Below are 144,179 nucleotides of genomic sequence, written 5' to 3'. Positions count from 1 at the left end.
TGTGAAGAAACGCCTTTGAAGCATAGGAGTCTCTCAAAATGACTTAAAGAGGTGGCTATGTCAGTTGGTTCAAGGAAAAAAAACAAATTCAACTTTGCAAAGATGCTTGCAGGGCACTAGCATAGTAAACAGGACAAGGGAAGGAATGATGCAAGCGGAGGGGCAGTATTGTCGTGGAATGTGAGGGGTTGCTGTGATCGAGTGAAACAGATTAGTTGTCTGAAGGTGATAAAAAAATTAAGGTCGGGATTAGTTCTTTTGCAAGAGGTCAAGTGTGGTATTCATGATGGCTCCTGGTACTCATGCACGCAAGCTAGTTTGAAGTTTTCATGAACTCCCCATGTAGAGGGTCAGGAGGCACCGCCATGCTGGTTTCGCAATAGTATGGTCCCAAGTTGATTCACTAGAAGGAAGATGGAAGTCTTATTGCGGTTTCGGTATCGGTGCATGGGGTGTCGTTTGGGGTGGTTAATGTGTATGCCCTGAATGACACCAAGAGCGGGGCAGAGCTCTCAGAGAGATTGCTAGCAGCAGCTGATGACAACTGCGAAAGAAGAAGAGGTGTGGGAGGACGTCTACCTCTCTATAGGTTTGATCGATTGTCGGGATCTTAGTGTAGGTGATCTAGAGATGACGATACATGACAGAGAGATGGAAGAGGCTCAAAGAGCCAGGGTAAGGAGCAGGTAGCTGTGGCTGGAGGTAGGTGACTGTCCCTCCAAACTCTTCTTTCAGTCATGTAAAAGAAAGCATGTCAGGAAGATGGTGCACAGGGTGGAGGACTCCTAGGGCAATCTAGTGATTGAGTACTGGCACATCGCCGAAGTCTTCTGCCAAAAATTAGCTGCCATAGTTGGTGAAGAATCCATGCAAACTGAGGCATGGCATTCTTAACTCCAGGCGGACTCTAGGCGGAGCTCCACAGTCTTGACACCAGACTGTTAGACTCCCAAAGGGAGTCCTTGGCTAAGCCCTTCTCGATCAAAGAATTAAAACAGGCCTTGGATTTAATGCAAAAGGACCATGCTCTTGGCCTTGATGGGTTGATGGTGGAGTTCTATCAGACCTTCTGGAACTTACTAGAGGATGACCTCACACAGATGGCGAATGAAGCTACCAACGGAGGTTACTTGTTTGAAGACATGAACGTAGGATTAGTCAAGCTTTTCCCTAAAAAGGAGAGCATAATCACCATGCTCAACGTTTCGTACAAAATCATCGCAAAAGCCCTAGCACTAAGGATCAGGGACATGTGCTCAAAGGTGGTCGACTGCAAGCAGAATGGGTTCGTGAAGGGCCGCAATATCTTCGAGAACATCCTTAATGTATCTCTTGCTTTGGATTATGCAAGAAGCTCCGATCAACAAGCCCAAAGTTTTTTTGGGATCGATCTTGATAAGGCCTATGACAGAGTCCAGTGGGATTAACTTTCAGTAGATCTTGAGCACCTTGGCTTTGGGTAAGGATTTATCAACCAAGTTAGGCCTCTCTTTGGTAACATGTGGCAGCAGTTTCGTGTCTCAATGGAGGAGCTATATGTAGATACACTCTCAAAATATCTATTAGGTAGGGGTGCCCCTAGCCCCATTGTTGTTCACAGTCAGAACTATCCCTCTGATTCATATGTTGAAAGGGAAGGTGGATGCGGGTATGATCAATGGCCTAAGACTTCCCTCAGGTAACCATCTGGCTGTGCAACTCTTTGCCAACAACACGATGTCTATTATGCTAGAGGACCAAGACAACATCTCCCACTTGCTTGACACCATTAATTGGGAGGGTCCCCCCCCTAATTGGTTAAGTGCTCTCTAGGTTGAGATCATCCCAAAAGGTGAAGTAGTTCGTAATCTGGGTGCCCCGCTGGGTTTTGGAGCTTACCTCAAGCAAAGATTCTTGTGGTTCAAGGATAGGCTGAAAACTAAGTTGAGAGCTTGGCATGGTCTCATGCTAGGATGGAACGCTAGGGTCCTCATCATCCAACATGTTCTCATGGCCACCACAAGTTATGTTTCGTCAATTTGGTATTTTAAGAAATCTCATTGGTTAGAAATCGAAAGGTTGCTGAGAGCTTTCATTTAAGGGCAGAGGAGAATAATCAAAAATGCATGCATATCTCTTGGAAGCTGATGAAACTCCCTAAACAGTTAGGGGGCTTGGGGCTTCCAGATGTTAGCAACAAGAGCATCTCTCTAGTGTGCAAGTGGTTGCCCAAGCTTTTTTTGAGCTGTATCCCCTGGGTGGAGCTGAAGAGGTTTGTTTAAGGGTGGACACCTGGGCAGGCCTCGGTTGGTACCACCGATTGCTCTCAGACTTTCCTCTGCAAATTTCTCAACCTATGTCAAATTTCTCAAATGTTCCCCGTTGCCTGGGTTGAGGGGAGATGCCAACTTATGTGAGTCTATCTAGTGGAATTGGGCTTTTAGGAAAGAGGGGGAGGCTGCATTCGATTGGCATGATCTTCCCCATGCAAGGAACCTTTTTAAGGGAATCAAAACTTGGATGGATATCTAGAATCCTCGGACAGCAGATTGGATACGTCTAGAGGAGCTGAAGGCTAAATTCGCTCTCACATCGAAGCAGATTTGATGGCTGCTGTTCTTGAAAGGATCCCTAAGGATTGGCCCTCCAATTATGTAGTGGCCTCGGATTACAAGAAAGGTCAATGGTGGGTCGGGAAAACTCGACTACAAAAACTTATAGCTAAAGCGACTTACAAGATTTTGGCACAGGGCATTGCGTGGATGGCGAACCTTAACTCCAAGTGGACCCCTAAAGTAAAAAAATTCGAATTCATGATTCGAAAAAATTGGAAAAATTGCTCGAATGATTCGAATGGAATAAAAAATCGGTTTAAAAAGCGATGACATGTCACGTTTTTTAGATAAATCGCCACATCATCCCCACATATTTGTGCAAATAAATTTGTATTAGGATGAATATGTTACTATGTCTCTACATATAAGCTCACTATTTGCCAATGTCTCTTATCTCACACTTGCTTCCCCAACCAAGAGCATAAGAGATCAAACAAGGAAAAGAAGAAAGGTCCTCTAGGTTATGAAAGCAATCTAGAAGGCCCGAAATAAGATGGATTTTTTGTTAGGGAGCTTTAGGATCTCATTTTGAGTTCCTGAGCTCTCTTGTGAGGTTTTTGGTTTCGATCTTTGTTCTTTTGTTTGTGGGAGTTCTAGATTCTCTTTATTGAGTTCCTTTGATCTCTTGTGATAAAACTATTTTAGATATTTATGTGTCTGAAATTTGTTTGTACGAGTTCTAGGATCTCCTTATTGAGTTCCTTAGATCTCTTGTGAGATAAATTTATTTGTGGGAGTTTGAGGATCTCCTTATTGAGTTCCTTAGATCTCTTGTGAGAAATGTGCTTGTTTTTGTGTCTATGAAATTTATTTGTGGGAGTTCTAGGATCTCCTTGTTGAGTTTCTTAGATCTTATGTGGATAGATTTTTGTCCGTGGGAGTTCTAGGATCTCCTTGGTGAGTTCCTTAGATCTCTTGTGAGAAATGGGCTTGTTTTTGTGTATATGAAATTATGAAATTGGTTTGTGGGAGTTCTAGGATCTCCTTGTTGAGTTCCTTAGATCTCTTGTGAGAAATGGGCTTGTTTTTGTGTCCATGAAACTATGAAATTTGTTTGTGGGAGTTCTAGGATCTCCTTGTTGAGTTCCTTAGATCTCTTGTGAGGATTTTTGTACACGGGAGTTCTAGGATCTCCTTGTTGAGTTCCTTAGATCTCTTGTGAGAAATGGGATTGTTTTCGTGTCTATGAAACTATGAAATTTGTTTGTGGGAGTTCTAGGATCTCCTTGTTGAGTTCCTTAGATCTCTTGTGAGAAATGGGCTTGTTTTTGTGTCTATGAAATTATGAAATTTGTTTGTGGGAGTTCTAGGATCTCCTTGTTGAGTTCCTTAGATCTCTAGTGAGAATTTTTGTATGTGGAAGTTCTAGGATCTCCTCATTGAGTTCCCTAGATCTCTTGTGAGAAATATGATTTTATTTTGTGTTTGTATTCTCACACTTTCTTTGAATGAATATTTAATATTCTTTCAATAGAATGTGAAAGAATACAAAAAACTTTCAATTCATACATTTTAAAACTCTTTCTATTCTTAGACTTTCTTTTGAATGAATATTTAATATTCTTTCAATAAAATGTGAATGAATGATTTTCAATTTGAGTGTATTCTTAAAAAGAAATTGAATCCATATCTCTTTTTATTACTCAATTCTTTTACTTTCTTTTAAATGAATATGTAATATTCTTTCAATATAATGTGAATGAATAATTTTCAATTTGAGTATATTCTTTAAATAGAAATGAATCAATGTCTTAATTTTTATTACTTATTCTAACAAGTTCTTTTAAATGAATATTTTATATTCTTTTAATAGAGTGTGATTGAATTTGACAATGAATATATTGCATGCTTGAACGTGTTTTTTAAAGGATATGTGTTGTTTTTTATAAAATGTGTATTGCAATATGTTTCTATTGTATACTCAAATTAGTTTTTTTGCATTTTATTTTTGGCAACCTCAAAAGCATGGTGATACATGACGGAGATACAAAAAGTGCATGCCTTGGTTTCTTTCTTGCAGTGTAAATATTGTGGACACAAGTTCACACGCCGTTCTACTCGCATCAAACAACATTTTCTCGGAATAGGCAGTGATGTTGGAGCTTGCACATGCACTTCGCTTGATATTCTTCTATTATGCAAGTCGTATTTAGAGAAAGTGAAGAAAGTGGTTAATCCGACCTTAATGAGAAATTGTTCAAATCAACAAGATGTGAGTGCTGAGGTTGATGAGATGGTTGAAGGAGAAGCACCAATAAATGTGAGGAGTGTATCCATACATGAAGGTGATGTAGATATGCTAGCAAGCGAGTTGCAGGTGAGTTTTGATGCGACTAATGCCTGTCAGGTAAAGAAGAGAAAAAAGGGAGAACAATCTTCTATGGAGGATGGATTTCTTCGACAACAAGTGCATGAAGAGCACTCAAGATGGGCAAAAGCATTTGTTAAAAATAGTATACCATTCAATGTCATGAGAGATGACACATTTCGTAATGCCTTGAAATCATGTGCTAGACCAGGATTTATTTTGCCAGATTATAATAAAATGTGTAGGATCATCTTGATAGAGTCAAACAAACTATGGTGCATTGCTTGAGAAAAGAGATATTGGATTTTATTCCTATATATGGGTGCACTCTTGCTTTTGATGGATGGACTAGCAAGCAGGCCAGACCCTTGATAAATGTAATGTGCATTACTCCCAAGGGAACTATGTTTTTGGATAGTATTGATACATCTCTAAAAGAAAAAACTTCAGCATATATTATAAAAATATACGAAAGAGCAATTCGTAAAGTTGGTGGCAGTGAGAATGTTACTGCATTAGTAACAGATAATGCATCGAATTACAAGACCGTGGGTGAGATGGTCATGGCAAAGTATCCCACTCTGACATGGGTGCCATGTGGCGCTCATACTCTCAACTTATTGTTGAAGGATATTGGACAAGTGACATTTGTGCAACCAGTACTACAAGATGCTAACGTCGTAGTGCGTTTTATAAAGAGTCGTCAATACTTGCATGCAGTATTCAGAGAGCACTCTGTGAAGCAACTCAAGCAATTTTGTCAAACTAGATTTGCCACTTCTTTTCTAGTTCTTGCTAGATTGTTGCAAGTGCATCAAGCTTTAGTCGAGACTGTTGCTGATAGATGATGGGCGAATTGGCTTGAGAAAAAGACGTAGTATGCAATGCCAGGCTCTAAATGTGTGCATCTTGTACAATTATCTCTATTCTAAAAAAATGTCGAAAGACTAAAAGAAGGTGTAGAACCATTTGTAACGTTATTGAGGATGGTCGACGCTGATGCCTTTATTATGGCAGAAGCAATATGACAAGTTAAAGAATTTGTGCGCTTTGCACTAGGGAGAAGAAACAAGTGGTATATTTGGCCGATAAGAGATGGAAGCAATTGGACACCCCTTTGCATGGAGCTGCATTTGCAGTACATCCACAATATCAAATGCATGCTCAATCACAGAATCCTGAAGTCATAAGTAACTTTTGAGAGGTTTCTAAAAACTTACTTCTTGGAGATCAAGGAAAACTAGCTTACCAGCAACGAGTTAGGTATACGAATTGCGAAGGCTCTTTTGGAGATCCTTGGAATCTTGATGCTATTAAGACAACTATTGCACCTACTTGGTGGAAGGAATATGGAGGAGAGACATTCGAGTTGCAACATGCTGCAACTCGTGTGCTCTCTATTGCTGCATCATCAGGTGCATGTGAGGAGCGAAATTGGAGTGCATATGATTTTATTCATTCTAAGAGACGCAATCACTTAAAGCCATCAAGAGCTACAGATTTGGTATTTTGCTTTGGAAATCTACGATTGTTGAAAGGATTCAATGTTGCGGCTAGGGCAGCAAGCAAAGCTGCTGTAATGAGAAGTGTTGGACAACGATTGACTACTAATTTGTTGCTAAGGGTGCATTCAGCAGCAAAGAGGAAGACGAGCTTGAGCTACTTAGTGACAATAAGTCAAAGAGATAGATGATATTGTACCTATGTTGAATGCAATATAGAGTGATAGAAGAATATGATAGGTGATTGAAGCGATGGATGAAGCTCGAATTATATCGGATATAATGTTGTATGTGAGGGGATGGATGGGAGAATATGTCAAGCGATGGAAGAGTGCATATGCTCGTATCCATCTCGTCTCCTTTTGTACTTGAAAGCTAGAACCTTGTGGGCTAAAAGTGATGTGTTGTAATTATTGAGATTGTGGATGATTTTGGTATACATAATAGTTAGAGACAACCTTGGGACTTGTAAATACTTTCAAGGCAACATCGAAGGAAACATCGAAAAGTGGGAATGAATAATGGAATATGCGCAATCGAAGTTTATATTTTCAAGTCTCAAGGGTTGATCTAGCTATTATGTGCACTAATTCACATCGATATATTTCAATATTTTCTGCATTAACTTTACAAGTCTAGCTAATCCACTGAAACCACTTAAATCACTTGTACATCGCTTAGTCCACATAGATCCTTAAGTCACTTAAATCACTTAAATCACTTAGCCCACTTAAATCACTTAGTCCACTTAAATCACTTAAGTCACTTATATCACTTAGTCCACTTGAATCACTTAACTCATATCACTTGAACCATCATTGCATAAGAAGTTGGAGAATGATAAAAATTGTACAATGAAACAAATGCACTTAACCCAGATCATTATATTCGAAGAAGAGTATTATAAAGTTATATATGAAGTTTACAATATACATAATTATGCAGTAGGATCCACATCTGCCGTTCCTTGAGTGCTTGGTCCTGCACCCTGCGAATCTATATTAGTGAGGTCCTCAAAATAAAAAATGTCAGTATCCTCAGTTGCATCCAAATCTCCAAAGGTATGTCTGTAGTGTGCAAGCTCAGACTATAGCATTTGTACATGTGCTTGCAGGTCCTCGATCTCATTGGCTTGTGATGCAATATGATCTTGTAACTCCTCAGCAGTAACACCTTGTTGATGGAGAGGTATGGTAGATGTGGCCAAGTCATTGGAGAAGGATGTGGGCTAGGGTTTTGTGCCACAAGTCTGATAACTTGGGCTATGCATATTTATTCCTATCATTTCTTGGATGAAGAAACAAGGTGTTTCATATGAACTCTGATGGACATAGTCTCTGTACTTGTGTAGTCACCTTGCATGGTATCGTCATCCATTGGACTAGTAGTGAAAATACCTAGCCCCTCTCTACCCAACATCTCTCTTTGCACTTGTAAGATAGCCTGAGCCTTGGCGTGATTTAGTTGGTTTGCTAAATCAGCCTCTTGAGGCACAAAAGCACCTTGTGGGCCCTCTTAGATTGGAGGTTGCTCTAGTTGGGGATGATCCTGTGGGAGAATGTTCTCTAAGTTCTCTCCCTCCATGCTCATACTTAGCCTCAAAAATGACAGCAAGATAAAATTAATTTGTAACAACAAATAAAATTAAACAATTAAACAATATTAAACCTATACAAACAATATTGTAATGAATAGTGCGAACTAGTGCACTTAAAATATCAAATACATGTTGACGGACTCGTGGAGCTCTAGTAGGAATTTCTGCATCATCTCTGTGAAACACCAGAATTGGTTGCTTTCCATCGTGTCCGAGGTAGGTTAGCCATCTTTCCAAATGATTTCCATTCCAGAATGGAAATAGTATCATTGGGTTATCGTCATGGACTAGACCTACTACTCGGATGATGCGCGAATGTACGACATCACCCAAGCACGTGGCTTCTTCCAATGCTCTAGCCTTCAATGCATTAGTTGGCACAAAAACCCCTCGGGGGGGTCACTATGTATAAACCCTCTATATCACGTGCGTTCAAGACCTATATTTAAAATCCCTTATCTGTAAATTTTTTCATTAATAAAATGTACCCCTTTTCTATACAAATCTGTAAATTTTTTCCAAAACTATTTTAAATAGTTCCTTATGTATATTTATTTCTGTAAATTTTAGGAATAAAAAATATCCTTTTGTTGAACTCACGTGATAGGGTTACATATGATTAGTGACCCCCCCGAGAAAAACCTCAGCACCTTACATGCATAAATCTTGTGCCAAAGGGACCGACAAGAATATTGCACATGTTGACTATTCCTTTCATGCCTGTGCCCACAGCTACACTAGGCATGAATCAAATGTCTTGTCGCTGAAGCAATATGGGCCGTATGGGTCTTGGCATTGCTACATGATCATGCAAGCCATGTGATGTGCATGGTGCTTGTGCAGGAGAGAATGAAGGAGATGGAAATGTATCTGCTTGTGCAGATAGATTGTGCATTTGTGGTGCAGGCGAGTGTGCGAGGGATGGAAACTGGTCTGTGCATGTGGTAGGAGGCACAAATGGAGGCACAAATGGAGAAGCAAAATATGTGGCTAAATGTGATCATGCATGTGGTGGGAGATGTGGACCAGAAGGAGGAACTTCTTCTAGGTATGGAAGATCTTGGAAAAAAGGGATATGGGGAAAGACATGTTGTGGTCGATGCACTGGTGCATATGCATGGCATGGCTACAGTGGTGCTTGCGACGACTGTGTTGGGTGGAATGCAACATGTGACTGGGGATATGTGTGCATTGGTGCTTGTGATTGTGGTGGATGCAATGCGGCATCTAACGGGGGGCACGGGTGCATTGGTGCTTGTGGTTGCGATTGTGCTGGGGGGCATGGGTGCATTGATGGAAGGGAGGTCGAGGAAGCTCCTTTGCCTTTGTAACCTCGCCATGCATTCTTGATGTGCGTTACCTTAGCATCTATAGCAGGACCCTCTCACTTTGTGTCATTGCTAAGTGGTACAAATACTAGTCTATGAACTCTACTGTGAAAACATCTAGAAATTGGTCATGCAAGGTCCTCCCTCCATGCTCTACTATTATCCTCACCAAATTCTGTACACCGCTTTCACAATTTTGGAAAGTTGTCTCAATGATGTCCTGATCAACATTCATTATGAAGTGTACAATCTCATTTTTGAGCACCTTTCTTTGAAACTTAGTGAGATCAGGTTGTTGATACTTCATCTTCTCACCTGCATGAGCCATCTCATATGCAGTAAGCTACAACACAAAATTCAAAAAAGAATTCAGTGCCAAGTGTAATAAGAAACTCATTAAGCCATAACAATTAACAATGCAAGCAATCTAAGAAATTACCTTAATATAACCTCTCAACTCAAGCTCACATCATGTAACAAACTACAGAAAATAAAAACACAAAAAATAAGCATGTAACTTGCACAAAAAATGACCTAGGTTAACCTAATCATGGACTTCACCATCTAACACTAGGCTTCAACTACAACACACAACTATCAAGGGATAGTTCAGTGCCAGACTAAGTGTCTAAGAGCACATCGCATGATATCTAACTTAGACTACAACACACAACTATCAAGGGATAGTTGAGTGCTAGACTAAGTGTCTAAGAGCATGTCGCATGATCTCTAACTTAGAGTACAACACACAACTATCAAGGGACAGTTGAATGCTAGACTAAGTGTCTAAGAGCACGTCGCATGATATCTAACTTAGACTGCAACACACAACTATCAGGGGATAGTTGAGTTCCAGACTAAGTGCTTGAAAACATCTCTAAACTTAGACTCACACAACTCTCAAGGGAGAGATGAGTGCCAGAATAAGCATCTATGAAAACATCACTAAGCTTGGAATGCAACACACAACTCTCTTAAGAGAGATGAGTGCTAGCCCAAGAGTTCCTACAAACAAACATTTTTATACAAACTTAGACTGCAACACACAACTCTCTTAAGAGAGATGAGTGCTAGCCTCAGGTAAAAAATAATTATTTATATTATAATTAAAATTGCAACACACAACAAAAACAGACTGCAACACACAACTCTTGCAAGAGAGATGAGTGCCAGCCTGTCTACACTTAAATACAATACAAAATAAATATTAAACAATTTACAAAGAGTGCAACACACAACTCTCCTAAGAGAGATGAGTGCCAGTACTAAACAAAACAAAACAAAAGAAACATTAATTACTAACGAAAGACTGCAACACAAGCAAGGGTGCAGTAAGGTACCTATGACGAGAGCTGGTAGGTATGGAAGCAAGCAGGTAGGCAAGTAGGGTTGGCAAGCAAGTGGCTGAGGTGGCAAGGAAGACAGGTGGATGTATTCGTACGAATACCAAAATGGTAGTGGCTGCAAGTTTTTACTATGTATATTCGTACGGATAAACTGAGCTCTTCATAGAATAACTTTATTCGTACAAATAGGTTATTCGTACGAATAGGTTATTCATACAATTAACCTACTCGTACGAATAAAATATCAAAAAACATTTGAAACGTTTTAAATTGCAAAAAACCAGTATTTGGGCGTTTTTTTTTAATTTAAAAAAAACCCGAATTAATACAACTAAGGTGGACCCTGAGGAGAGGGCCGAAATGGTGGAGGGGTAGATTCCAAAAAATTTGGAGGCAGTCCCGCCATCCCAGGAATGAAATCTTTTGCCATCTTCCTATGGACCAATTATAGAAAATATTAGTCTCTTTTGAATATTTTTCCTACTAGTTGTAACTTTTTATTAAATTAATCTCTTTTTTTTTAGTTTTACTTTATTTTATTAAATTTTGATGGTGATACAAGGATACAAGCATTTAGCTAATAGAATCTCTAATTTAAATTTGTGCTTTTATGGTTTAGAATTATAAAAGATAGTATAAATAATTTAGTATTGAGTTGCATGCAATGTGGTGTGCCCATCCGATAAGTACTTCTTCGGATAACACACCTAGGAGCACTTTTTTAACGGATGTGCATCACACTGAGGCAAAAATGATGTTTAATGCGAGAATTGACCATGCAAAGCATATCAAATGGGCACAATACTCTGCACGCACCTCAACCTAGGTGGTATATACTCGCATGCAAAGTGGTGATCCATCCCATAAGTACATGTTCAGATAACACACCTAGGAGCGCGTTTTTTGACGGTTGTGCATAACACTAAGGGAAAAACAATGTATAATGCATGATCAACCATGCATAGCATATTTGATGGCCACTCAACCTAGGTGGTATTGAGTTTCATGCAATGTGTTGCACCCATTCGATAAGTACTTGTGGGAATAACATGCTTAAGAGCGTGTTTTTTAATGGATGTGAATCATACTGGGCCAAAAACGGTGTTTAATGCTTAATCGACAATGCAAAGCCTATCCGATGAGCACAATAAATTGCATGCATCTCAACCTAGGTGGTATTGAGTTGCATGCAATATGTTGCACCCATCCGATAAGTACTTGTTGGAATAACAAACTTAGGAGCATGCTCTTATATGGATGTGAATCCCACTGAGTCAAAACGGTGCTTAATGCTTAATCGACAATGCAAAGCCTATCCGATGGGCACAATACTTTGCACATGCCTTAACCTAGGTGGTGTTTACTTGCATGCAAAGTGACACACCAATCCCATAAGTCCTTGTTCGCATAACACACCTGGGAGCAAGTTTTTTTACAGTTGTGCATAACACTACGGGGAAAATGGAGCATAATGCATGATCGATCATGCAAAGCATATCTGATGGGCACAATACTTTTCATGCACCTCAACCTAGGTGATATTGAGTTACATGCAATGTGGCACAGCAATCCGATAAGTACTTGGAATAACACACCTACGATAGTCTTTTTTTATGCTTGTGCGTGACAGTAAGGCAAAAACGGAGTTTAATGCTTGGTCGACCATGAAAATCATATCTGATAGACATAATACTTTGCACATGCATCTATTCAAGTGGTATTGAACTGCATGCAAAGTGGCACACCCGTCCCATAAGTACTTGTTTAGATAACACACATGGGAGTGCATTTTTTGATAGTGGTGCATAACACTAAGAGGAAAATGATGTATAATGCATGATAAACCATGCAAATCATATCATATGGACAAAATACGTTGTATGAATCTAAACCTAGATGGTATTGACTTGGTTGCAAAGTGATGTATCCATCCGATAGAACTTGTAAGGATAACACGCCTAGGAGCATGTTTTTGATGGATGTGCATCACAGTGAGGCAAAAATGGTGTTTAATACGAGAATCGACCATGCAAAGCATATCAAATGGGCACAATACTTTTCACATGCCTCAACCTAGGTGGTATTTACTTGTATGCAAAGTGGCACACCCATCCCATAAGTACTTGTTCAAATAACACACCTGGGAGCATGTTTTTAACGGTTGTGCATAACACTAGGGAAAAAATAGTATATAATGCATAATCAAGCATGCAAAGCATATCTGATGAGCACAATAATTTGCATGCACTCTAACCTAGGTGGTATTGAGTTGTTTGCAATGTGGCACACCAATCCAATAAGTACTTGGTGGAATAATACACCTAGGATAATGTCTTTTGATGCTTGTGCATGACACTAAGGCAAAAGCGGAGTTTAATGCTTGGTCGACCATGCATATCATATCCGATGGCCTCAATACTTTGTACACATCTCTATTCAAGCGATGTTGACATTCAAGCAAAGTGGCATGCCCATCCCATAAGTACTTGTTCAGATAACACACCTCAGAGCGCTTTTACTAACGGCTGTGAATAACACTATGAGGAAAATGTTGTATAATGCGTGATTGAGCATGCAAATCATATCCGATGGAACACACCTAGGAGCATGTTTTTGATGGATGTGCATCATCGTGAGACAAAAATGCTGTTTAATGCGAGAATCGACCATGAAAAGCATATCAAATGGGCACAATACTTTCCACATGCCTCAACCTAGGTGCTATTTACTTGCATGAAAAGTGGTGCACCCATCCCATAATGACTTGATCAGATAACACACCTGGGAACAGTATTTGATGGTTGTGCATAACACTAGGGAAAAAACAGTATATAATGCGTGATCGAGCATACAAAGCATATATTATGGGAACAATTCTTTGCACGTACCTCAACCTAGGTGGTATTGAGTTGCATGCAAGGTGGTGCACCAATCCGATAAGTACTTGTTGAAATAACACACCTAGGACAGTGTTTTTTGACGCTTGTCATGACACTAAGCAAATGGGCACAATAATTTGCATGCACCTCAAAATAGGTAGTATTTACTTGCATGCAAAGTGGCACAGCCATCCCATAAGTACTTGTTTAGATAACATACCTGGGAGCACATTTTTTGATAGTTGTGTATAACACTAGGGGAAAAACAGTATATAATGCATGATCGAACATGGAAAGCATGTCTGATGGGCACAATACTATGCACACACCTCAACCTAGGTGTTATTGAGTTGTATGCAATGTGGCGCACCAATCCAATAAGTACTTGTTGAAATAACACACCTAGGACAATGTTTTTTAATGCTTGTGCATGACATTAAGGCAAAAGCAGAGTTTAATGCTTGGTTGACCATGCATATCATATCTGATGGCCTCAATACTTTGCACAGGTATCTATTCAGGTGATATTGACATGCAAGCAAAGTGGCATGCCCATCCCATAAGTACTTGTTCAGATAACACACTTCGGAGCGCTTTAATTGACAGTTGTGAATAACACTAGGAGGAAAACGTTGTATAATGTGTGATTAAGCATGCAAATAATATCCGATAGACACAGTAATTTGCACATGTTTCAACCTAAATGGTATTGACTTACATGCAAAGAGGTGTACCCATCCGATAAGTACTTTTTTGGATAACACACTTAGGAGCGTGTTTTTTACGGATGTGCATCACATTGAGGCAAAAACGGTGTTTAATGCTTGATTAACAATGCAAAGCCTATATGATGGGCACAATACTTTGCACGTTCCTCAACCTAGGTGGTATTTACATGGTTGCAATGTTGAGTGCCCATCCGATAAGTACATGTTGGAATAACACACATAGGACCATGTTTTAATATGGTTGCATGACACCAAGGCAAAAATGATGTTTAATTCTTGATCGACCATTCAAACATATACGATGCACACAATATTTGCATGTACCTCAAGCTAGATGGTATGGACTTGGGTTCAAAGTTTTGCTCCCATATGATAAGTTCTTGTTCAAATAACACACCTAGGACTATGTTTTTTATGGTAGTGCATAACAGGGGGAAAACGGTGTATAATGCATGATCAACCATGCAAATCATTTCCGATGGACACAATACTTTGCAAGTATCTCAACCTAGGTCATATTTACATGCTTACAAAGTGGTACGCCCATCAGATAAGTACTTGTTGGAATAACACACCTAGGACTATGGTAGTGCATAACAGTAGGGGGAAAACCGTGTATAATGCATGATCAACCATGCAAATCATTTCCGATGGACACAATAATTTGCAAGTATCTCAAACTATGTGGCATTTACATGATTACAAAGTGGTGCACCCATCTGATAAGTACTTATTGGAATAACACACCTAGGACCATGTTTTTATATGGTTGTCCATGACATTGAGGCAAAAACAGTATTTAATGTTTGATCGACACTACAAATCCTATCTGATGGGCACAATACTTGGCACATGCCTTAACCTAGGTTTTATTTATATGCATGCAAATTGGAGCTCCCATCCGATAAGTACATGTTCGAATAACACACCTAGGACCATGTTTTTATGTGGTTGTGCATGACACTAAGGCAAAAACGATGTTTAATTCTTGATCAACCATTCAAAGCATATGTGATGGGCACAATACTTTGCACACACCTCAACCTAGATAATATGGACTTGAGTGCAAAGTTGGGTATCCATATGATAAGTTCTTGCTCGAATAACACAACTAGGACTATGTTTTTCTATGATGGTGCAAAGGCATGTTTATTATGAAAACAATTGAGTATAATTAATCAAGAACAATAATTGTACTTACTATGAAAGAGAGAGAAGGGTGAAAGGAAAGGAAAAGGAAAAAGGCTACTTAAAGGAAAGGAAAGAAAAAGAAAAAAGGCTAGTGAAAGGAAAGAAAAGGGAAAAGAAAAGAGAGGGGTAGAAAAGGAAAGTCTTAATTGGCCCTAAGAAGTATAAAAAGGTCTTCTTCTCTTGATTTATTCTTATCTCAATCAATTGGAGCAAGAAGGAGCAAGAGAAAGAATCAAGGAGCCTATCTACAAAACTGAGTCTACATCCTATCTACAAAACCTTCAGCTAGCTTAGCCATGTATGGAGAATTTATATTCATGTTTTCTTTTCTTAAATATTTAAGAAACTGAAATTGAGAGAAAGGAGAAAGAAACGAATCTTTTCATCGATGGAAAAAGGAAGAGAAGAGAGAGAAAGAATGAATAGAAGGGAGGGAATGGGAAAGGGATGGGACAAGAACGAAAACGGACGTGTGAAGAAGTAGGAAAGATCACGACAGAAGGATTAGACATGGGGGAATAAGAATGGAAGTAAAGATCACGATGGAAAGATCGAGCGAGAAAGATTGTGATGGAAGTAAAGATTGTGACAAAAAGATGCAGCAAGAAAGATCGCGATGACAGAAGGGTATAGATCACGGACGGAAGGGTATAGATCGTGATGGAAGGGTATAGATCACAATGGAAGGGTATGAGGATCCCTTCCCTTATTCCTTGGTAGCCACGACCACCAGGGAATAAGGGAACGGGTAGGGAAGGGGGTTTTGTAAGCCCTCTCCCCTTATTTCCTAGCGGCCTTGATTCCCTGGTGGCCGTGGCTACTAGGAAATAAGGGGAGAGGGTTTACAAACCCCCTTCTAAACCCCTTCCCTTTACAAAGGGAGTTGTGTGTGGCCGGTGTTGACATATCGAGCTCCACTCGTGATATGCTAGGGTGACTGTTGTGAATTTATGTCACTGACTTGTTAGCTGCACATGCAGTTGGTAGACCACCCACGAATAATAGCTGGATGACAGCTATCCTTATCTACTCTAGTTCGTGGCTTAGTTAGTATGCCACCTTAGTTAGTTGATTTTGGTTTGAGACCCACATATAGGGTTCTTCTATTTCTTTGTACTAGAGTTCTTTTGGCTTTCACAACTAAGAAGAGAAAAACTGTTTTCAGCCTCCACCTGTGTGTATTCCCCCATTGTGTATGTGAGAAAGCCGCAAGTGAGACTCCTTCCCTCTCTCCCACTATCTTCACATGGTATCAGAGCCTTGTTTGTGGTAAGGAGCTCAAGAAAGCAAACCAAGTTCGTGGTGTCTTGGTAAGAGGACCAGTGTTGCTTTCCTCGAGCAAATCTCTGCAGGTAGCACAGCCAGAAGTGCAAGAGTGCATTGTCTCAGATTGAGACGCCCTTTGCGGTGTGGCGAGAGGGCAGTATATGCTGCTTCCAAGGGCTTTGCCCTTTTGGTGACTTTATTTTTTTGATTTGAGGCCATTTCGAGGCCTGTTTTCAAGGCAGAAGTTCTTCGCAGGCACTTAGAAAAAGGCCCTGTTTTTGCTGTGCGACCACTGCTCGGCTTGTCACTGAAAAGCTTGACAAGAACAACTTCCAGGCATGGAAGTTTAGAATGACGAATTTCCTTATGGGAAAAGGCTATTGGGAGTTCATTACAGGAAATGAAGAAGAACCAGTTCTTCCTAATGTTCCCAATCAATAGGAAATGCAAGCATTTAAAGGATGGCATGAGAGAGCCAGAAAAGTTATGTACTGGCTGTCTATCAGTATTTCAGATTCTATGATTGTGCATATTCAGGATGCAAGTACGCCAAAGGAGGCATGGGATACTTTGGCAAAAATGTACAGCACAAATACGCAAGCTAGGAAAATGCAGCTCAAACAGGAGTTGCACAATGTGCAGAGAGAAAATTTGAGCATCAATGACTACCACATGAAGGTGAAGAAAATTGCAGATGCACTTGCTTCCATTGGGTCGCCAGTGGAAGATGATGATCTAGTTTCTGTGACCTTGAATGGTCCAGGAAAGGATTATGCACAGTTCTAGACATCCATTGCCGTCCGTGAAAAATTTCCTGATTTTGAAGAGTTGTTTGCTCTTCTAATTTCTGAAGAGCAGAGAAATGGGGGTGCATCTTCTTCAGGAGGAACTTCAAAAGAAACTGTCTTCTACTCAAATGCTGGAAGAGGTAGAGGCAGAGGTAGAGGAGGCCGATCTGCAGGCCATGGTAGAAATTAGAATATGCAGAAAACTCAAGAAAACCAGTCCTATGGAGGAGGACGTGGCAACTCTAGAGGCAGGGGGAGCCAAAGAGGCCGTGGTGGATGGCAGAGAGGCCAAAATGCAAACAACAATGTTGAATGCTACTACTATGGTAAAATGGGTCATATGGCTAAGGACTGCTACAAAAAGCAGAATGACATTATGAATGGAAAATTGCAACAAGGCAATTATGCATCTTCTAGTAGATAGGGTGATGACAGAAATGAGCATCTATTTATGGTGCAGCATATGACAAATTCTGTGACAAGTGGAGAAGAACGAAATGATGTGTGGTATGTTGACTCAGGTGCATCAAACCACATGACAAGTCATGCAGAATGGATGCAGGATGCAAGGAAAATGGAAAAACCAGGATTTGTGGAGACTGGTGATGATACTGCACATCCTATTGTGCAGATTGGTAAAATTCCTTTGTCTATGCAGGATGGGAAAAAGAAATACCTATCTGATGTATTTCATGTCTCGAACATCACCAAGAACCTGGTTTCTGTTAGTCAAATGGTTGAGTAGGGCTTGCAGGTCAGATTTAATCCTCATGGATGCTTTGTTGAGGATATGAAAAATAACAGTCGCTTGATAGCAAAAGGAAAGAAGAAGGGCAGGATGTTTACATTGGATGCGGACATGCCTGAATTGAGTGCAGCAATGTTTGCACATGGGACTGATGTAGTTGTAAATATTGATATCTGGCATAAACGCATTGGTCATGTTAATATACAGTGACTTAAATCAATGCAAGCCCAAAATATTGTTGCAGGATTGCCTAAATTCAAGGTTGCAGAAATGCATAAGGTTTGTGAAGCCTGTCAATTTGGAAAACAGGCAAGGAAACCATTTCCTAGACATGTTCAAGAGAGTAAAAAGCCATTGGAATTAATCCACTCTAATGTGTGGACTACTAAAGCTGCATCTATTGGAGGCTATCACTATTTTGTCACTTTTATTGATGACTTCAGCAGAAAAGTTTGGGTGTATTTTATGAAAAAGAAAAGTGAAGTGTTTGGGCACTTCAAAGCTTTTAAAGCTATGGTTGAAAAAGAAACAGGCCTGCAAATAAAATGCCTAAGGTCAGATGGAGGGGGAGAGTACCTCTCAAATGAGTTTGCAAGGTTCCTGCAGGAGCATGGCATAAAGCAGCAATATTCATGTAGTCATACCCCACAGCAAAATGGACTTGCAGAAAGGAAAAACAGGCATATTGGAGAGGTATCTCGGGCCATGCTAAATGAGAAAGATCTACCAGATTATTATTGGGCTGAAGTAGTTGCTACAGCAGTTTACATAATGAACAGGACTCCCACTATAGCAATACATGGCATGACGCCAGAGGAGATGTATACTAGTAGGAAACCAGACATTTCTCATTTGAAAATTTTTTGTTGCATTGCCTATGTTCATGTGCCAGATGAGTTGAGGTCCAAGTTGGATCCAAGAGCTGAGAAGTGCATCTTTATTGGTTATTCTCTGCAGCAGAAAGGGTATAGATTCTATAACCCTTCTACTCATAAGTTTACAGTGAGCAGAGATGTTGTTTTTGATGAGATGAGCAGCTGGTATAAACCAGTAAATGTGATGATTGATGTAGATGCACAAAATGATAATGTTGCACAGAATTCAATGCCGCAGTCACAAAATATCAGTGGACCTGCACTGTCCTCTAATAGTGGTTCACATACTTCGCCATGGACAAGCAGATTGAGATCAGGAGAATCTCCTCAAAGCAATGTAGATAGTGGTACGCAGGTATCACGAAAAGGAAAAGAGAAGTAGATCAGCCCATGTTTGATGTGAATGCAGATCACTCTTATGTGGATGGTGAATCCAGTGGCTCAGAACAGAGCATTGATGATGAGTTGGGTATTCCTTCTGTTGTTACACCTGGAGTAAGGAAGACCAGGGATGTTTTGAGAGCACCTAGAAGTGAGGCTATTTTGCGTAGGTCTACCAGAGCTAGGTATCCTGTGGATAGGCTGAAATATGATGGATTTATAGCCATTCACTATGCCTATATGGTCAACGTGATACAGGAACTAGAACCCACTTCTTTTGAACAAGCCATGGGAAATGAAAAATGGGAGAAAGCCACGGATGAAGAAATGGATGCCTTGGAAGCAAATGCTACATGGGAATTGGTGCCTTTGCCTAAAGACAAGAATGCAATTGGCTGTAAGTGGGTTTATAAGATCAAGCACAATGGAGATGGTTCTGTGAATAGATACAAGGCAAGATTAGTTGTCAAGGGGTATGCACAGACATATGGCATTGATTATGAAGAAACATTCAGTCCGGTTGCAAGGATGGCAACTGTAAGAGCAATCATTGCTATGGCTACATCAAAGGGATGGTCTTTACATCAGATGGATGTAAAGAATGCCTTCTTGCATGGTGATTTGCAAGAAGAGGTCTTTATGGAGTAGCCAGCAGGTTATGTTCATGCTATTCATCTTGAGTTTGTTTGCAGGCTGAAGAAAGCCTTGTATGGCTTGAAGCAAGCACCTAGAGCATGGTTTGACAAGATAGGACAATATCTTGTCACTATTGGCTTTCAAATTTCCAAGGCAGATTTCTCACTCTATGTGAGAAAAACAAAGAAAGGGATTATGCTGCTTGTCATTTATGTTGATGATTTGATCATCACAGGTGATAGTGATGAAGATATCCTTCATGTGAAAATGCTATTGAAGCAGAAGTTTGAGATGAAGGATTCGGGAGAGCTGCATTATTTCTTGGGCATTGAGGTGATTAGATCACCAAGTGGGATACAACTCTTGTAGAGGCAGTATGGATTGGACATGCTGTCCAAATATGGGATGACAGGCTGTAAGCCTATTTCAGTTCCTTTGGAGCAGAATGTGAAGCTGAGCACAGATGCAGGTGAGCTTCTAGAAGACCCTACTATGTACAGACGCATAGTAGGAAGTTTGATTTATATGACTATTACCAGGCCAGATTTAAGCTATGCTGTTGGATTGGTAAGTCAGTTTATACAGGCTCCAAGGAAACTGCATTTGGATGCGGCTAGACGCATACTCAGGTATGTGAAGTCCACGTTGCAGTATGGACTATTTTATGAGGCTGGGGTTCAGATACAGTTGCATGGATACACTGATGCTGATTGGGCTAGTAGTATTTCTAATAGACAATCTACCAGTGGATATGTGTTCTCTTTTGGGAGTGCTGCAGTCACCTGGAGTAGCAAGAAACAGCCTGCAGTTGCCTTGTTGAGCATTGAGGCTGAGTACAGGGGTGCAGCAATGGCTGCATGTGAGGTAGCTTGGTTGCATAAGCTACTTTATGATATGCATCAGTCTACAGATGGGCCAATTGTCATTTATTGTGACAACATGAGCAGTATAAATAACCTAGTCTATCATGCTAGAACAAAGCACATTGAGGTGCATTATCACTATGTGTGGGAGAAGGTTTTACTGGGTCTTATTGATCTAGTTTATGTTAGCACAGAAGATCAGGTAGCTGACATATTCATGAAGGCATTGGGCGCAGAGAAGCTACGCAAGTTCAGAGACCTGCTTGGTGTGCAAGAATTGGGATTGAGCTCGAGGGGGAGTGTTGAGATATCGAGCTCCACTCATGATATGCCAGGGTGACTATTGTGAATTTATGTCATCGACTTGTTAGCTGCAGATGCAGTTGGTACACCGCCCACGAATAATAGCTAGATGATAGCTATCCTTATCTACTCTAGTTCGTGGCTCAGTTAGTATGCCACCTTAGTTAGTTGAGTTTGGTTTGAGACCCACATATAGGGTTCTTCTATTTCTTTGTACTAGAGTTCTTTTGGCTTTCACAACTAAGAAGAGGAAAACTATTTTCAACCTCCACGTGTGTGTATTCCCCCATTGTGTATGTGAGAAAGCCACAAGTGAGACTCCTTCCCTCTCTCCCACTATCTTCATAGCCAGGGCGTGGGGCAGGTAGGCGGTGCGCCGCACTGTGTGTAGGGTGACAGTGGTCCACGGGTTGGTATTGCATCGACGGGCGGGGCATGGGCAGGTGGTGATTGCATCTACAAGGGGCAAGCACTGGCGACAGAATTTTTTGCGATGTGGAGCGATAGTGATGGTGGGCTGGTGAGGGGAACGATGGAATGTTTGAACATAATCGATGCAGTAATGGGGATTACGACAAATCGATGTTGTGGCGATTGATGGATATTAACATTGATGGAAATTTCGATTGATAGACATTCTAGAGCGGGATGGAGGGGAGAGAGAGGTTGGAAGAAATTAGAATGGAAAACCAAGTAGAAGTAGTGGAGAAGGGAGTGAGAAAAAATTAGGAGGAGCCAACTAAAAGTGTTGTACTCTTAAAAAATACAACAAAGAAAAAGTGTCGGAAAGATATCTTAGTCCTATATTATTGTCGGTAAGAGATCTTCAGAAAGAGAATGTCGTGTGTTTTCGGTGAGGAAAGGATGAAAGATTGTTTAGGAGAATGTCGGGTTTTTTTGTTTAGGAGAATGTCATCTCTTTTGTTTGTATTTTAAATTCAAATCCTCCCGCACTTTTAGTTTATATTTCAAATTTGAATCTCCCAGGAAAATTTTCTCCTTAACTCTCTCGAAATTTGAATCTCCTCATTTCTATTATCACTTTCCTCACCTCTTCTTTTCCTAATCTCCTCCTCCCCTAATTCATCGTCATCGACACCGATGATCCTAACAGGTTGAGATTTTACTCTCTCCTCCTCTTTCTTCCCATCCCTTAATCTCCACCACTGTCGCCTTAATCCCTTTCTTCCCACCCCTTAATCTCTCCAAACTTTCATCTTCTTCCCACCCTTTAATTCCCACCCCTTATTCTCTCTCCAAACTTCCGTCGCTCTGTCTGAATCTTCGTCGCAATGCATTGCGATGAAAGAGAAGGTATGGGATGACAAAAAAAGGAGAGGGGATGGGCGTGGGAAGAGAGATGATGGGATGGGGAAGGGTCACTACCCCTCTCTTATTACCCCCTCCCCCTTATTCCTTGGTAGTCACGAAGGGGGAGGGGTAGTGAACCCCCCCTTCCCCCCTTATTCCCTGGCAGCTGCAGCCACCAGGGAATAACGGGGAGGGGGTAGTGAAACCCCCCCATTTATTCCCTGGCGCCCGCCAGGGAATAAAGGGGAGGGGGTTATAAGGGAGGGGTAGGGGATTATAAATCATAGGGGATTATAACCCCCCCCCTTATTCCCTAGCGGCACGGCCACCAGGGAATAAGGGGGAGCATTAGGGGAATTTTGGACTCAAAAAGGGCCTCATAAGGAGTGGATTAGCAAAATGGATTAAGAAGTCCCATTAGCCCATATGGGGACAAAAAAGTACATCTCCCTAAGTCCTTGGTGGTCCCCAAAAGTGCACCTCCCTCTCTGACTTGGAGGGCCTTGCCACCCTCAAAAATTTAACTCTCTTAACAACCTTTAGGTGGTCCACATTCTCAAAAAGTATCTCACGGGTACACCCTAGCCCAAAAATTGAAAATTTTTCAAAAGTGCCCAAAATGGCCCAAAACTCTTCAAAACTTTCCGCCAAACCATGCCTATGCACCCAAATCACTTTTCAACATCTAAATCCTACTCTTTCTCACCGTATTCATCTTCCAATCCCACATTCATACTCTTTTTATCGTAAGCACTTTGCAACACCCAAATCCAATTTCTTCTCATCATTTTGTCCCAAACTTGCTTCCACTGATCCTATTATTTCTTTCCATTCTCCCAAACTTGTTTCCATTGATGCTATTCTATTCTTTGAACTGATCCAAGGCCTTATTTCTAAATCCCTCTCCCATGGCTCCATTGGAAGATCGCACCAACAAGCCACGAAAAAGCACCTTGCACATTGAAGTTGCACCAGAGTATGCCACAACTCTCATCAATGTTATGGCCACAAGGTTGCCAGCAAAGATACACTAGATCAATTACGACAACAAGGAACAAAGCATGTCAACTTATGGAGTGTTGGTGGACTCTATCCAATGGATCCTTTGACAGGTGCTCCACCTTTGTTTGAAAATGTGACGAGTTTGATTCAATATGTAGGCGATGGTCTTCAAGGCTTACTAGGATATTGTAAATGCATCAACCATTCCAATGCTGAAGCACACTTTGCGAAGGTTCACTTATTGAGAATGGAAGGAGAGACAAAGATACTTAGAGATACCGTGGATAACCTCCAAGAACAACTAACCCAAGAACAAAAAAAACTTGCTGACTCAAAAATTGCAAAAGAGAGGTCACAAGAGACAATCACAAGATTAATAGATGAGAAGAACAAACTATTGAAAAAGGCTTGGTGTATCCAACAAGAGCTTGCAGCTTTGACTAGGAGATTAGAAAAGATAAAAAGAATCCCTCTAGGTTAGAAGCATAGGATCAAGCCCATGCAACCAATATGGAGCTTGGCATATGGTGGAGGAGCAAGGAAACACAGGGTGAAAGCTACAAGGTATATACATATATTTGGACTATTTTGTAATTATGAAGCATTACTTACAAATGAGTCATTTATTTTTCTAATGTTATCATGATTTCTGCAGAAATTTTATGGAGGAGGTTATTGGAAGAAATTCCTCTGAGAAACTTTGTGGTGTAAAGAGAGTAATTAAGAAGAAAGAATTCATTTCTATTCTTAGGGACCCTCGTCGGCATGCATTGTGACATGCAATATTACAGGAGGTTGCAATTGATTTAGAGAATGTTGTAGATCCATCGGAAGTTGTCCATGCATGTGATGCTGCTGGCATTAGTCACAAGGGTACTTAGCTATGTATAATGTCTTTGTAAATGCACTTCGAGGTCAAGGCATTAAGAACCCTCTATTGCCGAGACCAGTATATGTTAGAAATGCAAGGAAAGAAACAAATTCTGATGTTTAAGATTTGTTGGGTGGATTTATACACATCTCAAAAAGCATGAAGTTGGAAGGCACAAACAAGACAAATGTCCAACATAGCAAAAAGAAAGGAGGACCAACTACCAAGCTGCAATGGTGGAGTTTTACAACATGAAAGCATGGGGTATGTTAAAATTATATTGTTTAAACAGCTCGAATTTTTAATGAAATCTTTTCTAATCATGTAAATCTTTAATCTTTTAGATTGTGAAGGAAATTTAGTATTTGTTATCAAATTGGATGATGTGAGGTTGTAAAAGGCCACAAGTTGGAGAGGGTTAGTCTTACTTTGATGAATAAAGCCCTCGGACATGCCAAAGATAAGGAAATTAGGGAAGATTTTAGTGTGCAATCGAAGAAACACATTTGGTGGCTTGCCGCATTTGAACTTCCTAAAGAGACACACTCATTCTTGAAATGGATATTTGATAGATCTCCAATTCCAAGTGTCATAGATGTGCAAATGAAAGGAGAGTTGCTTCAAGTTGAAGTGTTCGGATCATTTAAAGTTGAATGGCACATGGCAGGAGATCTCAAGACATTGAAGTGTATGTTTGGAATAGAATTGAGTGCAAATGTGACATATCCATGTCTTTATTGTATGCACTCACACCAAACTCGAGGTAATAACATAGGAATACATAAAGGGAAAGAGCAAGTAAAAAGAGGAAAAGACTACACCAAGTAAAAAGGAAAAGTTTGGCCTCACTTATAGAGTTGACTTCCTTTCACCTAACCTAAGAGGTTAGTGATATCGATGAAACATCAAAAGAAAAAGCTCCAAGTTTAAACTGACATGTTGCACCTTAGCAAGAGCCTCTTAGCGAAAGAATGTAAAAAGCTTGGATGGATCTTTTCACAAGGCAGGTACTATCTCTAGAAGAGCTGGAACAGTTTATTAGCCTACAAGTGTGAGCTCCCAGTCGATGGATATGTGGCAAAATTCCAAGGCATAGGCTTCTTTTTGCTTCATTGTGTTTTGGAGGTGCTGCGAAATGATATCCTCGATAGGTCCCTTGTGTTTTCGACGACTTCTGTACTAGTTATTCCGTAGAGCGCTAACTTCAGTATCGAATGGTTCCTATTCAAGGAGTGCCCTACATGGGTTGATTTCCCAAATCTACCTCCATGGGGCTGGGCAACAATGTGGGGAAGTTGGCCATGGCCTTGGGAAGGGTCCCACTAGTTCCCCAGTCGCAAGCGAGCTTGGATGTTGTGGGACAAGTCGCAACTCAGGGGGTGCACTCCTAAGAAACCCTATGTATCACGTGCGTTGAAGGGGTATTTAAAAAACCCCTCGACTAAAATTTTTTCCCTAATAAAAACACCCCTCTTTATTTATGAACTAAGTGATTTTTTTCTAAAGTTGAATTAAAAAACCCCTCCCAATAATTTTTTCAAAAAGTTTAATTAAAATAACCCTCCTTTTGAATGCACTTGGTACACTAAATTTTTTTGAGGTGAACCCCCGAGGGTCGCAAGATCTCCTGGATTTCAGTGACATCCATCTCCTGGATGGACTCTCCATGGCTCAGCAGATTAGGTTTGGACCTTTCCCCAATGCTTGTTTCATCTGTAAGAAGCTAGGTCACTTCGCAAGGTCATGTGTCGAGCGAGCAGCAAATGTAGCCTAGGCATGAGGGGAGAGAACCCAGGAGTAGGATAGGGTGGCATAATCAGAGGTTTAGTTGGCTAAAGCACCAACGATGGAAGAATCAGATCAACAAGCTATCAAGAAAGACAGGCTTGAGTCTATGGGTGTTGATAAGATTGATGCGCTGGAGCACAGTGAAGGTTGGCACATGGCGGGCAAGAAGGGAAGGATGGAATCTGACTCAAAGCTAGGAGTTTCTAGTGAAGAATCCAGCATGGGCCTGCATGGTGAGCATATCAAAAAGATGGTGATGTTGGAAGAGCCTCAGAAAGATACCGAACTCTTGCATGTTGATGGGTCCGAGGATGAGCTACTAGAGGCATACGACAAGAAGCACTTGTTGGAGGAAAGGGTAGTTGAAGGCCAAAAAAGTTGTGAAGAAGCACCTTTGAAGTAGAGGAGTCTCTCAAAATGACTTAAAGAGGTGGCTATGTCAGTTGGTTCGAGGAAAAAAAACAAATTCAACTTTTTCAAAAATGCTTGTAGGGCACTGGCATAGTAAACTGGACAAGGGAAGGAATGATGCAAGTAGAGGGGCAGTATTGTCATCGAATGTGAGGGGTTGCTGTGACTAAGTGAAACAAATTAGTTGTCTGAAGGTGATAAAAAAATTAAGTTCGGGATTAGTTCTTTTGCAAGAGATCAAGTGTGGTGTTCATGATGGCTTCTGGTACTCATGCACACAAGCTAGTTTGAAGTTTTCATGAACTCCCCATGTAGAGGGTCAGGAGGCACCATCATGCTGGTTTTGCAATAGTATGGTCCCAAGTTGATTCACTAGAAGGAAGATGGAAGTCTTATTGCAATCTCGGTATCGGTGCATGGGGTGTCGTTTGGGGTGGTTAATGTGTATGCCCCCAATGACACCAAGAGCAGTGCAGAGTTTTGGAGAGATTGCTAGCAGCAGCTGATGACAACTGCAAAATAAGAAGAGGTGTGGGAGGACGTCTACCTCTTTGTAGGTTTGATCGATTGTCGAGATCTTAGCGTAGGTGATCTAGAGATGACGATACATGACAGAGAGATGGAAGAGGCTCAAAGAGCCAGGGTAAGGAGCAGGTAGCTGTGGCTGGAGGTAGGCGACTGTCCCTCCAAACTCTTCTTTTAGTCACGTAAAAGAAAGCATGTCAGGAAGATGGTGCACAGGGTGGAGGACTCCTAGGACAATCTAGTGATTGAGTACTCGCACATCACCGAAGTCTTCTACCAGAAATTAACTGCCATAGTTGGTGAAGAAGCCATGCAAACTGTGGCATGGCATTCTTAACTCCAGGCAGAGCTTCACGGTCTTGACACCATACTGTTAGACTCCCAAAGAGAGTCCTTGGCTAAGTCCTTCTCGATCAAAGAATTAAAAGAGGCCCTGGATTTAATGCAAAAGGACCGTGCTCTTGGCCTTGATGGGTTGATGGTGGAGTTCTATCAGACCTTCTGGAACTTACTAGAGGATGACCTCACACAGATGGCGAATGAAGCTACCAATCAAGGTTACTTGTTCGAAGACATGAACGTAGGATTAGTCAAGCTTTTCCCTAAAAAGGAGAGCATAATCACCATGCTCAACATTTCGTACAAAATCATTGCAAAACCCTAGCACTAAGGATCAGGGACATGTGCTCAAAGGTGGTCGACCGCAAGCAGAATGGGTTCGTGAAGGGCCGCAATATCTTCGAGAACATCCTTAATGTATCTCTTGCTTTGGATTATGCAAGAAGCTCCGATCAACAAGCCCAAAGTTTTTTTGGGATCGACCTTGATAAGGCCTATGACAGAGTCCAATGGGACTAACTTTTAGCAGTTCTTGAGCACCTTGGCTTTGGGCAAGGATTTATCAACCGGAGTCAGGCCTCTCTTTGGTAACATGTGGTGGCAGTTTCGTGTCTCAATGGAGGAGCTATTGTAGATACGCTCTCAAAATATCTATTAGGTAGGGGTGCCCCTAGCCCCGTTGTTGTTCACAGTCAGAACTATCCCTCTGATTCATATGTTGAAAGGGAAGGTGGATGCAGGTATGATCAAAGGTCTAAGACTCTTCTCAAGTAACCATCTGGCTATGCAACTCTTTGCCAACAACACGATGTCTATTATGCTAGAGGACCAAGACAACATCTCCCACTTGCTTGACAACATTAGTTGGGAGGGTCCCCCCCCCTAATTGGTTAAGTGCTCTCCAGGTTCAGATCATCCCAAAAGGTGAAGTAATTCGTTATCTAGGCGCCCCGCTGGGTTTTGGATCTTACCTCAAGCAAAGATTCTTGTGGTTCAAGGATAGGCTGAAAACTAAGTTGAGAGCCTAGCATGGTCTCATGCTAGGCTGGAATGCTAGGGTCCTCATCATCCAACATGTTCTCACGGCCACCACAAGTTATGTTTCATCAATTTGGTATTTTAAGAAATCTCATTGGTTAGAAATCAAAAGGTTGCTGAGAGCTTTCGTTTAAGGGCAGAGGAGAATAATCAGAAATGCATGCATTATATCTCCTGGGAGCTGATGAAGCTCCCTAAAAAGTTAGGGGGCTTGGGGCTTCTAGATGTTAGCAACAAGAGCATCTCTCTAGTGTGCAAGTGGTCGCCCAAGCTTTTTTCGAGCTGTATCCCCTAGGTGGAGCTGAAGAGGTTTGTCCAAGGGTGGACACCTGGGCAAGCCTCGGTTGGTACCACCGGTTGCTCTCGGACTTTCCTCTGCAAATTTCTCAACTATGTCAAATTTCTCAACTTCTCCCCGTTGCCTGGGTTGAGGGGAGATGCCAACTTATATGAGTCTATCTAGTGGAATTGGGCTTTTAGGAAAGAGGGGGAGGCCGCATTCGGCTGGCATGATCTTCCCTGTGCAAGGAACATTTTTAAGTGAATCAAAACTTGGATGGATATCTAGAATCCTCGGACAGCGGATTGGATACCTCTAGAGGAGCTGAAGGCTAAATTCGCTCTCACGTCGAAGCAGATTTGATGGCTGCTGTTCTTGAAAGGTTCCCTAAGGATTGGCCCTCCAATTATGTAGTGGCCTCGTATTACAAGAAAGGTCAATGGTGGGTCGGGAAAACTTGCCTACAAAAACTTACAGCTAAAGCGACTTACAAGATTTTGGCACAAGGCATTGCATGGATGGCGAACCTTAACTCCAAGTGGACCCCTAAGTAAAAAATTTCGAATTCATGATTCGAAAAAATTGGAAAAATCGCTCGAATGATTCGAATGGAATAAAAAATCGGTTTAAAAAGCGATGACACGTCACGTTTTTAAGATAAATCGCCACATCATCCCCACATATTTGTGCGAATAAATTTGTATTAGGATGAATATGTTATTGTGTTTCTGCAAATAAGCTCACTATTTGCCAATGTCTCTTATCTCACACTTGCTTCCCTAACCGAGAGCATAAGAGATCAAACAAGGAAAAGAAGAAAGGTCCTCCAGGTTGTAAAAGCAATCTGAGGCTTTTGGTTTCGGTCTTTGTTCTTTTGTTTGTGGGAGTTCTAGATTCTCTTTATTGAGTTCCTTCGATCTCTTGTGACAAAACTATTTTAGATATTTATGTGTTTGAAATTTGTTTGTGCGAGTTCTAGGATCTCCTTATTGAGTTCCTTAGATCTCTTGTGAGAAATGTGCTTGTTTTTGTGTCTATGAAATTTATTTGTGGGAGTTCTAGGATCTTTTTGTTGAGTTTCTTAGATCTCATGTGGATAGATTTTTGTCCGTGGGAGTTCTAGGCATCAAGTGTAGGGAAAGGTGAGTCTGTATGGTAGGCATATCACCACCATGCACCAGCAGCTCACAAGTCCTTGGTATACCAATGCACTCACTCACATTCACGGTCAGCAATAGGTGATTATGGCCAGGACATCTTTTGTGCATTATCTTCACAATTTGTATTCTCACATGCTGACCTCACAAGTCCACACGTTCACCTCACGTTTCCCTTCGCACGACCTCCTTGACAACCACAACCACCTCCTTTGCTTTTTCCTTTTTTCTTCTTTACTATTTTCCACTTTTCCTTGTGTATCTTTTCCCCCTCCCTCCTCCTATTGTTCTCTTCCCACACCCCCTTTCCTTTTCCTTTTACTTATTTCTTTTCTTTTCTTTTCTCCTGTCTCAAATTTTGATCATTGTTATGTCCACGTCCATTGCCTTTCTACTATTTGTTGGCCGTTGCCTTTCTTCTATCCCACCAGTCGTTGCCTTAGGAAAATTATTGTGCCCATCAGATATGCTTCTCAATCAAGCATTAAATACCATTTTTGCCTTTGTGTCATGCACATCCATAAAAAAACACACTGCTAGGTGTGTTATCTGATCAAGTACTGATGCGATGGGAATGCCACTTTGCATGTAAGTCAATTCCACCTAGTTGAAGGTGTGCACAAAGTATTGTGCCCATCGGATATGCTTTACATTGTCGATCAAGCATAAAACAATGTTTTTGCCTTAGTATCATGCACAACCATAAAGAAACACGGTCCTAGGTGTGTTATTCAAACAAGTACTTATCGGATGGGGGATCCACTTTGTACGCAAGTCTGTTTCAAATAGGTTGAGGTGCGTGCAAAGTATTGTCACCATCGGATATGCTTTGCATGGTCAATCACGCATTATACAATGTTTTTTTGTTAGTGATATGCACATCCGTAAAAAAACACGCCCTTAGGTATGTTATCTGACCAAGTACTTATCGGATGGGTATGCCTCTTTGAGAACATTTCAATACCACCTAGGTTAAGGTGTAGGAAAATTATTGTGCCCATAGGATATGCTTTGCATGGTCGATCGAGCATTAAATACCATTTTTGCCTTAGTGTCATGCACATTCGTAAAAAAACATGATGCTAGGTGTGTTATCCGATCAAGTACTTATGCGATTAGAATGCCACTTTGCATGTAAGTCAATTCCACCTAGTTGAAGGTGTGTGCAAAGTGCATTGTCGATCAAGCATAAAACACCGTTTTTGCCTTAATGTCATGCACAACCATAAAAAAACACAGTCCTAGGTGTGTTATTGAAACAAGTACTTATCGGATGGGGGCTCCACTTTGGACGCAAGTCCATTTCAACTAGGTTGAGGTGCGTGCAAAGTATTATCACCATTGGATATGCTTTGCATGGTCGATCATGCATTATCCAGCATTTTTCTGGTAGTGATATGCACATCTACAAAAAAACACGCCCTTAGGTATGTTATCTGACCAAGTACTTATCGGATGGGTGTGCCTCTTTGAGAACATTTCAATACCAACTAGGTTAAGGCATAGGAAAAGTATTGTGCCCATGAGATATGCTTTGCATGGTCAATCGAGCATTAAGTACCATTTTTGCCTTAGTGTCATGCACATCCGTAAAAAAACACAGTGCTAGGTGTGTTATCCGATCATGTACTTATGCGATGGGAATGCCATTTTGCATGTAAGTCAATTCCACCTATTTGAATGTGTGTGCAAAGTATTGTGCCCATCGAATATGCTTGAACAGTGTTTTTGCATTGTTGATCAAGCAAAAAACAGCGTTTTTGCCTTAGTGTCATGGACAACCAATAAAAAACATGGTCCTAGGTGTGATATTCTAAAAACTACTTGTCAGATGGGGAGCCACTTTGCAAGAAATTCAATTTCAACTAGGTTGATGTGCATGCATAGTATTGTGTCTATCGATTATGCTTTGCATGGGGGATGACACATTATACATTGTTTTCCCCCTAGTGTTATGCACATCTGTCAAAGAACATGCTCTTAGGTGTATTATCATACCAAGTACTTATTGAATGGGTGTTCCACTTTGCATGAAATACCATACCACCGCTTTTGAGGCACGTGCAAAGTATTGTGCCCATCGGATATGCTTTGCACGGTAGATTGAGTATTAAATACCGTTTTTTTATTATATAAATATTATATAAATAAATATATAAATACATTAATTTAAAAAATATAACTTGAAAGGGAGGTCTTCTAGCATATGTGCTTTATATAATACTTATTCTTAAAACAATGAAGAATTAGTGAATATATTGCTATTCTGTACATTATTAACTTAAAAACTAATATAAATATAAATTAATTATTATATAAATTTAAATAAATATATAAATTATTAATATTATACATTAATAACATTTAAAATTATGTAGATTATATACTAATAACATTTCAATTTTAAAAAGTAGTCAATCAAAGAATTGAATTAATTTAAAAAATAAGAAAATATTAAATTTTACACACTTACTTTTAGCATGTATGCTTTTCTTCCATGTGTATAATACTTGTTAGTTGGTCGAAGAATGAAAAATTAGATAACGTATTTGTAAGGTAGGTATTTAAACCATAGAATCTAGAAGAGGTTTAGCATACTTACTTATCTTTGTTACTATGTATAATACTTTGCAAAAGCCTTAAACTTTGTTTAAGGCTTTGCACAAAACTACAGTATCATTGCATCCATGTCATTTTTTTACTTTAGCAACCACTAGATATCCATGGTATCCATGATATGGAATACATATTTCTTCTGAATATTTTTTATCACATACTTTTTCATTTCTTCTGATACACCATGTAGCATGAATGTAAGAAAATATGAATCGGTGTGCTTTTAGCCTATGTACTTGTCCCTAATCCGTAGGATACTTTGACTAGGTAGACTTATAATTAGTTAAAGTAAAGCCTTTACAAAGGATCATACCTTCTGATACACCATGCAGCATGAATGTAAGAAAATATGAATCGGTGTGCTTTTAGCCTATGTGCTTGTCCCTAATCAATAGGATACTTTGACTAGGTAGACTTATACTTACTTAAAGTAAAGCCTTTGCAAAGGATCGTACCTATAAACAAAACACTTTGGAAAGCATATAATATATAGTCTATATATATCTAAACTAAATACTTTGGAATGCATATTTTATATAGTCTATATACCTTACATCTTACACCCTAAATCTTAAATCCTAAAGTTCCCTAAATCTTAGGTTATACAATCTAAGCTCTTAAACTTATATAACAGTTATAATCCCTAAACCCTAAACCTTAAACACTAACCCCTATAACTTAAATTCTAAAACCTAATTGTCAATTCTAAACCCTAGATTCTAGACTCTAAGCTCATGATCTTATATACTAAACCCTAAACCCTAAAACCTAAAACCTAAATCCTAAGCCCCAAAACAATAATCATAAACCCTAAATGCTAAATCCTAGATTCTAAACCCTAAACCCTAAACTCTAAATCCTAAACCCTAAACCCTAAAAACATAATCATAAACTCGAAACCCTAAACACTAAATCTTAAATCCTAAGCCCTAAATCCTTAACCCTAAATACTAAACCCTAACCCTAAAATACAATCAAAATTTAATGATTTTTTTGAATTTGTGCAATAGGTTTGATATATCCCCCAAACTGTTACAAGTGGAATAGGTTAATGGTGAACTCAACCTATTGCAAAAGTCAAGGAATTTTCTTGATTTGTGCAACAGGTTGGATATACCCCCCCAACCTATTGCTCAAGCAACATGTTGGGGGGTATATCTAACCTATTGCACAAATAGAGAATTTTCTTGATTTGTGCAACAGATTGGATATACCCCCCGACCTGTTGCTCAAGCAATAGGTTGGGGGATATATCCAACAATAGGCCTCAGTTGGGAGGTATATCCAACCTGTTGCACAAGTTAAGAATTTTCTTGACTTGTGCAACAGGTTGGATATACCCCCAACCTATTGCTCGAGCAACAGGTTGGGGTTATATTCAACCTTGCACAAATCAAGAAAATTCTTGAGTTGTGCAACAGGTTGGATATATTCCCCAACTGTATATCAAATTGTTGCACAAATTTGAGCAACAGGTTGGGGGATATATCCAACCTGTTGCACAAATTAAAAAAATTCATTAAATTTTGGTTGTATTTTAGGGTTCGAGCAACAGGTTGGGGGTATATTCAACCTTGCACAAATCAAGAAAATTCTTGAGTTGTGCAGCAGGTTGGATATATTCCCCAACTGTATATCAAATTGTTGCACAAATTTGAGCAACAGGTTGGGGGATATATCCAACCTGTTGCACAAATTAAAAAAATTCATTAAATTTTGGTTGTATTTTAGGGTTAGGGTTTAGGGTTTAGGGTTTAGGATTTAAGATTTAGGGTTTAGGATTTAGAGTTTAGGGTTTAAGGTTTAGGATTTATTGTTTAGGAGTTTAGGATTTAGGGTTTAGGGTTTAGGAATTAAATGTTTAAAGTTTAGGATTTACGATGGTTAAGATGTTTTGGTATTAATTATTTAATTTTAGGATGTAGGGTTTAGGTTTAATGCCTTCTCTGCTAGTTTTGATATAGAAGTTATTAAGTTATAATAAGTTATAACAAATTTTATTTATTATGTTCATTTTGAGTTGCTAATCTATTTTTGTATATAAAATAGGTATTCACCCTAACAGAGGGAATGGATGTGGTGTTATATAAGAAGAATGAAGTGGTGGCTTTTGGACAAATTCATAGTCTTGATCCTATGAATGTGTGTCATTTCCAACGTTGTGGTGAGAGAAGATGTGTAGTGATAATCACCAACGTTGTAAATCCTGAAGTAAATTTAAAATATCCACATGGAGACTTTGAAACATTGGGAGATATCTTACAATGTGACATATTTGATATGCAAGCACACAGAACACTCTGGAACCAAGACGAAATTGTTCCAAAGACATACTTTCAAGATATCAAGAAAATATATTTTGAGGGGGAAATTTAGTAGAGATGTTATCTTGCTCCGAAGAAGTTTTAGCAATTGGCAACTTTAAGGGCTATGCTCAAAGTTTTCTCTATATAGTGGAGATTATTAAGTTGAATAGTGCAGCTGTCATTCAAAATGCAATGGATAGTACTTCACATTTAGACATCCATAATACTACGTCTCAACTACAAGTTCATAGTACTTGTAAATGGGGGTTAGCTTTCTTGAAATCAAGTTTGCCCAAGAAAGTTTCCTTCAATGTCATGGAAGACACAAAAGAATATTATCAGAAGAAAAAGACTATAACACAAATGGGATCCAAATTAATAAGAAGCTATAGTAGTAATCAAGAGTATCATAGTGGCATGCTCAGAGGTATTGAGGACATTATAGTAACAGATGTTGATGTAGAAAAGGTTTCTTGTGTTGCAAGTGACTCAAATATACTCACTGGTATAGAAGACTTGTCTTGTGTTGCAAGTGACTCGAATAGGCTCACTAGTATAGAAGACTTGTCATGTGTTGCAAGTGACTCGAACAGGCTCACTGGTATAGAAGACTTGTCCTGTGTTGCGAGTGACTCGAATAGGCTCACTGGTATAGAAGACTTGTCTTGTGTTGCAAGTGACTCAAACATGCTTACTGATATAGAAGACTTGTCTTATGTTGAGAATAATAAGATGGGACCACAAAGAAAAATACATGCAAAGATCGATGGGATAAGTGATGCAATAATAGGAATTAATGATATTAGTGACAATGATCATGATGTTACCACTCGAACACAAGGCAAAAGGGGCAGAGAATCTGAGACTTGTCATGTTGTTCATAATATTTTTGCTAGCATGCCAGAGAATATAGATGGGAGAATCTTGAGTTACGAAGGAGAAACAGTTCAATTACAAAATTCAAGAGGCATTGGCTACAAATTGACATCAATGAACATGTCTACCAAATTGCCATTTCCAAGATATTATAAGGTATCAAATAATTCTCAAGCCCACACAGCATTTGATTATAAAGATAAAGATTCAAGGGAAATGGATTCGAGGATTGATGGTCTTACAACTAGAAAATGCAAGACACTATTTACAAAAAGAAAGTATGTAAGTGTGAAGAGGCGAAGAATCATGGCATCAATTCTAAAACCAAAGAGACATGTAATGCTATCCGAGGAGAATATGGAAAGGATGCTTATGCGAGTTTGTTGCAAGAGACTTTGCATTAGAAAAGTTGGGAAAGATGATTGTGTAGCCATACACCTTGGTATTTGGAGTAAGATAGTGCCTAATAGACATAACTATCTTCTTCAAGAGTTTTCATGCTTTCTTCATCAAGGCACTAATCAAGTTTTGAGCACAAGACACTGTAAACCTAGATTGAAATCCATGGTTAATGGGAGACCCATTTGCAATCGAGGATATCAATGGTTAACTGGACTATCACATGGCACATACTGGACCATCTGGGCAGAGGTGAAAGAAAAAGTGGTTTATACAATTCATGGAAATACCTACAAGCTTAAATGCCATGGAAGCACTATAATTGCAATCGTAACATTAAAGCAAGTTCTCGAAGACCATGCATTACCGCAGCCTCATCTTCAACAAACAATGCTAGATGGACTGTCGAATGCCAACAACATCTTCCTTTGGGAATGACAAAGAAGGTCGTCCTAGAAACTGTCAATAAAACTTTACAAGACAGAGACGAGAGCATGATTTCACGATCAACCTTGTACAAAATTTGGTGTAGATATTTTTGTCATGTCAAGACACCATCAAAGCAAAGGATGTCAAAATGTAAGACATGTGATGAATTAAAAAATGCCATTGAACATAGTAAATGTGAGCAACAGCGAGAAGATATATTAAATGGCGATCGATCCATTTACGTCATGTGCAGGATGCTCAAAAGTTGTATGCTTCTTAGAGAGAGGAAGCTATTTCACATGTCGATAAGTCCATGTGCATCACCATTGATAGTATGGACCAGAATACAACCACTTTGCCATGATATAGATGTATCCCACTGGCATTGGAGGCCAAACATGGACTAAAAACACACTTGTGTGGAGTATTAGTACATGGATACTGAATCTTTTGTGATGTATGGATTGATAGTTTGCATGACCATGATAGTAACCAGGTTGTTACATTAATCATGAAAGCAATAAGAAAGGTCAGAGATGCTCACAGATGTTTACCTAACACATTGCGAATACAAGCTGATAATTGTTGGAGAGAGAATAAGAATAAATATATATTTGCTTTATGCTCTATGCTAGTTGGTTTGAAAATATTTGAAGAAGTGAAAGTTGGCTTTCTTCTTGTCAGCCATACACATGAAGACATAGATCAAATCTTCAGTGTTATCTCTGGTGAGTTGAAGGCAATGGATGTTTTGACAATGGATCAAAGAATGGCATGTAATGGTTGAGAAAGAATCGGGGAGGAAGGTGAAGAGGTTGAGATCAGACAGAGGTGGAGAGTTCACATCAAGTGAATTTGAAAGTTACTACAAAAGTCATAGGATCAAGAGGCAGAAACCCCCGCCACATACATCACAGCAAAATGGAGTAGCAGAATGCAAGATGTGAATCATTTGTGAAATGGGCCAGAGTATGATGAAAGGGAAAGATTTGCCAAAGACTTTTTGGGCTGAAGCATGTAACACGGTAGTTTACATTTTGAATCGTTGCTACACGAAGGCTGTGAACGGGATGACTGCACTGCAGGCCTTTTCTGGTAAGAAACCTTCAGCTATACATTTTAGAGTTTTTGGATGTGACTGTTTTGTGCATGTCCCTGATGCTAACATGACCAAATGGGAACTGAAAGCCGGAAGTGTATTTTCTTGGGCTACAGTGAAGAGGCGAAGGGTTACCGTCTCTATAACCCTGTTACCAAGAAGGTAGTAGTAAGTCACGATGTGGTCTTCTTAGAACAACCACATTAATTGGAGGAGGATGCTTCCTTCCCAGACAACCAAGACCAAGATATCCATCCAATACAACAACCAACAGCAGACCGAACTCCCCCAATGGTGCTTGGGAGGATTCAAGATAAAGAAGAGGAAGAGGAGCCTGCAGAACCACAATGGCAATAGCCATTCCTGAAGTGGGTAAAGTAGCTTTTGGACGGCAAAGAACCTCCAGCCATTGAGGAGGAACCATCTGAACACCACCGGTCCAAGAGATTAGAGGAGCAAAGAAGGGCGAAGGAACACTTGGTCAACTATGCTTTGATGATAGAGGTGATCCATGCTAATGAACCCAAGTGTCTTGAAGAGGCACATGGTGATGATAGGTGGATGGAGGCTATGCAGTTGGAGTATGGCCCCATAATGAACAACAACACTTCGGACCTTATGGATCGACCACCAAAATGCAAGGTAATCAGCACCAAGTAGGCGTACAAGACCAAGTACAAGTCCGACGGCACATTGGGTAAGTATAAGTCTCAGCTCGTGGCAAAAGGATTCATATAGGTACATGGTTTTGATTTTTAGGATACTTTTGCTCCCACAGCTCGAGTAACCACAATTTGCAGTGTTTTGGCTTTAGCTACCACGGAAGTTGGCCCGTGTTTCAGATGGATGTAAAATTCGCCTTTCTGAATGGAGATCTCAAGGAGGAGGTATACGTGGAACAACCACCAGGTTTTGGGATCCCCAGTTCAGAATGTAAAGTCTGTAAACTGAAGAAGGCACTTTATGGGATGAAACACACCCCACGAGCATGGTACTAGCAGATTGATGCCTACTTTCTACAAAATGGGTTCAGGAGGAGCCCATCTGATGCAAATTTATATATCTACAGAGAAGGAGGTAGGTGTATGATCATGGTCCTTTATGTGGACGATCTTATCATAATAGGAAAAAATTAAGAGAAGATCTTGTAGACAAAGAAGTTGCTAGGAAGAGAGTTTGAAATGACAGACCTCAGATTGATGCATTTCTGTTTGGGGATTGAAGTTTGGCAAGAGCCAAAATAGATCTTCATTTCACAGCTGAAGTATGCTGGAGAGATACTGAAGGCATTTGGCATGGCTGAGTGCAAGACAGTTGGCACTCCTATGGAGGTTGATGTGAAACGAGGATTCATCACCACTGGTGGACGAAGCAAAGTATAGAAGGCTTGTGGGTAGCTTGGTTTACTTGTGCAACACACGACCGGACATTAGCTTTGCGACTAGTGTACTAAGCAGGTTTTCCAATAAGCCCCGGGAGAACCATTGGAGGGCCGGGATGCGGGTGCTAAAATACATCAAAGGCACACTTGATTATGGCATCACCTATACCAAGGGTAACATCTTCGGCAAGAGACGTGGATAGCTGGAGATCAGTGACAGGTTACTGTTTCTCACTTGGATCTGTTGCTATGTCATGGGTTAGCAAGAAGCAACCCACAGTTGCTTTGTCTTCTATCAAGGATGAGTACAAATCAACATGCTTTGCTTCTTGTGAGGCAATATGGTTGAGGAGGATTTTAGGGGACATGGGTGCAGTGCAAAACAAGCCAACACAGTTATCATGTGACAATCAGAGTTGCATGGTGATCGCAAAGAACCCTGTGTTCCATGCTCACACAAAAAACATTGAGATTCAATATCACTTTGTATGTGAGCTCATCATGGATGGAGAGGTCGACTTGGTGTACTGTCTGACTACAGAGAATGCTACGGACATCTTCACGAAGGCTCTTGGAAGAGACTTTCTGGAGAGGCATCTTCATCGACTTGGCATTGGGCTGAAAAAGTAAGTTCACTTGCGTGTGGACATTGAGGGGAGGTGTTAGATATCAATGCTCCACTCTCATGTAACTACATGGGAACCAACTAACTCTACTTCTAAGCCCCCCATACGAGGAGAAGGCATTTGAGTAGCTCAATTATCCAGTAGGTCCTGGTTTGGACACCAGATGGGGGCCATGTGTGGCCTGATGGCTGGTCGACTTCAGATAGAGTTGGCACACTACCAACTAGGCTACATGCAAGTGCAGGAAGGCATCCCATAACTGACCGCACTGAGGGTAGATGGAGCATTTCCCCAGGCAGCCCACTCTCGAGTTTCGGAGCCCAGATGATCCCGGATTGGCCGAACGGGAAACTGTAGGTCAGTTGCTCTATTTTGTGCCACGATTCTATCGTGTGGTCGGTGTGTGAAGATAGTGGGAGAGAAGAAAGGAGTCTCGCTTGCGACTTTCTCACATACACAATGGGGGCATACACACAAAGGTGGAGGCTGAAAACAATTTTCCTCTTCTTAGTTGTGAAAGCCAAAAGAACTCTAGTACAAAGAAATAGAAGAACCCTATATGTGGATCTCAAACCAAACTCAGCTAACTAAGGTGGCATACTAACTGAGCCACGAACTAGAGTACATAAGGATAGCTGTCATCTAGCTATTATTCATGGGTGGCGTACCAACCGCATCTGCAACTCACAAGTCGGTAACATAAATGCACAATGGTCACCCTGGCATATCACGAATGGAGCTCGATATCTCAACACTCCCCCTTGAGCTCAATCCCAATTCCTGCACACCAAGTAGGTCTCTGAACTTGCACAGCTTCTCTGTGCCCAATGCCTTCGTGAATATGTCAGCTACTTGATCCTCTGTGCTAACATAAAGTAGATCAATAAGACCTAGTAAAACCTTCTCCCACACATAGAAATAATGCACCTCAATGTGCTTTGTTCTAGCATGATAGACTGGGTTATTTGCCAAGTTTATACTGCTCATGTTTTCACAATAAATGACAACTGGCCCATCTGTATTTTTGCCAAAGTATCCCATGCCTCCTTTGACATACTTGCATCTTGAATATGCACAATCATAGAATCTGAAATATTGATAGATAGCCACTACATAACTTTTCTGGCTCTCTCATGCCATCCTTTAAATGCTTGCATTTCTTGTTGATTGGGAACATTAGGAAGAACTGGTTCTTCTTCATTTCCTGTAATGAACTCCCAATAGCCTTTTCCCATAAGGAAATTCGTCATTCTAAACTTCCATGCTTGAAAGTTGTTCTTGTCAAGCTTTTCAGTGACAATCTGTGAAAGAGAATCAGATGCCATTACAGAACACTGCAAAATATTCTGTTACTGCAAAAAACACAGCTTCTGCCTCACAAGGGCAGAATGCACTCTTGTACTTTCCGACTGTGCTACCTGCTGAGATTTGCTCCCAAACTCGAAAAAGGAAAGCAACACTAGTCCTCTTACCAGGACACCGTGAACTTGGTTTGCTTTCTTGAGCTCCTCCACGAACCAGGCTCTAATACCATGTGAAGATAGTGGGAGAGAAGGAAGGAGTCTCACTTGCAGCTTTCTCACATACACAATGGGGGAATACACACAAAGGTGGAGGCTGAAATATAGTCCAAGCCCTACTCCGGTTTTATAGCTGAACCATTTCAAATGTAGATTATGAGCTACTACATGTATTAATGCTAGCTTACACAGGTAAAGTAACAACATAAATGGACTCACTATACACTACGCATTGCATTTATCATTACAAAGAAAAAACTTAACCTCCCTCTCAAGGGAAAAGCTTAACATATTGATCCATCTTTATGAACAATTACAACTTATTGTCTTTGATGAAATCTCATTTAGTAAGAAGACGTACTTTGGATTTTGCATACCTCCGTATGAGAACATTCAAAAGAAACCATTCATAATACTTTGGAGATGTCGATGTCATCTATTCTAGAGATTTATATCAAGCCAAACCAGTAAGAGACAGCTAGGTATTCAAACTAGAGGCAGACTCATTACAAACAATGGCAAACACGTACTACCTCACAAAGCCATGATGTTATGAACTCAAAAAACAATGCGATAAAATGATATTGAATTCATACACACATTGAACTCTTTTAGAAACTACACGCATACACCTGAGCAAGTACAATACATAAACCAATGTTGTCTTTGCAAGCCACCCAAAGACCATAATTTCCCCCACCTTTACTATACCAACCTTGAAACAAACAAACATAATGACATAATGCCAAAGTGTTTCATCAAGAATACAATATCAGAGCAATCAATATATTTAATCAGTAAAGAATACAATATCAAAGCAATCAATATATTTAATAATGATAGTCGTATCTCATTTAAAATTTTAGAAAATCCTAAAGCAATAGATGGACTACGAACAACTATACAAATCAAAAAAGGAATGCTAGTTGAATTATGTGCAAGGAATACTTACCAACAAGATGGATTAGTTAACGGCGTAGATGGAGTTTTTATGACCATGTCCACCTACACCAATAATGACATTGTGTGGATTCAATTTCAATTGGAAGTGAAACCCGAAATAACAACTCTCAGGCATCTCTCAGGCATACACTACAAACATTAGTCATCAATGGATACCCATATTCTAAATTACAAGGGAAATACAAATTGGCATTTCCAAAGCAAATATCCTAACTCGATAGCAATTCCAGATCCAAGCAGTTGCTGCTAGAACAATACACAAAGCACAAGGTCTACCGATGGATAAACTAGCTTTCTCATCAGTAGGAATACGCACGCACGGCCTTGCATACACAGCACTTTCATGTGTAAAAAACATAGAAAATCTTAACTTACTTCAACCACTCCAACAACATCTCCTTGTAGACAAAGATGTTCATGAAGAAATGGAAAGACTAATGACTCAATCAAAATGAGAAATATTAAATAACAAAATCCATCAACACACATACACAACTACACTGATACAATCTTTAAACACACGGTCATTGCATAAATACAAAGATGACATATAAGCCACAGAGTCATTTATGAACTCCGATATTATATGTTTACAAGAAACAAGAACCAATTGATTTATAAAAAATGCCTTCTCCAAAAAAAGGTGTATTATCAGGAGAATGGTCCCTGTAATGACATGAAAAACAATCGAGAAACAAAATACATAACTGCTGAATCCACCTCAAGAAATACGTATAGGCACTAGGAGCTCCTGGCCGCTTCCCTAAATCGCATGGGGGACGAGCATCTCTTGGTTGTTGGAGTTCAACACGCCTGTTTTCTCCCACTTGTGAGGAAAAACAAGCATGCCAATGAGCCAGGGAATCTGTGCGAGTCCCCCTGGCCTTACACTTTGGTAAACATTTATGGACCACCATCCAAAACAAAAGCAAAAAAAAAAATTTCAATTACCATGCAAAAAATTATCATCAACTGCTAACACACAAAAAAAAAACATAGGCAACTTCGATAGTGATATGCTTTTAAAAACCAAAAAGCCACAACCGCTATAATAAATTATAAACAACTCCCTAAAACAACCTCTACAAAAAGAAAAAAAAACCATGTTAATAATTAACTCCCTTAAACAACCTTTTGGAAAAAAAAAAAGGGCAAATCCAACTATTAATTCGAGACAAAAGCCAAAAAAAAACTTTCACTATCTACTCAACCTTGAACCTTAATCCATACATCTTCCACAAACCTTGTACCACCTCCACCCTTCTCAAAGCAAGGCCTCAATAGATCCTCCACCTTTTTTTAAAGTTGGCCTCACTATGGTGGTGACTGTTTCATTCTTTTAAATAAGCAGTACCCATGATGTTCCTTTTTTGAAGTCACGTCATCGTTTGAGAGGAGAAGCCTTGTGACTCTACACTGCAACAGTTGGGCAACAGTTGGCTGTAAATCTGCTTGATTCTCTCAACTCCAGACAATGGCAGAGCAAAGAGTTCCATTAAGATGAGATGAGACACCCACTTGGTTGTACAACATCCACAAACTTATTTGAAGACCATGTCCCATGTGAACCTTTCCATGAAACCCATGTGTCCATTTGTCTCATAATGTGAGAACCATGTGATGTCCATTGAATATTACAAAGCATTCTCAAGAGTCATAGATGGTGTGAACACCCATGGGGCATGCATAGATGGACTTATACATTGTAATGTGATGCTTGTGGGAATCTATGATAAAATTGTCTTGCAATGCATGCATCATACTCCTATTAGGATCAGGGTGGCCGACGAAAGATTCTACCATTGGGGATCATGCAAGGTGTAATAATGATGGTGTGTGTGAGAAGGGCATTGTACATTTTGGACAGGACTGCTCCTGTGAGCCCTCCCCCCCCTCGCCGTAGCCTCTACCTCCCTACCTTCCTTCTGCCTCACCTTACGCCCTCGCCTTGTGCCCTCGCCCCTCGCCCTCGCCCCTCGCCCTCGCCTTGCACCCCTCGCCCTCGCCTCATGCCCCTTGCCCCTTGCCTTGTGCCCCTCGCCTTGCGCCCCTCGTCCCTCGCCACCACGCCCTCGCCTCCGCCCTTCGCCCTTGCCTCCGGCCGCCGCCCTTCGCCCTCACCTTCGCCTCGCCATTTCCTCTGCCTTCGCCCTCGTCTTTGCCCTCGCCTTGCCCCTGCCTTCGCCCTCGCCTCACCCCCTCGCCCTATACCCGCCGCCTTGCTTCACCTCGCCATCGCCTCCTCTTCTTCCGCCCCGCCTCGCCTCGCCTCGCGCCTTATCCTCCTCCGTCACACCCAGGCTCCATTCCTCATCTAACTCCCCCCCTTATTGGTGGCAGCCTCTTCCTCATCGGAGTTCTCGCAGTTTGTCTTGGCGGTATGGCGGCTTCCTGCCCGAAATCGAAGGCCCAACTGGACCCTCCCTCTCCAGAAGCCTACAGCGTGATCTTGACAAAGCAATAGTCGTCTCGGGTACAACAGGTTGCCAATGACTTTGCCCACACTTCAGTCTATGGTAGAGTCATTGGACACTCTCCCTCCAGACCAGCCATCAGGGATTGGCTTCAATCCACTCTTATGCTAGAGGACAACCACATCAAGGAGGTGGCCCTTATGGGAAGGGGCATCTTCTGGCTTAAACTCTCCACTGTGAAAGCTGCGAGCAACTTGATTACTGGTTCCCCCACATCTGTGGACGGAAAGATTATCATGATAGTCCCTTGGTACTGAGGATTCAGTGCAGCGGACTTTGATGCTTGTTTTCGCATACCTCGCCACCCAGTGACGCTAGTTTTTCTAGGCCTTGCTGCTGAGTTGCGGCCGATAGTCAGGGACCTGGGTTCCCACTTTGGCTGGGTGATGCATGACACTTTCGTCGACGCGGTTGCTGCGGCAGGAGCTCCCAGAGTCCGTGTGGCTCTGGCAGATCCTACATCCCTCCCTGCAGTGATTGAGATCGTGACAGATGTTGGCAGCATTACTCAGAGCATGGTAGTCACAGGACAGCTAGGCCAGTGCCTGAGGTGTCATGGCTTTGGGCACCTGGCTGCTGCTTGTCCACGCTTCTCCAGCTCCTCTCGGCCCCCCCCACCCCCCCGGCAGCCCCCTCCCCCTCCCTCCAGGCAGCCACGTTAGGAAGAGCAGAGGCAGCCGGAGTCCGGTCCAGAGGTGGCTGGCGGCTGGACCGAGGTCAGAAGAAAAAGAGGAAAGAATAAGAAGACTTCTGACAAAGGCAAGGAGGCAGAGGTTACCCATCTTTTGCAGCAGCGCCTCAAAGACCTGACAGACAGCCGCCCCAGGGTCCTGGGAGAGCTTCTTCTTCGTCTGTAGCAGCCCGCCCTCCGCAACCTCAAGTCCCCCTCTCTTCCGATCCCCAGCTCCCTTCCACCCAGCCCTAGCCCCTACCCTAGCTGTAGTCCCCTTCTTCCGACCCGCAGCATCAACCCCCGCCTCTTCCTCTTCAGCCCCCGCCTCTTCCTCTTCAGCCCCAGTCCCAGTCCCAGCCCCAGCCCCATCTCTCCTCCCCCGCCCCTCTCAACTCTTCCGCAGTGTCAGCTTCACCGGTGGTTTCTCAGTCGCGTGCAGCCCCCACCTCCGCCCCCCCTGCTAGTCGCTTCCGTGGAGTCTGTGTCGCCTACCCCTCAGCCTCCTTCCCCTTCCTCACCCCAAGCATGGCACTCGAGACTGCACCACCCCTGGAGCAGTCTTCCTTGTCTGCTAGCCTGGCCCCCACAGTTGCAGATTCTGGTGGGCCTCAGCTCCAGGAGAGAGAGCTTCCTTGCAACTTCTACAGGTCCGGTCCCTGGGATTATTTGGATGTGGCCGACCTCGGGACCTTCCCAGCTTGCCTCGACATCAGTATCTTCTTGCTCCGTAAAGGGGCGGATGGGAAGATCGCAACCTTGGCCCCGAGGGATGGCCCCAGCTTTGCTTTCACTTTTCTCAGCGACGGCACCGAGATTTGGACAGATGACTCAGTCTGGGAGGCTTTCAGAGAGCAGACGCAAGCTCAGATTTGCTCCTGGATAGGCCCGTCGGGTGGACAACTTCTCGAGACTCAGTGGTCCGAGGGTGACGTGCGCCTGCAGTGGCGATGCGCCGCCAAGCGTTTCAGATTGATTGTGATCCTCAGGCCCCCTCTGTCATGGCCCCTCCCCCAGGATGTCAGAGCCTGGACTCCTCAGAAACTTCACGCCTTCTACGGGATGACTACCTCAGAGATCTCGAGTTGGCTTGAGAAAGCGTTTGTCCATGGCACCAAAGGCCTCACGCCTTTGCTAAAAGTTTTGAAGAACGGGCAGGATGACCCTGCCTCCCCCTCCAAACCCTCACAGAAGTGTCAGCGCCTTCACTCTGAATTACCAGCCTCTTCATCGACCTCAGCCGTGGGCAGATAGTTGTTCGCAGCCTACCAATCCTCATCATGAGCTTACACCTTGTCTCTTGGAATGTGAACAGGTTTCATTCTTCTGGCACCCGTGGTCCTAGGAAGCTCATCTTGAGACAGGAACTTCAACCAGCAGTGATTGGTCGCTTGGATATACTCCTGCTCCAGGAGCATAAGCTTTCAGTGGCTCATATCCGTAGCTGCGGGAAGATCCTCCCTGGACGCTCTCACACTTATTGGGAGCCCTCGATCGATGCATAGGGGAGGAGTGGCGGTGTTTGCACTTCCGTTTGTGAGTCATTTGCCTAGGGAGTTTTTGGCCATGGTACGTTGATCCCAGGCCGTGCACTTTGGGTTGGCCTAGAGTTGGAGGGCTCAAAAATAGGAATCCTCAACATCTATGCACCCACAGACCTCCGACGCAGAGCCACCTTCTGGAGGACTCTCATAGAAATTCTCCTAGACATGGATTCGTGGATTGTTGGAGGTGACTTCAACAATCTGGAGACTTTGGAGGACCAGCAGGGTAGAGGACCAGAGTTTACAGGTATAGGTCAAGCAGAGCAGTCCGCTTGGGACTCCTTTCTTTTGCGACAGGAGGTAGGGACAGCTGGAGAGACTCGTCCTTCTGCCGATGGCACGGGAGCTTGGACTTCTCATGGGGCTTCCGCAGGGAAGGGGGCAGACTCCTGGAGAGACTGGACAGATTTTATGTCAGTGATTGGGCCATCAACAGAGGTGGTCAGGTGGGTGTAGTGCCAAGGATGATGCTCTCCGACCACGCGCCAGTGCTCTTATCACTAGACTCAGTAGCTCAGTCCCTTCCTCCCCGTTCGTGCAGGATTCCTGATTCCATCTTCTCTAGGGAGGAGGTGCGCAGTAGTATCGGTAGCCTTTGGGACAGAGATTGGGGCGAGTGCGTGGATCTGGTAGAGTCAGTGGCGCAGGCTCTGCAGGAGTCCAGCCAGATTTGCCAGCTTGCAGCCCTTCAGGTTCACCAGGAGTGGTGGGGTAGAGAGAGAGCTCTTCGTAGGGGCCTCGCCTCCATTCGACGACTCCAGCAGGCACTCCAGCAGGCAACTCCGAGTTCAGCTCCGAGTTCAGAGGAGCTTCAGATCTAGGCCCTTCGAGCCAGAGCCCTTCTTGAGGAGACTCTCCAGCGTCGCTCAGAGTTTTCTTATCACGCCTCCCTCTCCTACTGGGCTCGGAAGGGCGACCGGATGAGCAAAGAGTTCATCAGGACGCATGGCCAGAGGGCAGTAGGTGACCAGCTCCGGAGTCTTAGGACAGCGGAGGGGCACATCATTACCGACCAGGAAGAGGTCTTGGGGTTGGCTACCGACTTCTACAGGACTCTTTTCCAGCAGGAGCAGCTTGCCCCCCGTTCCAGACGTTCCCGCGAGGAGGTGTGGAGGCACATTCCGGCCCTTATTCAGCCCAGCATGCAGACGACGCTGATGGCACCGTTCACCACTATTGAGATGCAGGAGGCCTTGATGGCCATCGATGGGCAGAAATGCCCTGGCAAGGATGGGCTTTCTCGCGCTTTCTTCACCTCTTTCTGGGATCAGATCCACTAGCCCCTCCTAGCAGCCCTCCAGAGGATTTTTAGCAGCAGACATATGCCAGAGAGCCTCTCTTCGGGATTGATTTGCCTCATCCCGAAGGGAAGAGATTGACAGGAGATCCGTCAGTGGCGCCCGATCACTCTCCTCACCACTGCCTATAAAATCCTTGCCAAGATGATCAGTGCCAGAGTTCGGCCACTACTTCCTGACCTCATTCATGACACTCAGACAGGCTTTGTCTAGGATTGCAGTATCCTAGATAATGTCTTCACCTTCTCAGAGGCGACGGAGTGGGCTCAGCACAGCGGGTTGCACTTAGCCATCCTACTTCTCGACTTTGAGAAGGCCTACGATCGAGTGGACTGGTCCTTCCTGGAGGGTACTTTGGAGAGACTTGGATTCCCAGTAGGATGGATTCAGGGTATCTCAGCGTTATACAGGACAACTTCCAGCAGGGTCATCATCGGCGGCAGGATGGGAGAGCGATTTTAATTGGAGAGATTAGTGCGTCAGGGTTGCCCCCTCGCTCCTTACCTGTTTCTCTTCTTCGTCGAGGCGATGACATACTATCTTCGAGCGAGGTCGACAGGGATCCGAGGTGTTCGCCTTCCCATCAGGAAGGACACGGAGCTCTTGGACTTGGAGTATGTAGATGACACAGCGCTGTATGTTCAGGATGATGAGATGATGCTGGAGAGGGTGAGGCTGGCCTTAGAGGTCTTTTGCTCGGCAGCTGGTGCGAAAATCAACTGGAACAAATCAGTTGGTTTTCTCACAAACCCTGGGGCATGCTCACAGTGGGGGAGGTTTTTGGGTTTCACATGGATCCCGCGGGGGCAGACTACTAGATATCTCGGCTTTCAGGTCGGCCTGGACATCACGCCAGCTCAGCAATTTCTCCCGGTGCTAGATTCCATACGATGGAAGCTGGCTTTCTGGAGCACTGCTAAGCTCTCTCTTGCAAGTCGTGCTCTTGTAGTCAACCAGGTTCTCCTGGCCACGGCCTAGTATGTGGCCTCTTGTTAGTGCTTCTCGATATCCTGCGTGGCACAGCTCAGGAGGATGGTCCGGAATTTCCTGTGGTCTGGGGGGGATGGTCTCAGAGATACCAGAGCCAGGGTAGCCTGGCAGACAGTCATTCTTCCGCAGGCTGAGGGTGGCTTGGGGGTCATAGATCCTGAGCTTCAGAGTCAGGCCCTACTGGGCAAGTTAGTTATCCGCGGTTTGACCCTAGGGGGGCAAACGTGGAAGATGTTACTTCAGCAGGGGATCAGTTCTTGCGTCCCGCGTCGAGGTGGAGAGTGGCTATCGTCCCTCCGGCGGATCTTCACCTCTGCATCGCTTACTCACCCCCGCTCCCCGCTCATTCGTAGCCTTCTCACGGTTTGGAGGCGACTCCGTCTCAGTCTCCTCCAGTCCCCTCCTACCAGTCAGGAGGAGATCGACCGCCAACCGCTCATCTGGAACGATCAAGTCAGAGATACCTTGGGCCTTCAGCTGGGGGAGAGGTCACATATCTCGTGGGACGACTGGATGCGGGGGCCAGCCCGGTCCCTTCGAGTTTGGAGGGACACTTACAGACACTTGGAGACCGTTCTCTAGCAGCCGCAGCCGGAGGTGTCCGTGGAGCTCAGGCGAGACACACAGAGATAGATGGAGCAATTCCTGTCAGTTGGTTGGTTCCAGCCGAGATTCAGATCCTCATGCCTGGTGATGCCCGTTGGCTTGGACAGTTCACCCCCCGTGGCATCCCACTGGTGGTTGCAAGCCGACTGGACGACACCTCTGTATCCTTCTTCGCAGTTTTGGGGGACGGCCGACTCAGGAGAGAGGGTGTGCTCATCGACCCCCTTCTCTCGTGGCAGAGGGTTCGTGTCATAGGCCTCGTGGGGAAGGTTTGGCAGATTGATCCTAGTATAGAGCAGGATCAACTGTAGTTATGGCGCCTCTGGCTTTGGGAGGGGCGGGCCCTGTCAGAGCTTGATTGGGACCCAGGTGAGTGGAGATGGCCAGAGGCTGTGGCAGGCCAGGGGCCGACCCCTTTCTTTGCTTACAGCACAAAATTGGGCAGGAGAGTTCTCGGGAGGATGTAGAGCCGACCGCCCACCCAGTGGCCCAGTTGGTTTGCTCAAGGTATCTCCAGGCTATTTTTGCAGGCCTTCTAGAAGGCCTTGTGGGAGAGCTGGCAGCCGCGGAAGATTTCCTACTTCCTTTGGCTACTCGCCCACAAGGGTCTTCCAGTGGGGAGCTGGTTGAGGCAGATTGGTCAGGATTGACTTTGTCAGATTTGTCATGAGGACGAGGAGACACCAAAGCACTGCCTGTGGAGCTGCACTCGTGCCCAAGACGTGCGGAGGTGGGCCTTCGAGATCCTTACTTGCGCAGCACCGGAGTTAGGTTTGATCACCTGGGGCACGTTTTGCTGGTGCAGAACCACACTTGGCTACCATCAGTTGTTCGAGGCAGGCCCGCAGGACCCCATGTTCCTTATCACACAGGGGACTTGGGGGCCGCTTGAGGGCATCCCGCAGCACTTGGCAGAGGTGGACACAGGATCTCAGGAGAGGCAGCCAGTCTGGGAGATTATTAGCAACATCGTCGGATGGCACATCTGGACCTCGCGCTACGTGCAGATCCTCGATGGTACCTCTCTTTCGACTGCCCAGGTCATGGCCGACATCTGGAGCGAGATGATCCACACACTCAAAGGCCAATGGGACCAGATCTAGGGGGATTCTCGGGCTGGCCGGGAGAAGCGGAGACGTTTCCTCTGAGATTGGGATACGCAGGGCCTCTTCTTCGAGCATACTTCTCAGGGCCTTCAGTGGCGCTATTCACCACCTCTCTGGCTGTTTATTCACACCCACCTGATCCCTCCGTGAGAGAGAGGTTTTTTGTTTCCACTTAGGGCTGCGTCCGATTTGTGAACGCAGCCCCGTCAGCTGCAAAACTGACCCCATGTATCTTGTTTTTTCGAAGTAATATAATCAGCACTGTTTTTTCGGCAAAAAAAAATAATGATGGTGTGTGGAGTGACCACACTACTAGACTTCCATGTGATGTAGATCTACAAGATTGTCAAAGACTATCTGGAAATCGACCACATGTCAATATAAGATTCACCAAAAAGTAAAAACTAGAAGCACAAACAATAGGAGATTCACAAAAAAGGATCCCAATCCAACTAGAAGCACAAACAATTGAGAGAAATAGCTTTGACTTCCACATCTGAGATAGAAGATGAATATAGCATTCTATCTATGAGACTGAAGTGGGAGAGCATAATATGAATTGGAGCTGTAGACTATACTTTTGTAAGAGTCAACCAATCCAAAAGAAAAGAAACCTCCACATAAGAAATTAAAGGAAATGCTAGATCCATAGCTGATAAATATAGAGTAGAATATCATCTAGAGATGCTAGCAGGGTCCCCCTAACATTTGCCAACTGTTAGAAGGAGGTAACACATGTAAAGGGAGCCGAACATAAGATTAAATTGGTTACAAGTAGCAAGCTAGTTGAATAAAACCTAAGAAGTTTGGGATCGATTCAATGAGAAGACTTAGAGTTCCATGTTTTTAAGTTGTTGAACGATGGACTTATAGTGCCTATTGACAATTCCAAATGGGTCCTTACAATTTATCATGTTTCTAGTCTCATTTTTCAGTCAATCTTTACCTTGTAGATTGAATCGAATTCCCTATCATTCCACCCAGCAGTTCGTTCTTGCTTCATTGTACCTAGCTACTCTAAGTTACTAATTGCTCCTAACTTCCCTCAGGTACTCTAGGGATTGTTGCAGCTAAGAAGAAAGATAGCAAGGCAACGAACTAAAGCCATTGCCTTAGTAGCAATCGTAGAAGCGTTGCACCAAAAGATTAGCAGCAACCTGTTCAAAGCAAGCAAAGCAACTACAATACACTCAAAGAAACGAAGCTTTCATTAAGAATGGATCATTAATGAAGTGAAAGGATTGTTTATTCATGAGTAGAGAAGCCCTTATAAGGGCAACTGATACAATGCATGTGCCCAAGGGAGAGCACCTCCAGATCCACAAATTACTCCACTGACCTCTCAATCAAGCCCATGAATCTCTCAATCACACCTAATAGAACTTTATACCACCTAACCTAGTCACACTAATAAACACATAACCTCACACAAACCCTGTACCCCTTGGTACACCCCATTACATCAATTTGTCCATCAATTTCATGCTCAATGAATTTCAATATAGGCTAAACCCATCTGATCAACTTCAGGTTCACCTGAAATGAAGGGAAAGTGTGAGACTCTATCTCACCACACTCTATTATTTTTGCTTTCACGTTTTATGTTCACAATTTTGGACACTGATAGTGACAATTTCTAAAAGAGCAATATGTATGGGAAGATGATGTATTATGGGAAAGGATTGTATGAGAGACTTGTAAATCTCTCAACTAGCTATAGGTTTGATACTTTGCAAATTTTTGATTTCGCCATCTGGTTGAAGAAATAACAGCTAGAAGATCAAGAAAAAGCACTTTGGACTTCTTTTTTTGCGTGGATTTATGTGTAGGATTTTCAAGTGTAACTTTTGAGGCCCAAGATTGGTAGATTTTGACAAAGATTGATGAAGACCAAAGTCGTAGGGAATTAAGAGATGATTCAAAGTCGTATTAATGATCGTTTCCATGTTGATATGTAATGTCCATGTTGTGGATTTGACCAATTGTGAGTGAAAATCTAAAGCTTTTACAAGGTTAGCGTTCTATATCTTCTAGAAGTGTGCTGAGGTATCCAAATCTATAGTCAAATGATACTGGTAGCTAGTGAATTGTGCAACGAAAACACAAAAAACTGAGGATACACTTGAATCCTTGACTATAGGAATAACAAGTCTCTTCCAATGCACCGTATAAGATTACCTTCAAAGCAATGCACATCCCCACCATTTGATTGCTGCCCTCTTGGATATATCTATCGACATGTAACTAAACCCTATCTCACTAGTGCCAACACAACATCATAAATTATCCTTAAAAACCACTATCTTTATCTATGCAATCATCCTCCTAGCATTAGAGTCTCCCATCATCAAAATATTTCCCTGCTTGGATAGGGGCTATATATATGTATTCTCACAAATGAGACAACTGCACTAAGAAAGGGAACTTTTGTACATTTTATTTGGTGGGCATTACCAAAGCGTGCTTTGAGCTAGAGATATTGCACTGGCCTTTTAACCATATCTCATATAATGAGCCTGATGTTCTATATACACCATTATTGGTACCCTTGCCTTTGTCTTTTTGCCATGCACCACTATTCTCGTGACGACAAAGTGACTCAATACATTGGAGGTTTGCTTATGTGATTGATAACTTGGAGCTTACTCTCCTCTCATTCGAGATAATACTGCCTAGCATAGCCATTCTTGTACTTTTATAAGGATATACATTCCAATTTCTAACCACGTAGTAAACAATCATGTATGCCTAATGTAACCTTGTCATGTTAGCATCTATCTACTAAAACCTCCAAGAGTCGTTAAGCTCGCTCACTGCCAGCTGGCCAAATCGCGTTTTAGTGCAAATCCCCCCCCACACTAGACAAAATTTTCATATGCAAAACAATTGCAGACAATCCATAATTGTCTACTTAAGAATATAATTCAACTCCGATGCATTTGATATTTCTAAGCTTTCCAGATCTTCTGTCAATAAATGCCTGATTTGGAAGATATATGCAAAGGATCAACATGATGGATGGCCATCTAGGACGAACCTGGTTTGTTACAGGAAAATGCAAATTAACCGGTGTAGCAAAAAAACCCCTTAGCGCTCGTGACACTCAAAAAAGAACAGTTGAGAAGTAGGGACACTGATTAAGAAGCAAGGAATTCAAGGAGTATGATTACGTGAGGCTTCATAAATTGTGCAACATTACAATTCTAAAGGTGTCAGTGTGGTGGAAGAAAGACCAGGATTGGGCTAGTGGACGTCAGGACTCGAAAACACTACCAATAAAATGGAAAGAAACAGCTAGACAGAATACAATACTGAAGCTCAGAAACCAGAATTTTTAGAGAAAATTTGGATAAACCCTCTGTGTTGTGATCAAACTGATGTCGCAGTTCCCTACGGTCTTCGCATGTTCAATCCTGGTTCATGTAACAGACTGACTCTTACCACAGCAAGTCCAACATGTTACTCTAATCTATAATGGTCAAAAGCAATGTATGTGCAATAATAAATTTAAAATCCATGTAGGACATTTGCATTCAAAGTCCAGAACGGTATACTAATTTAATGAACAATCTTTGCTGTATGACATACTATATTACATACAGTAGACATAGCATCCACTGTAGCTTTACAAGGTAACACTTCTCAGCATTTTCCAATTTATATACAATGGTGAAACAGCTTACAAGAGCAAGGCATCTCCTTTTAAGACTATATGCTCAATTTTGCTCTGAAGTCTGGTCTGGCAAAGGGTTGAGTAAATTCATCAGTGCAAGCCATTCTAATCCTTTCTGGTGTTGCAGGGCTGTCAAGCACAAAGAAATCATCATGTCCGTGCTCCCTTCTGGCAGCCAAAACTGCATCTTTAATGGCAAAAAAAGCTGCAGATGCAAGAAATAGAGGTGGCTCTCCCACTGCTTTGGATGAATGAATGGTCTTAACATTTGGTGCATCCTTCAAACAAAAGAAATGACAGATTAGAAAGTCAACTTGAGGCAAAAAGAAAACATACATGATAACTACTTAGTATGACATATTTTCATAACAAATGAAATCCGAACAGTTTGAAAAACGTCCATGCACAAATCCTCTTTGACCTGCACATCATCCTGAAATTTTAGTGTGATATACAAAATATTTCTATGTGATATTGAACAAAAATAGAACTACCAACCTTCAAAAGTAAAACCCGAAAATCTAATGGTATATCATTTGCCGTAGGTAGCTTGTACGTTCCTGGACCCTGTGTAAAGAGATGGCCAGGCTTTACCCACATGTGACTTCCATCACCCCATTTGACCTCTTCAAGGGCCACCCATCCAAGTCCTTGCACAAATGCCCCTTCAATCTGCAAGAAAATTCAAGGTCCCAATAAAGGTAGATTTACATAATCAGACTGGCATAGATGAAAGCAGAAGAGTTCAAGGACACAAACAAAAGGTAAGACCATATGAAATTTGTCGAATTTGCATATTAATCACTGGTAAGATATTATTTTAAAGTACTAACCTGGCCAATATCAATAGCCGGATTCACTGGTGTTCCAAGGTCCATGACAATGTCTACTCTTTGTAACTGAAAATCTCCTGTGAGGGTGTCAACCTCCACCTCAGCAAAAGCAGCTCCAAAAGTAAAATAATTGAAAGGTCTTCCCTTGCCGATTTTCCAATCAAAGCCAATATCCGGAGTGATGTAGAAACCATGAGCTGACAAGTCAATTCGCTCAAGATGACAAGCATTAACGAGCTGCACACCAACAGGCACAAATTTAAGGGTCCAAGTAAAAGAGGGAAAAAACTGAGAATAAGTATTTTTTAAGAAGAAGACACTCCACACATTTTCCAAGACCAGAAAGGAGTATGAAGGCAATCTAGGAACATATCACCAAGGGAAAATATTAAGTCTACCAGTAGACCAGACTATATTAAGCAAACCTATTCAAATAAATCCTTAAGTCATCAGTGCTATGGTTGTAAATGATGATAACTCTTTTCGGTCAAGTTTTTATTCCTGCCTAGAGGACGTCAGTATGTTTTGAATGGACCTTGGAAAATGTTGGATAAGAGTTCCTCTCAGCAATTGGTTTCATGCGAGCTTTTATTTGTTCACATGCATCTAGGACTGCTGCACCATACATATCAGAGCTTGCTGAAGCTGCTGTTGGAGAAGCATTAGGAACCTGCAAAAGAAACATCAACAAGATCACAACATCAGATCAGTCAAGAGAGCTGATGTGAAAGCAATGAATTACATTGATGGATGGATGATTCTCACACAATCAACCCAAAATGCTATATACTACACATGATTTGTGGACTTTGATACCTTATCAGTACTTGTTTCAGAGATAAACACTGCATTTGCAGAGATGCCAAAGGATGACGCAGCAATTTGGGCGATTTTGGTGTGCAAGCCCTGCCCCATTTCTACTCCCCCATGAGTGACTAGTACTGTCCCATCTGTATATACTTGCACCAAAGCCCCTGCCTGGAAATTCAATATACAAGTCACATTTTTAGCACATTCAAAGACCCCACCAAAGTTGAGTCGTTTCACAACAAACACCAATTCCTTTATGCAAAGGCTCATGTTAAATCTTCCTTTTGCATAAAAATAATGGCATGATTTGTTTAACAAGCGCTCATTACAATGAGTAAGCATAATAAGCACTCATCAACGTGTGCAGTGCACATTTCCTCAAGCAGACAAAGTTTGATGAGATTAAAGTGACAAACATCAAAGTGAGCTGCATATAAATATGCGATGAGGCTTGATTCAAACCAGTTAGCCTATAAATATGACCACAACACACTATATAATCTCAGCATTACTACATAATCACAGTTATTGGACCATTGTATCGATCAGGGAAATGCTATCCCAGATGATATGTGGCTGGATGTGCAGGGTCTGAATTCCCATGCACCAATGCACTCATACTCAATTTTTTTGGAAAAAGAACAAACAAGCATGGAGCTGTCCGTTTCATTTCCATCTGCAGTACTGAGTCAGCTAGCCAAGGTAACAGTAAATACTGCCTAGCTAGATTGGTTAGGCTTCTCATGCAATCCTGTCTCACATCTCAAAGCTGCATTTTCCATTTGGAACCTGCCAAATATTGACGAGAATTTTATGCTGCACTGATTGACCTAGTACCTTTTCCCCCTCCATTAAAGGAGTCTTATCTATCCAAAAATCCCACAAGAGTCGAAACATCTGAATTTCTCTTTGTATCACCCCTTATAAGCTGTTTCTGTCATTACTCTGTCAGAGATTCTAACAGCATCAAGCTTCTTGATCTTACTGAAATATGAATGGTTCAACACATAGATTCTCCTTCTAATGGTATAAGACTTCTTTCCATCAGATTGGTGATGCAGAGAGAGAGAGAGAGAGAGAGAGAGAGAGTATGCTAAATGGCAGCACATTAGACTTGCTTACAACATCACATCAAACAGGCCTCTATAAACAAAAACCTATAATATCTTCATACTATAAACAGCATAAGTTGTTTTTTATTTTTTGGGGGGGGGCATAGAAAGGAACCTTCTATTAATGCTTGAAAGACCATACAAAACAGCAGCCCCAAAGGTGCTGAGTAGGAAAAGCTGGAAAAAGGCTGGAAGAAGAAAAAACCGGCCTATTCCAGAGAAACCAGCTCACTACCTAGGGGATCTCTGGTACAAGGTCTAACAGCCAGGTGGGGGGACTATACAACCAGCGAATCCCTCGTGGAATGAATATGTGAAAAAGTCTTACACGCCAAGCCTTGCAGAAACAAGCGCGCCTCGCGATAGTCACCCTAGAGCCTGGGGTCCCACGCTCCCAGGTGGCGGAGGGTGTAGATGATATCCTGCCAGATGGCGACCAAGGTAGCCAAGGGTGGAACTGAATGCTCACCCATCACCAGACTGCAGCAAGCAACCCCAATGTTCCACGCTGTGATACTGGCTATTACCTCCCAAACGCTATCCTCCCGAGGAGAATGAGGATCAAGGCTATCACGATGGACCGCCTCATGGAGCTCTATCATCTGAATGCTCTGACCCTGTTTCCGGTAAGCTGGGGAAACCTCATCAATCTGGAACGTGTGTCCTTCCTCAATCAACCAGGCCACCATCCCCCAAGTGTAGTCCCTTTGAAGGCTCCGCATACGGATCATAATCCTGAGGGCTCCCATCCGAATCCTTGCTGCGCTACAACATCTCCAGATGCACTGAGGGTCGTCTCCAGAAATCCAACAGAGCAAACTGAACCATAATCGCGTCCAAAACCTGGAACGGACCTCCTGGGGCACTCTCTGGGCCACCCAATGCCTCTCCCTCGAAAGGGTCCAAATCGAAGAGTCCATCTTAAGCCTCCTACCAATCCGTGTGGTGTAGGAGAAGAAGGGCACCTCATCCACCTGCTCGGCAAGGCCGATCCTGGAGGGCCAAAACCTGAAGTAGGCCTCCAGGTCCTACATGGAAAAAACCAAGCTGAGTGCTGCCTCGCTGCATCATCATCCTCAAGGGGACCCCAGTCCAAGAAAATTAACCCAACCATATGCTGTCCGTCCACACGAAGTCCCTCCCACCATGACTCAGGGATGGCTAGGTCAATCTCCCTCATCTGCTGCCCTGCCCCTCGCAAATGCGCTAAGGCGCCGAGCCTTGCTGGGTAGTCTACTCCATTTGCCAAAGGAGCCGGCCAGTCCACTGTTCCACTGTGCCCAACCAATGTGAGTCCGCTGCCCGAGCATACGCCCATCCTGATCCCTGATCCCCGGGTGCCAAACAAGGGGCTGACGCTCGAACACCTCTTTACAGTGGGGCTGAGCAAGTGGGGCTGAGCACGAATGAGCCCCCCTACTAATCTCTGCCAGACCCTATGGAGGCTCCTCATCAAGGGGGAACCCTTGCCCATAAGGGGGGCCTCTGAGAAGATCCAGCTGTGTGAATGCTGCCACCGCCCCCCAGTGCGTGGGGTGTTCAAGAGAATCCCTCACTATAAGAGGAGCTTCCAAGGCTCTGCATCTGGGGTAAGGCGGCGCACAACCAACTTGCCCAAGAGGGCTCTGCTCTGCATCTCCGGATCAATGATACCCAAGCCTCCCAATGCCTGTGGCATGACCACCGTTTGCCAAGCGACCCGGGCTCTAGTATTCCTCATGTCGTCCGATACTGCCCAAAGGAAGTTCCAAACCAACCATCGGAGCTGCCCAATGCACCCTCTGTCAAAACACCAGCAGGAGGCAATTTACCAGGACGTGACAAGAAGGACCTGGTTTTCCACTAAGGCACGGCCTGCTAAGGAGAGTTTGGCCGACCACTAGAGAAGCTTGCGCCGAATACGCTCGAGAACCGGGGCGATCTGCTGCTCTGTTGTGATATCAATACCCACCTCGCATTCGAGGAATTTCGTTGTCTGGCCACGCAGTATCCAGCGGAAGCCAAGGCCACTCCCCCACGCTCGAATCTCCCATGTCTCCTCAGAGCCTGTAAAAAAACCTATGGCTTTTGTCCAGTTGATCCGCGCACCTGAGGCCTTAAAGTAGATAGCCAGGGCTCCCCTGACTCTCTCCAAGCTCACTATGGTGCCCTCTACGTACAAGGCCATGTCATCTGCAAGCTCAAATTCTAGCAGCTCCTCCTGTCTGATTGGGAACCTCAACCCTGTGAGGCCTGCCACCTGTGATCTCAAGTAGTATCCCAAAGACTCCGCCACAAACAAGAAGAGAAAGGGAGCGAGGGGACAGCCCTGGCGGACCGAGCGAGAGCGAGGAAAGGCCTCGCCCGTGTGTCGACCGACAAGCATCTGATTAGAGCTCCCCGCATGAAGCGCATAAACTCCTCTGATCCATCTGTATGGGAAACCCTTCGAGACTACCGTCGGAATGTGATCCCAAACTAACTCACGGGCCACAAGACAAGCTCGAGTCATCCTCTCCGCCTGAGAGAGCTGACTGTAAAAACCCGTGGTAAAAACCCGTGCTTCTTCATCCAGTCCCCCTGCTGTACCCGTTGGGTCCGAGAGGAGTGATAGGAGAACTCAGCCTGTCGAATCTCCATGTCCTAAAGCTCAAGGTGACGTGCTCTCAAATCTGCCACTGGGATCCCGGGTCCTGCTCCCTGAGCCTCTCGATGGAGGCGAGGTCTCTCCTCCGTAGTGCCCGCTCGCACTCCTGAAGAGCCCTCCTCCGTCTAAGGGCATGAGCCCTCCTCCTGAAGAACCCTCCTCCGTCTAAGGGCATGAGCCTACGACTCCTGGTGCTGCCTCTAACTGCTGCCAAATCTCTACCATAACCTGCTGAATCTCCCCATCCTACAAGAGGTCCTTTGGAATGCAAACACCGTTTTGGGAAGACCTCGGCCGGGCTGCTCTAGATGTAGTACTATTGAAGAGTAGTCTAACATCGTGGTGGCTGCCGTCCCTGCTCCTGTCTCAGGGGGTGCTAGCCCCTGGCCTGCTGACTCTGCTTGCTTTGCGGGGGTAGGGGGGAGGAGCCCGGCCTTGGCCACGAGGACAATCTCTAGCTAGGTGACCCATCTGTCTGCAATGAAGACACTGGCATGGTAATCTAGAAATCTTCACTCGCTAGCGAGGTGTACCCCCCTCAAGGGTCTCAGGAGGATCAACTTTGGGAGGGACCCTGGGCTCTCAACCACCAGTCTGATCCTAGAGACTCTGTCGCCTGCTACCACTGATGCGGCCGAATCTAGCAGAGACTCCAACACAGTGCCACATGCTTGACCAATGGAGGGGAGGATGGCTTTGGGAAGCGGAGTGTAACCGAAAAACGAGGAACATGGTGTGTCGTGTCTATGTCCTCCACTGTAAATCGTACCAAGGGAAGAGGTACACCAAATGCGGGCCGAGGATGGGGCTCTACTCCACAAGTGTCGGGGGAGCTCGGTTGGCTGAGGAAGACGCCTCTTCCGTAGATGGTGACCTCCTGAATGTGGTCGCCCTCTAGTGCCAAGCTTGCTTGGATCCACTCTCGCACATCTCCTTGTGGGCGTGAGGCCCACAATTCTGTCCATGAACGCTTTGTCCTGGAGGGATTGAACTGCTTGCTGTACTTGTTGCTTGTCGTATGAGAAAGAAGTACCTTAATGGCTGTGGGATTTAAGGGTGCTGCCATAGAGCCCCTCTAGCCAAACCAAGGGTCACCACCAAGATTTTCTTTCTCCTGAACAAGCACAAAAGCTCCCGCTGCTGCAGGGAGAGAAAAGATAAAACCCAGGTAGGGAAGCGAAGAGAAGGGGCGGGATGAGGCGGAGAGATGTCGATGGAGGAGGTGGAAAAGAGGCCAAGAGGAGAGAGGAAGAAGACATGTTGAGGGAAGGAGGGAGAAGGCGGGGAAGGAAGTGGAAAACGGGCGGCGGGGGGCAACGGGGACGAGCAGGGAAGAGGGGGCGAAGAGGCAAGGGGAAGGAGACAGAGAAGGCGGGGAGGAGGAGGAGTGGAAGGCGAAGGGGGAGGCGGGGGGCAGCGGAAGGATGCAGAGGGGCAACAGAAGAAGGGGCGGCGGGAGGCGGAGGAGATGGCGGGGAGGGGAGGCCGAGGAGAAGGTGGGGGGGCAGAAGAGATGGCGGTGGGGGTGGAAGAGATGGCGGCCGGGGGGGGGGGAGGAGAGATGGTGGCAGGAGGCGGAGGAGAAGGCAGGGGGAAGGTCGAGGAGAAGGCGGGGGGGCGGAAGAGAAGGCAGGGGGGGTGGAAGAGATGGCAGGCGAGGAGATGGCGGGGGGAAAGGAAATGATGGAGGGGAGGTAGAGAAGGAGAGCCGGGGGGAGGTAGATGAGGTTGAGGGAAGGAAGAGATGGCAGGGGGGCAGCGGGATCAGCCAGGCAGGCAGCGGGGGCAGCAGCTCATGCGGGAGCTCGGGAGCTCATTCTCCTTATATAAACAGCGTAAGTTAACACATACACACACACATAGAGAGAGAGAGAGAGAGAGAGAGAGAGAGAGAGAGAGAGAGAGAGAGAGAGACCTGGTTCATGAATTTTGTGGTGAAAGATATACCAAACTTTGTTGGGACCATCGCCACACCTCGCTTTTTCCATCGGTTTTCCTTATTGAAATGTTCAGCATTGTCTCTTTTCTTTTCAAAATCACAAGACTCTTTCAATTCATCCCAAATGCGTTGAAGTGTGCTATGTTCAAGAATCTGGCCGTAATGTAATTCATACCCTTCTTTTTGGAGGTTCAGCTCCTGCAACCATAAAAGAAACAGGGAGATACACACTATCAAGAAACATATTTCTAATCTTCCAGTTAATTAAAATATAAAACATGAGAAATGTGTGCATATTTTTTAGGGTCATTGGAGGAATAAATGCAAAAGCGCGAGTAGTTCAAAGGTAACTATAGCTGAAATGCAATTAATCATTCAAACAAGTCTGGACGTGTTAATCGAATCCAACACAAACATTGTTTGAACAACTTATCACATCATTTGCCCCAAGATGGAAATATGCCATGCAAAGCAAGGTCAGCATGCATCGATAAGTTGTGCCTTTTCTCTAAGCTGTTTGTTTGGAGTTTCATATCATGGGATACAGCCTTGGAAACAACTCGTGTGACTAACCTTCGCAGTCAATGGAGCCTTTTTTTAGGATGCAATTTTGCAAATAATTTCCCTTTGCCTTCTCTATGGCCACGAGCTGCAAAGGCCTAGCCACAGCCATTAATATCCTCCATGTTCTACATCATCTATTCTTAATCAATGAGGTCATGCAGACCTACGAGGCCTCTCCCCTATCCCTCAAGTAGTCTCTACAGGCAAGGATATTGTTCACACAGAAATGCAAACAATCAAGAAGGAAATGAAGGTGGATACCAAAGCAAGTAAAACTACATAGGCAATACCTAGGGCAATAGAGAGAAATCCAAACCACAAGGACGTGGCTTGAGAAATAATCGGGAGCATGAAGCCAAACGCAGAAATGCACTAAAAATCAGGACATGAGGCCTTCTTGAAGGCTGGTTCAAGACGAGGATACATACAAGGAGACTCTAGCACACATCAAAGCAGCCCCCCTAGCATTGAATGGCTGGAAAAAGACAAAGACGGGACAGATTCCACAACCTATATTGGTGACTCGGTGCACACTTGTGATTTCAGCACAAACCAAGCATACTCAGGGCTCAAGTATCTTATGGGCCACACATGCCTTACACGATAGAGTCGCACAGAAGCAATGACTCAGAGCTCTAGGTTAATCGCGACCAGCTAGTTGACAAGCAAGCAGTCTCAAAGGTTGGTGAGTGCTCAAAGATAGGGGTAGAGAAGAACGATAGTCAAGAGTGTTTGTTGACGAAGTGTGTTTGAAGAATTGAACGATCTCTTCCAAAGGCCCTCATCTGCTACACTGTGTCAACTTGCAAGGTCATTGCTGCCACTATCTTGAGAAGGGAAAAATAAAAAAACCCTTCCTTGCATTACTCATATGTCGACATGTGCCATCGTTTTGCCCTATCTCTATAGAAGGACCATTCAACTGTCACCATGTTGTCCACGGATTCATGTAGTTCATATTAGATTCATAGAATGGCTCCCAATAATGCCCAAAGGCAAGTACCTCAAGACAATGCACAATCCAATCAACTCCTTTTAGTAACCATCCACAATTTACTACAGCCATTTTACGACCAATGTGCTACATCAAGTGTTTTGGGGCTATGGGAAGATTGCCATGCATCAAATTTCAGGCGGTCTCCAAGCCTTGATACACTTTGCTTCACAGCGTTGTGCATGGCAAGCAAGAAATAGTTTGCAAGGTCAGATATGTTCCTAGGACAACAGTTGTACTTTTTAAATGTACTGGAGATGCATTGAATGAGACGTCACAAAGGGGAAATAATTATAGGAAGGACTATGAAAATAGACATCTAACATCTAAAGAGAACGCATTTATGCCAATGCTTGTGTGGTTTTAGCTTAAGAGACTTCAACCAATAGATGTGTACATTAGAGCACACTACTTTGCCTCACAGACATCTAACTATGCCAGGCTGCTTCAGGGAGAGGGTAGCCAACACCAGGGACATACATAGCACTGTCAAATCTCCAGCTTTGGGAGTTCAGATGCAAGTCAAAGGACAAACACATTGGGTGCACAGTCACCCAATATGGAGATATTTTTCTGGACATGTATGGCGAAAGTGTAGTGGACTATGTCATGGGATCTCCTACCTTCACATCACTGATTTCTGACCTCATAGTATACCCATCATGCAAGGAGTAGAACATTCCCACCTATCCTTTGATATGACATTCCCTCAACCCATACAAGCCCACCCCTTTTGAACATATCCCCTATGATTTCGATCACTACCTAGACCACATCCATGGCAATTATCTTTCCACTCTCCTAGGGCACACAGATGACAAGCTAGAAGATATTGATGCCAAAGCCCTCCTCCTTACTAATCTCTTCATATAGCAGCCCAACTGTAGTTCCCTTACGTAGTCAGGCAAGCCAATTGAAGGGTCTATAACCTAGAACGGTTGGTATGATGATGAGTGCTAAGGCAATGCTAGCACTCTTAGAGCAAACAAGGACATATGGACAAGGATCATACCGAAAAAGATTACCAGCATTTAGTACACCATAAGAACAACAATTTCCATCACGAATAAGAACTCTTGTGTATACTGTATAGTAGTAACTCCAAAGAATTTTAGGTGAAGGTTTTGGAAAGAAGCTCAACTTGTCTCCTTCAGGCTTCTAGTTTTTCGAGCTTATGCACATACGCTTTACAACATTTCTAACCAATCCATGCCCGACCTGGAAGACATACCTCATCCTACTACTTCTATACTCTTTACCACATCCCACCTGAAAGAGGCCATCAAGAAGCTACAAACATGAAGGCGAAGGATAAGGAGGTCCTGCAAGTAAAACTCCTAACCCATGGTTAGGAGGCGATTGTCCAATTAAGAGGCATTTCAATAAAACCTTCTCCGCTTCCTCAAACATGAACACCATCATACCCATTCACAAAGCAGGAGATCCCATGGATACAAGAAACTACCAAACTGACTATGACAATGGGCCTCTTGATGGCCCCAAGAGGCACAGGTGTATGGATTTGCTCTTGAGATACACATCAATAAGTCCCTAAGATAGCAGACACGTGAACAACTAGGTAGGAAAGCTTCAGACAAGACACATCCACATTAGACCATTCACTTTCAAAGCCATCATAGAGGAGGAAAGACACCGAAACAGAGACTATATTGTTGTCACTCAATGGATTTTTATAAGGCCTTCGATTTAGTACCACAGGTCCATCTCATGGACTGCGAATACATTCGAAAGCTCTATGGGATTTTTACGAGAGCCCGAACACACCAACGAGATTCAGTTTCAGCGTCATCCATTCACTCTTGCAAGAGAGACAATTGACATAGTCCAGGCCCACATTCAGCATGTTAATACAAAGTCCCTAGCATAACAGCTTTAGATGCAAGAGGCTTTTGGGAGTCACGATGCTCTCCCATATGATTCGAAGGAAGATGTACACTCTGCATCATATTATACTTGCAGTGTTTGCAATGAGACCTCTACATACAAATGCCTCGATTCACATCAACGCATACCTTGACCAAGCTAGATACTATGCCACATTTACAAGGGCAGACAGACGTTGTCATGGAGGGATCTCTCATCCTTCCATTTATGAAGGCTATCTCAAGACTGAGGTCGACAGCATTGTAATTATAACTGTGGACATATCATCATCCTCTTCTGCCAGTTGCTTGAAGAAGGGCTTCTCATGCACCATATTGCCTGTATTAGGCCCATTGGTCTTCCCTTTTGCATCATAACCATGCTGTCCAAAATTAGCTTCTGTGTGTCTTCTTGCAATCTTTCTCCCAATAAGGGATCCTGCTATGCTGGCCTGAAGTGCCTCTTTATCCAGATGCATATTTTATACCAATGATGAACAAAATTAATTAACTGAAACAGTTTGTGTCGTACTCCTTTACCATCTTTGATGAACTTGGCTGCCACCTTAGACTTGCTACCTTTTTCTCCACTTGTTTTTAAGACAAATGTAAACTCTTCTACATTGCTTCTAAGACAAATGTCTTACCATTTCATAGTCCCCAATTCTGCTCTCCCTGTTATACCTAAAAAGTATATTAAGATTTTCCCTTTTAACAAAATCAAAATAACTCTCAAAATTCAACACAATCTCCTCCAACAATTGATACAAATTCTGAAATCTGACAACAGATGGATATTTCTTTGAAATCCATAGAAATTGCAGCAACAAATGGCTGACATCAGACAAACAACAGCAACACATACATCAACTCACATGCCAGCTCAAATGTATTTGCTGCTATTGCCTCGGGATGTGAGCCATGTGCGAATAACCTGTTTTCATTGTTGCACCCCACACTGTGCGCTGCTTTGATTGGAATAGTTTTTCGCAACAAATCTCTCATTTTAAAGGTTTTCATTTTTGAATGGGCTATAAATGCAAGCAACAGCACGTGTCTAGAGGTTCTAGTAATTAAGAATGCCCAAAGTGTCTCCCTTCACAAGACTGCCATGGGATTCACCCTTCTTGCCCTAACAGCCCACAAGGGTTTCACAGTTGTGAGAAGGGCGGCTTTGGTACCAATGTTACAATCTCATAACCATGAAACCTAAACTTTGAGACATAAGTTGAGTAAAAATGCTCAAGATTGAATTCCCCAAAGTTGCAAATGCTAGGACATTTAAATTGGGTCACATTCAATTTTTTGTAATAAATTGAACTGAACCTGAACCCAAAATGACTCACATGCCGACAGGTAGCATGTGGGCCCCCCAAATCCCTGAAAACAAAAAATACAACAAGAAGACTGTAGGAAAACTTTTCCAAATGCACTCTGAATGCAGTGCTATCGGTATGCATCACATGCAATCGTTACGTTGTAAAACATGCGTCTTTAAATAAGTCAAAATGCATCATATGGACATGAACATCCCTCATTGCACAGAAATGATTCCACAACTATGAGAGTTCTATAGATGAAAACAGGGTGAAGGATACCAACCCTGATTTCCTCAGGACGTTTCTTGAGGGAGAGAGCAATCTGTTCAATCCAATTCTCTGTAATAAGCATGCCTTGTGGCCCACCAAACCCCCGGAAAGCCGTATTGCTAGCCAAATTGGTAAAGCATACCCTCCCAGAAATGCGCACGTTTGGAATTTCGTACACATTGTCTGAGTGAAACATGGCTCGATCTAATACTGAGTGAGACAGATCAAGCGAGTTACCACCATTGTTATAGATCTCCAAGTCTAATCCTAATATCTTTCCCTCCTTTGTGAAGCCCACCTATCAGGAAAATCAATCAACTAAGGTTAAGAGCCTTCTAAATTAATCCACAATAAAGCACCTGAATTTATCAAAGGATTATCCTGAATTGGCAAAGATACTTTTCAATCCTATTCAAAAGAACTTTAAAGATGTATTAGCACCTTGAAATTCACACTCATGTCAGTTATTTCCTATGTAGTGGAAGTCTATTTCATTGTGCCCGTTTTTGGGGCGGGGGGGGGGCATGGCGGGGGGGGGGGGCGGGGGGCGCTGGGCTTTACACTGCTAGATACTCCAGTGAAAGACTCAAAATCATTCTGCTTGACAAGCATGGCATCATAAATATAGGAAGTCCTGACATTGTGTGTGAAGAACCTCATTTAGCAGCATCAATAGATACATGTATACATAACACCTTCATGTCACTGACCTTATATTTTCCCAAGAACGGGTGTCTCTGGCCTGTTATCAGCATGTCAATATCCCTATCCAAAGTTATTTTCACTGGCCTTCGTAAGATATAAGCAGGCACAGCAGCTGCTGCTGCAATAAATGCTGACCTCGTTTCCTTACCACCAAAACCACCTCCAATTCGCTTAGTCTTGCAGACAACTTTGTTCATCGCAATACCGAGAACGTGGGAAACAAATTTCTGGTGCTTTTGTGGAGCCTGATACAGTTGAAATATAATGACTGTTATACGGCACACTAAAAAAGGCTTACCAAAACTTTATATATGCATTGATACGTGCATTCAACAGGGATATATATCAAGAGCACTGACAGAATCAAGTCAAACCTTTATACCTGAGTAGAAGAAACCATGATAACTTCATTGCCACCATCTGTTGTCCAAACTAAACTTGTATTTGGTTCTAGATAAAAATGCTCCTGGCCCCCCACCTGCACTTTTCCTTCAATTATGTGATCACTTTCAAAACAGCCCTCCACGTGCCCCTTCTGAAGGAGACGTTCTGTGTTGGGATGAAATGAGCCAACCTGTAGAGCATCTTCAATGCTCAAAATGGGAGTCAAATCTTCATACTCAACCTCTACACTTTGGGCAGCAGCCTTCGCATTGTCATAAGTATCTGCAACAACAATTCCAATAACCTGCATCCACAAGGTCCTTTCATGAGCTCAACTGCTACAAAACATTTTTATCCTCTTATTTGCTGTTAAACAAGAAGAGTAATTGAAAAACAAAACAATTCTTGTATTGTATTGTAAACAAAAGTATCACCTGTTGCAGAACTCAAAGAAAAGCCCCACAGGAAGCCAGCTTCCAACTTGAATGAGCTTTCATGGATTCAAACAGACTCAAATGGGGATACTAGATCTTTGAGTCCAAAAGTTTTAATTCCTAGGGTTACGAAACATGACCTCCGCTTTCAACCTTTTTCGATCTTTGGGTCCAAAAGTTTAATTCCTACGATAACCGTACATGAATTTTCTGTTTTCAAATTTTAGGCTGGCCTAGCTTTCCCATCTCAGCAGTTCGTTAACTATAGAAGATTGTTTGAAAGAAGAAGACCTTTCTTTCTTTCCTTCTCTCTGTTTCACACACATAAATAAAAGAAGAGGTGAGGAGCACCACCTGGGTGCGGTAGGGATGTCCTCTATCTCTGTAAAGTCCTTACCCCCTAGGTAATCACCTCGAGTGAAAATCCTTTGACTAATCAAAAAATACATAAGCTAAGGCAACAAAAAGAAACCAAACCTATAAAGATCAAGCTAGTGAGCTTACCTCCCAGCCATAGGTACGTATCGCCATCCATGACAAGGTCGGCTCCTCAAGATGGTTGATGCAATGAAGAGTGCAAAGTGCTTAGGCCTAAGGTGGAACATACTGGGAGAGAGTATCCATGTTTGTAAAATGCAGGAAATGATGATTACTTATGCATCACAAGAAAGAACTCTTGCACATCTTATTCACTAGTAACTCCAATGAGTCTCAATAAAACTCTCGGAAAAAAAGATCAACGTGCCCCATCCAAGACCTCATTTCATAGGAGACTTATGCTACAATGTGGGGCCCCAACCAGCCCACATCTGATATCCCTCATCTAGAAAATCAAACATGATTTTCTGTTCACCCTCCCATAAAAGAATATTACGTATACCCTGACCTGCATATCACCTTGAATACATTGGCCTTTAGACATAGAGTCATAGGGTGGAACTTAGTAAAGGCACACAGTCTTGATTACTCCACATCCATCTAGACACATGTGACATTGTCCACAATACAAAGGTTGACCCTCAAACTATATCCAGTCTGATATACGTGAGTATCTAGTCAGCATTATTTTATCTTATTTCTTAACAGACACGTGGAAGTGGACCCTCACTTGCGTAAACCATGACATATGAGACTGTCCCCCAAAAGGGACTGCCGTACATCCCAACTAGATGAACAAGGAAGTAGAAAATAAGAGACTTGATTCTAGCGTCCTACAAATGGGAGGAAAGCAAAAGACGCTGGATTCTAGCTAGTGTGGCATACCCTCCGCTCAAATGACCTGCATACCTAGTCTCAGCATGAAGATCGGGCCAAAGAAAAGGACCCCCAGGTATGTATAAAATGCAACAATCTCTATCATTGCCTCGTCAAAGGTAAACTGCTCTCGATGTACCCAAGAAGATCATGACCTTCATTTTACGAAGGTTAACCTTCATATCATGTGTCTCATCAAAAGTCTAGGGTGCATCCAATTGCCGGTGGAGACCCTCAGTTGATGAGGGGAGTAGAACCACATCATTTGCATACACTAGAATTGGGACCAAGGAACCTGCTCCTACCAATGGCCTGATGACAGACTCAAACTCGTCAATGTATACACCAAACAAGGTTATTGACAAAGGACAACCTTGTTTAATCCCAATCAACTAATGATCTCTTTTGTCTACCCAGTTGACATCCTAACTTTGCCTGATACCCGCTCATATAGTGCTCGGAGTGCCAAAATGATGTCTTGGTTGAACCCTCGATCAAATAGTTGTCTCAATAGTCGAGCTCATGGGATGGTGTCAAAGGCTATGCGGCATAAAGCAACTGTACAATCTCTACTTCCTTGCTCAAAGTGGCATTATAACCTGTCTAGCCCATGATGCCTCACACTCCGCAAACCGGAGTGTCAAGTGTTGATGCATTAATCTTAGACATAACATGTCCGATCATGATGGTCCTATAGTTTTTTGGGCTCATTGGATCCCTTGGATTATGTATCGAGACAATGATGTTAAGGGTCTAACTGTGAGGAAAACCGGCGCAAACTGCTTCACTAAATAACTTTACTAGGAACAGGGCTAAGGTACTAATGTTAGAATTATTATTATACTTCAGCAGTGACCAATGTAATGTAATAAGTAGGTTAGGGGCACTTTTCCCTCATTAAGAGGTTTTTCCCCAACTATAGTTAGTGAAGGATAAGGTTTTGTCTTCTTGTATTAGCCACTTCTTCTATTGCAAGCACTACATTCAGCTCTCTTGCTTCCTGATCTCTCACTATCTCTTTTCTAACATTTGGTATCAGAGGAGCAAGACCCTGCTCCTAGCTTCCTTTCCCGCAAGCTTCCTGCCCAGCTACCCTGCTCCCTGCTTGTCGTCCGTACAGTCCTTCCGTACAATCCGTACGGACTGATTCCGTACAGCCCGTACACTCATCATACACCCGTACAGCTCCTGCACCACCGTACTTGCACCGCCATTCCGTATACGGCTGTAGATAACTCCCGCCAAAAGTGTGTGAGAAAGAGGAGCAAACAAGTAGGGAGCAAAGAGCTAGAGAGCCAAAACATAAAAGATCCGATAGAAATAGATAAGGTACAAAATATTGTCTAAGTAACAAAACCACACTAACCCACTAACTGTGGTTAGGGGGGGAAACCTCTAGTGAGGGAAAAGTGCACCTAACTCACTTATGGAGTGCATTGGTCACTGCCTAGAGTTATGGCAATAATTCTAACACCCCCTTGCAATGCCAATGTGATGATGTACAAGGAAGTGATCAATCACCAAAAGGAGATAAGCTCAGGGCACTGCGAAATGCCTCAAACTTCTCACGTGGAAGTGCTTTGGTGAAGATGTCTACAACATTGTCATGTGTTGACACATAGATCATACTGATCTCCCTTGCATGCAACTTTTCTCTGACATAATGATAATGAACCTCAATGTGCTTCGTGCAAGCATGAAACATTGGATTCTTTGCCATTGCTATAGCACTCTGATCAATGAGAATCGGAGAAGGACCCTCCAATGAGAGATGAAGATCAGCAAACAAACGACACAGCCAAACACATCCAACTGTCACTGTGAAAGCTGCCCTCACATGAGGAAGTAGCCACAGTAGATTGTTTCTTGCTCAGCCAAGAAATGCAAGCTTTGCCCAAAAAGAAACAATTACCACTTGTGGACTGCCTAGTGTCACAGTCTCCAGCCCAATCTGAATTACTGTAAGCATGCATCTACTAGTCACCCCCCCCCCCCGGGGAAACATCAAGCCATAAGACTTTGTGCCTTGCAAGTAACGGAAGATGCGTTTTACAGCCTGCCAATGTGTTGTCTTTAGGATGTGCATATACCTGCTCACCTGAGATAATGCATACTCAATATCGGGCCGTGTATTGCACAAATAAATTAGGCATCCAACAGTCTGGCTGTAAAGTGTGGCATCCACTGATTCACCTGCATTATATATGTAGTAAGCTTCAGCCCTGGCTCCATGGGAGTGGCTATAGGCTTACAATCTTGCATGTTGAATCTATCCAAGAGTTTTGCACAGACTTGGATTGAGACATAATGATGCCACACTTGCCTTGTATGAATTGGATCCCCAAATAGCAATTTAACATGCCCAAATCTATCATTTCAAATTCAGCTTTCAATTCATCCTTGAAATCTGCAATTATTTCCTCATTTGACCCTGTGAGCAGCATGTCATCTACATAAAGAATGATAATTAAAATATCCCCCCCACCCTTCTTGATAGGGAGGGTGCTTTCAGTTGGACTATTATACAGCTCCTTGCTTGCCAAGAAGGCATCAATCTTGGCATACCATGCACGTGGGACTTGTTTCAATCCAAATAAAGCTTTATTCAGCTTGCAACCTTGATGTACATTACCCGAAATTTCAAAGCCAAGAGGTTGTTTGACATCCCCATTAAGAAAAGCTGTTTTTATGTCCAACTTATGGACATTCCAAACAAAAGTTGCAGCCATGGCAATAACTGATCTGATAGTTGTCATCCGGGATGTAGAAGCAAAAGTCTCCTCGTAATCTATGCTCTTTTTCTAAGCATATCCTTTGGCAAGCAGCCGTGTCTTGTACCTTTCAATGGACCCATCTGGCTTTCTTTTCACTTTGAAAATCCATTTGGTACCGATGGCATGTTTTCCTAGTGGCAAATCCACAACATCCCAAGTCTGATTTTTATCAATGGACTGCAATTCATCATGCATGGCATTCATCCAGTGCACATTATCCTTGGCTTCTTCGAAAGTATCAAGTTCTTCTTCATCAAGAAGAGTACCTAATTAAGCTGATTCAACAGAAAGAGCCCCCCTGCATGCCTTGCTGCACTACAAGTCCTGCCAGGAAAAGGTGTCTCAAGTCTACTCTCCATGAGAGTTTGTAGCAACCAGTTTGAAACTGTTTTTGCTACATGTATCTCTTGAATCTCTTGCCTGACAACATCATCCACTGCCTGTGGAGGAACAAAATCAGCAAGTGGCTGAATCGGGGCATGTGGATTAGAAGGAGGCTGCTGTAAATCCAGTCCTTGTACAAAACGCAGCAATTTTCCCTTTTTAGATGTCCTGAACAAACAAAGAGAACGCTGCAAATACTCCTAGACCACTCCAGTCTGTGATGAGGCATAGAACTCAGCCATGTATTGCTCTAATATGAGCGAGGATAGGAAGGTAGTGACCATGAGTTCTTTAAATCCCTTCCACGTGGTTGGCTTCTGAGGTGACTCCCTCATATACCGCCACCGCGTGTGAGCATAATCCTGCATATGCATGCCAACAAAAATGATGTGATCCTCATCAAACTTGGGGTAGAAGCGGAAGTAATCTTTCAGCTTCGTGAGTCACTTCTCCAACTCATTGGGAGTGCTTGTGTCACCCTTGAATTTGTGCACACTGAGCTTATCTTTGACATCTTTTGCTACATAGTTCCTACTCTGATCACTCCCAAATGCATGTGCATCATCACGCTTACGGTTCACGTAGCTGTTGTCCATAATCAACACTCTGATGAGTTGTACAATCAAAACTCTGATGCATGGGATGTGTAGGACTATAAGTAGTCATCGGCAATGGAATGGGAGCATGAATCCGTGGTTGTGCATACTCACCAAATTCATCTCTTTGCATAAACTGCATACCAAAAGGCTGAGAGGAGGATTGACCTCTCTCTCACTGCAATGGATTTCCAAGTGAACCCAAAACAGATCCAGGCATGCTAGCAGGTGTGGTGAAAGGGCTAACTGTGCTCGTAGGAGCACTCATCGAATGCACACCAATAGGTCAGTCCAAAATAGATTGCTCCATCTGCTAGAGGTGCAGAGAGCTGTTGTAAACTACTCTATGCTTTTATCACTTCAGACAATGGAGTCTTACAGGTTTATTTTGATAGAAACTGTTGCAAATTGTCCACACACATAAATGTTGTAATTTAGAGATTGCAGAGGAGGCTGAATTCAGATTTACACAGCTTAACAATTGCTGACAAAAAATTGAGATTACAACATGGTTGAGGGGCTAAGACGCCCCCCCCCCCCCTTTTATCCAAGCTCACTTTATTTCTTGAAATAGGAGATACAAGACCAAGATGCAAGCACCTTCCAAACTGAGAACTCAGTTATTGACTAGGACTCAGACAGATGATTTGGGGACAACTGTAGAGAGATATAAACAATAATGAGAGAAAGACTCCAAGGCTGGGGTTGACATAGAATCAGCTTCTGGCCATCCCAATCTACAAGGAAGAAACCTACAACAACCATCACTTCCATTCCACATTAGTTGCAGGCACTAGTTATCTAGAAAGAGAAAACAATATCAACTCGAAACTATGCTGCAAATAGGACAAACTTGAAATTACAGACTCCCCTCATGACTTGACTCCTTTGGAGATGGAGTCCTTGATGCATCTACAGCCCCCTTGGGTGGGAAGAGTGAGATCATGGGACTGGAGTAAGACGAACTCAGAAAAATGCCATGTAGGCTAGAGAAAGAAAGATTGAAAGGGGTTATACTCTTAGAGAGAGAGTCTTATGTCTGCCCTCAAACTGAGAGATGAGAAGGGATGCTGCTGCAGTTCCAAAGGTGCAGAGAAAGGCTGTTTTTGGCATGGAGAAGGGGCTGGAATAATAGAGAGAGAGTATGCTGTTCTAGAGAGACAGCACACAGCCTGCAGAAGAGAGAGAAAGCCTGCGGCAAGAAAAAGAAGGATGCTGTGGCTGCTCACAGGCTAGGAGAAGGAGAGGGGAGGCTGTTGCTGTTCCAGAAGTGCTGAGAAGAGGTTGCTGCCTGTAGGAGGGGGGCTAGAGCAGTGGAGAGAGAATGTGCCGGAGAGGAGCAGGCTGAACCCCAAAGGGTGGAGGAGGGCTGTTGCATCAAGGGAGAGGAGGAGGGACTGAAATGGAAGTTGGATTTTTGTGTAGGAAAGAGGGGGGGTAAAGGCCGCCTTTTAGCTCAACCCACCCTTGCCCAATTAAGAAAGGGGCTAGCCCCCCTTGGATTTTGGTGGGCTGCATGGGGGCTGTAATTCCTGCAGTGACAAGTGGTGCCATGGTCCATGCATGGCCCTCCACAGTTCCCCACAAGCTGCCATGTGTCTCATGCGCTGCCATGTGGCTATGCCACATGTCAGCATGCCACGTCACCCAAAAACCCTAAAAATACAAAGTGGTCAAAATTCAATTCTGATTTCATTGTCGCGTACCTAACAGCTTGTACTATCCAATGACATATTCTAAAGTCACAATTGAGCCATAACTAAGCTCATTAGTTTGTCATCTTATCTTGTATCTCCCTGTCTCTTGGCATGCTTCCACACCCACACACAAAGCTCAAGGAACATTCTCTTGAATGAGTCCTAGGTTGGTATGCAATCTATGCATTTGATTGGTCCCGTAATTGGGTACTCAGGTGGGGTGTGGTTTCCTAATGTCCCACTCAAAGAGAGGTCATTACTCTTGCGGGTCACTAATGCCCATAACCCCAAGCAGGGGGGTCCACCCTTAAATGCTAGACCTAGTTCTCATTAACCTAGCTGACACAGTTGGAAAAACATTTCTTTCATTCTTTTACAAGCATGCTTATCGAAATACAAAAAGAAGAATTACCAAGCAAGTGGATACATGTTGAAGAAGCAGAGTGACAGCTGTAAACTGTAGGATGGCCTCCAATCTAACAACAGGGGTCAATGCTATAAAGAATGCATCCTCAACGCCTCGATAATCCCCACACTGGGGAGCAAGCTGCTCAAACTAAGGCTGACTAAAGGACTGACTTCCTGCTGAGCGTTGGGCAACTGCCATAAAACCCCCACGTGGTGCGGAGAATGCATCCTGACTGTCCAACTGATCTCCATACTGAGGCATAGGTTGCTTGCCCTTGTCAGATACTGCACCAAGCTGGTGGCCAATCTGCTGATAGATCTGCTCATCAATCTGCTGCCCCAGTTGAAGAAATGTGTCATGAAGCTTGGAGGATAATGCTTCGAGAAACTCTACCTGTGCATCTCGAGATGCTGGAAAGAGGGGTTGGGGGGTAGGAACTTCTGTACTGGGCACACCCACTGGGCATTGCCACATCATAGGGTCTAGAAAGCTAGTTAAGTCTTGTCATTGTGAGTACTTCTCACACACGTTTTGTATGCTGTTCCTCTACAATTGTGAGAGATTATCAATACAAGCCGGCTGTTTAATCATTCCCACTTGCTTCTCATTGCCCCAACAGTGTCTAACTACACAACTCTACAGTTCCTTCCCATAATGACTAAGACTGTTTCCAAAGGGCATTATACCTAGATGAATCCAGGAACATTCCCAAACTCATCCTCTAAGACTGTTTCCAAAGGGCATTAGTTTGTCCAATCTTGTGTGTGTGTGTGTGTGTGTGTGTGTAGTAAAGAACCTACAAATTCACCAAAATTAGAAAACTGCATACATGCAGAGCAAGAATACAGGAAGAAGGAACTTCCGATACAGTAGAGAAAAAGGAGCTCAAACTATAATTTATAAACAGGGCAGACACAGTCATTTTTTGAAGTTCACATAAATACAAGCTACAATGATAACATTTACACAAGTTCACAGTACCCAAATCTTTCAGAATCCTACATCCTCCAGATTCCAAGGACTTCAGAACAATGTGCATATCCCATTAAATTTTTTGAATACCTGTCCAACACAGGTGACTACATCTGTGGCAAAAAGTTCCTCATCAGCTACCACAGAACCGATATCATTTCCACCTGGTATATCCTTAGCTGTAAAAAACCCTTCAAAACCAGCAACAGTCTTTGCCTTAAAATCACTAATGGAAACAATGCGAGCATGTGGTTTTGTACTTAGTACAAGAGCAGCATGTAGACCAGAAGCGGGCATAGGTATATCATCTGTGTACTCTGCTTCACCTGTTACCTGCAAAAAAAATTATCAAGGACACAAAAAACCCTGACTACAACAAATCTAAAGCAAAAAACTCCATCTGGAAGAATAAAAATAGCAAGATGTACAATCGGAGCAGATAGGAGAGTACATAATAACTGCATTAGTCTAACACAAACCTGAAGCTTGGCAGATAAATGAATCATAGGCTGACCAACTGCAGACTCATTTTTCGGAGCTTGATAGATCTGAGTTCCCTTTGTTGGAGGTCTCTCGAAAGTGGTGAGTGCTGATTTATAGCTTTCAGGGAAACCATGAGATAAATTTGCTTCTTCCTCTAGTCTGTAAGTAGCGAGAAGGAAAAACTTAAAGAAGAAACTTGCAACCAGTGATGAACGAAACTCTGGCATCCCACCCGGAGCATTCTTGGCAATAACAATTTCGTCCTGAAGCATTTTTAGAGCTTTTTGCAAGGTCTCTTCCTTCCACTCCTTCTCCTTCAGAAATTCCTCTGTTTGTCTGGCACATAAAGAAATAGGGCCAACGCCACCATATGCTAATGAGATATCCTCCACTAACCAGGTGCCTTGTCTATCACAGAACCTCACCCTCATGCCTGCGTTTACAAGGGCAATATCATCATCCCTTCTGTGGGCCTGCTTGAACTCCTTCACGTATTCATATTTCTTGGTCCAGGGTAAAAAGACAGAGTGAAGAATTTCAGTCTTGCCTATTGCAACTTTTCTGTAGCTGACAAAGAAGTCTGCTGCCTTAACTGTTCTTGTGATACCCTTATAATCCATTAGCCTAAAAACTGTGTTGCTTGCTATCCACAGAGGATTTAAATCAGAGATTGGACTGGCTGTACATATATTACCACCTACAGAAGCCACATTCCTTATCTGGCAACCAGCAAACCAGCGAAGCTGCTCAATAAATGCAAGGCATGCTGAAGTTTCATGCGTCTTCCTCTGCAACAAGCATTGCCGCAAGACTTCTAGAAGCTTTGTCAATGTGACCGATGCTCCAATCTCTATACCGTCCTGTCTTATAGTCACAGCATTTAGCTCAGGTACATGAGTCGTAGAAATGAGAACAGGATATTTAATTCTCTTAAATTTTGTCTCTATACCCACTTCAGTATTTCCCACTATTAGCTTTGCATCAGGATATCTGTACTTCAGATCCAAGACGTCCTTAATATTCACTGGTCGAAACCACATTAGCCCCCCATGACCTCGTAGATACAGGGGCCGTGGTATCCTGGAGACTAACTCAGGTGGAAATATGAGTTCCCCAGAGACAATATTAGGGACCTGCTTACTTTCACCATTCTGAGGTATTTCTACCTTTCTAGTGCAATCACAAGGCTGTCCTGTTGATGGACAAATTCTTCTACCTTCTACATTCACATTGGCATCAACAGCATGCATCATTGTGGCTGAAGATAGCTCATTTGTGTAAGCACAGCTATCTGTTTTGGCAAACACACGGAAGGCATCAAGGATTGGTCTGTATCCTGTGCATCGGCACAAATTTCCAGAAAGGCTCTCTTCTATCGCCTCTTGTGATGGAGGTTCCTTGTGCGATCTCAAAAGAGCATACATAGACATAACAAAACCTGGTGTGCAGAATCCACATTGTGAACCGTTACTGCTTGCCAGAGACTCCTGAAAGATCAACAAGATAGCAATGAAGACCACCCAAACATGTCACTCAATGGAAATCCAACTGTTTACAATTCGACTGTAATCTACCCGCAGAGGACAGCCAAAAACCTTCCAGGAAAAAATACAGCAAAGACACTTTCATTTCTCTCCCTCTCTCAGCAGATACTACCTCATGGAGAAGCAAGGAGGAAGGGAAGGGCTAGGAAGGAAGGCTATGAAACCATATGAAGAGACATGATAGCTAGCTAGGAACGGAATGGAAATATGGAAAGCATAATGAAAGGCAAAATGGAAAGGAAGGAAAGTACAAGTGCAAGGCAATAACCAAAAAACTCACAATGTATTGATAGCTTGATGTTGACTGATATATTAGATAATAGACAAGTACAACAATATATAGTGTGCCACTAGACTCTAGAAAGTCACAATGTCTATGGGATATCTCCCAATATGACACGTGGCATGTCTAGGACTCACTAGACTATAAAACCACTAGTAAACTCATTTTTTACTCACTTTGGCTTCATATTCCAACATTTCCACCCTCTTGGAGCACTACCACCATTGTCCCAATACACAAGGCAGGTGACCCCATGGACACTAGGAATCGCTACACTCTCATGATTGGCCACACTCTGGCCAAGATCTTTGGATCTGTACTAGAGAGAGAGATCAGCAGTCACACAGACACATATGGGCAGCGTGCTCTAGGACATTCAGGATTTCAGAGACAGCATTCCACCCTTGACCACATCTTCACACTAAGGGATATCACTGAGGAGGCGAGGTCGAGGCGTTAGAAAGTCTATGCCTGCTTTGTAGACATTCGGAAGGCTTTCGATACTGTCCCACGATCTCGCATGATCAGGAGACTCCAGAAGATGCAGATCCCAGAGGTTTTGATTTGGGGGGTGATGAGCCAAAATGAGTCCGTCAGGGGACGAGTTCGCGCCCCAGGAGGCCTATCAGGCTGGGTGGAGAGCACAATTGGGGTGAAACAGGGATGCCCCCTCTCACCGACTCTCTTCAGCCTCTACATTGATGAGATCACATCCTTCATAGACCGCCTGGGAGGTGAGGGATCACCGCTGGCTGATTTGCTGGTACCGATACTACTATATGCGGATGACATAGTCCTCCTGACGTCCAAAAGAGTGGGATTACAGAGACATCTAGAGGCCCTCGAGGAGTTCTGCATAGAGAAAGAAAGAAAGAAAGAAATTTTATTAGAGTCTTCAGAGACCGATGGGTCTATGAGATTGAAAGAAAACCTGATACACATCACAGTAAGGGTGGAGCTACTGAAACGAGCATCATCACCAGTGCTGAATCCTAAGTCTGATCATACATAATCAAATACATCTGGATGTAACAATGAAAAGAAAAGGATTGGCGGAGCGGAATCCTTCATATGTCATGTCGCCCTGGTAGGTGCATAGCCAGTGATGGGACACTGGCGCCTGTCAAGGGGTGCCATGCGTCTCGATCTCCTGCGACGCAAGACCAGAGCCACCGTGACTCCCGTGGGACATATCCCCGATCTAAATAATGACGGGAGGTCCCCAAGAGTGATCTGTGTCCCCTCGATGTCTCGTGTGTCGTGCTGCGGTTGTCGGGTCGGGATCTTTGTCACGTCTGCGGCTAGAGACTGAACGATCAATGTCACTCGATGGGAAGAACTTTATGATCCTGCTCTGAGAGGTGTCGGATGATGTGGCCAAGCCCCGTCGCCTGAGTAAGTACTCTCTGTGTTGGACCCCCTCGTGAATGAAGGCCGCGAGGCATCTTTGATCTGCGTAGGCGAGGATCTGGAAAGGAGCCCGGAGCTCTCTCTGAAGAGACAATGGTAGCGACCTCGGATCTCGTAGTACACTGGGCACCTGAAAATAAAACGCTCCTCCGACTAAACCTCTTGACAATCGCACAATATGCATAAGCGATGCTCCCTAGGAATCCCCTCTGCTCTGCCACTCTCTATGCAGAGGCGGTGTGATGATACCCACAACTGTCCAATGGAGATCTGTAGTGAGTGAGGCATATGAAGCTCAGTGTACCCTAGTGGTGTGATGAATCCCTCCTCCGAAATACAAAGACAGTAATCTCTGTAGAAACTCAGCTTCATTGGAAGCTCCCTCGGCTCCAACCACGTCCTAAAGGTGTGTAGCTGCAGGAGATCCTCTCGAATGACCTGGTTGGGGTGTTTGGCCAGATTGGGATTGTGGGTGGGAGTACCAGAGGGGCATCTAAACTATACTGAAAAGGAGGTATCCTATCGATGTGAAACCCTAGTCTCACAAACCAAGGTTATGATCTTCAACACCTCATACCCAGTGCTCCATCGACATAGCTTCACTTACCGAGGTCAGCCAGTAGAGATTGTGCAGTCCTACACATACTTGGGTGCACTTTTCACTGGGCCAATTTTCACGATGATCCATGCAGCTCGAGCACGCCTCACACGAGGATATGGTGCTCTGGCCATTAGAGCGACAGTGTTTCCAGGCGCACTTCCAGGACCCACTAACGAAGTGCTAGCTTTTCGACACCCTAGTGAGACCAGCTGCCATGTATGCAGCACCATTCTAGGGGTGTGATATTTCAGCAGCAGAGTGGAAGAGATTTGAGCGGCTACAATAATCATGGGATCCAAGATGATTCGTAGTAAGCCCTTAGTCCCCCATTAGATAGTACAGGCAGAGTTTGGTATAACCCCTCTTTAAATCGATGCCACCTTTCAGACAGTGACCTTCCTCCATAGAGTCTGGGACCTACCTCGTGAGACACTACCAAGACTGGCATTGGAATCCCCTATCCGACTGGCAGAGAGTGGTTTGATACAACATAGTATGCATGCGTCTCTACTTGGTTCACCAGTCATGGCATTCAGATGGACAAGCCCCCCCTTTTCAATACAGCATGGATGCACCCCCCAAGCTGATTCCGCGAGATGAGATTAACCGCATCATACGGTTAGACCTCCTCCAGCTTCACACACTTCGGACTTGGGGGGGGGGGGGACCAGGAGTTCCCCACCAAGACCTAGCTCTACTATGACCATTTCTTGAGAGTATCGGAGGATGGTCTCATCATCAGACCCCAGTATCTTGAGAACAAAGGAGTCTCACATGCACTGAGGATTGCCATTGGACAGATGCGAGTCTCCTCCCATCAGCTGAGGATTGAGAGTATCGGAGAATGGTCTCATCATCAAACCCCAGTATCTTGAGAGCAGAGGAGTCTCACATGCACTGAGGATTGCCATTGAACAGATGCGAGTCTCCTCCCATCAGTTGAGGATTGAGGTAGGGAGAACTGCAGGCATACCCACAGAGCAACGGACTTGTATGCTATGCACGATGGGTCAGGTCGAGACCGAGGAGCACTTTCTTTGTATGTGTCCCGCCTACTACGAGATCCGCGGGCACTACCATTGCCTTTTTCAGGAGGGACACGGGTTTGGCCCACTCTCACAACTGATCCACTTCCAGGATCAGGTCTATATTGGGCTCCGGTCTGTATTGGGCTCTACCGGATGGAGATGCGGAGACACAAAGAGACACTACTGCGACGGATCAGAGAGCAGCAGGATGCGACCACCACGTCACAGGACACTGAGGTGGATCGAGCGCAGAGGCAGGTCACCGACTTCTATGCATTTCAGTCAGCTATAGGGCACTCGAGAGTAGAGGAGGAGGAGCTAGCTGACATGAGAGATAGATAAGTCAGTAGAGGGAGTTGACACGACACCACTACTGGACGAGGGACACTCGGATCTCACAGGTGACAGGAGACCAGAGCACACACGATTGAGGTTCGACCTATCTCAGCTCTCCTCAGGGGCGACCGACAGAGATGTGGCATTACACTTGACATAGCCCATTGGATCTAGAGATCGAGGAGACCGCGCCCCCCACCACAGCGCTAGACAGCTCGACAAATGCAAATACGTGAGCTCTTTGTGTCACACCAGAGAGCTATCACGTAGCTTGGATACATGGATCCAAATCATGTTCTTGGAGCATTAGCCCTGAGCGCCTGACATGCCTCACTCATGTTACACACTATTTGGCTTTTCTGGTCTGACTTGATATGATGTACTACATTAGTTAGGGGTGTCTCCAACTATTAAGCCTCTGACTAAGACAATTAAAGCTTGTTGTTCCTTCTTTTCTCTTCGTCCAGAGCTTTAGAGATGATCTCTTTCTTGGGGGCTGCTGCACCCTTCTTATCCACATTCTTCCATTCTAGCATATCTGAGAGAGAGAGAGAGAGAGAGAGAGAAAGAAAGAAAGAAAGATGTATTAATGTTCGTGGGAGGCCCTGCGGGCCTATGGGACAAAAGTGCGGAAACAAAGTAAACTCATACAAGCCACAGTGGGCTGGAGCGAAGGGCTCGCTAAGGCCCTCGTTGAGTACTAGAAAACACATAAACTGAAATTGTCAGATGCCAAGATTTGTTTACCAAAATGGGAGTCAACCTATGCGAGACAGCATAGAGGGTTGGTAAAGTTGAGGCCCCAACAAGACCCCTTGTAATGAAACTCCGAACAGCTGTGGACAGGTCTACCCTCAAGGTCATGAGGGCAACCTTGAAGGGGACCAGATTATACTTGGATGATGACCTCACACTGCTGCAGCAGGAGCATCGGAGAGAGGGAATGGTTTGGGTTATGGCAGCAAGAGACACAAGTAAATGGGCTGCCTATAGGGATGGAGAAGTGATTATCAGAGAGAGAGCAGACAGAGGAGAAAGGGAAGGAAGAGAAGGAGAAATAGACAGCACATGATGGTGTCAGACCCACGAGAAGAGAGCACAAGGAGGACTGAAAATGGCAGTTTGGAACTGCAGTTTGGAGGTTTCCTGGAGACAAACACTGATAGGTACATAGTCTTCTATACCGAGACACACAAGAGTCTAGAGAGAGGGCTGCCCACTGTGACAGGATACACATGGGAGTCTGCCCATAGGAGGGAACTGAGGAGGGATAGTGCAGTACAAGGCTCTGGGGGTGTGGCTGTCCTCTTCAAATCAGCTCTCAAGCCACTCCTTTCAATGGTTAGGAAAGAGGAACATGCACGGCACATGTGGATTAGAGTTCAGCTACCAGCGGCACGACAGATCTTCATTGCGGTGTGCTACTTTCCTCTGGACACGTGAGGTTGCCAAAGAGGGGAACAGCCTATGCACGTGAGGTTGCCAAAGAGGGGAACAGCCTGTATGAGAGTATACATGATGATATCACAAAGTTCTCTAGACAAGGTGACACCCTATGCACGTGAGGTTGCCAAAGAGGGGAACAGCCTGTATGAGAGTACACATGATGATATCACAAAGTTCTCTAGACAAGGTGACACCCTCCTCTTTGGTGACTTCAATGCACGCACAGGGGACAACCAGGTGGGACTACTTGACTTTGCTCCGATTCCCTCATAGTACCAGAGTTAGATGCAGCTGAGCTCGGGATAGTGAAGCACTCAGCTCACATTCTGTATTTCCACTACCAAGCCAGCCACAGAGAGAGTCCTTCATGCGCCCACTCGGACCCATGTTCACTTTGACCGGACTCTCAATGCAGTTTATGTAAGTCACTTAGATCGAGAGCTTCCAACCCTACATGGAGCAGAGGTAGATCTTGCTCAGATTTCAGCCACTTTGGCTTTAGTGGTGCACGAGGCTGACATCATATCTTTCCCTATGACTCGACCCACACATGCCCCGGTTGGAAAGATGCCTCAAAACCCCTGGTACGATGATGAATGTAAAGAGATGAGAGCTCACCTCACACGCAAGCAGGCCCTGGGACACCTAACCTCATCTGGGGCGCATCACATCTCACGACAGATGACATGACGTAAGAAGCAGACTTTTCTCACCCGCAGGATTGATGGGGTGGTCGGATCCTTTCGAGGAGAAGACCCAACAATCGGCTAGGGACTCCTATCAGAGGGGAAACGGCCCATCCCCATCATGGACCCAGAGATTTGGCACAGATATGCATGCTCCTTATACGACATCCTAGGTCAGATGCCACCAGATATGTCCTTTATGCCCAGACCCACTACTTGTCACTTGTTCACTGCACAGAACGTGAGGAATGCCCTCGTCCGTTGCATAACCGGAGAGCACCAGGCCATGAGGGGTTACGTACAGAGCACTTCGCACAAGGACAGGAGGTCTTGGCCCTAGTTCTAGCGCAGCTGTTCAACCATGCAATATGCCACGGTTTTCCACCTACTTGGAGCACTACCACCATTGTATCGATACGTAAGGCCGGGGACCCCATGGATACTCGGAACTACCGCATTCTCATGATTGGCCACACTCTGGCTAAGATTTATCGATCGGTACTCGAGAGGGCGATCAGTAGCCATACAGAGGGCCATGGACAGCCGACTCTTGGGCAGGGAGGCTTCTAGAGACAGCACTCCACACTGAACCACATTTTTACCCTAAGAGCCATTATCAAGGAGGCGAAGTGGAGGCGCCCGAAGGTCTACACTTGCTTCGTGGACTTTCGGAAGGCTAGGGCACAGTCCCTCACTCTCACCTGATCAAGCGACTACAGAAGCTGCATCTCCCAGAGGTCATGATCTAGGGAGTGATGAGTTTATTATATGAGTCCTTCAGATGGCGAGTCCGCGCTCCTGGGGGCCTATCAAACTTGGTTGAGAGCACCGTAGGGGTGAAGCAAGACTGCCCCCTCTCACCGACTCTCTTCGGGCTATACATTGATGAGATCGCATGACAGGATACTCGTAAAGCCCAAGAGTGGTCCTAAAAGCCATCTTATGCACATCCTCTGGTCGAATATGGATCTGATGGTACCCGCTCTTCAAATCAATGCAGCTGAAAATGGAAGACTCCTCTAGTGTATCTAGAATATCATCAATCCAAGGAATGGGAAACCTGTTCTTCACCGTGATCTTGTTAAGTGCTCGGTAGTCGCTGCACATCCACCAAGATCCATCCTTCTTCCGCACCAACAGAACGGGAGAACAATATGGGGAAAAACTGGGCCGAATCAGCCCTTTTTGCAACAATTCATTTACCTAGCTCAGTATTTCTTCCCGTTGGGCTGCGCTGACCCTGTACGGGGGTATACTCGGAGGGCTACTACCTGCCATAATGTTGATAGCATGGTCCTCAGCCTCTCGGGTGGGAGTTCCCTTAGTAAAGACTCTGAAAACAATCTTGAAACTGAAACAAGAAATATGTCCGCTCTTTATCCATACTAGAAAGAGGCGGCTGATCATCTTCTCTCTCTTTTTCTTTTGCAAAAATCAAGTACGCATAAATATGCTTTTTCATACTGAAGTAATTGCAGAAGTAGATACAACAGGGATGGACTCTCCCTTGAGTTTTACATCGAGCACATGAGTTTTTCCCTTGTGAGTCAAGGTGACTATTTTATTGAAAGTATCTACAACAGTCCGAAGGCGATAACACCACTGAATGCCCAAAAGTACATCACATCCATTCAGAGGCATGATGTAAAATTCTTCAATATCAACATAGCTCTGGATATGAAGACAAAGCTTCCCAATGATCGGAGTGATGGATGTACTCAGCCCTTTAGCAATCATGTCTGCTTGCGCAAGTGAACCTATCTCCTCGGGGTGTACAATGTATACCTAGCTTACCTACTAACTCAGGAGAAATAAAATTCGCTTTAGCACCTGGGTCGAAGAAAAATAAAGCGGTCATTGCCCCAAGCTCTACAAAGCTCCATGGCATCTTCCTATTTCAACCTTCAACCGAAGAAAGGCTTGTACAAGGCCAGGTTTCAACCTTGTACAAGCCATGTACAAGGCCAACAGATGGCTTTTGTTTCTTGCAAATCGGATCAGCTTTGGGTTCCGCCTTCTGTTCATCTCTATCCTCCGAGGGATGCTGCCTTTTCTTCTTGAGTGGGCATTCATGCACCTGATGGCCTTCCTCTCTGCAATAGAAACATCTATTCTACTCTCTAATGACCTGTATCTCCTCTTCTGTCAACCTGGTAGGCCGTGATAATCTGAGAACACACCGCTTCCCCGCAACCAAAGTAGCTCTCGATGGTCTTCCAAATCTGTCCATACGTTTGAATTCCTCCTTCCTTTTGAACTCTTCTCTCTTTTTGAATTCTTCTCTCACGGATGATCCACGGGAAACCATCTGTACCACATCACATCATTCGGCCAAGTTTGGTGCTTCTCCACTCCAGCTAGATGCAGCCTTTCAGACCATCACATATCTACACCGGGTTAGATCATATGGGGATTGCACATCAGGGAGACAGAGGTTGCCATGGTTGGCTCTCGATTCCTCCATGAGGTTGGCAACAGAGGGAGACGAGCGATGCTGGTATGCAGAAGGGGGGGGCACAAAAAAGTGGGGCATAGGGGGGAGATACAGTATACATGTGCAGGTGGTGATCGTCAGAGACCAATCATAGAGAGGCCGTCAAATGGGAAGGGGCCGTCAAATAGAGAGACCAATCATAGAGAGACCAATCATAGAGGGATCCGAGGGGGAAGGGGGCCAGGGAGGAGTAGGGCCAACCACAGGCCCACCTTGTTGATCTGGCTCGTCAGGGCTCGAGATCCCCTCCTCCTCAACCACTACTACGCTAGCCTCCAGCAGTGGCCCCTGCTGGGGGGGGGGGGGGGGGGTCCAACTAAGGGCTCCTACAGCTACTCCTCCGCGGGTGCCTCTCAAACTACTCTCTCTCTCTCTCTCCCTGCGTCTACCCATTGCCTGCAGCGCTTTCGAGCCAGTTTGCTTGGTTTCTTTTTCTTTTTTACCTAGGTCCAATCCCCTTCTGAAGGTATCACCCAAGGGGTCTGAGACTCCCATTGCTCCTGTCCGGGGGGGTGCTAGGCCTTGGCGTGCTGACTCTGCCTGCTCTGCAGGGAGGGGGAGGAGCCACCGCGAGGGCAGTCTCTAGCTAAATGACCCATCTGCCTACAACGAAGACACTGTCCTGGTAACCCAGAAATCTCCACTCACTGGTGAACTGTACCCGCCTCAAGGGTCTCAAGGAGGATCAACTCTGGGAGGGACTCTGGGCTCTCAACCACCAATCTGGTCCTGGGGACCCCATTGTCTACTACCGTTGATGCTGCTAAATCTGGCGGGGACTCCAGCACCGTGCCTAACACTCTACCAATGGAGCTCTGTATTCCTTTGGGAGCCCGGGAAAGTGAAGCGTAATCGGGAATCGGGGAACATGGTGTGACGTGTCCATGTCCTCCACTGTAAAGCCGTGGTACCAAGGGAAGAGAAACACCAAATGCGGGCCCTCCAGCTCACTATCCTATAGCTATCGTTTGTTTATGAGCTTTGTGGGGTTCCAAACATGGTAAATATATTTTAGTGAACAGAAAGAACATGGATTGCATCTCAATATACGAAATGATATATTCAAAATATTGCAATACACTGCTAATTATAAAAATTAAGGGTAATCTTTCATCAGCTTAAAGGCATGCAGGCCAGTGCAATGTGAATTTGACAGGAAAACATGGAAGACAGGAAAAAAAAAATCCTTCTAAAGATAGAGATGAGCTGCACGATTCAAAAAAACCAAGCTTAACGAGCATGCAGGCTGAATAGTTAATTCTGAATGCATGAGTAGGGTGCGATTCAGATTCTAGAAGAGTTAAAAAACTTCCTTGAGCATTAAAATTCTCATACAATCCAGATTTTCTTAGCAAACAGTACCTGCACTGGATGCAATCCTTGGTGGCGATTCCCAATTCCTTCCACCGTTATCACATGCATACCTTCCACTGAATATACAGGAGTCAAACAAGCATTCACGGAACGATGGCTGCAACACAATACCCATGGATGAAGGCTTTGCAGCATACACTTACGTAACAAATCCACACTCTTGTTCACATTATTTGTCCTTGTCCTCTCATATTTGCGTCCAATACTTTATTCCTAATCATCATTACCATGCTGACCTTGCAGATTTGGTGTGGATGATTTGGGTCAGCTTGTACCATCCAAAAACCATGAGCAGAAAAGCATGACCGATGAAGAGGAAAGAATTCAATACATAAGGATAAACAACTATATTATTCAACTGCCATGACAATGTATTGTCTAATTCCTTCCTCTACTAAACAGCATAAATGCTGAGCATGAGCTTCAACAATATAGGTTGCAACAAAGATGTCAAAGATAAAACGTAAATCGAGAATAAACAATAAATTTTATTACAATAAGTAAGTTCAGCACCTCGTGATGACTAGAGGCCAATCCATTATGCATGTCCAGTATCGGGACCTAGGCTTTCCGAAAGGTCGTGGGAAATGGGGGAGAGGGTACAAAAGCGATTTCTGTTATTTGAGCTTGGAGTCAAAGCATAAACACCATATGCCGTCACGCTAGCTGAGACAAGTTTACTACCACTGGAGGCTGAAGCTCTACTTCAAACTCTCACATATGTACGAAGGGTGCAGCAGCTTGAGTATACTAGGCTACTGTTTTAGCACTTGAGGCAACCAAGGAAAGGGGACGGTATGCAGAAGTTCTTAAAAGGGGCTAGTATATGAAAGATTGAAGAAAGAGAAATCATCTTGACTATGCCATTGGAGGGTCTGTTACATCAACCAGTTGTTGATACTTTGTGGTCAGGGGGGCAGAAGGAAAAATGGAATTTTACAAAAGGGAGATCAACCAGATGCATGTTTACGACAAACAAGAGTATCTGAAAGCACACTTCTCAACACATCATAGCCCAGTTGCGGCTCACTTCTTACCATCTCCAAATTGAACTGGTTTGTTGGAGTGGGATCCCAAGAAACCAGAGGTTATGCCAAATGTGCGGGCTGAATCAAGTGGAAGATGAGGAACATGCCTCACTCCAGTGCATCACATTCCAACAAGTCCAAAAACAACATGGGAACACTGACTTGAGCCTACATGGATCATTGCAACTCCCAATAGGAAGTTTGGGTGACTACTTGGTGGAGATCCACGACTCCCAAAAGACATGGTGTGACAACATAGACAAAATGGTAACATTGAAGTTGGATCAATGTAGCAACAAAAGTATTAGTGCGCATGTAAATGCATTATATGATGTACGAGGGCCTTATGGGGCCTTATGGGCCTGAGGGCCTGAACAAGGTGTGAGACACACATCAATCAATCAATCAATTACGTTTCCTTTCTGTCAAATGTTAGTTGCCCTGATACATAGTCTACAACATAACAGACAAATCCACTATATTTCGTATAGTTTCCAAATATCAACTATCAATTGATGATCTTCCAAATATAGTTTCCAAATATCCCATTCACTGATCCTCCCAATATAAGGCCCAGTCTCCTTTGGAGCCCTCTGCTTTGGCATCACTTTCTCATATCCTCCAACACCAACTTGCCTCTATTGGGAAGGAATTTGATACAAAGGCTATTTTTTTCATGGTTCTTCCCATGCTTCCCAAAGCTTTGTAAAAACACTCAAAATAAACAGAAGACTATGGTTAAAACCATTGCAAAAGACCAAAAAAATAAAGATTTTGACCAAATCAGAGTGGGCCACCGTTGGATCTCAGCCTTGGGCACTTTTGTACTCTATGTAGCCTACAAGAGCTTGAGTCAGAGAAACATTTCATCTTCAAATGCCCCGTTTACTATGAAATCAAGGGGTGATTCTATTGTCTTTCAGAGATAGCTCTGGGGTGTTACCCCAATTTCACTCTTATCCAGATCAGAGATGCCTAGCCGCGTTCATTCATGAAGCAGTTAGGCATAGTGAGCACCTACTCCAACCTCAGAGACATGAGGATAAGACCCAGTTGGACTCATCTCAGAGCACGATCACTGAGTTCTTTCAACTGGATCACATGCATGCCAAGTCTCAGATATGATCGTGACCCAAAGCCCGTCACATGACAGCTCAGACAGAGAGTTGATATTACACTTGGAAACATTCTATCCATGTTCAAAGTGGGAGCCAAACCGATAGGTGTGACAGTCGCCCTCGTCAGACACGGAGCTGTGACCAAGAGAGAGCATAGGATGGCACCCACTCGGGGTCGCCAGCACCTCATATTTGATTTCATGCTATCACTCCCTCACTATTGACGAGGGGAGGAGCCACATTGTCCTATAGCACACTTCATTCTATCTTATGGCGGCAGTGGAGGATGGTTTTTCTGTAGATGATTACTATTATTGTTTGATGTGACTATGTATGATATAGTTTTCTATTTCTGTATGGGTGTGGATGCTCGGTTAGTAGCTCCACCCCTCTCTGGACTTGTATCACGTTTTTTCACGGTCTCATAGACCCATTGGTCTTTCGAAGACTTTAATAAACTCACACCTCCGGGTTACACACAGCTTCATCTACCACATGCGCTCCGGATCTCCCTCGGTCAGTTTAGGGTCTCGTCACACCGATTACGGATCGAGAGCGGACGCGCAGAGGGTATCCCACGAGAGGACCGCCTTTGCCCACTCTGCGACTTGCAGGAGATCGAGTCGGAGGAGCACTTTGCTTTCAGATGTCCTATCTATTATACCATTCGAGGCCGGTACCACTGCCTCTTCCGCGACGGATTCGGCTCCCTCCCCCACATGTTGCAGTTCCCGGATCAGCGATGCCTAGCCGCATTCTTACATGAGATGACTCGCCACCGAGATACCTCTCTCCGAGCACGGCGACACGAGCAGCACACACAGCGTGAGGACACCCAGCGGCCTATCATTGACTTCTTCCAATCACAGGATACCTCTTCTCAGTCTAGCCGACGACGCGGACGTGAGCGAGAGCCAGAGCCACGACAGCTGCGCCAGCGGACAGACTCACACATCCAGGTCCATGACATCTCGTCTCTGCTCTCTGCCCGCCCCACCGGGGTTACCGTTGCCCTCATCCACAGGGCCACCCGCCGCCCCCGACGACCAAGCTCGACTAGGCCGCGTGACATCAGAGGCCAATCATCTATCGCATGGTTTTTTCTGACCTCCCATTTGACGGCCCCTCTATGATTGGTCTCTGACGATCACCACCTGCACATGTATATTGTATCTCCCCCCTCTGCCCCATTTTTGGTGCCCCCCCCTTCTTTTTTGTATCGTCTGGAGGTAGACACGTATTTTTTGTATCAGGACTAGACACACAGTCCTTCATAACCTCTTTTTTGTAGAAACGGTTGGCTGGCCCGTTTTGAGACCACCACCGTTATGCTCATTGTATCAGTTATCTTTAGTCTCATAGACCTTCACGGTCTCCCAAAGACTTTAATAAACTCTCTCTCTCTCTCTCTCTCTCTCTCTCTCTCTCTCTCTCTCTCTCTCTCTCTCTCGTGCCACCCTCATGCTATTTTGCTAGTTTTTTGCTATTTTGTACTAATACAGCATTTTTAGTATTCAGCAAGGGCCTTAGTGAGCCCTTTTCCCCGGCCCACAGTGGTTTGTATGAGTTACTTGATTTCGTACTTTGTCCCATAGTCCAACGAGGCCTCCTGCGGATGTTAATATTTCTTTCTTTCTTTTCTCCATCGGACAGTTTCAGGTATCATCACACCGCCTCCGCATAGAGAGCGGCAGAGCAGATGGATCCCTAGGGAGCATCGCATATGCACATTGTAGGACTGTCAAGAGGTTGAGTTGGAGAGCATTTTATTTTCAAGTGCCCAATGTACTACGAGATCCGCGGTCACTGCTACTATCTCTTCATTGATGGCTTCGGGCTCCTTTCCAGATTCCTTGCCTACCCAGATCAGAGATGCCTAGCGGCCTTCATTCACGAGGGGGTCTGACACAGAGAGTACTTACTCAAGCGACGGGGCTTGGCCACACCACCAGACACCTCTCAGAGCAGGATCACAGAGTTCTTCCCATCGAGTGATATTGATCATCCAGTCTCTAGCCGCAAACCTGACAGAGACCCCAACCCGACGACCGCAACACGACACACGAGGCATCGAGGGGAGACACAGATCACTCTAGGGGTACTCCCGTCATTGTTTAGACCCGGGACATGCCCCACGTAAGTCACGGTGGCTCTGATCTTGCGTCGAGCCTCCTCCAAGAGACCAAGACGCACGGCACCCCTTGACAGACGCCAGCGTCCCATCACCAGCTATGCACCAGCCAGGGCAACATGACATACGGAGGATTCCGCTCCCGCTCTAGTCTTTTTTCTTTTCATTGTGACACCCAGATGTAATTGATTATGTATGATCCGACTTAGGACTCAGCACGGGTGCTGATGCTCGTTTAGTAGCTCCACCCTTACTGTGATTTGTATTCCTTGAAGTTTACTCTTATTCCTTGTGCATGCCTTTAGTGAATGCCATGTTCACACTTTGCCAGAGATATCCGAGGTGATGATGAGATATCCCCATTTGCTGCTCTTTGTCATTCCATCGTTGACTTCTCTAGCCGCAGAGAAGTCCTCCTAGTGGGTGACTTCAAGGCGAGGACAAGGGCACGTCAGGTACCACTTCTTGACTTCAGAGATGATTCTACCCTACTGCCAGCTATTGACCTTGAGGAGGCAAGTATGCTACAGGCTTCGGCTGACAGACGAGGTCCATTCTCATCTTATGGGCAGGCCCTATTAGACCTCGGTAGGATACATGATCTCATTATCTATAATGGTCTTGACAGATGGCTCGCTTCATGTGGTTTCACATGCTTTCCACATGGGGGGGCCTCCAGCGTTGATTATTACATCATGGGATCCCCTACCTTCACATCTCGGATCACTAACTTCACTGTAGCACCTCTCCCCCCAGGGGCTGATCATACATACCTTTTCTTTAGCATCTTCACCCCCCTTCGCACAGCACCTTCCACCCCACTCAGTTCTTACTCCACCTACCACAATATATGCTTTGATCCGGATCACTCACCTTCGTACTCTGGCCGTCTGTACATACTTCTTGCTTATATTGACTTCATACCCCTTTTAGAGGATCGTGCTGCCCTTGTCACCCGCTCACTACACAAGGCTGCCATTCACGCTTCCACCCGCCCACCACCCCCTGGGACCGTACCCTGTAATAGTTGGTACGATGATAAGTGTAAGGCTTTACGCCGTCAGCTCAGATTCAAAACAAAAAACAGTCTTCCGAGCGCACCAGATACGCTACGCAAGTACCGTAGACTAGTACTGAGGAAGAAACTAGACTTCGTTCGTCGGAACAAGAAGGAGCTACTGAACATTTTGTTTAGTAACAACTCTAAGGACTTCTGGCGGAGATTTCTAGAAGGACGGTCCCCTCCACCACCCACTGACACTCAAATCTGGTTTGATTATGCACGCACACTTTATGACATCCCAAATCAGCCAGTCCCTAATCTCTCACACATGCCTCGCCCTATATCCTGCAGTACTGGACTCCGAGGTTAGCAGATTTGCAAAGTGTCGAGGACTTAGAGCAACAAGACAGGCCGGATTCCGGTGTGATCATGCAACCATGGACCACATTCTCATGCTCAGATGTATGATCGAGGAGGCGAGGGCACGGAAGCAGAGGGTTTATTGTTGCTTTGTGGATTTCCGCAAGGCATTTGACATGGTTCCGAAAGCCCGCCTCATACGGCGCCTACTGGACTTGGGTTATAACAAGGAGATCATTTGGACTGTCATGGCACTTTACAAGAGAGTTTCAAGCAGAGTTCGTGCAAGATCTAGATGGACAGACGAGATCATGAGCACCATCGGGGTTAAACAAGGGTGTCCTTTGTCGCCTACCTTGTTTGGTCTCTACATTAACGAGCTTGAGACAGTGATGCAGACACAAGGGGGTGTAGGTTGCTCTCTTGCGGGCACGATGATCCAGATATTGCTCTACACAGATGACATGGCTCTCTTGTCTTCCTCGGCAGAGGGGCTCCAGAAATACCTAGACGCACTACAGTCCTTTTGTGAGTCTCATGATTTGAAGGTCCACCTGGGTAAAACCAAGGTCATGATCTTCAATACATCTCGAGCCATCATGCGTCAGGAGTAGTTCAAATTTAAGGAGTCACCTGTTGAGATAGTTTCGTCATACACTTATCTTGGGGATATCTTTTCCGGACCCAGCTTCACTATGAGACCCATGATGCAGGCACGCTTGAGTAGAGGGTATGCTTCATTGGCCAGACTAGAGAGGCAGTGCTTCCGCTCGCACTTTCAGGATCCACGCACCAAGGGGTTGCTTTTTGACTCCTTCGTTCGCCCAACAGGGATGTACAGCAGCTCTTGTTGGGGGCCATACTTATCGGATACAGAGTGGGCCTGTGTGGAGCGGCTACAGGTTCTCATGTTATCACGGATGATTCGTGGTAAGCCATCCGTTCCTCATCAAATCATTCACGCTGAGTTTGGGTCACCCCCTTTACAGCTAGATGCTGCATTTTAGGTCATCACGTACCTGTACCGAGTTAGGGAATATGGGGATTACACCTCGGGGCATAGCAGGCTACCATGGATAGCTCTATCCTCTTCTATGGCACTTGCAGCAGGAGGGGACCAGAGGTGCTGGTATGCACGTACAGAGAGATGGTTTAAGCGACTGGGGCTTCACATGGATAGACTACCTCCCTTCCAGTACAGCATGGATGCTCCGTTCTCTCGCCTCCTATCACACAAGGTCAACCAGGTTATCCGTGAGGAGATCTACTACAGCTACACACATTTCAGACCTAGTTGGGCTCGAGTGAACTCCCAGTGAAGCTTAGCTTCTACAGAGATCACTTCTTACATATCACAGCGGAGGGTTTCATTGACCCACCAAGATACACGCAGATTCACCTACCCCCCTCGTTGAGGGTCTCTCTTGGGCAGTTCCAGGTCTCTTCACACAAACTTCGCATTGAGAGCGGCAGAGCAGAGCGACTACCCAGGGGAGGCGCATATGCACACTGTGTGACATGCAAGAGGTTGAGACAGAGGAGCATTTCATCTTCAGGTGTCCTGTTTACTATGAGATCCGAGGGCGTTTCCACTGCCTCTTCAGGGATAGCTATGGGATTTTTGCTCGTTTCCTCTCCTACCCAGACCAACAGTGTTTGGCAAGTTTCATTCATGAGGCATTATGATGAAACTATCTCAACAGGTCCAAGCACGGAGACAGGAGCAGACTTATTCCTCGGCTGATCCCTCTCAGAGCTCTATCATGGAGTTCTTTCAACTAGATCACATGGACTCCCACGAGACGAGGCCTCGACATGACCGTGACCCGGAGCCTGTGACCCGACAGCTCAGACAAAGGGTTGACACACAGATCACACTTGGGGACATCCCCTCCTTGTTTTGAGTCGGAGCCCGACCAACGGGGGTCACAGTAGCCCTGGTCAAACACAGATCTACGACCAGGAGACGTGCCAGGACCGCACCTCTGAGTGGCCAACAGCATTCTATTGCCGACTTCATGCCTCCACTGCCTCATTCATCCTGATATCTTGCTGCCGCTGATGATGATGATGCTGAGATTGATATATAGTCGACCATGGACATGACTATGTTGTACTTAGGACTTAGTACTGCCATTCTGCATTTTTGCATTTTGCATTGGTATGGATGCTCGTTTAGTAGCTCCACTACCACAACTTGTTGTATCAGGATTTTCACAGTCTCGTTGACCCATCGGTCTTCCGAAGACTTTAATAAACTTTTTTTCTTTCTCAACCCCCTTTCTCCTCTCCTTGCATTCTCCCTCTCCCTTCTCCATTCCCCTCTCCCCTTCCCCTTCTTTTCTAATGATTCATGATTGCAACGAGCTGGGACTCGCTAGAGTGACACTAGCGCACAACATTTGAACATATTGAGTCTGCATGGAGAGAGTGTTGAAAAGGTCACGTCCCCATCTATAAGCCCCCATATGGTGGACCTGGGTCCTGAGAGAAGGCCACATGGGTAGCACTATGGCTGCCATGGGGGCAAAGATCAAAGAAAGAAAGAAGAACCTGGAGGAGCCATGGTGGCTGCAACAAATGAAGCTCATGGACGGAGAGTTAGCTGTGGAGGTTCAACCTGGAGACTGTGAAAAAACTGATACAATGAGCTGTGGTAGTGGAGCTACTAAACGAGCATCCACACCAATGCAGAATGCAAAAAATGTAAAATGGTAGTACTAAATCCTAAGTACAACATCCTAAGTACAACATAGTCATATCTCGACTGTATATATCAATCAATCTCAGCATCATCGTCGACATCATCATAACCATCATCATCATCATCAGCAGCAGCAAGACATCAGAATGAATGAGGCTGTGGAGGTGGAGGCATGAGGTCAGCAATAGAGTGCTGTCACCCCCCCAAGGGTGCAGTCCTGATATGTCTCCTAGTCGTAGCTCTCCGTCTAACTAGGGCCACTGTGACCCCCGTCGGTCGGGTTCCGCCGACCCTAAACAAGGAGGGGATGTCCCCAAGTATGATCTATGAATCAACCCTCTGTCTAAGTTGTCGGGTCACAGGCTCCGGGTCACGGTCATGTCAAGGTCTCGCCTTGTGGGGGTCTATGTGATCTGGTTGAAAGAACACCGTGATAGAGCTCTGAGAGGTATCAGTCGAGGGAGAAGTCTGCTCCTGCCTCCGTGCTTGGAGTATCCTATCGCGGTGTCTGAGCACCTCATGAATGAAACCAGCCAAACATCGCTGGTCTGGGTAGGAGAGGAAACGGGCCGAAACCCCATAACTATCTCTGAAGAGGCAGTAGAAACGCCCTCGGATCTCATAGTAAACAGGACATCTGAATATGAAATGCTCCTCTGTCTCAACCTCTTGCATGTCACATAGTGTGCATATGCGCCTCTCCCTGGGTAACCGCTCTGCTCTGCCGCTCTCGATGCGAAGTCTATGAGAAAAGACCCGGAACTGTCCAAGAGTGATCCTCAACAAGTGGGGTAGGTGAATCTGTGAGTATCCTGGTGGATCAATGAAACCCTCCGCTGTGATATGTACGAAGTGATCTCTGTAGAAGTCCAACTTCACTGGAAGATCACTCGGGCCCAACCAAGTCCGGAATGTGTGTAGCTGTAGTGGATCCTCACGGATAACCTAGTTGACCTCGTGTGATAGGAAGGGAGAGAAAGGAGCATCCATGCTATAATGGAAAGGAGGTAGTCTGTCCATGTGGAGCCCTAGTCCTGCAAACCATCTCTCTATGCGTGCATACCAACACCTCTGGTCTCCCCCTGCTGCAAGTGCCATAGAAGAGGACAGTGCTAGCCATGGTATCCTGCTACGCCCGGATGTGTAATCCCCATACTCCCTAACTTGGTACAGATACCTGATGACCGGAAATGCAGCATCTAGCTGTAATGGGAGTGACCCAAACTCTGCCTGAATGATCTGGTAAGGGACGGATGGCTTACCACGAATCATCCGTGATAACATGAGAACCTATAGCCGCTCCACCTTGTTCCGACAAGTCTGGCCCCCAGCATGGACTGCCATACATCCCTGCTGGGCAGACCAAGGAGTCAAAAAGCAACCCTTTGGTCCATGGATCCTGAAAGTGAGAGCGGAAGCCCTGCCTCTCTAGTCTAGCCAATGAAGCATATCCTCTGCTCAGGCATGCATGCATCGCGGGTCTCATAGTGAAGATGGTGGGTCCGGAAAAGACGACCCCAAGATAAGTGTATGATGAAACTACCTCAACAAAGGACCCATCAAATGCAAAATGCTCATCGCGCATGACCGCTCGAGATGTATTGAAGAGCATGGGGGAGGGTCCTAAGAAAAGGCCACATGGGCAGCACTATGGCTGCCATGGGGGCAAAGATTAGAGAAATAAAGAAGAAACTGGAGGAGCCATGGTGGCTGCAACAAGCAAAGCTCATGGACGGAGAGTTGGCTATGGAGGTTCAGCCTGGACGTCAGAGGCATGTTTGGGGCAGCACCAGATGGCGAAGATATCCCGGGGTATAGGCGCCTTGGAGGTGAACTGTTTGGCGGGTCTATGGCCAGGTGTACGACCTGCAGCAGGGCCTTGGAGATGGCGCAACAGAGCGGGGCAGATCAGCAGTGGGGTCGGCCACATGGAGGGGCTGGTTGGGCTGGTTGGAGCCAGCCAACCAGGCCTTGTATAGGCAAACAAATGGGGCTGGGACCCTGCCTTGAAAGGAGGGCTAAAGCCCTTGGAGTGTGGGCCAAAGGCCCTAGAAAAGAGAGCCCCACAAGGGGCATTTATAGGCAGACCAGGGCAGGGCCTGGTCGGCCTGTTTGGGTCGGCCATAGGCAGCCTGCCTGGTTGGTTTTTGCAGCAGCCCTTGGGGGCTATAAAAGGAGAGTCTCCAGGCCCTCATTCACCATCACTTGGAGCAGCATTTCAGGCAGCAGCAGGAGCAGCAGACCAGCCACCTGTGGGCCTCTATCCAGGAGAAGACAAGTGGAGTGTAGAGCTGCAGAGTTAGCCCAGAGTGCTGCCAATCAAGGCTGGTGCAAAGACAGCAAGGTGGAAGGGACCTAAAGTCTACAGACACTCGAAGTGGAGCACGCAGGCTCGAGTCTAGAGATATCCGGCAAATAGTAGAAGTACCTTGTGGTAAGATCAAAGGACCACACCATTGGTGGGACTCTGGATCTATCTCTTTTGTATTGTACCCATAGCTTTGGACGGAAATGTATTATTTTGGTGGTTTCTATATCTGGCTGGATTATTGTCTATTGATGAGTCTGCACATCTATGTGATGCACATTAAGTTAAGAAGTTTGTGATTCCACTCCCCACACCACACTGTGTGAGCTCCTGGGCTATTCTATCAGTCTTCCGTTGTGCATACCCTCTGTTGGGTCATTTCTAACAAAGAGTACCTCATCGGCGTATCAGCTAGATCCCCACAACATGTGAGTCACCGCCAGAGACACCACATTTTTGGCACCACTGGTAGGGAGGTGCCAGGTACACTTTTGTCTTATTGTCTCACTCATTATCTTCCCATTGCCCAATGCTAAGTAAAGTAACGAAAAGCTATTGGTTTTGGAGTGTAGGAAAAGTGAAAGGTTAGTGTTGAAGTGTTTTTGAGTGATTTCACATGAAAGGCATTGATGCTGTCAAATCCAATCAAAAGCACCAAAAAATAATGTTGTTTGTGAATTTTGAAATGGTTCGAAGTGACAAAACTGTCACATTTTGGAAACATTCCCAATGTGCTTGTAAACGTGTTGTTGTGTGCCTGTCAGGTGTTTGGGCTGCCATGTCGGCTTGGATATTTCTTCCACGCAGCAGTTTGCTCCCGTGTTGGAGAGCATCAGGAGGAAGCTCCTTTTTTGGAGCTCAGCCAAGCTGGATCTTGCCTCTAGAGTTGTGGTGGTCAACCAGGTCCTCTTGGCCATGTCCTAGTTTGTTTGTTCATGCTGGTGCCGTTCTAGGGACTGCATTACTCAGCTCAGGAGACCGATCAGAAATTTTCTTTGGAGTGGTGGGCTTGATGGCACAGCAGATGCCTTAGCCAGGGTGGCTTGGGCAACCCTCATCCTCCCTACACAAGAAGGGGGTCTCAATATTATTGATCAAGATTTACAGTGCAGAGCTTTACTATGCAAGATGGTGGTGCAGGGACACATGCCAGGGCAGGAACCGTGGAAGACCTTTCTTATTAGCAGCATACAGAGGTGCACACCTTCTTCAGGAGGAGACTGGATGAGCAGTATTAGGTGGATCTTCACCACAACACACCTCATATCACCTTCGTCCCCTCTCATGGTTGCCATTTTGAAAGCATGGGCCAGTTTCAGGAGCACTCTTCGAAGGATTCCTCCTTCCTCTCGTAAAGAGATTGATAGACAACTGATCATGTGGAATGATAGTATTTTAGATGATCATGGCAGACCACTTGGTGCCTCACTCTACATGCAGTGGTCCAGGTGGGAGATGTCAATATCCTAAGTCAGAGTACAGTTCACCATTTATTTGATCATAATTAAAGAGTTTTATATGTGTTAATTATGGTCAAAGAGTTCTTTTAATGGTCAAAGGATTGACTACAATCAAAGATACTTTACTCTAGTCAAGTAAACCTGACTTCGGTCGGGGAGACTTGGTTTATTACGAAGAGGGTTAACTGCGGTTAACCAGAGAACCACAGAGCTGACTAAGGTCAGAGAGTGTTGACTTCGGTCAACAAGACTTGGCATACGCCAAGAGGGTTAACCACGATTAACCAAGATGTGCCAACTTCGGTTGGAGAGTTGTGCCAACTTCAGTTGGAGCGACTTGACTATAATTAAGGCGCCTCGACCCTTGATCAAAGCTCCTTAATTATAATCAAGAGTGTTGACTCCGGTCAACCAAAAAATAAATATATATTTTTATATTTCTTTAGGTGTGCACATGTATTCAGTGGGGACACCCACCGTGACTAGAATTAGTCCACAGTGTGTTATTTGCATTCAAAAGCGCTAACAATTAATGGGTGCCATGGTGGTGCGCTTTAATAAATTGTTGCAGGTACTAGGAAGAGTTATTTTCCTAAGCGCTATGGGAGCCTAACAAGCATCTAGGAGGCGGTTCGCATGACCAAGTGCTTTGAAGACTCCAGAATGGCCCTTAGTGGCATGTAATAGGACTTATACCTAGATGAATCCAGGAACATTCCCAAACTCATCCTCTAAAAACACAACATAGTGCAGTTTCAATCTCATGATAGTCACTCACAAGGTTAAAAACCATAAACTCCATCATGCATAGCAGGGACTAGCTACTATGACATCCCCACTGACGTCATCAGCGCCCAACAGTGGGTGTAGACCATAGTATAAAAATATGCTCTCACACATAAGGCTAGCACTAAAGGAGAAGGCTAATCAAAAGGTAGTCCAAAATCTCTTCATTCAAGCTACAACTGCTTGTGAAGTCTAAACATTTTCATTTTAGTCTCTCCCCAACGAGCATCTAAATCTAAATCTAGCTGATAGGGCAACGCACCATTTAAGATAGAAAGAATTATCACAATACCAGCAGGCCGCAACTTGGATTTAGGACTTAGTCTAGATTTTAGACAAGTGGCATGCTGCCAATTTGAAATGAGCTTGAAGCTCTTGTAATGATTCATTCACGTTGGATTATGTATCAGACAGCTCTACACTGAACTCTTGTAATAGATTCTCTCTTCAAGAAATAAAATACCTTCCGAGGGGTCCAGCCCGACATGTTGTCCTGGGCCCTAGTGTCTCTGTTGAGATAGGGAGAGAGAGAGAGAGCAAATGAGAGTGTCTCTGCTGTCTTTTACGAGAGCTAGTATTGCATTGGTATCAGAGCAGGATTAAAGGCTTTTTCAAGCTTTTGACGATCCAAGCAGTAGCTTAGGCAAGGATGTGCAAGAAGAAGGATTCATGCCATCGCTGAAAATTCATCGTTATATGAAAGCAAGTGCTAGACGGACGCGTGATGGAAAGCAAGGTGTGACAAGGCACCGGAAGACGTGAGAATTCTGTCAAGTGCAAAAACTTCCGATTGGTGCTCAGTGCTAGAGGCTGTACATAAGATTGGCGACGGGAGAGTAAGGAGGGTGATACGAGAGTCGAGCGCTGATGGAGCGTTTCGTTGATAGACAATTGACGTGGTCTTAGGGAGAAGGCCGTGTGGTAACCCAACTTCCAAGGCTTGGTCGTGGTGAAAAATGTCTAATGGATCCCTTCCGTCTGAGCGCAGTGCCCGCCAATCCCATAGCCTAAGCAACCTGCTGAACTGCGTAAGCAATCCAAAAGCGTGCGGGCGATTTCCGGTTGCGTGTTCACCTGTGTGTGCATTTCGTTTGGCGATGACCTCAGCGCTGAGTGCTTGCGGATGCTTGGGATGGTTAGGTTCACGCAGAAGGCCCGGCGACGACAGATGGTCTCCAGAAGGCGCGATGTACGACGTCGACCAGCCAAGCTAAGGTTTGAAACCTTAGGCTTACATGGCAGCCGGGAGGATCTTTGCTGATGTGGCCAGGGTGTTCAGCCAGGGTGTACACGTGGCACGCAGGTAAGCAGGCATGATGACGTGGCGCTGACACGTGCGAGCCGACGTGGCAATGTACAGTTCTGGTGATGGCAGTACACGTGGCATGCTGACATGGCACAAGCATTTGCAGAGAGCAGACACATGGCAGCCAGCCTGGCAGGCCAGTGGTTAAGTTAACCCTGGTACAGTTAATCCTGGTTGGTTGACCCGTGGTTAGTGAAACCCTGGTTAAGTTAACTACAGCTAGTAAATTCTGGTTAGTTGAACCAGTACCCAGTTAGTGTAGTTGCAGACTAACCAGACTAGAGCCAGTTAGTCTGGTTAGAGTAACCAGTCAGTTATTTCATCTGGTTACTGTTCTCCACAAAAAAAAAAAGACAGTTGCAGAGACTGTTTCTGCTGGCAGATTTCACCTATCTGTCAGACTTTTACTCTCAGAAAAGCAGCAGAAAAGCAGAGAAATCAGAGATTTGCAGAAAAAGAGTATGCATGCCTTTCAGCAGTGAAAAGAGGGAAAAACAGATGCTTTTTGAAGCCATCTGCAGCAGCCAGAAAAGGGGCAATATAGTTGTTGATGCTTTGGCAACTGTGTGGGTATATGCCTTGAATTGACAGCCAATACTGGCATAGATTGTGAATGCAAGACACCTCTTGTTGAGGTAAATTTGTCTCTTTGAAAAGCAAAGGCAGCGTGCATCAGTTGCATACACAGTGTGTGTGTGAGAAATTTGCAGATCTCAGACGAGTTGTAAGAAAATGGCTCAATCACCTATCCAGTGGGATTCACAAGATAGGGATGCGCATCCAAATCAGAGAAGTGCAACAAACTCAGCAAGAATTTGAGCAGATGGTACGCACTCGTATACAAGAGATGGAAAATCTCAGAAAAGATCCAAGGGCTCAGCATTTGTTTCAAGCAGAAGCTATGCCTAATGTAGTATATGACGTGCCAATGCCAGAGGCACACTCTCGTGTACAGCCAGAGAAAGAGAGATCTCATAGGGGACGGTCTCATAGCAGGAAGAGATCGAGGCATCATCACCGATCTCCCAGTCCTTCACCGTCTACCTCGAGTTCGACTTCTGTATCTTCTTCTTTATCAGATAAACCATCAAGGAAAAGAAGGAAACACAAGAAGTCTAGGAAGAGAAAGTCTTCCAAAGAGACCAAGGAATTCAAAGAGGGAGGTAAATCTGTCAAGTTTATGACCTACAATGGACAGTATGGTCATACAAACAAAGCATTGCAGTTCATCAGGTAGTTTGATGCTGCATTCGGTACAGAAAAGTTTTCAGAATCCTCCAAGTTAAGAATGGTCAGTTTGCACTTGACAGCGACAGCTAGTGCATGGTGGAGTGCACAGACCACAGATGGGTCAGCCCCAAAGAAGTGGAAGGACTTCAAGAAAGCCTTCTACCAGCAGTTTATGCCTAAACAGTTTAGAGACCATGTTCTTCAAGATTGGGACAGTTTGCATATGGATGCAGGAGATACAGTGGATGTGTACAATCAAAAGTTTTGGGATGCTTATTTGCAGGTTGCACCTTTCAAAAAGATCTTTAAAGAAACCCAAATGAGAAAGTACAGAGCAGGTCTCAGTCCAAGAATCCAGGCAGTAGTGAATGCTTTGGGGGCAAAGAACATTCAAGACCTTATGCATCCAGCTTCAATAGCTAGTCTTGTGCCGTTACAAGATCCATCCACGGTACTATCCTTGCATGCAGGGCATGCCGAAAGAAAGAAAACTGATTTTTCAAAATCAAAAAAGAAAGAGTATCCCAAGGTTGAAAAGAAAGGGTTTCAGCCTCAGAAGCCGAGGGGTACTCAATTTTCAAAGACTTATAAAGGCAAATCTCCATTCACCCCTGAACAGATAGCTGAATTCCGTAGAGATGGGAAATGCTTCAAGTGCGGCAAAGAGGGGCATGTGGCTGCCCAGTGCCCAGAAAAGCCTTCAACTTCGAAGGGAAAAGAGGCAGAGAAGCCACGAGGACCGCAAAAGCCAATGGCAGGAGGAATTCCTGACATACTGGGTCATGTTGCAAACCCAGAAGAACGAGAATTGCTGCTATCATGGGGCAAAGTCAGAGACCAGCAAGCGCTAATTTTATTTGATCCAGGGGCTAGTGATAATTTCATATCAGAGGACTTAGCCTTGAGGCTGGGAATAAAGACGGAGGAGTTGGGCAGGGCTTTGGATGCCGATCAGATGTTCTGTGGAAATCCTGTGCCAGTCACTCCCTTGATAGGGAAGCTCCGTCTTCATGTACAGAGTTATGTGGATCAGGGAGACTTCTTCATTTCTCCATTGAAACATCATGATGTAGTCTTGGGAATGCCTTGGTTTCATCGCAAGGCAATGAAGTTGACTCTTCCTGAAAGAGTGCTAGAGTTTGTGCATAGGGGGAAAAACCAGCGTTTAGTTGCCAGGAATAAAGGGAAGACTATCCCCATTGTATCTGATGTTACATGTGGTAAAGCAATAAAGTCTGCAATTTCCGCGTACATGGTTTTTGTAAAAGAAAAAGAGAATGATATGCATGCTGAAATGAATGATGCAGACAAAGATAAGTTTTAGTTTCTTGTAAACTTTAAAGATTTCTTTCTTAATGCTTTGCCAAGGGAGTTACCCCCAGAGAGACCAGAAGATCATCAGATAGAGTTAATGCCTGGTAGTGAACCACCAAACAGACCATCTTATAGAGTCAGTGCGACTCAGAGAGAGGAGATTATGGCTCAGGTATAGGACTTGCTGTCCAAAGGGTTGATTCAGCCCAGCTCGTCTCCTTTTTGTTCCCCTGTACTGCTAGTACAGAAGAAAGATGGTTCATTCCGTATGTGCGTCGATTACCGCGCACTGAACAAAATGACCATCAAGAATAGATTCCCTATTCCGCGCATTGATGATGTGCTGGATCAGTTAAATGGAGCTTCAGTTTTCAGCAGGGTAGACTTAAAGAGTGGCTATCACCAAGTGAGGATACAACCTCAGGATGTGCACAAGACAGCATTCCGCACTACATTCGGGTTGTATGAATACTTAGTGATGCCTTTTGGGTTGACAAATGCTCCAACCACATTCAATAGAATGATGGATCGCATCTTCCGAAAGTACAGGCATTTCACGGGTACTTTCTTTGATGATATCCTAGTCTTTTCAAAGACAGAAGAAGAGCACAAGGAGCATCTTGCTATAGTGTTTCAAGAGCTGAGAAATCATCAGCTCTATGCAAACAGCAAGAAAAGTGAATAATTCTTGGAAGAAATCCATTATCTGGGGCATATAATATCCAAGAATGGGATACAGATGGATCCGGCAAAGATCCGTGCCATTCAGGAATGGCCAGAGTTGAAAACTGTGCATGAAGTTCGAAGTTTCCTAGGCCTGTGTTCTTACTACAGAAGGTTTATCAGGCATTTTGCTGATATCGCAGCTCCATTACATGACCTTACTAAGAAAAATGCAGCCTTCACATGGGGAATATCACAGAAGAAAGCATTCAATACACTCAAGGAGAAGTTGACTACAGAACCTATTCTTGTAGTCCCGGATCTTTATCAACCTTTTGATGTTGATTGCGATGCTTGTGGAGAGTGTGTTGGGGCTGCATTACATCAGAATGGACATGTAGTAGCCTACGAGAGCCGAAGATTGCGTGATGCTGAAAGATATCTGGGAATCTATGAGAAAGAGTTATTGGCTGTAATTCATGCCATCCATACATGGAAGCACTATCTTTTGGGTGCAGATTTTACTGTTAAAACAGATCACCAAAGTCTGAGATACTTTTTGACTCAGACCAAGCTTTCCGAGAAGCATATGAAATGGGCAAACATGCTGTCAATGTATCATTTTCTTCTTTTTTTTTTTTTTTTTGCAAAAAGAGACTTCTATTAAGTATTAAAGAAAAACCGTTAGAGCAAGCTCCATACGGGATACATCATGCAATGCACGAAAAGCTCAAGAGCCAAAAAGAAAGGATTGAGGCTGATAGTGCCATCTCAATTCGGTAGAAACCTCCGAGAAAAAGGGAGAACCTCTCCAAACTCGAAGAAATATAGTCCTTCTAGAAGAGGCTGCCCGTGAAGGGCCCTGCATGCTCGCCCATATGGCTATCAAAGTGTGAACCGTGTCAGACCAAATACTCGTAAACACCTGTAATGGGTGTATCTGGGTGCCATCCAAGGCCTCAGTACATCTGGCTCTCCAAATGTGCCAAGAGGAAATGCTAGCCAAAATCTCCCAAGAGGTGTCCACTGAAACATGAGAAGCTCTGAAGGGAGTAAGTGGTACATCCTGTAGAAAGTAGGGCTCTATCACCTGCCGGCGGACCGAGAGTGCCCAAGAAGAAGGCTCACCCTCATAAAACACCTGGGGCCCGGTAAGAGATAACCATGCGACCGAGCCCCAAGTCATGAAGAAAGGGGAAGTGTGAAAGATGCTGAGTATCCGAGCAACCCCTTTCCAAACAGTCCTCGCCTGACTGCAGTCCCAAAGGCAATGTGAAACCGGCCTCTAATCACTCAGAGGACAGTGGAACTAAACCTTTAATCACTTCAGCACTTATTTACAGCTCACAAAGCATATATCACAACCATTAACCATTGCATGATCACCATTTGGCATTTACCCATTTGTTCACAAACAAAACCACTGAAAAAGGGATGGAGGCTAGAATGCCCCTGCTCAACAGACATAGACAAGTGCACCCGATTGGCCCCAAACACCGTGGCGCCCCTTTCCGTATTTCTTTATATTTCACAGTGAAATGATTACAAGTTGCATCTGGGAGACCTTCCCTGCAACTGAGCACGCAGCCCCAATTCACTAAGCCTTCGCAAGGCTTTCAAGCATAGAACACCATCACATAAGTGCACTTAACCCATAGGCTCAACCCAAAGGCATTCTCTTTTCCGAGTGCAATTCCATTGGCTGTCCAGATGCAATCACACGATGCAATCACACTGCACCCCAGCTGCACTCTCTTTGAGTGGTTTCCAGATGGCATTCACAAAGCTTTTCAAAGCTCCAAAATAAAATCAGCAAAGTACCCAACCAAAGAATGACTCATGTAGCTCTGCCTGGGCACCTGCGAGCCAAGAAAGAGGCGGCACACGAGGCCAACCAATAGCTTATGGCAAAAAGAAATTGCAGTAGCAAAATCACAACTCACCAAGCCCTGAAAACTCGAACCAAGTCCTCAATCGCCAAGGGGACATAGTAGCCAATGCCCAATTGCATTCTCAGCCAAAGAGGAGTGCAAAGGCATGAAGAAAGAGCATTTACAAGAGCCGACCAGCAAGAATTCCACTGAAAAATGCGAAAAGAAGCACTTCTGTCGCGAAGAAGTGGGAGTTCTTGGGCTCAAAAGAAGCGTGCTTCAGAGAGGAATGCATTGAGAAGGTTTTGGAGAAGTTTCATCGCCGGAAAGTGTTACGCTCTAGCCGAGGTAGCATGACCTCGGAAGAATCAGTCGACATTTCCCTTATAGGATCTATCTTTGTAATATGTGTGTTTGCGCTTTATGTAAATGATCGGGAGGGATTAATGTCAAGGTCCTAGGTGAGGGCTGATAGCACCAGACTAGATAGATCTGAGACCAAGGGCCTAGTGCAAAGATTGTGCCTAGGGGCAAGGAATTAAATGCATCCCAAGAGAGGGGTGAAATGTTGCATTAGGAAGGCCCTATATGGACCAAAGGGTTACCCAGTTAGAGCTTCGGATTCAGGACTATGCTGAGAAGCTTGATTTTGAAATAACCAAGCTTGCTCATGCGGATATAGCCCTGGGAATGGCGTGGCATTCTAGGAAGAATCCAGCCATTGATTGGAAAAAGCACGTATATCAATTCAAGATGAATGATGTGCTTTATGTCTTGCGAGGTGAAAGAGATATACCTCAGGGACCGTTGGTTTCCGTGATGGAAATCAGAAAAGCTCAAGTAGAGTTTTTGTACCTTTGCACAGCATCGGTAGAGTCGATGGATGATTCTTCGACTAGCAATGATGTTACGCAAAGTGGTGAGATGGCCAAGCTGGCTAACCTTATAACAGAGGAGTTCTCTGAATGTTTTAGGGATGAACTACCTTATGGGTTACCTCCAGAGCGGAAAGTTCAGCATAAGATTGAACTGATCCCGGGGGCAGAACCTGTAAATAGACCTCCCTATAGAATGAGTTTTACTGAAGAAGCGGAGGTGCGTAGGCAACTGGAAGAATACCTCAAGTTGGGGCAGATTCAACCAAGTTTCTCACCTTTTGCTTCGCCAGTGATATTAAAGAGGAAAAAGGATGATACGTTTCGCCTCTGTATAGATTACAGAGCATTGAATAATATCACTGTTAAGCACAGGTATCCGATGGCTCGGATTGATGATTTGCTAGATGCATTACATGGAGCCGTGATTTTCAGCAAGATAGATCTTAAGTGCGGCTATCATCAGATCCGGATTAGAGCCGAGGATGTGCATAAAACCGCTTTTAGGAGCAGGTTTGGTCATTATGAGTTTTTGGTAATGCCCTTCGGACTTACCAATGCTCCAGCGACCTTCGTCATGCTTATGAACGATTTACTACGTTTGTATATCGGAAAGTTCATAGTACATTTTATTGACGACATTTTGATATTCAGTAAAAGTCTTACTGAACATCGTGAACACTTAAGGATAGTGTTCAGTAGTTTGAGGAAAGCCAGTCTTTATGTGAATAAAAAGAAAACTATACTGTGTATGGTTAGGCTTGAGTATCTAGGGTTCATAATTACTCCACAGGGGGTAGAAATGGATCCGAAGAAAGTGGTTGCGATACTGACTTGGCCAATCCCTCAGAGTCTGACCGCGTTGCGATCATTCTTGGGATTTGTCCAGTTTTATATAAGGCATATCAAAGGATATTCCGGAATAGTATCGCCATTGACTGATCTGACCTCAGATAAAGTACCTTTTATTTGGGGGCAGAATCAACAAGAAAGTTTTAACACCATAAAACAAGCTGTGGTCTCAGGACCGGTGTTAAAGATAGTTGATCCCCAGAAACCGTTATTCCTAGAAACCGATGCGAGTGGCATTGCGGTAGGAGCAGTTCTCCTTCAAGAGGGAAGGCCAGTAGCCTTCGAAAGCAAGAAGCTTTCTCCCTCTCAAAGGAATTGGCCAACTCATGAATTGGAGTTGTATGCTGTTATCCATGCTTTGAAAACATGGAGGCATTATCTGTATGGTTCAGAGTTTTATGTGGATGTGGATCATGATACTCTGAAACATTTCTGTAAACAGCCTGACTTGAGGGGCCGCCAAGCTAGGTGGGCAGAGCTCATGCAGGAGTTTAATCTAACGATTCGGTACCGAAGAGGAAAAGACAATAAGGTAGCTGATGCGTTGTCTCGCATTATGCACAACCTGAGTTTCACGGTATTAGAGAGTGCTCTAATGACCGAGATCAGAGAAACTCAAAAAGTGGACGAGTTTGTCCAGAGCTTATGGCCTAAGGCTCATGTGTTAAAACCCGGGGAAAATGAAAAGGATGACCTGGCATCCAGAAAAGGCCAAACTTATGCAAGATATACCATAAGGGATGGTATGCTAGTTAGAAATGGCAAGGTTGTAGTACCTGGTCAGAATGATCTCAGGCAGAGAGTCATTCGACAATGCCATGATAGCCCGTGTGCGGGACATCCAGGAGTCGAGAAGACATATGATCTCGTGAAGCGAGATTTCTTTTGGCCAAAGATGAAAAAGCATATTCATGAATATGTGACACGGTGTTTCTCGTGTCAGGTAAGTAAGGCCGAGCGGGTGAAGCCACCTGGACTTTTACAGCCCTTGGAAATACCACTAAGCAAGTGGGAGAGCATTTCCATGGATTTTATTGTAGGGCTACCTGTAACGCAAGGAGGGTATAATTCTATCCTTGTGGTGGTTGATCGTCTAACCAAGATGGCTCACTTCATTCCGACTAGAGAGTCTGTTAGTGCCCCGCAAGTAGCGGATTTGTTTATTAGACATATATTTCGTCTGCATGGATTGCCTAGATCCATAGTGTCAGACAGAGATGTCAGGTTTACCGGTCACTTTTGGACAGCGGTATTTGAGACACTAAGGACTGAGTTGGGAATGAGTAGTGGGGATCATCCTGAGACGGATGGTCAGACGGAGAGAGTCAACCAGACTTTAGAGGATATGCTGAGGGCATATGTGTCGCTGAGGCAACATACATGGGACAAGTGGTTGCCATTGTTGGAGTTTGCCTACAATGATAGGAAACATTCATCTACTGGGTTCAGTCCGTTTGAACTGAACTATGGTTATAGACCAGCTAATCCAACTATAGTTGGAGTACCTCAGAAAGTGCCTAGTGCCGCGAACTTTGTAGTTCAGATGCGGGAGATGCTAGCACTTGCGAGAGCTAACATCCGCCAGGCTATGGATAGAGCCAAGGTGTATGCGGATGAAAATCGGTCTATAAGAGTATTTGAAGAAGGAGAAAAAGTTTTTCTCAGAATTCCTTCGCACTCGAAGTCGTTGGCTTCAGGAGAGTGTGCTAAGTTATCACCTCGATACTGTGGGCCATGGTTAATTCTAAAGAGAATAGGCAGTGTAGCCTATAAGTTAGAATTGCCACAGGGGTGTAAGGTGCACCCGGTTTTTCATGTTTCACGTTTAAAGAAATTTTTACATACTAGTGACTCACTAATCGAAGGTGTGGTTTTGTTGCAGGAGATAGAGGATATTGCAAGGCGCAAACCAACAAGAATCCTGGACCGAGGAACAATGCAAATACGAAATCGGAAGATACCCACGGTGTTGGTTGCATGGCATGGTCAGCCTCTATCCGAAGCTACTTGGGAATCCGTATATCAGTTGCGGAGAGTGTTCCCAGACTTTATCATCGAGGACGCTGATGTCTGAAGAGGGAAGGAATGTTACGCTCTAGCCGAGGTAGCATGACCTCGGAAGAATCAGTCGACATTTCCCTTATAGGATCTATCTTTGTAATATGTGTGTTTGCGCTTTATGTAAATGATCGGGAGGGATTAATGTCAAGGTCCTAGGTGAGGGCTGATAGCACCAGACTAGATAGATCTGAGACCAAGGGCCTAGTGCAAAGATTGTGCCTAGGGGCAAGGAATTAAATGCATCCCAAGAGAGGGGTGAAATGTTGCATTAGGAAGGCCCTATATGGATGACATGTGGCATCTAGATCTATCTAGGGATATGGGGTCTGTCAAGCCTAGTGAGAGAAGATAAGGATGTGGATTTTTACGTAATTTTTGTACAGCTCCGTCTCTCTCTTGCTTAGCAGTCTTGGCAGAGTTGGTTGGGAGGAATAGTAAGGTGCTACTCCCGTGATTAGGCAGTGAGAACAGAGGGAGAGATGAAATGGTGTGACAGAAAGTCCTCCAAAACTGAGAAAAACCAGTCAACCAGCGCGTCAGACCACTCGAAATTCAACAGAAAGCTGTAGCTTTGCAAGAGGAGAGGCCCAGGAGGCGGTAGAAGAAAAAAGGTCCAGAAAAAGCCACTTTTGCAAATTCGACCAGCAAAAGAAGTGCTCAGCTCTGCCCGTTCTACCAAACGCACGGAGGGAAAAGCATATCACTACGAAGGGGAGGCAGAGGGGAAGCCATCGGGCAAACGGAAGTCGAGGAATCCAAACGGGTGAGGAGTTATGAAGAAAAACGGAATTCAGCTGAAGGAGGCTGAAAAACCAGTCCAAAATCTCAACAAAGGGAGAAGATGAGAGAGAAAACCACACATGTGAAGTTTAGAAGGCCCAGGAAGGTCCAGGAATGGCAAAGGAGCATGTAGAAGGCACTAGAGCCACCTGGAACTCTAGGGGGGCCACTGAAGGTACATGGCCCTCTAGGGGGCCCATTAAAAATGCCACGTCATCATTTCCCAACAACCACTCTTTTAATTCCTTGGAATGCCTTTGGGCCTAGGGATTAATTACGCTTATGTGCTAGGCACCATGCCGCGTTTAATTACACATTATTAAGCCCACGCTTGGACTTTTAAAACCAAAGTTGTCACGATCTTGTAGTACATTAAAGTACTTAGAATTTCACGCCCCCGTGACATACCCCTCTCTTGAAACAGCAAACCACAGTTTGCTGCCCCAAAACACAGGAGCGAGCATGAAATATAGCATAAAAGAGTATACAAGAAAGCCGCAGCTATAGTATACAGAGACAGTGAAAATATGGCTAGGAGAGGCATGCATCCATCCATATATACTGCTCAAAATCTATGTGATCCTCGGCGATCAATAGTCAAGATGCATCAATATCATGAAGTCTCACAGCAGAAATACTGTCAGCTCAGTATCTCGGATGAAACATATAGTGTCATCAAGCGACCTCATGAAATCACAGTGAGCCCGTCTGTACTGAGGGAGTGGAGGTGCTACCCCCCTCTCGAACATCAGGTAATGCTCCAGACGCTCGCTCTGCTGAACTACCTGTAGGAGCCCGGACCGCAGTCGGCTCTAATTGGAAAGCATCAAGGTAAAGCTGCAATATCCCAGGTGAATCTGCCAGTTCACCTTCCTCCATCCATTTCGCATCAAGTGATGGGTAATTTTGAAATTTTACCAAGTAGCGACGGATAACTTTACCCTTGAGCTTTCTATCTCTGTGTGCCAGAATTTGCTCTGGGACCAGAAGTTCATCCTGTTCTTCCACTTCAGGCTGCACCTCATCAGGTACATCCTCGGGAATATCTCCATGATATTGCTTTAATAAACTCACATGAAAGGCATTATGTATCTTCCAATGCGGAGGCAACTTCAGCCTGTAAGCTACCTCGTTTATCTTTTCAGAAACCTGGAAAGGACCATAGTAACGCATGTTCAGCTTTGTGTACAACCTTTCCTTGCCTTTCTTATTTTTCAGCCTTGCCTTCTGAAAACGCAGCAAAACCCAATCACCTTCTGTGAATACCAATTCCCTGCGGTGCTTATCTGCTGCTCTTTTCTGCTTGTCTTGACTTCTTTGCAAGGCATATTTGATCTTCTTGTAAGCCTCTTCAAGGCTTTCCACAAAACGATCAGCTTCGAAGATTTTCTCTTTTGTATGCAAAATGGGAGGTATCTTCCTGGCACCTTCCACTATTTCAAAAGGTGCTTTACCTATGGATGTGTGCACCGTATTATTGTAAGCATATTCCAGCAAAGGCAAATAATGCTCCCATTTGCTTTTGTGGTCTGAGACATAGCATTTAAACATATCCAAGATGGTAGAGTTTTCCTGCTCCGATTGTCCATCAGACTGAGGGTGAAAAGATGACGAAAAATTCAGCGAAGTGCCCATATTTTCAAACAGTCCTCTCCAAAAGAGGCTGGTCATCCTCGGATCTCTATCACTGATTATGGATTCAAGCATCCCATGATACTTGAAGACATGCTGCAAAAACAATTTGGCCATTTGATCTGCTGTAATTTTCTTTCTTACTGGCACAAAGTGGGCTTGTTTGCTAAACCTGCAAATTATTGTCCACAATCCATCATGTCTAGTAGGAGTACGTGGAAGATCAAACACAAAATCCATAGCTATGCTTTGCCATGGTCTATCCGGAATTGGCAAAGGGTGTAACAACCCAGGTGCCTTCTGCCTCTCAAACTTTACTTTCTGACAAACCATGCATGTTCTCACATATTCTTCCACATCTTTCCTCAAAGATGGCCAATAAAAGTATTGCTCCACTGCTGTAATTGTTGTTGTAATTCCCCTATGTCCTGCATATGGAGGAGCATGACTTTCCATTATGACTTTCTGTCGCATTTGATCAGTGACACAGAGTCGTCCATGCATCAAAATGAAACCCTCTTTCAACATATAGTGATCATGCCTTTGACCATCAGAAAGCTGTTCATAAATAGTTGAAAAATCAGCATCATTAACATACTGATCTTTCATCACATCTAACACATTGTTATAAGCAATGCTCACTGCTGAAACACTGGGTTTCTTGGAGACTGCTTCAGGCTGTGGTTTCCTGGAAAGTGCATCAGCCACGACATTTTTGTTACCCGGCACATGTACAATTTGAAAATGAAACATTGAGAGGAAGTTAGCCCATCTCATGTGCTTTTCAGATAATTTTCTCTGCGTGAGAAAATATCTAAGTGACTGATGATCAGTTTGCACATAAAAATCAGCTCCAAGAAGGTAATGTTTCCATGTGGTCAAAGCATGTATCACTGCTAACATTTCCTTCTCGTATGTCTGCAAGTACAATTCAGCATCTTTGAGAACTCTACTCTCATATGCAACCACTCTGCCATCCTGCATCAAAGTGCCTCCTATGCTGTTCCCACATGCGTCACAAGTTACAGCGAAGGGTTTTGCAAGATCTGGCAAGATAATAACGGGTTCAGAACACAATTTTTGCTTCAGCTCTTCAAAAGCTGCATTTTCCTTTGGTCCCCACCGAAACGGTACAGCTTTCTTTTGTAAAGCATGCAAGGGAGAAGCAATTTCTGCAAAGTACTTTATAAACCTCCGATAGTATGAACACAACCCAAGAAAGCTTCTGACTTCATGCAGATTTTTCAAAATTGGCCAACTCCTTATGGCCTCAACTTTTGCAGGATCCATCTTGACTCCATCCTTTGACACTATATGACCGAGAAAATGAATCTCATGCATAAAGAACTCACTTTTCTTGGTGTTTATTAATAGCTTGTGTCTTTTCAACTCTTGAAACACAATAGTGAGGTGTTTCCTGTGCTCCTGCTCATTTTTAGAGAACACAATGATGTCATCGAAGAAAGTGCCCACAAACTTTCTGTGTGCTCTAAAAATTCTGTCCATCATTCTATTGAAAGTGGCAGGTGCATTAGTCAAACCAAAAGGCATCACAAGGAACTCATATAAGCCAAATGAAGTGCGGAAGGCAGTCTTGTAGACATCTTCAGGCCGTATCCTTATCTGATGGTATCCACTTTTAAGGTCAATACGACTGAACATTGAGGAACCTTCCAACCGATCCAATATATCATCAATGCGTGGAATTGGAAAATGGTTCTTAATTGTGACTTTATTCAAAGCCCTATAATCAATACACATTCTCCAACTGCCATCCTTCTTTTGCACAAGCAACACAGGGGAACAGTAAGGAGAATTACTTGGCTGTATTAATTCCTTTTCCAAGAGTTCCTTCACTTGTGACATTATCTCTTCCTGTAGTGCCTTACTGACACGATAGGGAGGTATATTAGGCAGTAAGCTTCCTGGAATTATATCAATTTGATGATCCTCGGGCCTCTTGGGAGGTAATTCTTGAGGAAGTGCATCTGAGAAACAATCTTGAAAATCTGAAATAAAAGCAGCCCTTTCTCTATCTAAAGCAGAAAGAGTAGAGCCTTCTTGAACTGGTTGGCTGTCCTCTTTGACAAAAATCAAGTACGCTGAAATATGACGCTTTATTACATTGGAAATACAAGAAGCTGAAACTATAGGGATGGACTCCCCTTTCAACTTTACATCAAGTACATGATTTTTGCCTCTATGAGTTAAAGAAATCTTCTTGTTTCTCATCTGCACATCAGCCCCCACCCTGTACATCCAAGGCATCCCAAGCAAAGCATCACACTCTGGCAAAGGCATAATGTAGAAGTCCTCTGCATCCTGATATCCCTGGATATGCATCCTCAACTTGCCAATGATAGGAGTGACAGGTGTGTTGAGTTCAGGGTTGGCCATATCACACATGCCGGATGGCCCCATTTCCTCAGGCTCGATGCCAAGCCTTCCTGCCATATCAGGAGTTATGAAATTTGCCTTTGCCCCAGAATCAAAGAAAAACAAACAATTCTGATTTCTGATTTTTCCCCATGCTCTGCACATCTCAGTCTTTTTCATTTCCTCTTCATCATGTGCATGTGGCAAACTCCCAATCACATCTGGAAGAAGTCCTGCAGAAGGTTTAGGCTTTTTGCCCTTCCGATCAGCCTGTTTATCACCATTCTTATCATCATCTGACCTGTCTCTTTTCTTGAATGGGCAATCATAAGAGCGGTGTCCCTCTCCTTTGCATATAAAACATTTGTTTTGCTCCATGAGTGACTTTTTCTCTTCATCAGATAACTTGGTACGGGGCTGTTTATTAGGCTGTCCACGCCTTTGACCAGCTTTGAATTGGGCTTTTCCTCCCTTTTGAAACGGTCGTTTGCCATAATTTTTATTTTCAGATTTGATGTCCTTATCCTGGTGTTTGGCAGCCCGTTTGTTGTCTTCTTTCTTGCTGTCCATAAAGCCCAAATTCTTCTCCTGCATCCATGCATATGCTGTCCTTGCATTCTCAATTAATTGAGTCATAGAACCCACCTTGGTTTTGATGCAATAATCACGTAGCTCACTAGGCAATCCACAACAGTACCTCTCTATTTGCTCTTTCAAAGAAACATGCCTGTAAGAGCTCAATGGCAGCAAAGCATCCCAAAACCTCTGGGTGTAATCATCAAGATTCTTGCAAAGTTTGTATGACAAGTCATGCCAGTGTGAAAGTACTTCAACTTCAAAAGTTGGAGTAAGCCAAGTAGAAGAGAACACTTGCTTAAATTCCAGCCAAGTAGTAGGTGCATTTCCATGAAGCATAAGGTTGGTGTACCACTTAAGTGCATTGCCTTTCAAAAATGTGGCAACCTTCCTCATCTTGGATGCTTCTGTAAACAAACCCCCAAGAAATGCAGCATCAAACTGTTGAAGGAATGTGAGGGCTTTGTACCTGTCCTGTACTCCATTATATGTATCAAACTTGACATGAGAACCACCATCATTAAATTCTTTATATACATTTGATATTGGCTGTCCCAAAGATGGCTGTATATTTGCAGCATTCCCTTCACTAGGGAGAGCCATGCTTGGCTGAACATTAGGCATGGGAGCATATGATGTGGCTTGCATGCCTGGCTGCATTCCCACATTGCCAACATGGCTTGCTTTCTATGCTCAATTGGCGGTGAAATCAACATAGCATCAAAGATAGAATCTATACCAAAATATTCAGGTTGCTGCCTCAAATATGGCTGAGGTGGTTGAGCCACATTTATGGACTGCACATTATTATTTTGAGGAGTAGAAATACCCAAACCAAGGCCTTGTGCTGGCTGCTCATACTGTTGCATTGGATGTACTTTTTGTACCTCTTTCTCAAGTGCTCTTTTGGGCGATTCCTCTCTCTTGGAAGTCACTTTCTGAGTCATTTTTGATGGCTGTCCCTCATGGGAAACTGATGCATGAGTGTGCGGTCCGCCATGAGAAGCTGATGCATGTGTGTACTCACTCTTTCCGTGCTTGTGATTTCTTGATTTCTTCTTCTTCTTGGCATTTGTTTGCACAATCTGAGCCAAATTTTGAGCCAGCTGAGTCAAAGCGGTCACTGCACTTGCAAGCTGTGCATTCAACATAGTAGCATCATCTGACTCACTGCTAGAACTAGTATCACCATTGAGCTCAGTTGTAGCTTCATGTGTGGCCTGCTCAAAAGGCATTTGTTGTGCTTCCTGCAGCTGTACACTAGCTGGATCATTAAGGCTTTCCTGCCTTCTCCTTTGAGGAGTTGTGGAGCTCTCTTGCTCATGGGTACTCACCATGTTTATGGTTGTAATATTCAGCTGTCAAAAAGTGCAGCAAAGATATCCTTTCACCAAACTACCGAGGCCCACCTCTTGAGAAAGAGTGTGTGGTATCCCGGCAATGGAACCAATGAAACCGGCCTCTAATCACTCAGAGGGCAGTGGAACTAAACCTTTAATCACTTCAGCACTTATTTACAGCTCACAAAGCATATATCACAACCATTAACCATTGCATGATCACCATTTGGCATTTACCCATTTGTTCACAAACAAAACCACTGAAAAAGGGATGGAGGCTAGAATGCCCCTGCTCAACAGACATAGACAAGTGCACCCGATTGGCCCCAAACACCGTGGCGCCCCTTTCGGTATTTCTTTATATTTCACAGTGAAATGATTACAAGTTGCATCTGGGAGACCTTCCCTGCAACTGAGCACGCAGCCCCAATTCACTAAGCCTTCGCAAGGCTTTCAAGCATAGAACACCATCACATAAGTGCACTTAACCCATAGGCTCAACCCAAAGGCATTCTCTTTTCCGAGTGCAATTCCATTGGCTGTCCAGATGCAATCACACTGCACCCCAGCTGCACTCTCTTTGAGTGGTTTCCAGATGGCATTCACAAAGCTTTTCAAAGCTCCAAAATAAAATCAGCAAAGTACCCAACCAAAGAATGACTCATGTAGCTCTGCCTGGGCACCTGCGAGCCAAGAGAGAGGCGGCACACGAGGCCAACCAATACCTTATGGCAAAAAGAAATTGCAGTAGCAAAATCACAACTCACCAAGCCCTGAAAACTCGAACCAAGTCCTCAATCGCCAAGAGGACATAGTAGCCAATGCCCAATTGCATTCTCAGCCAAAGAGGAGTGCAAAGGCATGAAGAAAGAGCATTTACAAGAGCCGACCAGCAAGAATTCCACTGAAAAATGCGAAAAGAAGCACTTCTGTCGCGAAGAAGTGGGAGTTCTTGGGCTCAAAAGAAGCGTGCTTCAGAGAGGAATGCATTGAGAAGGTTTTGGAGAAGTTTCATCGCCGGAAAGTCCTCCAAAACTGAGAAAAACCAGTCAACCAGCGCGTCGGACCACTCGAAATTCAACAGAAAGCTGTAGCTTTGCAAGAGGAGAGGCCCAGGAGGCGGTAGAAGAAAAAAGGTCCAGAAAAAGCCACTTTTGCAAATTCGACCAGCAAAAGAAGTGCTCAGCTCTGCCCGTTCTACCAAACGCACGGAGGGAAAAGCATATCACTACGAAGGGGAGGCAGAGGGGAAGCCATCGGGCCAAACGGAAGTCGAGGAATCCAAACGGGTGAGGAGTTATGAAGAAAAACGGAATTCAGCTGAAGGAGGCTGAAAAACCAGTCCACAATCTCAACAAAGGGAGAAGATGAGAGAGAAAACCACACATGTGAAGTTTAGAAGGCCCAGGAAGGTCCAGGAATGGCAAAGGAGCATGTAGAAGGCACTAGAGCCACCTGGAACTCTAGGGGGGCCACTGAAGGTACATGGCCCTCTAGGGAGCCCATTAAAAATGCCACGTCATCATTTCCCAACAACCACTCTTTTAATTCCTTGGAATGCCTTTGGGCCTAGGGATTAATTACGCTTATGTGCTAGGCACCATGCCGCGTTTAATTACACATTATTAAGCCCACGCTTGGATTTAAAACCAAAGTTGTCACGGTCTTGTAGTACATTAAAGTACTTAGAATTTCACGCCCCCGTGACACAATGTCGCACTGACTCCTCTGCAGAATGGCATCGAGGACAAGTGGGATCAGCCCCAAATCGTGATCTCCACAAGTTCACTGCAATCCCTCCATGACTAGAAAACCAAAAGAAAAGAGTAATCTTTCTATTTCTGAGGGATTTCCAGAGCCGCCTCCAGAAATTTCTACGCAAGTCTGCGGTGATGAAGAAGCTTTCCCAATGGGGGGCTCTGGAGGGAATCCAACCCCTACTGTTCAGCTGAAACCTCCTGGCATTACCAACCGTGAAACGAAAGAAGGGAATCCCCCTCTCTCGGTGCCCATGATCTATCCATTCCCACTCTCCTGGGTCCCACTGCAAGCACCTGATAGGTGCACCTCCATATAACCACAACCTCCAGGATCCCAAGGCCAAGAGCAGAGGGTCGGGGTCTAAGTACCACTGCAAGCCCACTCCAAGGTCCGTAAAACCAGCAATCCTGACAGGCTGAAAGGCAACCTCAAGAAGAATGCCATCCCTGGATGTAGAAAGTAAACCTCCATCCCCAACATCAAAGACCAGTGCGTCTTCCCCGAGACCTCGGAGAGCGATCACCTGTAAAGGAACTGATGTCCTCAAAAAAGCCCCCATCTAAGTGGTGGAAGTAATAGGCAGCTCAACTGTCCATTCCACCAGGATGGCTGCATCTATCTGCTGAATCCTGCGTGCTACCCCTCTGAGGTGACTCACGGACTGCAGTCTCTGATCCACAGGTAGCCTGATAAAAGATTTCAAAGTGCCTACTGTGTGGGCGGGGCCTCTCTCCCATTTAGACCACTGCATGTAATGGGAAGTGCCCAGTGGTCTGGCATGCTCATCAAGAATACTATCATTCCAAATGATCGGCTGCCTATCAATCTCTTCGACGGTAGAAGGTGGAATCCTTCAAAGAGTGTTCCTGAAGCTCCCCCAAGCTTTCAGGATGGCAGTCATGAGAGGAGAGGCAGGAGATCTGAGAGGGGCTGATGTGAAAATCCATCGAGGGCTGTCCACCCAATCATCTCCCAAGGTTGGTGTGCAAGCCTGAATGCGTTCAAAAAAGAAATCCTTCCAAGGTTCCTGCCTAGGCATGAGTCCCCTCACCACCACCTTACAAAGCAATGCCCTACACTGCAAGTCCGGGTCAATGACATTAAGGCCCCCTTCACATGTAGGGAGAATAATAGTCTCCCAGGCCACCCTTGCTGCAACATCTGCTGTGCCATCAAGTCCACTCCATAAAAAATTCCTGACTGGTCTGATGAGCTAAGTGATGCAATCCCTAGACCGGCACCAGCAAGAACACACGAACTAGGAGGTGGCCAAGAGAACCTGGTTCACTACCACAACTCTAGATGCAAGGTCGAGTTTGGCAGAGCTCCAGAAAAGGAGCTTTTTCCTTATACTTTCTAGTACTGGGGCAAACTGATGTGCTGGAGAGATGTCCAATCCTACCTGGCATCCCAAATACCTGATAGGAACACCCCTCTGAATCCAGGAAAAACCAATGTCAATCCCCCAGCCTGGAGTGTCCTCATCACTAATCCAAAAGCCAAAGGATTTATGCCAGTTAATGTGTGCCCCTGCAGCTGAGCAAAAAATATCCAAGGCTGTCCGGAAAGAATCAAGTGACTGCAAGGAGGCCTGAATAAAAATAGCAGTATCATCAGCCAACTCACAATCAAAAAGCTCCTGCTCCTGTCTCAAGGGCAGTCTCAGCCCAAAAAGCTCAGCCTGAGATCTAAGGAAGATACTCATAGCTACTGCCACAAAAAGAAAGAGGAAGGGGGCTAAAAGGCATCCCTGTCGAACTGATCTGGAAATCTGAAACCTGTCACCCCTTACCCCTCCAATCAAAACCTGGCTGTGGGCTGATCTGTAAAGGGAGGCCACCCCTCTGATCCAGGCATCTGAAAATCCAAACCGTAGAAGAGTGCCCTCAAGAAAACCCCAATCTACTCTGTCATAGGCTTTCTCGAAGTCCAAGAGTAAAACTGCTAGCCTCTGTCCACTCTGCATAGCCCACTCTGTGGCTTCCCAAAAGGAAAAGATATTATCAAAAATGCTCCTGGCATGCACAAAGCATGTCTGAGTATCATGGATGAGATCTGGAAGAAGGGGCTGTAGTCGGATGCTGATTGCCTTGGCAAGGATTTTGTAAAGAGTGCCCAGGCATCTCGCCCGAGTCCCAAATGCCCTGCAGGGCTGAAGTAATATGATCACCTATCATATCCCAAAAGGCTATAAAAAAACAGGGAGTAAGACCATCGGAACCAGGGCACTTGCCCTTATGAAGGGCAGAAAGAGCAGTCTTGAATTCTGTGTTGGTAAAGCGTGCATCAAGTGAGCATAACGTCTCTGGCCTCTCTAATCCAGCAAGGTCTGCAAGTGAGCCCTTGCCGCAGCAAGGCGCTCCTGTATCCAAGCATCTGAAGGTCGTTTCTATATCATTTTCAGATTGTCCATACCCCAGGAATTCGGAACAGAGTCGCAGATGCCTTGTCCCGAAGACCCCAGGTCAATAATGTGACTATTGCTTATCATCAGGACCTAGAAGGCATGAGGGAGCAATATGCTGGTGATGCAGATTTTGGTGAGATTTTACAGCAAATGCAAGAGGGGCGCAATCCACCAGTCACTATTCCCTAAAAGATGGGTATCTAATGAAAGATGATTGCCTATGCATCACCCAGGAGATGAGGAAAAAGATTTTGGAGGAATGCCATGCACCTCCCTATGCTGGACATAGAGGAATTACAGCAACAACTCTAGCACTAGAGAGGTATTTCTTTTGGCCAGGGATGCGGAAAGATATACATCAGTTTGTTACTGAATGCCTTACGTGTCAGAAAGTGAAGTATGATAGACGGAAGGCACCTGGCCTACTTATGCCTCTTCCCGTGCCTTAGGCACCATGGGAAAGTATTACAATGGACTTTATTTTTGATTTGCCAAGATCAAAGTCAGGGAATGATGGGATTTGGACTATCATTGATAGATTCAGCAAGCAAGCTCATTTCATTCCGGTTCGCAAAACCATAAAGGCAGATCATATGGCTAAGCTTTTCATGGCACAGATCTTTAAGCATCATGGTATCCCCAAGTCCATTGTTAGTGATCGAGATCCCAGAATGACCAGTCTATTCTGGAGAGCTTTATTTGATAACATGGAGACGAATCTGAATTTTTCTTCTTTCCATCCCCAGACACATGGTCAAAGTGAAGTAGCAAATTCTACAGCATTGGATATGCTAAAATGCTACGTGGGTGACCAAGGTTCAGACTGGGAAAAGTACCTACCATTAGTAGAGTTTGCTTACAATAATACAGTACACAGCTCTACAGGGAAAGCCCCCTTTGAGGTCATTTATGGGAAGGTGATTTTGCCACCTATCCTGAGGACCAAGGATGAAATATTTGCAGCTGATCAGTTTGTGAGAGACATCCAGACAGCTTATAGCCAAGTCCGGACAGCAATCGAAAGGTCTCAAGAGAAACATAAAAGAGCTGCAGATAAGCATAGGAGACAGTTAGATCTCAAGGAAGGGGATTGGGTACTTTTGAAGTTTGAAAAAGCTAGGCTCGCAAGTTTAAAGGCAAACAGAAAGTGTATGCAAAGTTATCTCCCAGATACTATGGCCCTTTCAGGGTTACAGAAAAAATAAATGAGGTTGCATACAGGTTAGCATTGCCAAAGCATTGGAGGATTCACAATGCATTCCATGTGAGTCTTCTAAAGAAATCCCAGGGGCCAAAGCCTACAGAACCAGTATCAGAGGATCCACCAGAAGTGAATGAGCTGGAGGAGGTCCTTCAGCCAGAGCAAATTGTGTACCATACTGTACGCAAAGGCCCTCAGGGTAAGGAGTTTTACAGGTATCTTGTAAAATTCAAGAATTATACGGCATTAGATGCCAAGTGGATGGACGAAGACATGTTATCCGATCATCCACATCTTTTGGATGTTTACAAGGAAGCTTTTCAGTTGAGGTCAACTGAATAGAAGCCGAGGGGATGTCACCACAATGTAAATATCCTAAGTCAAATTGACCATTTATTTGATCATAATTAAAGAGTTTTATATGTGTTAATTATGGTCAAAGAGTTCTTTTAATGGTCAAAGGATTGACTACGGTCAAAGATACTTGACTCTAGTCAAGTAAACCTGACTTCGGTCGGGGAGACTTGGTTTATTACCAAGAGGGTTAACTGCGGTTAACCAGAGAACCACAGAGCTGACTACAGTCAGAGAGTGTTGACTTCGGTCAACGAGACTTGGCATACGCCAAGAGGGTTAACCACGGTTAACCAAGATATGCCAACTTCGGTTGGAGAGTTGTGCCAACTTCGGTTGGAGAGACTTGACTATAATTAAGGCGCCTCAACCCTTGATCAAAGCTCCTTAATTATAATCAAGAGTGTTGACTCCGGTCAACCAAAAAATAATTATATATTTTTACATTTGTTTAGGTGTGCACATGTATTCAGTGGGGACGCCCACCGTGACTAGAATTAGTCCACAGTGTGTTATTTGCATGCAAAAGCGCTAACAATTAATGGGTGCCATGGTGGTGCGCTTTAATTAATTGCAGGTACTAGGAAGAGTTATTTTCCTAAGCGCAATGGGAGCCTAACAAGCATCTAGGAGGCGGTTCGCGTGACCAAGTGCTTTGAAGACTCCAGAATGGCCCTTAGTGGCATGTAACAGGACTTAGTCTAGATTTTAGACAAGTGGCATGCCAATTTGAAATGTATCAGACAGCTCTACGCTGAACTCTTGTAACAGATTCTCTCTTCAAGAAATAAAATACCTTCGGGGGGGTCCAGCCCGACATGTTGTCCTGGGCCCTAGTGTCTCTGTTGAGATAGGGAGAGAGAGAGAGAGCAAATGAGAGTGTCTCTACTGTCTTTTATGAGAGCTAGTATTGCAGGATAGGGTGTCACGATCTGTGACGTATTCCTTTCTTTATTTCTAGACTTATGGATGATTTGATGAATGGACACTTGTGGAAGGGTATGCCCTTTCGACGGGACACTTCCTATAAGGCATAACCCTTCACAAGAGACATTCTAATGAAGAGACATTTCTATTGTAATGTACCCTCTCATCAAGGGTCACACCCTTCACAAGGGATACACACCTCTTCATGCACATACCCTTTGGAGTACACACCTTTTCATGTGTGACTCTTCACTCTCTATATAAGAGAGGCCCAATTGTATGGATGACATATCAGATACCCTACAGACATTCAAGCAATACAATTATTCCTTGTTCTCTGCTATCTCAGTCTCCTTTCTGTTCCTTAGCACATTTCTAAATATAGTAAATCTAGGATTTCTTACAGTGGTATCAGAGCAAAATTCGCTCCTGCCTATAGGAAATGCCCCCCACCTTCTAGCGCCGATCTGATACATCTTTTCCGCTTCAAAGCAAAGTAAAGACTTCACTTCTGTTGGTTACGGCAGTCAAGGAGACACCAACAAAGAATCCTCCTGATTACCTCAACCAACCTTTTTTCCAGCCTTACCTGGATATTTTTCCACAGGAATTGCCAAAGCAGTTACCACCTCGACGACCAGTGGATCACCCAATTGAACTTATTCCCGGCAGTAATCCACCGTCGAAACCTCCTTATCGGGTTTCTTACACTCAAAATGAAGAAATCCAAAGACAGGTCACCGAGCTACTCGACAAAGGTCACATTCGGACCAGTCGCAGCCCTTTCGGATCTCCTGTACTACTTGTGGAAAAAAAGAATAAGTCAATGCGCCTCTGCATCGACTACCGAGCCCTCAACAAGCTCACTATCAAAAACAAGTATCCATTGCCCCGCATCGATGACCTCTTCGATCAACTTCTACACGCAACACAATTCTCAAAGATTGATCTTCGTTCAGGTTATCATCAAATACGCATACGAGAAGGCGATGAGTACAAGACAGCTTTTCGAACAAAGTATGGACACTATGAATGTTTGGTCATGCCTTTTGGGTTAAACAATGCCCCGGCCACATTCATGACACTCATGAACGACATCTTCAGGCCTTTCCTCGATAAGTTCGTCATCGTTTACCTCGATGACATCCTCATTTTCAGCAGATCCTTACATGAGCACAAACAACATCTTCACCAAGTTTTTGAAGTTCTCCGTGCAAATTCTCTCTACATCAACATTAAGAAGAGTGAGTTTTTCAAGACCCAACTCGAATATTTAGGACATGTTATCTCCGCTCAAGGCATCTCTGTGGATCCCAAGAAGGTCGAGGTAATCCGAAACTGGCCTACTCCTAAGAATGTTCATGATGTTCGCTCTTTTCTCGGATTGGCAAACTTCTACCATACAAAGGTCTATCAGTTTTCCGAAATCACAGCTCCTATGTCCGAATTATTGAAAAGCACAGCAGTTTTTCAGTGGCTTCCCGAAACAGAGTATAGTTTCCAATAACTCAAGCAAGCACTCACTACCACACCAGTTATGGCTATTGCTGACCCAAACCTTCCATTTGAGGTCATGACCGACGCTTCCGACATCGCTACAGGAGCAGTCTTGATGCAAGAAGGCAGAGTTATTGCTTTTGACAGCCATAAACATTCTGATATCCAAACCCGATATCCGGTTTATGATAAGGAGTTTCTTGTCGTTGTACATGCTTATCGCTCTTGGAAACATTATCTCATGGGAGCCGACTCTGTGGTCAAAACAGACCATCACTCTTTAAAGTATATCTTTACTCAGCCAGTCATGAACGCTCGACAAGCACGTTGGGTTGAGTTTCTGGCCAACTTTCACATGACCATTGAGTACATTCCAGGACTACGCAATGTAGTTGTAGATGCTCTCAGCAGGTTACCTCTAGCATCAGCTATGGTAATCTCTACATTATCTGTGGATGTTCCGAATTCATTCAAAGGAAAGTATTTCAATGATAAAGACTTCGGCACCGCAGTACAGGTTCTTTCAAAAGATCAACCTTCGATTTCCGAACAAAAGATTTTCTCATCCTATTCTTATACGGACGACCTTCTGTACTATCAAGATCGCGTGTGTGTACCACATGACAAGGATGTTCGACGTCTTTTGTTAAAAGAGCATCATGTAGTTCCTTATGCTGCCCATCCAGGCATCAATAAGACTTATCGGTTACTCAGTGCAACATACTACTGGCCTCGGATGAAAAGCGACGTCATCAAAATGGTTACATCTTGCTTATCTTGTCAACAAATGAAAGCAAGCCGACGACTTCCGACAGGACTTCTTCAGCCTCTTCCAGTTCCAACTGAAAGGTGGGAAAGTATTTCCATGGATTTCATTACAACACTACCACGATCTTCCACAGGTAACACTCAGATTATGGTAATTGTTGATCGCTTGTCCAAAATGGCACACTTTGTTGCTTGCAAAAGCAGTGCACAGGCTCCGGACATAGCCAAGCTCTTTATACAACATATCTTCCGACACCATGGATTGCCCAAGAATATCATATCCGACAGAGATCCTAAGTTTACCAGTCACTTTTGGATTTCACTGTTCGAATCTTTGGGTACAACTCTACTGTTCAGTTCAGCCTACCACCCAGAATCAGATGGCCAGACTGAAAGAGTCAACCAAGTTCTGGAAGAAATGCTTCGACATTATGTTCAGTCACGCCTAGCAGCTTGGGAAGAGTATCTACCACTCCTTGAGTTTGCTTATAATAACTCTTTCCATAGTGCCATCAGCATGACTCCATTCCAAGCAGCTTATGGATACACTCCGATTGTACCAACGAATTTTGTACTTCAACATCGAGTGGCCCTAGCTGATCAATTGGTTCAAGAAATGCAAGACATTCTACTGCAAGTCAGGGATCATATGCGAAAAGCGCAAGAGCGGTATCAACGGTCTGCCAACAAACATAGACGTCACCTGGAATTTAACACTGGTGACATGGTGCTATTATTTGTAGCCCCACATCGCTATAAGACGGTTAAGTCTGTGTTTCCTAAGTTGCGACCCAGATACTATGGACCTTTCCGGATCGTCAAGAAAAATTCACCTTTAAGTTACAAATTGGAATTACCACCATCATGGGGTAAAATCCATCCAACATTTCATATTTCTTGGCTAAAGACGTACATTCCAGGAGATGAAGCAGTTCCTCCTGCAGGTGATTATGTCCCAGAAATCGAAGACGATTATGTTCTCCTTATTCCTGAGCGTATTCTGGACCATCGACAGCGAGAGACTCGACATCGACTTATCACAGAATTCCTTGTTCTTTGGCGAGATCTGGACGACTCCGATGCTACTTGGCAGTCTGATGAAGACTTACAGCAGTACCCTGACATTTTACAGCAGTATTTTCAGAATTTACAGTGATATTTTCTACATCAGTTCATTATCTCCACCAGGGTCTTCTTTTGAGTGGGAGGGGATGTCACGATCTATGACGTATTCCTTTCTTTATTTCTAGACTTATGGATGGTTTGATGAATGGACACTTGTGGAAGGGTATGCCCTTTCGATGGGACACTTGCCCTTTCGACGGGACACTTCCTATAAGGCATAACCCTTCACAAGAGACATTCTAATGAAGAGACATTTCTATTGTAATGTACCCTCTCATCAAGGGTCACACCCTTCACAAGGGGTACAAACCTCTTCATGCACATACCCTTTGGAGTACACACCTTTTCATGTGTGACTCTTCACTCTCTATATAAGAGAGGCCCAATTGTATGGATGACATATTAGATACCCTACAGACATTCAAGCAATACAATTATTCCTTGTTCTCTGCTATCTCAGTCTCCTTTCTGTTCCTTAGCACATTTCTAAATATAGTAAATCTAGGATTTCTTACAGAGGGGACCTGCATCATCTTTGGGGTCTTGGAAAGCTTTCCGCAGGCTTCCAGAGGAGACCAAATCTTAGTTGACAAGACATCTCAGAGGGAGTGCAGGGAGGATCTTGCAGATTGAGGCAGCCCTTCCAAAGGATTGGGTAGACACAGATGATATGCCACTCACTTGCTCCACTTGGGTAGGTACTTTTACGACAGGTGGTGTTCCACTTCATGTTTTGGCCTTTCGAGATGCACAGGAGGATGCTTTAGTTTTTAGTGTGCAGGATGGTGGCAGATTGCTCAAGTCCACAGAGGACATCTTACTTGAGTCTGCTTTTCATCCTATCAGGGTTGTAGGTCTTTTGGTGCAGGGATCAGATTCAGAGTGGTTCCTCGACCCAGATCCCCGGCTACTCTCCACCAGGTCTTGGAGGCTCTAGCTCTACGGGGGAGTTCCCATTAGGTATTTGCAGTGGGACCCTGGAGTGTGGGAGTGGATTGACGCAGGGCATCGAGAGAAGAGCATCCCCTTCTTTTGTTACACGGTCACTAATGCCAAGAGATTTCAGCTTAGTAGTAAGAGGTTGGAGACCTTCCAGAGTTCCTCATTGGGAGACATTTGATATCACTGCGGATCTGCAAAGGTGCTTCTGGAGGAGACTCTGGAAATCCCACAGGAATAGAAAGATCACTCTCTTCTTTTGGCTCTCTATCCATGGTGGGATTGCAGTGAACCTTTGGAGATCCAGGTTTGGAGCCGACTCTACTTGCCCTCGTTGCCTCTCTGCTTTGGAGACTATTCAGCATTGCTTATGGGATTGCAAAACAAGCGAGGATGATTTGGACGGGGGAAGCCAGGATTTTCACTCCCCATTCTTTATGACATGGCTTGGCTTTCTCTTACACGGCCTCAGGTATTCTATGAGAGACTTGACTCCTCTCCAGCCATTTCGGTTCGACGTCATCAGATTGAGTCCTGTTCGTTGGATGTGGTACCACACCTTCCTCTTACAGCTATACATGCCTCTGTGGATACTTGTTGGGAGATTCTAGCGAGCATAGCATCCTGGCATATCTGGAGAGCCAGATGCACAAAGGCTTTGAAGGATACTCAGGTTCATCCCTTGCACACATTGGCTAGTATCTGGACAGACACCGTACATACTTTGATGGCCGTATGGACGAGTATGAAGGGAGACTCCCGTGCAGCCTCAGCTAGGAGGGCTTCTTTCTTCAGGGAATGGAAGGATTCTCCTTTCTTCTCTGAGACTCCTACAAGGTTGAGGTGGCACTTTCAGCCTCAGCCTTGGTTGTTTTCCACCTCACTTTAAGGGGGTTTTATTTATCCTCATGATTTCATGATTTATCCGCTTTGAGTTTGCTCTCACGGGTTTTTTCTCTTACTTAATAGAAGTCTTTCTTGAAAAAAAAAAAAAAACGAGGAGTTAATAAAACTTTTGTTTAGCAACAACTCCAAGGACTCTTGGCGGAAATTCCTTGAGCGGCGATCCCCGTCACCCCTCACAGACACCCAAATCTGGCACACCTACACATGCACACTGTATGACATTCCCCACCACCTCATCCTACCTTCTGCACTCTTTTCACCAAGGGCGATGTTAAGGATGCAGCATTGAAGCTCCATAATGGCAGCGAAAGATCATGAGGGACAATGCCTGAGTTTATTGCTTATGGGATAAACATCCTAGTCCCGATCTTGGCAAAGCTCTTCAATGATGCAGTTTGCCTTGGTTTTCTACACACCTAGAGTCTTAACACCATCGCAACCATTCACAAGGCAAGGGGTCCCATGAGCCCAGAAAACTACAGGACCATCATGATCGCACATGTCGTGTCTAAGAAATATGCATCAATACTTGACACAGAGGTCAACTGATTCACAAAGATGTAGGGACGTAGGACAGAGGGGCCAGGGCAGTTTCCAACCACGGGACCATGGATCACATAACGCTCAGGAGTGTCATGGAGGAGACCAGGGCACAGAGGTTGAGGGTCTATTGCTGCTTTGTGGATTTCCACAAAATCTTTGACACAATACCGAAAGCCGGCCTTATTAGACAACTATAGGAGCTTGGTTACGACCAAGAGATCATATGGGCTGTCATGGCACTCTCCAAGAGGGTCTCACGCAAAGTTCGGATAGGAGTGGGATGGACAAAGGAGATCATGAGCACTCTTGTGGTCAAACAAGGTAGCCCACTATCATCAACCCTATTTGGCCTCTACATAGACGAGCTTGAGACCATTATGAAGACAATTGGGGGGGGCTGGATGCTCTCTCATTGGTTCCTTGAATCCTGTTATACGCAGATGACATGGTGCTATTATCTTCTTCTGCAGAGGGCCTCCAGAGACACCTAAATGCATTACACGGCATTCTGTGAGTCGCACGATTTGATGGTCAACCTTGGTAAGACCAAGGGTATGATCTTCAAAACATCCCAAGCAGCTATGCAGAGAGAATGGTTCACTTTTAATGGATCACCGGTTGAGATTGTCTCATTATACACTTATTCATGTGTTCTCTTCTCTGGCCCTATTTTCATGGTGAGACCAGCGATGCAGGCTCGTTTGAGTAGAGGATATGCTTCATTAGCCTGGCTGGAGAGACAGTGCCTCCGCTCACACTTTCAAGACCCTCGAACCAAGGCTCTCCTTTTCAACTCCTTGGTATGGCCAGCAGGGATGTATGGCAGCCCTTGTTGGGGGCAGAATCTCTCAAATGCACAATGGGCTAGGGTAGAGCAACTCCAGGTTCTCATGTTATCACGGATGATCTGTAGTAAGCCATCAGTTCCCCACCAGATCATTTAGGCTGAGTTTGGATCATCTTCGCTCTGCAGCTTGATGCGGTATTCTAGGTCATCACATATTTATACCACGTCAAAGAATACGGTCCTTGCACCTCAAGGCAATGTGGACTACCATGGCTAGCACTATGGCCCTAGTACGTCAGGATGATGCTAGTATGCACACACATGCAAGTGGTTTGAGAGGTTGGGACTTCACATGGATACATTACCCCCCCTCCAATATAGCATTGAGGCGCCATCTCTCCCACTTAAATATCACGAGATCAACCAAGTCTTGCGTGAGGACCTTCTACAGTTACACACATTCAGGACCTAGTTGGCACCATAGCTTGCGCAAGGGCTTCATTTGATCCACCAGGGTATACCCGGATCCACCTCCCACATTCACTGAGGGTCTCTATTCGACAATTCTGTGTTTCATCACATCGACTCAATATTGAGAGTGAACGAGCTAAGGGAGTACCTAGGGAGCGCGGCATCTACACATCGACGGAAGATCGAGTCAAAGGAGCAATTCATCTTCAGATGCCCTGAGATCAGAGGCCACTACCATTGTCTCTTCAGAGACCGCTTCGGATTCGAGGCAGTTAGACATAGAGAGTGCTTTCTCATATCATAGAGATAGGGACAAGACACACAGACAGACTCATCTCAGAGTATGATTACGGAGTTCTTTCAGGCAGATTGCACAAACCACCAGACCACGAGTTGTCGGCGAGGTAGAGATCCAGAGCCAGCGACACAACACATTCGATAGAGGGCGGAACAAACCATCTATATTTAGGACTGGACCACAACCAACCAAGGTTACCATCCTTGTCCACCAAGCCCATCACGATATCCCACTCTTAGGGGCCTCCACTCATGTATCTGATGTATTTGACTAGACTTGACATTGGATCTGATGATGATGTTATGACTATGTAGCACTTAGCACTTAGCACGGGTGATGATGCTCTTTAGTAGCTCCACCCTTTCAGCTTATTGTAGACCCATCGGTCTTCCGAAGACTTTAATAGACTCTCTCTCTCTCTCTCTCTCTCTCTCTCTCTCTCTCTCTCACATACAGAACCACCCACAAGAACACACACATGCATAAATTTAGAAAAAGTAATTGTTCAAAGCTCTTGAGATTTAGATCAGAGTGGAGAGATGACTACTCTGTCCCCTGCTCTAAGGTTCGTGACTACTGCTCCGCAAGCAGACTGTTGTGCATCTCGCCGTGCCTTCTTTCAATTGGTCAATTAAGGTTGCTATTCAGTCACCTATAAGCAGACTGTTGTGCACGTCGCCATGCCTTCTTTCCATTGGCAAATTAAGCATAGTTACCAGGGAACGGGATTCTAGGATTTAATTAAGGTTGCTCTTCCGTCACCCGTAAGCAAATACTCGAGCCAAATAACTACTTACATCACTGATTTTTGGTTAAAATCGAAGTGTGAAACCATAACAGTGCATGCGCCGCATCCGCCCTCTCCACAACCTAGCTTTGTTCCCGTGTGTCCCAATCCTGAAATTATAATTTCACATGTATGAAGAAAGGCTGATATAAATCCACATATTTAAGCCTAGATCCACGTAGAGTATCACTTTCAACAGACTCGGACTATTAAAAACGTCCTCAATAGCTCACGTCAATCCCATCGGCACCTGATGTTCTTCCACAGGAAAACGGCGTATGCCGTTGAAGAAAAGTGCGCGATGGCATTAATGTGAGGCCATTTATTGCTTATGCGGATTCCATAAACTCAACTGGATTCATATCAAATGACCAAATTCGCAGACCTCGTAGGTACTCAAGCAGGGTCTGATGAGCCAAATTGTCGGGCAAAATCCGTCGCTTCCCATTGATATAAACGATAGGTTCGTCTTTCACCATTGCATCCGAATCGCCTAGAGAACCCATGAGTGCTTCAGCAGCCTTAGCCTTCACAATGAAGGTACAAACTTGAAGCGGGCGCACGTCGAGCTTGATTGTAGAGGGTAAAAGAGGAAATCAAAGCGGCCTCTATTATCGATCGAGTGTCTGCGCACCGCCCACTTTTTGCTAACAATTACGCTTCCAAGACGGATATATTCGACCGTCATCTGAGGTCCAGCAGCACTCTTTCTCTCCCACTGTGCTATTGCAAGACGCATATATTCTACCGTCGACGTCAAAATGAGATACGTGCTTAATCACACACACACACTCACACATTGACTAAAGCTCCCACGATAGCGACTTTACATCGACTTTCAGTAATCCAATCTCATAAGCTTTGCGAACAACTTACAAGAATGGCATTAAAAGGAACAATTGTCACTCATGTTGCCTCTCAGCACATGCCACGCCTCCCCACGTTTGAATATCTCAAAAACAGCACCTGCTACTAGGCCATACACGGCTGGTCCCTCCCTCGTAGCTCGCCGAGTGTGTCGAGAAAAAAAAAAAAAGCTCTTGCAAAAGAAGTCGCCTTCACAGGTACTTCTATGATAGCTTGCCATGCCAACAAATTAAAACTTCGAGATGAGTTTTCCCAAGCGCACTTGTTCAAATTCCTTTACAAGAGGGAATCTCTAATAGGCCGAAGAGAATGAGTGAATCCACATTCCCTAGGAGCCAATAATTTCAGAAAGAGTCGGTTTGTAATACACAATCATGCTTTCATATTTCAATACATTGTGATTTTCTATTGAAAACTAGCTACTCAATGAAATGATCATTTTGAATCTTTTGAATTTTAGATTTAGTGAATCCACATTGCCTAAGAGCTAGTAATTTTAGAAAGAGCCATGGTTCACAAGTTTCTAATAGCTTTCATATTTCAAACACTTGAATTTCTATTGCTCAAAGCAATAAATCCCCACTCAATCGAATCTTATGAATTTTATATTTTTGAGACCCATTATGGTGTGTATCGATTATGGGGGGGGGAAATCACTAGATCAAGGTCCTCTTGGCAGATTATATGTATTAGCATCTCGACTCCACTTTATGGATTACTAAGACTACTTAGACTACTTCTTGTTTCTCTGTGCAACTGATTCATTTCTTCTCATCTTTGATGAATCCCAAGATTTTTCAGTGGGGGGTCATCTGTTCTAATGTTGCTCAATCCCATCCACATCATGAAAAAGAGCTCGCAATTATACTTGGATGATGAATGATCCATGAATCTTTGATTTCAATTACTAAGGTTTGCGTCCTTGTTGTGGATGGAGATTGTTTCAGTATTCTAAGTCACAATTGTACTCAACCCTTGCTCAATACATTTCTTATTGACTTTTTCCTCATCCTTGTGATATGTTGTTTTATTTTCTTTTGTTTAATACTCAATTCTAAGGTTAATCCTTCTCCTTCTACTAGCACAGGCTTGATGCTTTAAGTGCCACCTTATCGTGTTCCAGCATGCCCTTACCCTCACACTCCCTTTCCTTGTACTCCTTGCTCCCATCTCCTCCCCCTCCTCCTCCTCCTCTTCCCTTCTTCCTCCTCCCTCCTCTTCTTCCTCCTCCTCCCTTCTTCCTCCTCCTCCCTCCTCCCTCCTCCCTCCTTCTCCTTCTCCTCCTTCCTCCTCCCTTGTCCCTCCTCCTCAATTCTTACCCCTTGAGGTCACAAAGGAGACTAGCTCTCCACTCCTCAACCCTGGACTCCTCCTAAATCATGCAACCCTATCACCCTTCTGAACCTTGCAACCCCCTTCTAAACTATAGAACTCCCATGGAGGCGAGAGTTTCCATCTATCGTGGTTTGTGATCAAGCCTTCTTTCTCACCCACGTGCGCATGAGATCTTCTTTCCACGCTTTAGCCTACACCTCTCACTAGAATACGACCTAAGGACCTATGCTATGCTTGTGAACACCTATGCCACAATGAGCAACGATACAATTGTAGGTGACCAACACCCTCGGAACCTGAGTTATTAACCTTGTGGAGCAACAAGGACCACAAGTGCAGTCTAGAGCAATGACGATGAGATCATTGTGTCTGTAGAGTAGCGGCAAAGCTCCGCTTGTAATATCTTGAACCTGAAAGATGGTATGCTGAATCTTAAAGGATGATGATTGTCAAAATCCTCTCTAAAAAGATCCAATCATACTTGCAAAAAGAAGGATCTAGAGAGAGAAAGACTAAAGCTAGAGAGAGAATGGCTAAAAGCCTACACATTTTGAGGTCCCCCCTCTTTGTGGAGAGAAAGACTAAAAGCCTACACTTTCTGAGGTCCCCCCACTTTGTGGAGGGACTCAAAAGCTTCCCCCACTTTCTGTAGGGACTCATGAGGTTCCCCCACTTTGTGTAGGGACTCATGAGGTTTCCCCACTTTGTGTAGAGATAGGGTAGAGACTTGAGGTCCCCCCAAAAAGTGGAGGGACTCTTATCCAAGAGGTCCCCTACAAAAGAGGTCCCACCTTGGAGGTACCTACAGATTGTGTAGACACCAACATGTATAAATCTCTGTCAATGGAATGAAGCTCCCAATCTTTGGGTTTCCCTCTTCAAGCTCACTATGTATTCATGTGATTGATCTCCATTGTGTCCATGCTTCCTTACACTATCGTGTTCTAGCATACCCTTACCCTTGGGGGGTGCACTACACTAAGAAACCCTATGTTTCACGTGCATTCAAGGAATATTTTAAAAGATACCTAAATTAAAATTTCCCCCCAATAAAACACCCCTCTTTACTTATGAACTAACTGATTTTTTTTTGGAAAATGAATTAAAAACCCCTCCTATTATTGTAATCTTGTTAAAATTTTCCAAAAGATGAACTAAAATACCCCTTCTTTTGAATGCACATGATACACTAAAATTTTGTGAGGTGAACCCCCTGAGCCCTTACCCATGTACTCCCTCCTCCTTCCTCCTCCCTCCTCCTCCTCCCTCCCTCCTCCTCCTACCTCCTCCTCCCTAATCCTCTTCCTCCTTCTCCTTTCTCCTCCCTTGTCCCTCCTCCTCAACCCTTATCCCTTGAAGTTGCAAAAGGAAACTAGCTCTCCACTCCTCAACCCTGGACTCCTCCTAAACCTTGCAACCCTCTCTGAACCCTAGAACTCCTAGATCTCTCAACATTATCTCCCTTTTGAACCCTGGAACCCCCTCTAAACCTTTGAACTCTCGTCGAGGCGAGAGCCTCCATCCATCATTGTGATCAAACCCTCTTCCTTACCCATGAGCGCATGAGATTTGCTTTGAATTCCATGCTTTAGCCTACACCTCTCACTGGAATATGATCTAAGGAGCTATGCTACACTTGTGAACACCTATGCTACACTTGGAATACAACCTACGCTACACTTGTGAACACCATCCTATAAAAGCAACACCCCCCCTCCCTTCCCCTGACTTCTTTCCCCTCACTTTGCAAGCCACTTCCATCTCTCCTCCATCTCCAAGTTTCATCGAGCATCCTTCCGTCTATCTCCATTTTCCATTCTCCACCTTCCATCCATCATCTCCCCCCTCCACCATCACCACTTTTTTCATCAAACTTTCCTCTGCCACCATCACTTTTGTCATCTAGCCCCTCCACCTCCCACTCACCATCTCCACCCCATCCACCAAAAATGATTGTATGGCTTTTTACTTTGGTTTGTTGGTATTGACCACCTAGTTCAGAGTAAGGGAGGGTGACAAGTGAATGGGTATGTTTTTTTTGCACCTATTTGGATAACAAATGGGAGTTCAATGTTTTTGATCCTGCTAGCATATGCCACTCAATGTTGAAATATCAAAACCCTTCAACATGAAGCAACTCTCCCTTGGTCTGAGCATCTATAATATTTGGTATTGGAGATTGTTTAAAGACCCAAGTCAAGCAAGAGCAAGTCTCTTTAGTAACTCCAAACGGAGCAAGCCACCAAATTTAGAAATACTAATTGTACATTAAAATATTTGATAACTTTGTTATCTTGTGCATGTTGTAAAGCTTTATTCATAAGTGTAATGTTCTCTTGTTCTAACTCATGTCCTTTCACTACTTTGCACTCCTATAACTTGATAAAGAATCTCGGGACATTCGCCCCACTCAGCACCCGCCTGTGCACAGGTCATGCCTCGATGGCGAAGGCGCGGTGATGCCCACCCACCCCACCACCACACCACATGACCATCTACCACACCACTACAGCTCTCTCTCCCTCTCTCACTTCTTGTATCATTGACATGGGTCTGCAAAACTGCTTTTGTGAATACCATTTTTGAAGCAACCCAAATTTTGCTGAATCTACTATGGCACCGGCTTTGAATGCCCGATCCACTTGACTTATATGCCAATGCCACATCTTTCACTTTGCAACATTTCTGACCATAGCATCCCAGTCGAGGAAAAGCACCAAGGCCTCTGCTCCAAACTAGTCTTTGACACGAATGACAAAGCAATACAGGGACAGGTAATGCAGTACCTCCATGTCCAAAACCTCCACATTCATCATATATGGACATTTGAGGACATGCATCATACCCATTTTTAGAAGAGTCATCCCCCAATTTTGTCACCTAACCAACCACCAGCTAGACTGCCATGCCATGCTACAAGCCACCTTGAGTTACCAGCATTTTTCATCAACTATGATCCAAGGAAAATAGGAAGGGGGGCATGTTAACCATAATGGTTAACAAAGGAAAATTTTGTGGATCTATCAGGATCCTAGAATATGGTTTAAGAGAGTTCATCCTTGGTACCAGATGGGCCCAAGGGACTTATAAAGAGGAAAGAAAGAGAGAGAGAGAGAGAGAGAGAGAGAGAGAGAGAGTGAAGGAATAGGGTTGGCCCTCCCTTCATTCTCTCTCTCTCTAGAGAGAGAGAGAGAGGAAAGAAAGAGAGAGAGGGAGAGAGAGAGAGAGAGAGAGAGAGAGAGAGAGAGAATGAAGGAATAGGGTTGGCCCTCCCTTCAAAAAATGAGATGTATAAAAGGCCAAAAGTTCGACTTTGACCTTCAGTTGTTCTTTCACAATTTCAAGAAACCTCTTTCTCTTCCATGAGTAGTGTCTCTTGTGTTCTTTATGCTTTGCATTTTGTGAATGCCATGCATCCCCCTTCCCCTTCCCTTGCATCCTTCTCTGCCTTATCACTCTCCATCTTCCTCTCCCTTATCTTCTCCCTCTCCCCTTCCCTATCCCCTCTATTGTGTATTCACATTTACAACAAATCCCGGGTCCATTTGCGTGACACATATGGATGGCTTGCGCTTGCATTCCTCTCATGAGGAGTAGCTTGGAGTGAAGGCTCCATTAGCATTCCTTCAAGATCACCATAGGGATTTGTGAGCACTTTAAAACGGTCATTTTAAATGCCATTTTAAAACATTTAAAGGTTTTTCAAACCCAAAAAATGCCATTTTAAAACGTCCACGTGGTGGCAATCGGTAGTTTCTAATTACCGCACGGTAAATACATTTCATAGCATGATATTTTAATATATCGCATGGTACTTCACTAATACTACAAGATAATTATATATACCACATAGTAACTTACCATTATCATGTGATAACTTATTGTTACAATGCTCTCTTTTCTTGGAGGTTTTGAAAAATCATCAAAAGGTACCCATGTTTACAATCAAATTGTTATATATAATATATTAATGTGCATGTGTTTGATGGGTACGATACCTTACATGAGCCTTAATATGAGTAAGATACATGATAGTGTCTTGGCATTTAAGGGCACAGAAATCAAAGCAGCACATGGGATATGAGGAAGAAGGAAAAATACGAATACCACAATCAAGTATTTCAGATATACATGAATTTTTAAGGATGCTCACCATGGAGGAAGTAGAAGGAGACAGCACAAATGAAGAATTTCCATGATAAAAACTTTGTATTGAAGTCCATGAAGGATTGGGTAGGAAAGAAGCCAATCAATTATTATGCAAGCCAGGTGTAGTACTAAGTCATTGCCTCTTTTGTCAAATGAGAGTCAATGCAGATGTCACCCAAGGGGCCATGCTTAGCAAGAAAATGGCGAGCCAATGCAGATGGCATGCAAGCCACAAGGAGAAGACAATGGGGAGTTAAGGCAGATGGCACTCAAGCCAAAAATGATAGTATTGGTCGTCTGTTTTTTACAAAGGCTCTTTGAGAGGAACAATTTTGTAAACATATGATATATGATTTTATACAAAGATTCCTTGAGAGCAACATTTCTTGTAAACATATGATAGCTATTGCTATTCTTTGGAATACAAAAGGGTCTTCCATGTGTCTTATCTATTAAAACGTTGCTAGTGGCAATGTTCTTTACAGTGAATATTTAAGTCTCCTTTCATGGATTTATATTTTCATCTTAGGGGAAAATTTTTAAAAATAAATAGATTAAATAACTTAGGAAAAGCTGAAATTTATAAAATAGGATTCTTTCAAACAAAATTATTGCATTATTAGTGCAAAAGTATAGATTGAAGATATAAGAATTTTATGTGAATATGATGCCACAAAGTGAACTTTTGATCTAGGAAGGATATTTTCACAAAGTAAACTTTTCATTTGGGAAGGATTTTTGGGCTTTGTACAAAAACAACAGAAAAGGTCCAAAATTAATGAAATAGGTATTTTTGATTAAATTGAACAAGATGAGTAGCTTGAATTTTTAGCAATTATAGAGTGCGCAAAGTGAGATGCATGTTCAAGTTGAAGGATGCAAATAAAAATGACAAACTCTTACAAATTGTTACAATCGAGTTGAAGATACATGCTAGAGGAACTTCAATAATCCATATGTACAATCCAAAGACACTACAAATCTAATAATCAAAATTGTGCTCATATGGGTCAAGCTCAAAAAAGATGCAACCTATGTTTAACAATATGTCTTCATTTCACCAATTGGTTGTATTGTCACATCCGCATTTACATTGAAATTATGTAGTTTTGTCAAAATTTCTTCCATGATGGTTGTTTGCTCCTTTGGATCAGTCTTGCATAGTGAGTTCTTGCAATCAACCAAGAGTTTGATTGCAATGTATCCTTTCATCGAGTTGTCACCGAGAGCTCCTACAACATCTATGAGAATGTTGGAAATTTCTCTAAAAAGCCAACCAGGGCAAAACAATCTGACTCCGGTGCCCATGCGCCCTGGGGATTTTAACGTGTATTCAGGTTGACATACAATTTTGGTGCAAACCATGCAAATGCCTTCATAGGAGCATAAGCCAGCTCTTGCAGATACCTACTTTTAGTCCACTAGAGGCATCTTTTCCAATCAATAATCCCTACTCATCTCGTGTGAGCTCCAACATGTAGTTGGTTGCTTGTAGATTAGTTTGAGCATATCTTTGCTCATGGATTGCTCTCACAGCAGTGGCAATGGTAGTAGCAATAGGCAAAGCATGCTGATAGAACAACCTTGCCCGCAATCTAGTGAGTGGGGAGTTCCAGTCAAAGTAAGGTTCTTCTCTAGGATGTGTGGTCTTAACCAATCTCACATATGTTCTACAGCCATGTGGGAGACACATTAGCATATCATGCACATTTCCTCCATTGAAAAATGGAGTGACAACCCAAAGCTCTTGGGGTGTGAGTACCCTAATACTCACTCGGGGGGTTCACCTCACAAAATTTTAGTGTACCACGTGCATTCAAGTATTTTAATTGAACTTTTTGAAAAAAATTAACAAGATTAGAATATTAGGAGAGTTTTTTCAATTCAACTTTAGAAAACAATCACTTGGTTCATAAGTAAAGAGGGGTGTTTTTATTGGGGGGAAAATTTTAGTCTAGGTGTTTTTTTAATACCTCTTGAATGCATTGATATATAGGGTTTTTTAGTAGTGCACGACCCGAGAATACTCAACAAATAGCTCTATGGACTACTATCATCGCTAGCTCATTCTTTAGTGTTGCATGTGCATGGGCATCGTATCTATTACCCCTCTTGCAATCATACCACAATGTTGGTTTAACGCTTGGGAAATTCACAACATGTATCCAAAAAACATTTCCTTATCCTCCCTGAACCACTAGTTCATGCATGGTTAACGCTTACAAAGGAAGTGCATTGTGGGAGAGCACATGTCAGCAAATGATGTACATAGTTGTATTTATGCTCTCCCTTCAATTTGGGCTGGATCGGCAGGCATCTGGATCGGCATCCACATCTAGCCCACTAGCCATCCTAGTCATATGGACTAGGGAACTAGTTGTTGCCTTTCCTATAGTCACTTTCTCCTTTATGTCTTTTCTTTAAGTAGGATCTTGGGACGCCTTCCATTCAATCATCCACGGTGCAAGATTATCCTCTCCTATTAATTTAACATCCAACCTTAACATTCAAACATGTCCTTGACAGTTCATGTACGAAAGATCAAATATTCGGGTTTGCATTTGATCTCATAAATTTTTTGATGTGACAATGGCCCAAATTTCTTCATTGCTCAATCCTACCAAGGGTTCAATTGTTAACTGATGGACAAGCATCAAAACCTCAGCCTTCAAGTGTGCTACCTCGTTCTCTTATGTTGCCAGCATGGATGGGTGTGTAGTGATCTAATGCATGCAACAACCATTTTGTAAGCACTAAAACTACTTTAAAATAAAGAACATGCAAATTACACATGCAATGCTAATGTAAATTAAGCCCCTCACAAACAACATGCAACACAATTGACTGTCATGATCCAAAATAACTTTCATAGAAGTTCTAATCCATAGAATAATAAGATACTAAATACATTTTTCTTCATAAAACAATGGACTATTATATCAAGTAATATGTAGCTCACTACATAATCTAGTATTATAATGTGAAGTGTTTGTTTAAACATATTAGGAATCTTTGTAAAGTCACTATCTAGTATCAACCTATCAGATGGTGGAGACTAGAACATGAAACATGTAACATCATCATGTAACTAAGATGATCTAGATTAGCTTTGCCAATCACCCATCTAGTTGGGAAGGGTTGTAATTGGGAAGAACTAATTAAAAAAAAAGGGCCATCAATTGGATAAGGCCCTGCTCTATTAACACCTATGTATATGATAAATATGATATTTAAGAAGATTGAAGCGGGGGAAACCAACTACGAGATGTGAGCCATCACCTAGCTTTGATCTTTTTTTGTTATGTTAGTAGAGGCAAGGAGATTCTAACCAACCAAAGCGAGTCATCTCCTAGTGTGAGTGACACACAAACATGCATCTCTCTCTCTCTCTCTCTCTCTCTCTCTCTCTCTCTCTCTCTCTCTCTCTCTCTCTCTCTCTCTCTCTCTCTCTCTCTCTCTCTCTCTCTCTCTCTTTCCCTCTCTCTCTAACATCCTATAGTCATCTAGGAAGAGGTGATTTCGACTGACCGAGATAGGCCATTACTTGGCCATATTGACTGACACCAAAAGAGTAACCAAAGCAAAAAAAGCCACCAAGAGAAGATGAAAATGGAAACTCTAGACTCTCCAAAAGCGACAGCGTGAGATGGTTTGTTTGCAAAGTATGTGGATGGGTCCCTTTTATAACCTATCATAGGACTATTGCACGGTACCTCGACCCACCACATGATAGCTCAATGGCCCTGATTAAAAACCCTAGAAAATTTGATGGTCCCGAGTGTGATGCATGGCACCTTGAGAAATACTGCATCATATAGTACCGCACCATGCAATGTGCTGACTACTACGTGGTGTCATCTAGCACTCCGTGGTATATCAAGGATACTATTGCACATGATTAATCTCTAAAACTTTTCCTCTCTTCCAATGTCCATTGACCTTTGCATGATGCAAGCAAAACAAATAGGTATAAACTGTAAAATTTTAGGCATGAAGACTTTAGACATATTAGTTGAAAACTTTGGAAATGAAACCACACAATAAACCATCAAAATAAAATGCATCAATGTTTTTTATGTCCTCCACATCATGAAGAAAAGATATGCAAATGCCAAAATACCCAACCTACAATTTATGGATAGCTTGTACTAGTCAAACACATTGTTTGATGTTGCATGAGAGATAAAATGGACATTTTTCATGCATTTCTCTAGATGTTTACCTACCTTTTCACCATTTCAACTAAAGTTCAAGGACTCTACATTTCAATATCCATGACTATATGGTATTCCTGCACATAACTTAGAGACAATCCATTGTGTGAGTAATATCTAAACCCTCATGAGGAGCAATGGGCTTATCTATCAAAGATTCCACTACTTCCCACTTCTATGTTAAAATAGGCTCTTGACAAGGAAGGTACATAGAAAGAATGATTTACAATGTCATGGTATCCTAGAAGCAATATTGCTAGCTTTGGTCACTTTGTTTTTGACAATGCCTCTACAACACACTAGAGCTCACAATATTGCCATCTTGTGCCACTTGCCTCTAAAACACACGAGCTTACAACATTGCCAGCTTGTATCACTTTGTTCTAGACCATGCCTGTTGGGAAAACAGGAGGGGAAAGAGAAGTTGTATCCTATATGAGATGGAAAAGCAAGAGGGACAAAACACCTATAGGAGGGAAAAGAGTTATTGTAGCAGAAGGCAAAGTAAGAGGGGACAAAGCAACAATTTGAGGGGAAAGAGCACCTATAGGAGAGGTCATAGAGCAAGAGAGGGCATATCAAGAGAGGAAAGAGAAGGTAGAGGTAGAGCATAAGGGGATAGAGCAAGAGGACACGAAGAAAGAGTGGGAAGAGTAGGAGAGAGAAGACTAGCTGTAGGTGGTGTTGCAACCCAAATTTTGAAAATGGAGGGAAAGAACAATTGGACCAGAAGAGAAAGAGGGGGAAGGCCTGCAGTAGGCTAGAGGACAAAAGAAATTCGTCCAAAAGGGCCC

General features: G+C 44.1%; 1 protein-coding gene across 1 annotated transcript; it reads right to left on the bottom strand.

The window, feature by feature from the left end:
• Nucleotides 1-54,195: 54,195 nt before the first annotated feature.
• Nucleotides 54,196-133,612, bottom strand: LOC147881565 (xanthine dehydrogenase 1-like). Its single transcript, XM_087402145.1, has 14 exons — nt 133,206-133,612; nt 132,831-132,930; nt 88,264-88,372; nt 77,070-78,560; nt 76,681-76,923; nt 68,069-68,374; nt 67,692-67,931; nt 66,995-67,279; nt 61,928-62,149; nt 56,281-56,442; nt 56,000-56,134; nt 55,465-55,701; nt 55,130-55,303; nt 54,196-54,909 (listed from the first exon to the last, which is right to left on the bottom strand). The coding sequence occupies exons 1-14, from the start codon at nt 133,324-133,326 to the stop codon at nt 54,667-54,669; spliced, it is 4,068 nt and encodes a 1,355-aa protein (XP_087258271.1). The 5' UTR covers nt 133,327-133,612; the 3' UTR covers nt 54,196-54,666.
• Nucleotides 133,613-144,179: the final 10,567 nt, after the last annotated feature.

This window comes from Dipteris shenzhenensis, chromosome 31 (genome assembly GCF_047967505.1).
Source record: "Dipteris shenzhenensis isolate YYH24624 ecotype China chromosome 31, Dip_SZ_1.0, whole genome shotgun sequence".
Taxonomy (NCBI): Eukaryota; Viridiplantae; Streptophyta; class Polypodiopsida; order Gleicheniales; family Dipteridaceae; genus Dipteris; species Dipteris shenzhenensis.
Note: the sequence above shows the minus strand (reverse complement) of the source record. Positions and strands in the feature narration are given on the sequence as shown.

Coding starts and splice junctions, on each gene's coding strand:
- LOC147881565 (XM_087402145.1), bottom strand. CDS start 133,326: ATGGGTTCTCTAGGCGATTCGGATGCAATGGTGAAAGACGAACCTATC. Junction 88,373..132,830: donor TTTAACCAAAAATCAGTGAT/GTAAGTAGTTAT, acceptor ATTGTGTTGCAG/CCATCGTTCCGTGAATGCTT. Junction 68,375..76,680: donor TAGTCACCTGTGTTGGACAG/GTATTCAAAAAA, acceptor TTGTGGATGCAG/GTTATTGGAATTGTTGTTGC.